General features: G+C 34.1%; 3 protein-coding genes, 2 long non-coding RNA genes and 1 pseudogene across 5 annotated transcripts in view; 3 read left to right on the forward strand and 3 right to left on the reverse strand.

Moving 5' to 3' along the window:
• The window catches only part of LOC134694117 (prolow-density lipoprotein receptor-related protein 1-like), a 5,374-nt gene extending 3,275 nt beyond the window's left edge, over positions 1-2,099 (reverse strand). Inside the window, exons 1-2 of the mRNA XM_063555112.1 lie at positions 1,932-2,099; positions 1-186 (exon numbers count right to left, since the gene is read on the reverse strand). The exon at positions 1-186 is cut by the window's left edge and continues 30 nt beyond it. Coding sequence (XP_063411182.1) covers positions 1-186; positions 1,932-2,041 — 296 coding nt within the window. The 5' untranslated portion in view covers positions 2,042-2,099. The remainder of the gene's footprint in view (positions 187-1,931) is intronic.
• Positions 2,100-14,355: 12,256 nt separating this feature from the next.
• LOC134694118 (uncharacterized) lies at positions 14,356-15,159 on the reverse strand. Its single transcript, XM_063555113.1, has one exon. The coding sequence runs from the start codon at positions 15,157-15,159 to the stop codon at positions 14,356-14,358; it is 804 nt and encodes a 267-aa protein (XP_063411183.1).
• Positions 15,160-57,585: 42,426 nt separating this feature from the next.
• LOC134694119 (uncharacterized) lies at positions 57,586-58,599 on the forward strand. The gene has a single exon (XM_063555114.1). It carries the CDS (start codon positions 57,586-57,588, stop codon positions 58,597-58,599), a length of 1,014 nt encoding a protein of 337 aa, XP_063411184.1.
• Positions 58,600-59,181: 582 nt separating this feature from the next.
• LOC134694710 (uncharacterized) lies at positions 59,182-64,671 on the reverse strand. The gene is made up of 3 exons (XR_010102591.1): positions 64,377-64,671; positions 60,748-60,835; positions 59,182-60,061 (listed from the first exon to the last, which is right to left on the reverse strand). It is a non-coding gene; the product is annotated as an uncharacterized LOC134694710 (long non-coding RNA).
• An 8,101-nt stretch (positions 64,672-72,772) lies between these two features.
• LOC134694668 (uncharacterized) lies at positions 72,773-74,154 on the forward strand. Its single transcript, XR_010102576.1, has 2 exons — positions 72,773-73,343; positions 73,464-74,154. It is a non-coding gene; the product is annotated as an uncharacterized LOC134694668 (long non-coding RNA).
• Positions 74,155-76,465: 2,311 nt separating this feature from the next.
• Positions 76,466-104,436, forward strand: LOC134694120 (uncharacterized; annotated as a pseudogene).
• Positions 104,437-144,179: the final 39,743 nt, after the last annotated feature.

Raw genomic sequence — 144,179 nt, forward strand, 5'->3', positions numbered from 1 at the left:
GGATTGTTTGCACTACGAATTAATGTTTTGTTAGATCCATCTGCATCACATCTAAAAATCGTTTCATAAGGACCATCTTCCGTCCAGTAGAGATGCCTATTTGTGGAATCAAAAGTTATGGCTATTGGTGCATTTGTTTGGACAACTCTTTCAAACATAACAGTTTGATTATTCGGATATTGAAACCTGAAACAATAAAACAATACACTGTTTTGTGTATGCTCGTATTCAATAGTGCATGACATACACTGTATATGCATTATCTCAAATCGTGTACCACATATTATTTTGTTGTACAAAACAATATCTTGAGTTGCATTGCTTACATAGACAGAACAGTAATAATAGTTTGCATAAATATCAAATCGTTCCAAAAGAAGTTTTCTCGATCTGCTACAGTTTAAGATCTGCCCAGTGCATTTTTATGTTTGTTGAAAAAAAATACCGTTCTAACAGTAATATTGCATCCTGTAATTGTAATGGCTGCTGTCATTTATTAAAACAAATCGTACCCCCCAAGCTAATCTAAATTTCAAAGTTAATAAAAATTGACAAAACTAAACGTAGGCATTTTCAAAAAAACAAGACAAATGGTTGGTGTAACCCGATTTTATACCATGTTTAACCTCCTCCAGATGAGTGAACTGTTAATAGTTTCATTATAAAATTGAGGAATCAACCTCAACCAATAAATTTGGTCAATGTGAGAATATTTGGGATACAGCAGCCAAAACTTTAAACACTGGAATCACATAAATATATGTACAACACAACTGACATAAATTTTACAAATTGTACATTCAAAACCAAAAGCTTTTTAGTAGGTGTACGTAGTTCATAAAACAAACAATAATACTTTTCCGATTAGGTACAAATTGAAGAAAACAATTACAAGGAAAAAGAAAATGCATCGTAAAAAACATCATGCGTCGTAAAAGTACCTCTGGACCGACCTGCACCAAATCCAATAACCGATAATTGGATGAACAAACAATACAGAGACAGATAACATGAAAAAAGGGAAAACTTAAAAAAAGTGAATAAATAAAATGACACCCAACTTCAGCACATAGAACTCCAAATATACAAATTAAGAAGATGTGGTATGATTATCAGACAATTTTTCAACAGAGTCTAAATGAACTGGATGAGAACAACTAAAATTAACCATATGATTTAATCAATGAGTCAACCAATATTGTCTTCTTAGCTATGAAAGGCTGCTTAATTAAGGCGACTGTAGTTAACCGATGTTCAATCCATGTACATGTAAACTATTTTGAAAATAGACATATCAAGATTACAAACAAGAGGAATGCAAAAAAAATATACAAATGTCTCAAACAGTTTAGACAGTCAGGAAGTAAGTAAAACATATTTAATGGATCGATGGCTGTTCAACGTCTCAGGCAAATCAATTGCTAATTAAAGATGAACACTTGTGAGTGTGATATGAATAGGAACTTGGTTTGCAATAGAACCGTACGTTATCCAGAATTTCATTGTGCTATTGAGCAGAAAGACATGCCACACTTCCCAGAAACTTTATTTTGACGCCAATCCTACGAATCTGTTCTCGTTCTCCAAAATCTGATGAAAACGTGTTTCAACTCGGGAACCCACACATAAAACGGACGAAACAAGTTTGTCATGTTTGTAAAAGTTTTAATCGATAATCTCATTTTAATTCTGGTTCTTCCGCTGTTAACGATATCAATATTTTTAAAAATCTTTAACGTTATATGTAGTAATGTTAGCCTTGCATGATAATCAAATTTCCAAGTTGATATTTATGTGTTGTGTACAGAATAAATTTTTTTAGCAATCAGTCAACTCATTAAAAATTATCATATACATGATAGATGAATAAAATGTGTGTCAGTATGCATGTGTGTTGTACGATATCTATCTTAAATTTATAATCATAATACCTAACTATGTCCGAGTGAGAATGTCTTGGAACATACAAGTAGCTGTCTCTATAATCGTAAGCTAATGAATATACATAGTCAGTTTGGTTTGCAATTACTCTTGATACCATTGTATCCAATTTCAATTCTTTCAAAGAACCATATGTAGAGAAAACCAGCTTTTCTTCAATACCTGAAAAGCATTTGCCACCTAGAGACCTCAATTTTATTTTTAAATTAATTGCATTCAACATTCAATACTAACATAACGGTATAGAGGACAACGGAGATAAAGTGAGGACCAAATACAACTTGTTGAAACAAAAACAAAAAAATGCATGAAAAAGATTGTATGCAGTATGATTAAATTTTTACAAATACAATTGTTATATTCAGTTATTGGATACAACTTATTATCCTGTAATAAAGAAAACCAACATTACTTTAAACTAAAAAAATTCTGCACACTCAAATGAAAGGTAGCCTTAGTATAGATTGAAATACAAATGTTTACTGTTGCAAAATGCATACTACATTATACTTTGTTCGAAATTGTGTAGTTATTTCTATGGATACAGAAATTATTCCTCCTCCATGCGCATTTCATTTTTAACACCACCAACAGAAAATTTTAATTCATCTAAACATGAACAGTCAGTAACGTTCTTTACCTTACCATGTACCTGTCAGGGAAAGAATAGGTCTCAGTACTCAAAATCGTTCAATCCTTTATAGGTGGATTCAAAATAGATAGATAAAATCATATAATAAACAAGCAACGAATGAAGTTGTTAAATTTTATATATACCTTTTTGTGCATATGTGTAACATATTTGTTTTTGTAGTATTAAGATATAACACAATATTAATGTTGTCTGCTGTGACCTTCTTTTTTGACATTTTTACCTATTGCTGTATGTCTGATTGTTTTGTTCACGAATCATTGTTAGTATATTGAAATTTGATGCGACTGTCATTCAAGAGACAGGTTAATCTAGCTTTAAAACCAGGTTCAATCCACCATTTTTTACATAAGAAAATGCCTGAACCAAGACAAGAAAATGACATTTGTTATTTATACGTTTGGTGTTTTTTACCTCTTCATTTTTTCATTTGATTAAAGACTTTCTGTTATAGTTTTCTTTATAGTTCATTAATTTTGGTTTTTACTTTCAACAAGTTCTTATAAAGGTAATCTTTGTTTTTTATTATTAAAATTGATTAATTTCAATTTCCATAGAAGCATGGATTTACACTAGTATTTATATAAAATTGAATTTAAGATGCAAATATGCATAACAGGTTATTATAGAACTAATGACAAGATTATTACTTGTTAAAGTGATCTTGTACATATTTGATAGAATAAGTAAGTACAGTTATTGATGAAACAAATGTAGCTGTTTTATGATACAGATTATAAATTACTTTAAGGTTTGATTTAAGATATATAGAAAGTTATATTCCACCAGCACCTGCATACGGGGTATATATCTCCCAATCGAATTCCATTATATCCCAATCGATGTATGGACAAAATAAACTGACAAAATAGATTAGAATGTCAAAATAAAGGAAAAGCAGTCACCATTGTATTATAATCTTGATCACTAAAACAAATGTTCCAACAGAAGGATAAATGAAAGATATCTAGCCAAAGTCTATGAAATATAGATATTAAGTTTCTGATTCTCCTGAAAGAATCAAAATCATAAGTAAAATATGCAAATAAAGAGGTCATATACGATAGGAACATAAATAGTCAAAAAAGTCTGGGTTTTACTTGATATAACTCGACTTTAGTCTAAACCATACCGAAGGTGATCAATGTTTTGCTTGTAAATTATTAAGTGAGGAGTTTGTTATCGCAAATAACATAAAACATTAAGTTTAACTTAATTTTTTCATAGATTTACAGATTTGGTATAGAAGTTTGTCTAAAGTTGTGAAACACTTATAGAATATCCTAATTTTGAAGAAGAAGAAGAAAGGCAGGAAATTTAGAACCGATCCCCGTACACATATCTATCATTTAAATAAACTCATTCTTAACCAAAAGTTGTCAATTCAATACTATAATTAAATCTTTGAATATTGTTTATATTGGTACAAATATTTATTGTATTGTCTGTATATTAAAATCAAACAGAAAATTAGTTTTCTATACATATGCATATCCTATTAATTGCTCTACAATCTGTCGATGCATGTATCTTTGCATTGTGGTAATGTTTTTCTATGACTATTAGCTATGTCTTTACAATAACTTCATTGGATGAAGGATGTGTACTGCTTTATATTTTAGTCTAAGTTGCATCATTTGTGTACTGCAGTAATTGGGTTTGAATTTAATGTCAGTAACTGCATGTATAATAGGAAATGTACTAAGTGTCTTTATTTGTGGCGATGTAAAAGTACCATTCCACGTCTTCTTTATTTGGTGTCTTTTTTTTTTAAATCATACTTTACCCAAGTCTTAACCATACTATATTAAGTCAGAACCTTACTTGAGCAAGCATTAACAATATTCTACCTTTCATTTATCTAATTCTCCTTTTATCTAAGAGTCTGTATGTTGTTGGCTACAATTTTTACCAATAGGTACTTGATAAAAAAAACTCTTTCTCAGATGACAAAATAAAATCAATAAATTTGTAATAAATATTTTTTATATTATAATTTATATATTAAAAAGTTTACTTGGCATTTTGAAGCTCGGGCATATTGACCATAAGAGACCTTAATTCTAAAGAATCAAAATTGTTGGTTGGTTGAATAAATAGAGGTTGATTGGTCGAGTATGTTTCCCACTTTTGTCAAGTTCATATTTCGAACAGGTTCATGTTAAGACATTAAATAAATGGTGAAGCACTGGTTTGGCTTATCACAAACTCAGGTTAACCCACCTTTTATTTTCTTTTATAAATGTCCTGTAGCAATATGACAGTTATATGAGAAGATAACAAGTCCAGAACGGGTTAATACTATCTGCGCCTGATTGAGTATAAGTTCAGACGTTTTAGCATGGTCATGATAAAAGGTGAGTACCTGTTATAAATGTTCAGTATATATTTGTTTACATGGTATGGTATTTTTTTCTCTATTGAGTATTTGAAGATGGTGAAGTATAGTAACTATTAGTAAAGTTGAGTACAAACAGCGCTAATTTGATACTTTAAATAGTTTGTAATGACAATGACCATGTTCATTTAAAAAGATGTAATGTATACACTTTTTTACAAGTGTCGTAACGCAAACAGGATAAAAGTATTTATAAAAATAGGAAATTATGTAAATCAAGAAAATAACAGCATCAGCTTACTTTTAATCATAATTTAGTTTATAGTGTTAAAAGTACAGTGGCATATGTCTCAATTATGAATTCAAATTTATTTTTAAACGCTCAAATGATACGATTCTTTTAGCACATGTTTATCGAGTAGCTTTCTAACTGTATTTATACGAGGCTAATAAACTGCTGTTATGTTAGCTTTAGCGAGCTATTGTTCCTGTTCCGAACTATTGTCTTTATATCCTTCAACTAATTATGTATATTGTTTGTACTTTGAAAGACACATGAACTCACATTTTTTGCATTTTTTCGATTTGAAATCCCGTGAGGCCCGCGTAGTAATATTATATTTAAATCACAAATTCAGCTGAAGACGGCTACGCAAAATAGAATCTTGAATAGTCAACAAGAGAACATCGCTAAAGGTGAATAATTATCTATTATAGCATAACAACTAATTTTAACAATTAAAACAATCAAAACAACAAAAAAAAAGAGAAGTTAACAAGTTGTCCTAGGATTCAGAATTTTGAAATGAACTTGACATTCACTAAACATGCATGCTGAAATAGACATGTGTGAATTTGTTACACATGTACACATTCAAGTTTTGGAATCGTGTGATTGTCGTCGTAAAAAATACTGACTGTTCTGGTAAGTCTGTTACACTGCAATACACACACGCAGGTTCATACAATACTCGTCCACAACAATACACAAATGAAGTCCGAGAATGGGCGGAGCTTTAAAGCGATATCTGCATAGTATACAGATATGATATATCATAACAATATCCGTAGGGCTGTATTTGTATAGTAAAATACCCAATTGTAGGATAAAATAACATAATTGTATACTTACCACAAATGCCATTAAAAAAAATCATATTGCTACATGTAAGTTAACTGCATTCAGTCCTTTAAATATAAAATTATACAATTAATAATAATAACTAGTTTAAAAGCACTACTTCTGCATTGCATGACTTAAGAATAAAAAGACATCCGCAAAATGCCTGGTTACAAGAAAATAAACTGTAAAACAAATTATCACTGGTGAATTTCAGGAAAGTTATCAAAAGTATCTTGAACATGAATTTATTTCAATACAACATTTTGTAAATCTTTACCAAATATATGTTACTATTATTTTTATAAAAATATTGATTGTTGTTTAAACTGATATTTCAGACTATAAAGCGAGTACTTTTTATCCTGTCTTATTATTTATTTAAACCAACAAATAAAAAAAAAATATCAATTCTACTTACATAAATATGTTTCCACTCGCAATGGAAAATACACTCAGATAACTACGATGAAATTTGATTAATCTGTTTACACTCATGCGCAAACATATTTGGGCCCCATTTCGGATTGCGGAGGACTTTTTGTGTTTCATATACGACAATTATTTATAAACAGCGATTGAATAAGTGCAATCAAATTTTGGTATAAACGATATTGTTGAAAGATTTTGCGTTTCGTGGAAGTCATAGATAAGTTGTTATGCAAATATCATCAACAATAAACAGTCAACAAAACTTTTTAAATAAATCGTTAGTGCAAAGCCATTGCGTTTTTTATACACAGTTACTGTTCAATTTTTTTAAATGTGTTATACCAACAAAGATAATGAAACCGGAATTTTTCTCATAGCAGTATAATTGTTATCTTTCGCAATTGATCGTTACCATCAATAACTCATCTTTTTAACTAACCTTAGCATGAAAAAGGTCTTACTGAAATTGTTTGTAAATACAATTAATAATAAAATAAACGATGAAATACAGCTACTTACGTTCGTGTGCAAACATATTGAGGTCACATACCTAACGAGGAAAGAATTGTTGGTGTTTCATATATGACACTAACTTATATACACCTATAAGATAAGTGCAAGGCAATAACGTTTTGCTTAAGGATTTTCTGTGCTTATATAAAGAATTAAAAACATAAAATGTAACAATATAACTATTCACTCTTTCAATTTTATCAATGTGGTATACAATAATAAAATAAGAAACCGTAGCAATAGAATCGTTTAAAATATAAAAAAACATATCTACCACTTATCTGTTCTACTGACCTTAACAGATAGTAGGTATGCGATCAAAATGTAAAATACCGTATGTACATAAATTGCAACTACAACAATGAAATAAGGAAATAAATCAGTTTAAGTTCATGCGCAAACATATTGGGGTCACATATCAAATCGATGACGTTTTCGTTGGGTTTCATATATGATTGTAAAAGTAAAATCACAAAAAGAAATCCGAGGAAAATTAAGAACGGAAAATCACTAGTCAAATGGCGATTCCAAAAGCTCAAACACATACAAAAACCTGCCATATTCCTGACTTGGTATAGACATTTTCTTATGTACAAAACGGTGGATTGAACCTGGTTCTATAGCTAGCAATACCCTTCTTGTATGACAGTCGCATCACATTAGTAAAACTTAGCTATATACATTGATGGAACGAATGCAAACATTAGTGTTTATATAATGCTTCGAAATTAATTTATATGCTTCGTAGAATACACTGACATGTCGTTTCGCAAATCATACTTAAAATGAACACAACATAAAACATTTGTAAAATAAATTGGAAGTGCAAGATCGTTGTGGTTTTTAGACAAAACTTAAGTATACGTCGACGAAGATACAATGAAAATAATAGAATGAACTATTTACAGTACATGTTTCCGTCATTTATCTCAATGTCAGTGGTTTATTCTCATTGGTATTTTTTCCTACCAGGGTTTATCTTTTGTATTTGCATTCCGTCATGTCACGTTAGAAAAATGAAAATATGTGGTAAACATACAATAACAGAATTAACCTGTCAATATTTTCATTAACTATTTGGCTTTTTCTTTTTATTATCAAATCTTTCAAAGATATGCAAGGTTATGAAAATAAGTAAAGGAACACTTTTAACATTTTGATGAAATTCTAAAACAAATGTAGCTTCTACTTTTACTAGATAAATGATTAGCGCATGGGCTATTTTAGAGGATATTAAAGTTCGTTCAGATAGCAAAACAACATTGAGCAATTTTTGCTCCACAAATTCAAGATACTAAGGCAAAAGTCGTATACCGCTGTTCAAAAATCATAAATCGATTGAGACAAAAAAAACAAATCTGGATTATAATTTAAAATCGAGGGAAACACATCAACTATTAGAGTAAAACAACGGAACAATAGAACAAAGGAGAACGAAAATAAACGCCAACATAAAAATATCGAAACATACAACTTGATTACGTGGTGAACAAGTCATACACAAAGAAGATGTTTATCGCCGATGATCCCCATGTGTGTATCTGATCACATAAAATGCAGAAATCAAGCTAACTTGTGTTTTTGAATGTTGCTGTGAATATATTATCAAATAGGTTTTATGAGAGCATAATAAAATCCAGTTGCTGAGGTTGAAAAATATCTCGGTAGGCTTGTGACTCCCAAATTTTGAATAAAAAATGCTGTTTGTTCTTGTTCTTGGGTTCATATTTTGTAAGTTGTTTTATGGCATACTTGGCCGTAAAATTTCTCTTTTGACTATATTTTTTAGAATGTTTTTTTTTTCCTTTTCTACAGTTAACAATATGGTGCCCCAATATGCTCCGATTCAAAACATTGTTGATGTGGCCGTGGATTGATAGCCTAAATGATCCCATTGAGTGGAACAGATTAGGTGAACGTTTGTCTGTAACGACCACTGCTCACTTTTGTACTAGTTAAAATCACTGAAACTACGGGATGATCGAAGGTTTTTAACACCTTAATAACGTAATTCGAAAAACGAATCAGGAATAATACGATATTTTGATTTATAACAGTACTATAAATCAAAACATTAAGGTTATTCCTGATGAATTACTCGAATTAGTTTATTATTAAAGGCGTTAGGAACCTTTAGTTACCCCACACTTGAAATTGTATAATAAGTAAGTAATGAGCAGTGGTCATTTCTTAAACAGCTGGTTAATCAGTTAGTCGAGGTACTGAATTTAGAGGAAGAATCGAAACGGAAAGTCCCTAATTATATGTCAAAATAAAAAATACTTTAAATAAATGTAATTTATACTCACACACGATACTATATAATCCTTTATCTGCAGTGATAACGCCATATTTGTCTCGTACACACACGTATGTAGGAGGCATGCCCAGGACTGGTTGTATATAATTTGTAGAAACCAGTTATTTTCTTAAATGAGGGATGAACGATACCAGAGGGACAGTCAAACTCATAAATCAAAAATATACTGACAACGCCTGGCTAAAAATGAAAAAGACAAACAGACAAACAATAAAACGCATGACACAATATAGAAAACTAAAGAATAAGCAACATGATCCTCACCACAAACTAGGAGTGATTTCAGGCGCTCCGGGAGGGTAAGCATATCCTTCTCCACATGTGGCACCCGTTATGTTGCTTATGTTATAAGAAATACGATAAATAGTCTAAAACCTGAGTTTTCAATATTGTACATTTGATGCTATCGCAACCCTATGGTGATATCTGTACCACATTTATAGCGTATTTTTATGAGTGTGCCGAGATCTAAGCGAGAAAAGAATTATCATCACTTATATTAAAATGATACAGTTCTTAAATCAATTTCAAACTTGAAAAATTAAATATTGCTGTTCAGTGTTTTATATTTGATCATTTGTAACCTGGATTTGTTCTTTCTCAATCGATTTATCACTTTCAAACAGCGGTATACTACTGTTGCCTTTATTTAATATGATTTCGATGAAATAAAATTAAAATTAAAAAACAATGCATGCCTTTTTTTGCTTTGATATTTTTAGTTTTGGACACACACTTCTAAGTGTGAAGGAAAGGGAGTGTCTTGTTGTTCAGTCTTTAGAATCTAAATGATCTGTGAAAAGTTTAATGAATTGTAGTTTTTTCCCTCGTCGTAATTCATTGTTATTTGACTTCTTTGCCATGGTGTGCATTTCATACAGTGATCCCTACTTTGCTACATCTCTCTTTTTGTAGAAACAACTTGAATTTTATGTTCTGCATTTTATAACACTAACAGAAAGACATAAAACACTTAAAATACACACGAACGGGAAGGACAAACCCATAATAACTTGCAACATTTTCTTAAAACTAGTGTATTAAATGATTTCAATACAGCTTTTAAGCGTATTTTTGTCTTTTCATTATATAGATATCACATGTATCAAGTACTTTAAACCTTAGGAGATGGGATTTATACAGTCATTTGCCGATAGAATTTCTCTTGTTGAAGATTTTCAATGCGTTGTTACATTGATTTCAAATCATATTTGTGTTGTCAAATCAGTTTATACAATGAATTATTTGTTCAAATGTACATTATATAATTAATCGAACATTGGTTTTAAACAAAATAGTTTATTTTTTTCAGACTGTGGTAATACCTTTTTGTTTGTCATTTGTTTACAAAAGATAACAGCATGTATTCAAACGCTTTATTTGATGTGTTAATAAACAACAGAGGAAATATAAGTCTAGAGAAAATTGATCTTGTAGTGTCTATAATATACGACGAGTTGTACGTGCATTGGTTGGTAGTTTTGTAAGGCTAATGTCATACTACTCTAGATGTCCGTTGGTTATTTGAGTCGTTCGGTTTCAGTTCTATTAAATTTCGAGCGATATGGTAAAGAACAAAATTTGGCAAGTAACTAACACCAAAACATGAAGGAGGATTGAAAACAAAGAACATAAAATGCGCATCAAAAGGACTGCCACAATTAAGGTCACATTCCTTATAACATGTATAAGGTCGCCTAACATTTACTATTCCTCTATTTTTTCAGCAAAATGAACAATTGAGATATACAAATTCTAGATATGTGGATTAGCATAAAGGCAACATTAATATATAATCGAATAGTACAAGTTGAGATATATAAACACCATAAGCTGATGGCAAGATAAGTCATCATCTAAAAATCTAAAAATGGATAATTAACAATAGAAATGAGAAAAAAACTCCCATTGTCATACATTTTGGTATTAAAGTTCCCTATAATGATAAAGATATCAAGTTCGACGAAAGGGCAGTCGCCATTGTCAGTATAAGATGTATTTAAAGTTCGTTCAACAGGACAAATCTTATAAGTATACATACAGAAGTCGTCATTGTAGAGCCAATACATCATCCAAATATATAGAGTATTGTTAAATTTATGTATCATATGTTGTTTCGACGGGTCTTTGATGAATTCAGTCATACTAAGTAACTCATAATAATACAGAAACAAGTCCGCAATAAGTTGCTTCCAGTTATTACTAACTGAAATTCCAATAATTTGACGATATACGGAATCTCAAATGCGAAGAAAAATGTTATCTAGTAAAAACTAAAGGGAAGTTATAGTAAGTATCAAAGCATGTCCATTTGACAGAGTTCTTTTGTTTGTTGTTATCAAAACATGACATAAAAGACTTAGAACATATGTATGTGCTTGCCAAACAAATTTCTTGGTAGGAGGTCTAAACACAGTACACACAATATTTACCAAAGGACAAAACAAACAAAAAGTATATTTGAGCAAAACTTTATTGACTAGATTGATGAACAGCAGATGTTATAAAACACTGCTGACTGTCATTGCGATTTTCCAAAAACAAGAAATCACCAGATTTAACAAAAGGAAACTTAGGAATAAAGTCAATACCAAACAGAATACAAGTCGGATATTTTATCATCATCAACATTGTTTATATCACAAGAGTTTGAAACGGAATATTTCCTTCTATTATCTACTGTCTTACAGAACATAAATGTAGAATTCAAATCATGATTTTTATTTGCATTATTATCTGTATTACTCATCATGTTTAAGTTGTTTGTATATTTATTTACTATGATTATATTGTCTACTTCTTTATTATCTACACATTCCAATGATTGTGAGGATATACATAAATCCGAGGTGCACAAATCAATGTTTATATTCTAGGCTGATTGCATTTCACTTGTTGTAAAGAGGTTTCTTCTGGGTTTTTTTCTTAAATATCAAATACACATTGATTTTAAATACACTTTTCTGGACAATTTGTAGACTGAACATCATAATCCAGTTGTTTTCATTTTTAGCCATGGAGTTGTCAGTTTGTTTTAGATTTACGAGTTTGACTGTCCCTTTGGTATCGTTCGTCCCACTTTTGTATCGTTACTCTATCACAATTATTTGTACAGTTTTTCCCGCAGTCGTTTGTTATCACGTATAACTGTTGAATTTGATTTTCGTTTACTATTGGAATAATCATCATCGTTAAAACAATAGAAGTTCTGGTTTTATTATTTTCAACAAGTATCGCATACGCAATGTTCCGAAAATGTTCACACGCATTTTGAATTGTACTTGTCAAAAATGAAAGTCTTTCTATAAAGAAAATGTCAATGTATTATCAACAACCCATATTGGGCCTCTTCCTTCAATTAAATGTTTTCTTCTTTCAAACGTAAATATGACATTTGTCGTAATGGAATGATAAAGACTCACTACTGTAATAAATCAGATTCACATGAATCTTATAATTCAGTTTGTATACCCGAGTATCAACTTAGAATAGAGTGTAACTTAACATATGACAAAAAGGTCATCCATTCATACAAGTTGCACTCGACCAGCTTGTGCGACGCATTAGACCACTCGATCATATTTGCTCTTATATATCTTAAAAAATATATGAGATACAATCATGAACGTGAAATAAATAAATATACAGCGTATAATTTCATCGGCCATTTTGAATCAAAAAAGGTCAGAATAGTAACAAAGGTTAATATGTCATCTCTCGTATTTACATTCACCTATTGTGCAGTACATGTTCCATTGCATATGCACTAATTATACTTGAATATTTCAAATCGCATCTGTAGACAGTACTTTAAAATTTAAAAATCTGCAATCAATTATGCACGGTAACATTGCACGGATTTGTTGAGCAAATATTACAATTGTCACAACACAAAAGAAATCATTTTGCCACAAACACCACGAACAATATAATGATATAGCTTATAGTCTGGTAACTTGAAAATTCTTAGATTTTGAAAAAAAATCAAAAAACTCTTTCATTTCTTCCTCGCCCTTAAACATTTTCATGAAAACGTCAAATTTATCCGAACTTGAAACAGCTTTTATTTCTGCTAATTGGCATGCATCATCATATTCCAGATATTCAAAAAGTTCAAAACGCTTTTTGTAAAAGACAATAAGATCAAATTGAACATGACACATGTATCGGCGTATCACTTTTTTCATTAACGGTTTGTTTAAGTAATTGTAAAGCAGATTTGGCTTCAAGCAAGCTTCCTTGCTTAAAATTGTATAAAAACATAAGATAGAAATACAATACTAGCGAATGATTACCTGAAAGACTTGATATATCCGGAAAATCAGCATTTAAAATTGCATAATTTTTAGACATTAAACCTCTGTTATCTACATGAGATATTTCAGGAATTTTGTGTTTTTTTATAGACAGCACACTCGATATGAATGGTAATATTTGTGTAATGTTATGACATTCCTGTGTTGAATAAAAGTATGCTGTAAGAAGTAACCACCCGAAAACTTCGTTGTAAAATGTATTTATTAAAAGATGAGACAGGCATTCTTTGAAACATCGATGGAAGATAATATCGTTTTGTTACCTTTTAAAAGCAATTTGGTCAGCATTTTGTTAGCAGAAATCGGTAGGTGTTTTCGTATCATCCTATACAGTATGCATGTACACAGAGTGTCACCTGTATAATAGTTTGTGTAGCCGAAAGCTAAAGTACTAAATGTTTGAAGACTTAAAACTGCTTCTTTATAGGCATCTAAACGTTTAAATTTTCTTGATGAACTCATTTGAGTATTTTGGAAATTGCTAAGTGAAGAAGCGGAAAATATTGTTTTCTTGTCGAGATATAATGTAAGATATGAAAGAATGTCTTGCAGGAGTTTTCCTTCTACCATGTTATGTTCCTGTATGAAATGATTAGGAATATAACCACTTAAGATCCAATAATACAGACGTTGGACGCATATACGAAAACAATAAATAAAATTTTCGGGAATCCATTTCAAATTTACATCTTCTAATATCCAAAAGAGAACAGTTTTCATATATTATGAACATAGTCTTTTATTAAGTATATTGTCTTCGTCGACTACTTCTTTTAAAAATAATTTCAACAACGAATAGCAAGGCAACTGAGTATGATTAAATGAGTAAACTAATAGTTTTTCCGAAGTAGAAAATGAAAATCGCCATTCGAACGGATGACCTTCGCTGTTGAGTGACTTGCTTCCAACCGGTACCAACAAAACGCCATGGGAAACTATGTTAGGAATGATACCATGAGATGGCCAACCAGATGTTCTATATCTACATAACCATTTGTGCGATACCGTTGGCCATGTTTGACACTTAACACAGATCACCATGTCAATATCGTGTAATAGTGAACTTGACCAATTTGGTCCATGAACCTCGAAAAATTCATCATCGTCATCTTCCGTGTCGCATTGACTCTCTAAAATACCGCTATTGGCTATGCAGGCTATGAGAGTACCATCGAAATTATGTTTTATTGGGAACTCTAATTCCTCAGCTTTTTTCAGTAATGCAAAACCTGGTAATGCATTTTCAGTTTCAAGAATAATAACATCTTCTTTATGTAAAGGTCTATTTTCGTAAACTTCACAAAACTTATCAAGAAGCATGATATCAATATCGCTGCCTGGAAGAGTCAAACCTTCAGCCATACTTCCACTAATTATAAATGCATTTTCACTGTTATTTAATAAATCATCATGAAGTTTGCAGTACAATCGTTTATACCTGACAACTTTTTCAGAACCAACTATCTCGTCACACAGGTATTTGTAAAGCTGTACTGAGACTGCCTTCATTTCAGGCTGATTATGCATCTTAGAAGATCCCTTAAATCATTTGAACAACAATAGTTATAAATGAGCAATTTATTAGAAACATTGAGTTGAAACCAAAATCCCATATGATTTTTGTTTACTGCAAGTATTCCGATGAAATTGCCAAGACGCTTAAACTTATGAATGGAAACAATTCAGACACAATGGTCAAGATTAAAAATATATTCTTTGTTTATTATAGAAAAATTCAAAATAAAGACGTTTAGTCAGTCTTTTTGTTTGTAAGTGTGAAACTTTTATTCGTAGTCTATATGGCAGGAATAGGATCCCAGTTAGGGCAACCAGTCCGGTACCCACGAATGTAGTTCTTAAAAAAAATATAATAACTTTTGTTATAAATTGTGTAGTGTTATTATTTCACTAGTTCTGTAACTGAATGTAGATTTATTTGAAAGGGTATGCTTTCTAGTTTGAATTTCTGTAAAAAATTTGATTGATTTAAATGTTATCTGGCGTCAGTACAAAGAGTAAATTGCCTTAATTCTAGCCTTTATTCCTTCCAGGAAGTAGACAGCCTGACCCTGTTGTCAATAAAAACAAAATTTTGCAACGGAATGCCGGTCATGAGGCACTGAGATTGCACGTAGACATTTCAAAATGAATGCCTAACATGAACCAGAAGTCCCAAGGTGGCTATCAAAATTATTTATTGAACAGGACCCTATGTATTTACTATGATTTTCAATGCGTTCCAATGGGGCAAATAATTGGGTCTCCGTTCCTGTCAGAGAGCATGTTTTGAACACTTCAATCTGCAATTGTTAGCTCATTTTTGAAGTTTCATAGATGAAATTTGGCTACAGGCTCCAAAATTCAATAAGGAAAACAATGGTGTAATTATTTTTAAAATTCGAATTAAACTTTTTAAATTAAATTGAAATTTAAATTTATGAAATTTAAAAAAGTTTGTTTTTCAATTTAAAGTTTAAAAAAGGGTCACAGAAAGGTCATTTTGTCTGTATTATGTATTCCTACACTTGTAAGTTAAAATGGAGGGATTTTTGAAAAATATCAGCAAACAGTATTAGAAAGAGCCACAGGGAAAGAAATAATAAATGTGTTATATGGGACCAGGGGACAGTGAAAGATGGAAAATATGGGCTTTTTTCTTTCTAGTATATTATTTCTGGGACATGAAAGAAGAAAAGAATCCCATAGTTTCAGTTTTAGGTCTTTTAATAAGTTTTTGATAAATTGTGGCTATTAAATAAATCATTTAAATGCCACGGTTCAGCTATGAAAGTTGTGTGCGAATCCAGCTCACATTTATTTAGAGCCTCATCACACACATAACCACATATTATTGTGTAAACTCAGAAACACTAAGGGCTCTCGAATTTTACATATTTTGGAAGATATTTAAGGGGTAGGGCTATAATATAGCTTATCAAAGCAATTTCAACTGAAGTGTACAACAATTTTAGACTCCCTTTTAAAGATTTTGATGGTCCTTAAAATGACCGTTAATTTTATCTGTATCTATTTCAGCAGTAGATGAATGGAGCTATATCTTCCTTGGTTTTAAAACTTTTGAACATCAGCTTCTAGTTAAGGAAACACTTAGTGCTCTTTTAATAGTTTCACTGTTTGAATTTCATTTTCATTAATGCTTTTTTCCTAAGTTTCATTTTTAAAAGTTCCTGCATTATTAACTTGTCTTTGTTATCTATATTCAGGTTGGTGAACTTGGACTAAAGTACATGGATCTCAGCCACCAACAGTTCCAGTGTCCACGAGAACACACATATGAAATAGTGTGACATTTAGACCAGTTAAAAGTACAACAACGCACAGTAGCATTAAGCGGTCAGGAAGATCAAGGATTGCCCTCCACATCTATTAAACTATAGGAGGTGCTGTTTGACTGGTTTTAGCTACAAGTGAGAACTTCTCTGCATCTAGCCTCTTATATTGTATTTTAAATGAATTTAGCAGACTATTTGAAAACTTTTTTTCATATTTTATACCCTAGTTATGGGGTATGCTTGTTTTGCTTGTTTTGCAAATGTAATTCTTTAAAACGGAATTTTTTTAATTTTAATTGAAAAAAAAAATATTTAAAATTTATTTTTAAACAAATTTTGGTTTCAACTAGATTTCCATACAAAGATTGAATTTATCTGCCTTATGCAATTTACAGAAAGTAAATATCTCTTGAAATAAAAAACATTTGATGATTTTTAGCATATTTTCTTCATGAATTTAAGATTTTCTCCGATCAATTTTCTGGTATTTGAGATGTTATAGATAAGGATCTATAATTATGTAACTGTTTGATCAATTTTTTTGAAACTTTGCATAATAACTACTGAGATGTATATCTTTATTTTAAAAGTGCAGTTTTAAGTCTGGGAAAAAAAATAAAGTCTGACAGGAATAGGATCCCAGTCCGGTACCCACGAATGTAGTTCTTTAAAAAAAATATATAACATTTGTTATAAATTATGTAGTGTTATTATTTCACTAGTTCTGTAACTGAATGTAGATTGATTTGAAAGGGTAGGCTTTCTAGTTTGAATTTCTGTAAAAATTTTGATTGATTTAAATGTTATCTGGCGTCAGTACATAGAGTAAATTGCCTAAATTCTAGCCTTTATTCTTTCCCGGAAGTAGACAGACTGACCCTGTTGTCAATAAAAACAAAATTTTGCAACGGAATGCCGGTAATGAGGCACTGAGATTGTACTTAAACATTTCAAAATGAATGCATAACATGAACCAGATGTCCCATGGTGGCTATCAAAATCATTTATTGAACAGGACCCTATGTATTTACTATGATTTTCAATGCGTTCCAATGGGGCAAATAATTGGGTCCCTGTTCCATTATTAAAGTTTTTGCGTTTAAAAAAAAATGAAGCAAAGTTAATGACAGCCTTAAATGCCGGTTTTGTAAATTTCGATTTTATACTAGTAGCTAGATACATAAAATAGTTCGGCACAAAAGAAATGTTCTGTCAATATCATGGTACATATAAAAACAAAATATAGCCTTAGTTATACCAACCTGAAAAGTAATGTCAGGTTATCCAAGAACTGATGTAGTCGCCATGTTTATATATGAATCGCCTCTGTTAATATATTTGTTTTTAACAAGATGGCGGACAAATACTTTTTTCTAAACTAGGTTATCTTAAAATATTTCTGTCCTGTTAGGTTACAAATTTTAAATACTGATCACTCTTATCAGCGTTTGAAACTAGTCGATCTAAATATGTGAAGGTTACCTTTATTGTTAGTACTGGATTGTGTACATTTAAAACTTAAAAGATAAGTAGCAATACACATCTGATATCTCCAGGTTATATAAACTATAAATCGTAGGTAAATAATCACGTTTTTTTTCTATTTCCCTCATGCCAAGTATATCGAATTTTATTTTCTATTTCATTGATTTTAACTGTCTTAAGTGTAGACAGAAAACTCTGAGCACCAATTACTACAAACAAAATTTTGCAAAAATTAAGGAGTTTTTATTTTGCCAATGCAACAACTTCTAGTATAAACCCAAATAATATGAAGTGGATGTGAGCAATAAAAGGGATATCATAAGGCCGAAGACAATGAGAAAACCCCATACCAAATAGTCAGCTTTAAAAGTAGGTTTTAGTGCTATTTATAACCTAAATAAGATACATCAGGATTTTAAATGGAATGATACCAAATGAATTAGATGTGTAGCAACTATTAGTCATCGGTTAGAAACACCACACCAGTGTTGGTTTTACTCTTATTAGACGTAGCAATTGTATTTACCCTCTAAACTATTTTATATACAGTTCGATGGAATCTGATGACACTTTTAAGTTCATAAATTTAAAATTTTGGGTAGCTGATTAGCTGCTAGCAAGTGGCTGTTAGCTTGAGTTTACCCATGTCGATTGATAACGAATTTCGTCGTTTTGTTTATCATCTCATAAACATATAGTTATTATTGACTTTAGATATTACAAACGTTTCTCAAACAAAGAATAATAAAGAAAAAAAAAACATATTCTAGTGAGCAAAGTTGTTTTTTTGAAAATGTCATGATTTATGTGTGAATAGTTTTCCCGTAATTTTTTCATTTCAAATCTTATCTTTGTTATAGATTCATTCTGTCAATTCCAAAAATTTCCTGTCTTTGATGTACATCTAATTATTTAGAGAAAAAAAACATTTTCAATTGTATATGCTCTGAACGAAATATTTCAATTCGCATCGGTAGACAATACTCAAAGATTCGAATATCTGCGATCAAATATGTGAAGTACCACGAAACGGATACGTAGTTCAAAATTCATTATTTTTAAACCATGAAAGACATCTTTTTGTCACAAAATATAATATGCATTACTATAGTGTGGCTGGCTGTTCCTATATTAGTCCTGTTATGGAGGCGGGACAGGAATAGGATCCCAGTCCGGTACCCACGAATGTAGTTCTTTAAAAAAAATATATAACATTTGTTATAAATTATGTAGTGTTATTATTTCACTAGTTCTGTAACTGAATGTAGATTGATTTGAAAGGGTAGGCTTTCTAGTTTGAATTTCTGTAAAAATTTTGATTGATTTAAATGTTATCTGGCGTCAGTACATAGAGTAAATTGCCTAAATTCTAGCCTTTATTCTTTCCCGGAAGTAGACAGACTGACCCTGTTGTCAATAAAAACAAAATTTTGCAACGGAATGCCGGTAATGAGGCACTGAGATTGTACTTAAACATTTCAAAATGAATGCATAACATGAACCAGATGTCCCATGGTGGCTATCAAAATCATTTATTGAACAGGACCCTATGTATTTACTATGATTTTCAACGTTCCAATGGGGCAAATAATTGGGTCCCTGTTCCATTATTAAAGTTTTTGCGTTTAAAAAAAAATGAAGCAAAGTTAATGACAGCCTTAAATGCCGGTTTTGTAAATTTCGATTTTATACTAGTAGCTAGATACATAAAATAGTTCGGCACAAAAGAAATGTTCTGTCAATATCATGGTACATATAAAAACAAAATATAGCCTTAGTTATACCAACCTGAAAAGTAATGTCAGGTTATCCAAGAACTGATGTAGTCGCCATGTTTATATATGAATCGCCTCTGTTAATATATTTGTTTTTAACAAGATGGCGGACAAATACTTTTTTCTAAACTAGGTTATCTTAAAATATTTCTGTCCTGTTAGGTTACAAATTTTAAATACTGATCACTCTTATCAGCGTTTGAAACTAGTCGATCTAAATATGTGAAGGTTACCTTTATTGTTAGTACTGGATTGTGTACATTTAAAACTTAAAAGATAAGTAGCAATACACATCTGATATCTCCAGGTTATATAAACTATAAATCGTAGGTAAATAATCACGTTTTTTTTCTATTTCCCTCATGCCAAGTATATCGAATTTTATTTTCTATTTCATTGATTTTAACTGTCTTAAGTGTAGACAGAAAACTCTGAGCACCAATTACTACAAACAAAATTTTGCAAAAATTAAGGAGTTTTTATTTTGCCAATGCAACAACTTCTAGTATAAACCCAAATAATATGAAGTGGATGTGAGCAATAAAAGGGATATCATAAGGCCGAAGACAATGAGAAAACCCCATACCAAATAGTCAGCTTTAAAAGTAGGTTTTAGTGCTATTTATAACCTAAATAAGATACATCAGGATTTTAAATGGAATGATACCAAATGAATTAGATGTGTAGCAACTATTAGTCATCGGTTAGAAACACCACACCAGTGTTGGTTTTACTCTTATTAGACGTAGCAATTGTATTTACCCTCTAAACTATTTTATATACAGTTCGATGGAATCTGATGACACTTTTAAGTTCATAAATTTAAAATTTTGGGTAGCTGATTAGCTGCTAGCAAGTGGCTGTTAGCTTGAGTTTACCCATGTCGATTGATAACGAATTTCGTCGTTTTGTTTATCATCTCATAAACATATAGTTATTATTGACTTTAGATATTACAAACGTTTCTCAAACAAAGAATAATAAAGAAAAAAAAAACATATTCTAGTGAGCAAAGTTGTTTTTTTGAAAATGTCATGATTTATGTGTGAATAGTTTTCCCGTAATTTTTTCATTTCAAATCTTATCTTTGTTATAGATTCATTCTGTCAATTCCAAAAATTTCCTGTCTTTGATGTACATCTAATTATTTAGAGAAAAAAAACATTTTCAATTGTATATGCTCTGAACGAAATATTTCAATTCGCATCGGTAGACAATACTCAAAGATTCGAATATCTGCGATCAAATATGTGAAGTACCACGAAACGGATACGTAGTTCAAAATTCATTATTTTTAAACCATGAAAGACATCTTTTTGTCACAAAATATAATATGCATTACTATAGTGTGGCTGGCTGTTCCTATATTAGTCCTGTTATGGAGGCGGGATTTGCTGTATTGGACCCCGAGTCCGAAAGAGTGGGGAATCAATAGAGCTGATAAGAATCATTAACAGGGCCAATACAGAAATTGTCAGTTTTATAACACTTTTATCAATCGATATAAATTAGTTGATCAGAATAAGAAAAACACTTACCTGTGAGAAAATACACCAATTCATATCATAGTTAAGGTGGATTTTTTGTCAACATTAATGTCAGTTATAATTTATCGTCCAAGTACTTTATCTTATGGTATTACATTTCATTTTATCTAGCAAATATAAAATAGTTGGATATAATAAATCAGACAGTTTAACTATTGAATCGTCTGCTTTCTAATAAAGATCGATAACGGACATGAAAAAGGGATAATAATCGAAAATTTTACTCGATAAGGCTGCAAAATATTTCCGTTTAAAGACGTTACACAACACAGAATATCATTTAAACTCCTTTTTTTATGTTATTTTTTTTTCCAAAAATATATACAAATGTTATTCAGGTGGGACGAAATGTTCCAATTTAAGTCAACTTATGTTTAAGAGAATTGTAAAATGGAATCCAGAAGTAAAATTCCTTTATAAGCCCATGGGCCAATACCGTCTTTTCTGTATTGGAACGGAGTTGCAGTTACATGTATTTCTATTTGTTTTTATCTGATGAGCTTAGCTTTTTCAACTGATTTTATATTTCGTTCTTATTTTGTACTGTTACACCCATGTCCTAGGTTAGGGAGGGGATTAGAAACGCTAACATGTTGAACCCCGCAACATGTTGTATGTATGTGCCTGTCCTATATTATGGGCCCGTAGTTCAGTGGTTGTGTTGGTTGATATCTTACATATAACATTAATAAGGCCTTTATTTTTTCTCGTTTACTTTGTTTTACGTTTTTCATTTTGAGGCATTTTAAAGCTATCTATCATGTCTATGAGAGTTGTCTTAGTGGCAATCATACTAAATCTTCTTCTTTTTTTTTATATATTAAAAGCAATTATATTAACTTTTAATTTATATAGGCAAGACACCTTGGTCAGCATTGAACATTCTGATTTATCCATATTAGGGCTCATATCATTTAATAAATAAGGATATTTGTCTGATATACTGAAAATTATGATAATTTTACACAACTTTAAGTAACAGTTTAATTTCTTCGTCCTTGTCCCATTTAATGAAAACGTCAAATTTATCCAAACTTGTAATTGCTTTCATTTCTTCCAATTCACGTTTCATACCCCTTTCTTTGTCGTTTGAAAGTTCAAACGCTTTGTGTAAAAGATAATAAGATGACTTCATACACATCCAATGTACCGGTGTATCACTTTTTTCCTTAACGGCCTGTTCTAGTAATTTCAATGCAGATTGGGTTTCAAGAAAGCTTCCACGCTACAGTAGCGACTGATTACTTCCAAGTGATCCTATATCCGGAAAATCAGCATTTAAAAATTGGTAGTTTTCAAACAATAAACCTCTATTGTCAGAATGGGATGCTCACGAAAATCTGTGTTTATCAAGAGATATTTCACTCAATGCAAATAGTAAAATTTCATACATTTTATGATATTCCTGTGTGGAATTAAAATATGCTCCAAGTAATAACCATCCAAACGCGTCGTAATAAAATGTATTCATCAGAATACGAGAAAGACGTTCTTTGTAATGAAGGTAGGAACACTTGTGTTTGCCATTCAGAACATTAATGGAAGTGAATCTCCTTTTATTTCCTTTTAAAAATAGTATGGCTAGCATTTTTTGTGCTGAGTTTGGTAGATGTGTTCGTAACATCCTATACAGTGTATATTCACAAAGAGCATCACCTGTTTGAATATCTAAAATACCGAAGAATAAAGAACTAAATGTTCGAAGGCTTAAAATTGCTTCTTTAAATGCATGTAAGCGTTGATTTTTTCTGCATACACTCAATTGAGTATTATAAAAAATGCGAAATGACGGAGCGGAAAAAATAACTTTCCAGTTTCCATTCACAATGATTCATAATGATATTTTCTAAATAAAACGCAAGATATGAAAGAATATCTTAAGAGAGTTTTCCGTCCACCATATTATGTTCTGGTATGAAATAATTAGGAATATAACCACATACAATCCAATAATACAGACGTTTAATGCATAATTGAAAACAATATACTAGATTTTCAGGAATCCATTACAAATTTCATCTTCTTCTCATATCCAGAATAGCACAGTTTTCATATAATATGAACATAATCTGTTATTAAGTATATTATCCATGTTTACAATTTCCTTTAAAAATAGTTTCAGCAAAGAATAGCAAAGAATCTGAGTATGAATAAATGAGTAAACTAAACGTTTTTCAGAAAGAGAAAATGAAATCGCCATTCTAACGGGTTACAAGTGCTGCTAGACGATCTGCTACCAACTGGTACTACTAAAACACCATCCGAAAGAACATCTGAAATGATATCCTGTGATGGCCAACCAGAAGGTCTAGCCCTAAAAAAAAACATTTAAGTGCTACCTTTGGCCATGAATGACACTTTAAACAGGTCACCATGTCAATATTGTGCAGTAATAAATTTGACAAACTTGGTCCATGAATTTCGAAAAATTCCTCTTCGCTTCTTCGTCAAAGAGAAACTTAATCACATCACTGTTAGCTAGTAGAGTTCCATCAGTAGTATTTGTTGTTGGGAAATCTGATTCACCAGCTACTTTTAGTAATGCAAAACCCTGGTAAGGCATTTTCCATGTCAAGGATAATCACATCTTCTTTGTCTCCAGGTTTATTTTCGTAAAGTTCCAATTTCTTCATAAGAAGCATAATATCAATATTGCTGCCTGGAAGATCCAAGCCTTCAGCCTTATTTCCACTGCTGATGCATTCTGATTCACTGTCATTTAATATATAATCATGGAGTTTGCAGTATAATCTTCTATATCTTACATTTTTTGCAGAACCAACTATTTCGTTACACAGATAATTGTAAAGCCTTACTGAGACTGAATTTAGTTCAGGTTGGTTATACATCGTAAAAGAGACATGAAATTTTATGAATAACAATTGGGATTGAAAATCAAGATATGAGTAAATTAGGGACATTTAGTTGAAATCGAAATCCCAATGACAATATTGATACGACAAATGTACAGATCAAGGTGCTAAATTTCTAAAACTACCGAAATGGCAACGACTTTGGTACAGAACGATTCAGACTCATGGCAAAAAAATAAAGCAAAAATTGACTTTTGTATTGATTGAGAGTATCAAAATACTATAAAGACTAAACAGCCATTCTTATCACCTATTTCTAGATATGTGTAAGGTTACAAGCCGTTTAAACGCAATATCTTAATGGACGCATTTATATGTGTATGCAAATTTGTCTACCCTAACCTTTAATCACATAAGTTCTCGTCAAATTTGACAACACAATTTAAAACATCTGACGTCGAAATTAAAATGATATTGTTTTTTTACGTCAAAATTAAATTCGGTGACGGATCTAAAGTCATTTTGAGAGGAAATTCAACAGAATACCGAAATGTAAATAAGCTCATTTGTTAAGTTGAAAGCATCCCTTCGAAAGCTTTATCGATGGCATGCATATATGATCAATTGCAAGCTTAAGCCCTTTTAAAAAAGATTATGAACAGGAGAGTTCTCTCCAGGGCCGTCATATGTGTACAAAGTATATATCTTCCAATTGATACAATATTTCCGGGTTTTATTTCATATCATGATACTAGTATCCTTGATAGTGGGTTGATCACATGAAATCTTTCAAACCAAGAGTTCTAAATGTAGAAGTTGAAAAGTCATCCATTTTACGGACGTCATCACGAGTTTATTGACCGTGATGGAATATCCGTTTCATAAATGATATCGAATAGGTTCCTTAAGCGTAGCTGCAATCCTGTTCCCTTTTATAATACCATGAGCAACACAACGGATGCCACATGTTGAGCAGGATCTCTTTACCCTTCCTGATAACCTGGGATCACCCAATGTTTTATCTCCAAACAGGAAATAGAAGAAATTTGTCGTATGCTTTATCTACGTACCCAGACAATGATACATCAAATACTTCTTAAAGTAGAGGACCTAACATGGAAAACTTATATTACGTAATCCACAAGCCGTGGGGTAAACTCTCTCACATTGACAATTTAAAATAACATACAGAAATAATATAGAAACTGGTAATTTCACATATAAATTAATTCGATAATTTTGCTCCTCAGATGTCGAAAAACAAATGTGTTGACAAGACGTTGTCTTTGATGATTTTTCTATGACCTAATCTACAGAAAATTTAGTAAAAAGCATTTTATTTGGATTTCAAATATTTTGGCCACGAGTATCACTGAAGAGACATGTATTGTCGAAATGCGCATCTGGTGCAACAAAATTGGTACCGTTGATTTTATTATCTCGACCGCTAGTACGTGTTCTACAACTAATGTGTTTGAGTTTTTAAACTGTCCCTAGGTACCATCAAAGAACTTTTCATTAAGTTTTGCAATAAAAGATATAAAACTTTTTTTGGAGTGAACAAAAATTCTGGATGTTTTATATAATTAACGTGCTGTTGAAAGTTTGACTTTTCTACTCATTACACTAATCTTCAACACAATCTTATCAAAACTATTTAATATTTTCTTTTTGTTGAATCAGAATGCAATTAGAGGTGCTGCAACTTGTTTTTAGCCTTTTTTTCGGATGAGAAAGGTTTATATGAAAGATATCAAAATTAAGAATGGAAATGGGGAGTATGTCAAATAGACGACAATCCGACCAAAGAGCAGATATCAGCGAAAGGCCACCAATGCGTCTTCAACGCTGTGAGAAAATCTCGAAGATGACGATGGACCTTGGCTGGTCCATAAAAAGGTGTATTACCGTATTGGGGGTTATTTTCGCAGAGATGTACATTTTCGATTATTTTCGCGAATGAATCAAAACCCCAAAAATAAATTGCGCCAATTAAGAAGTGTATTGATAAAAGCTTTGAATCCGCCAAAAACAAAAACGGCAAAATATTTTGTATATCTTATTAATTGAAAATCACGAAATATTATACCGACGAAAATAACCTGTTATACGCAGGTTCAGTGAAAATGGACTCAATACTTAACTCCAACACATAAAAGTTGAACTAAATTCAAAAATATACAAGACTAACAAAGGACAGAGGTAGAAAAAAGAAACACACAGCAATACGCACAGTCAAACTCAGTTTAAAGAAGTCTGAGTCCGATATTAGAATAGAACAGAAAAGTTATAAAAATGACCATATAATTGATATTCATGCCAACACCGAAGTGCTGACTACTGGGCTGGTGATACCCTCGGGTACGAAACGTTCACCAGCAGTGGCATCGACCCAGTGGTGTAAATAGTTATCAAAAGTACCATGATTACAATTTTATACGCCAGACGCGCGTTTCGTCTACATAAGACTCATCAGTGACGCTCATATCAAAATAGTTAAAAAGCCAAATAAATACAAAGTTGAAGAGCATTGAGGACCCAACATTCCAAAAGTTGTGCCAAATACGGCTAAGGTAATCTACTCCTGGGGTAAGACAATCCTTAGTTTTTCGAAAAATTCTAAGTTTTGTGAACAGAAAATAAAAGATTGGATGTGAAATACCTGAACGTATAAGATGCCTGCACGTTGATTTATATTTCGAAGGATGTCCTTGTGAATGTTTTGACAAGTTTGTGAAATGAAAACTCTAGTGTAATAATTTTTCAATAACGGAGATGTCATACATTAAAATCAAATACGTTGGTACATACACGCTCGAATCGAACGCATTTTAGACTTACAAACTCCATAAGATGGTAACAAGGGAACTTCACCATCTAAAACTGGATAATTAACAATCGGAGATGAAAAATCATCTCTTTTTAAAAATCTTTTGTATTAAAATCTATGTTTTAGATATGGATATCAAGATCGAGGAAAGGGCGATGTTCATTGCTAGTATTACCTTTTTTCAATGTCAGTTCGGCAGGATACCGTATAGCGGATGTACATTTTCGCGATTGAGGGGCAACAATGTTTACGAAAAATTTTCGCGGTTTTTATTTTGACGGATTTATAATTCCCAATAAAATATTTTGGCGGTACCTAAAATCATTGCAGTTAAAAAAAAATGTACAAATTGACAGGAAGAAAAAAATTGAAACATCTGTGTTGTAGTTATGTATAAATACAAGAAATTAAAAAAAATGATGATTTTAATAGTAAAAATAAAAACATTTGGTAATTGGAAACAATATTTTAGTGAAAACACATGTCTTGAATAGTCCAATATTTACAGATATATTTTTGATTTACTTGTCTCTTGACATTTTTGATAGCGGAAGTTCGTATTCAAGATAATCATCAAAGGCGCCACTAATACCTGTTTCACGGAATCCACTACGGACAATATCCGGATTGATTTTTATGTGTTGGAACATCTGTACTAACCATTTTGCTGATAATGGCTTAAGTCTTGTTAGAGACAAATCAACCGGCATAATAGTTTCATTTTCGGAATTTCTTTTTCATCCAACTGTTTAACGATTTCATTAGAATATCATTGTTTAAATAAGTTACGCATTTTATTTTTTACTGCTTTGAATTATAAGTGAGTTTCTTTATTGTTATTAAATCAAATAAGTGTCTAGTGTTATAGTTATTTATTTTTTGTTACCTGAATGACCTCTGATGTATTAAATGCTGATGCAGTTATTCCTTAGAATACCGGTAACAAAGATCGATATTTGTTACAGGTGTTAAAACTTCTTGTAAATGTTACGGTTGATAAATTATGAAATTGTTCGGACCTTTGATGTACTAATTAGGTTATAAAATTATCAATTGGAATTGACTTCTCTTATGTAATTTGACACTAATTAATAAGTGTGAAATACCTGACAAAGTACTTTACACACTTAAATTATTTGACACTATTTTATATAATAAGGGTATAGTTTAAAATATTCAGCCGGTATTATTTCCTTAGGTTTAAAGAAATGTAAGATACTCATCTTCGGACTTTAATGAACAACTGATATTTTTGAATGTGTGAAAAAGAAACTCAGTTTAATTAGAACTCACGACGTCATTTTATAAAATACATGTATGTACAATGCCCTTTGGCATTTATAATGTTAAACTAAAATATTCCATTATTGACCTGCCGACCGGAAAAAAATTATCGTTCTCATTTTAGCTTTGAAAAAGTACCGAACGTATACATAAAATTTCGCAGAATTTATTTTCGAGATTTTCATTCATCCGCCAAAATAAGCGAAAATAAACACCCGCGAAAATAACCCGCTGTACAGTATATCTCTTTAATGAACATACTGAAGTCGTCATAATTGAGAGCCAATATCTCATCCTAATATCTGAAAGTGTTATTAGTTTTTTAAATCAGATGTTGTTTCGATGGGTCTTAACTGATTTTAATCATAAGTTTTGCCTCATGTCAATACAAAACAGGTCTGCAATAACTGGTTACTTGAGGTGTGATGATATTATTGAAACTGTTAATTTTCATCTTGATAATGTTAATGTACGTTTTAGCAAAACAGTTTATCGAAATGGTGTAGGTATTCATATGTGCATTAAGAAGGGATATAGTTACGATACTCACTGATACTGTTGTCAGGTTATTAAAGATTGCATATTTTGGCGTTAATATTGATTCACTTGTAGGGTCTTTGCATCGGGACTAAACACATTTATTCAAAAACCAGTTGTTGGCATGACACGGATTATGTTCTTCTTATATATGTTATGATGGTATAATATGGAACGCCGGAACTGTCTTATAGTGTAAATATTTGATGTGTTTTGTCGCTTTGCCTTTACGTCCTGTCATTTATTCTTTATGTTATGTGCATATGCCTTTATATCCTGACACGGCATCTCTGTGTTATGTCAAATTAGTAATTTGTTTGGTCAAACAATTGTATGATATGTCATTGCTAAACTTTGTTTTGTGCAATAGGCATTACATTATGCTATAACTATTATATACTCTGTGAATGCCTCAAAACTTTATGACCCACCACCTATACATGCTTTCATATTTTCTCTATGTTGTGTCTATTCTTGCGTTAAGTAAGTCATTTGATATTTGCTTTCTGTCTCAAATGTGATTGTTATGCTCTATATTTAAAACGATCTGTTTTTATACATCTTTGTTCTATGAAAACCTAATGATGTCATAGTCTTATGGCTTTATGTTATGTTTATAAGTATGTATCTTCAGTGAAAAACATAATACATCATGATATAGTTCATAAACGTATTGCCAAACAACGGATACTCTCTGTTAGCATTAATTACGTCATGTGCACATGCATTTTACCTTATGTCTCAAAACCTAATACGTTATGTCAAAACATCGTTTACGTTATGTGCAAACACCTATTACGTCATGTGCAAAACTTATAACATTTTGTGCAAACGCCTATAACGTTATGTGCAAACAAATTTTACGTTATGTATTACACCTATTTCATTATGTGCAAGCACCTATTACGTTATGTGCAAATGCCTTATACATTATGTCCGAACATCTTTTACGTTATTTGCAAACACCTTTTACGTTATGTGAAAACACCTATTACGTTCTGGTAAACGCTTATTTGACACAGATTAGAACAAAACGCATCAATGATATTCGTTTTGAAAGTTTGAGCTTTCTAAAAAGCTGCGGCCTGCCTCGCTGTAAATATTTTTTCATCGGGTTGTTGATTTAGTATTGAAAATGCCGTATTCTTTTATTCAGATATTGAATAATGATATGAAAATGCAATATAAATATTTAGGTTTAATAAATATACAGACACGACTCTAGTTTCGAAGAAATGCAACTAAAAGGAGCAATACAATATAAAAAAGAAGAACGGGTGTCAGGATAATTTGCTATTACCCTCCCAACAGGCTATTATAGCGAGAAACCTATAACAATTTAATGCTTCCAGTACAATGACGTCTCCCACGATTTTTGTAGCAATTTAGCAATTTTGTTAATTTCCAATAAGTCGTGTATGTTATTCCGAATAACCTTGTAAGACTTACACAAGACGTGTTGAGACGGATGGGTGTCCTTAAAGGGGTGGTCTGTTGGCCCGCCCCTTTTATCACAAAATTTTCAAATACTAACATGGATTATATATGTAGGTACGATAAGTTATTGAAACTGGCCCCTATTTTCGATGAAATTAGAAAGAATAAAAATATAGTGTCTCATCTAACAAAAAAAAATCAACCTTTCTTTGTCAGTGTGTGAGCATTATTAAATACCTCTCTCTTTCTCTTAAAAAACATAGATTTAGATGAAGGTCAGAAGTGTTTGCATCAGTTTTGGCAATGTTTCACTTTGAGCGGACGCTGTACCACGAAGATATTTCAATGTGTTGTTTGTTGGAAGCAAGCCATTTACTGTTTTGAATATATTCGTGGAACTCGCGCCCCCTCATGTTAAAAATTCAATAATTCTTTTTATCCTTGTTTTGCGGATAATTCGACAATATGTAAGCCAAAGACCGGATCAAAATTTCATTTCTGAATCAGCATGAGTATTTCATTTAAACTTATGTGTTCTTTATTGAGTTACAATACTCAAATGCTGGAGAAAAAATCTCTTTCAAATCAATAGACTTTATGATATTTTAGAAATAAAGGAAGGCACATGTGATTTTGCAAACGTAAAAGTGTCACTGACACTGCCAGTTTTGATAACCATCAACTAGCAAACTCTACATTTAACAGAATTAAATTAATGTAAACCCTGTCAAATTATAACCCATTTTATCCGTGTAAATACGGTAAATGACTTTATGTAACTGAAAATTGAGATCAATTTCAAGTGAAAAAAGATGTGAAAGGGATATTACTTCCCTTGACAATGATTTTTAAAAGAAATTGTTTGAAATGCTTCTTTTCAGATAATTTAAGAGATAAAAAAAAACTGGATTAATTCAATAAAACAATAAATGTTTCAAATATTTAACATGTCTCAAGTTGAAATGCAGTACGGACAAAAAACAATATTGCATAAAACGGGTATGCAAATATTTTAACCCTATCAAAAAATTAAAAAAAATATGACTATTATATTAATCTCCATAATACTGCAATGACCGACTTTCAAATTCCGAAGAAATAATGAATATTCCTGCTTTTTTTATAGATACAAAAAATGAATATGCATACTTCATTCAATTCACCAAAAATGTATTTTAAAATACGCGGTTATTAGCTGGGGTGCGTTCAACATCATAGCGGCTACGGATAATCATAAACGTTTTGTTTTAAGCCCCAGTCCCACTAGACCCTTTTTTTTTTGCCGATCAATGCATTTGATTGGGGACATTTAGTTGGAACCCCCTCTTTTTGTCCTGGGTTGGGAGCCCCCCCCCCCCCCCCCCTTTAAAAATGGTTGGATCCGCCCCTGCCTGTGGCGTTTTGCCAAACAATTGATACTTTCTGTTAACCTTCAACATGTCACTTGAATCTACTACAACGTTATGTGCAAACTCCTGTAACGTTATGTGCAAACTCCTGTAATGTTATGTGCAAACTCTAGTAACGTTATGTGCAAACTAGTATTATGTTACGTGCAAACACTATTACGTTTATGACGATCGCCTATAACGTTATGTGCAAACACCTATTACGTTATGGTAAACGCCTTTTTGACACAGATTAGAAAAAAAACGCTGTCGTGACATAGACATTAGACATTAGACATTAGACATTAGACATTAGACATAATTTTATTTTTCCAATCATGGGCCCTTGTCAGGCAAGATACAAAAACATCATAATACAATGATTATATAAACATTAGTGAAATACACAATAAGTAATACACAAATAATGAATTAGCAACGTTAATAACATGGCGAATAACAGAGTAACACGTGTCCTCCAAAATATGGGTTTTGGAGCCTTAGCTCAAAATTTTGAAGATAAAAAATTAGACAATGTTGAATTGCTGGATTCCCTCACTGACAATGAGTTAAATTCACTCGGCCTCAAAACGATTGGAGAAAGGGCGACTTTTAGAAGCAACGTCCGAAAAGAATCAACGACATTTTCATCAGCAAATACTCGTGATAGAGGTAATAATACAATGATTGTACATATTCATATACTTATACCCATGGAAACCCATGGTTCATGTTGTCTGTCAGGTTCGCGTGACGATATTTCACAGAAATATTGAAAAGGAGTAGATGACCAATCCCCCCTTTTTTAAACCCCACACCCACGTGGTCTCTGTTTTTGACAATGCATCATTAATAAACACATTTATAGTAATCGAAAAATAATTGAAAGGTAATTATATTTTTTGCTTTGACTCATCGACGTTGCAATGTGTCCAATCAGAAAATATATAATAGTATTTCAAGACGTATTAGGTATTTATTTCAATATTTGGACTAAGAGACTAATGGAGAAAGGCAATTTTTATTTTAGAAAAAAATCTGTGACGCATTCCTAGGGCCTCATAGAAAAAAGTTGAATGGCCTTTTAAGACATCACAACTATTTGGACGTCTTGTTTTTTTAAATAAAATTCAAGATTATTTCTTTACGGAGAGTGTGAACGAACGGGTAATACATGTATGCTCTGCTCCACGTTCGCCAATCGGGTCGTTGTACTATTCACTATAATTGTTTGCATGTACATGCTTAGCCGTAACGCGTATTTCGATATTTAGCTCCTTTGTTACTCCTCTAATTTGCGTTGCGGAACATATTGACTATATACCTTTTGTTCCTCATTTAATAAGCTTTCGAGTGAGATAGAAGGTATATCGGTAATTAAGGGCTGAAGGGTCACAGCAGTCCATTCCATAATGGGATTATTCAAAATATCCATTTTATTTTTCAAAATTGGCTACTAAAATATTTCTTAATTTTCACGCGCACGTATTTTGGCATTTAGGTCCTCCGTAACCCCTTATGGCCAGTGTGGCACGATCGACTTGTTATATTTAAAATCAGAGGATTAAATTAAAAAAAACGTACATGTAGAGTATTTTGATTGAAATTTATTTACGTATGTTTTGGTATTTATATAGGTTGTCCATAAACCAAGGAATTTCTGTTAAAAATAGCTAGAAAAACTCACTAGTTTATCATTCGAAAGTAAATTTATAAATAAATAAAAATAAACAATTAAAGAGTGTTTTTTTTTTCTGATGTTAATTTGAATATTAATTACTTAGATAACATCAAAATGACGATTTTAGAAATACGAGATATACTAGTAGGCTATAATGTCACTGACATTTTTTTTTCACTATTCACTGCTTCAACCTGAATAAAGAAACATTAACTTTTCCATTTGTCGCTGTTTTGTCGAGGCTATTTTATAAGCTCCAGCAGAATAACGATTCATATAGAGTTTTGCTATTTTTCCAAGTTAAAAATAACTTAAAATTGACAATATCAAACATGTGAACACTATATAACTCAAGTTTAAACCTAAGTGACTCAGTTTAATAAGTTACCCAATACTTTTTAAAAAATACTTATGAAATCACGATGTACATAAAAGTAGCAATAGTCACTTAATACCTGTAAAATGGCGCAAATGAAGTTTTTACAATAGCAAATGTCTTTGACAGCTACATTTATAAAATAAAGAATAAAAACGGGGAATGAGTCAAAGAGACCGCAACCAAATCTAAATATACAATTCAACTAAAGGTCATTGGGTCTACAACCGAGCGAAAAATAACACACCTAGAGGGAGCCCTGAGCAGGCCTCGAAACACAATATTAGATAGATCAAGAATATAAACGCCATTATATGCTGCTAAATATAAAGATGGGCCAAAATTAAAACATATACAAGAGCAACATAGACTAAAGGTTCCTGACATAGTGACATAGGTAAGACACAAAAATGCGGCGGGTTTAAACTGGTTTTATTTACGCCCATCATTTCCCCTTCATCTCTCTAGCCAATGTATAAGACGTATATAATTTTAACCTCCTCAATTTTGAGTGTCACTGACAAACAATAAATTTTGTGGTCCCTAACGAATATTGCCCGGCTCTGCAGCTGCCCCAAAAAGCCCGCTTTAAACGAAATCTGCAGAAGGGATGTTTTACATATATGTACTATAGTTAAGTTGCTATCTCCCTTTACGTTTAATACGACGGTGCTATGTATGAAATTTAAAAATAATTAAACTGCAAGCCATCTGCTGTATTTCAAAAGGCTATCTGCTTCTTCAGAAAATACTATACGTGCATTAGTTATTTTCTAGTCCATTTTATTTTTACAAGGACTCAGATAAAGTCCCAACCACAAAAATAATCAACAACACTATGTACAATTCTGTAAGCAATCATCATTCCAAAGTCTTATATACAGTTACACCAAAAAAATTATAATATTTTAGTCTCCCCATTTTTACGCGATTTGACTTTTGTAACTCGCAGCTCGACTTTCTTAACTCGCAACTCGACTTTTGTAACTCGCAACTCGCCTTTTGTAACTCGTAACTCGAGTTTTGTAACTCTCAACTCGACTTTTGTAACTCGCAACTCGACTTTCGTAACTCGCAACTCGACTTTATTAACTCGCAACTCGACTTTTATAACTCGCAACTCGCCTTTTGTAACTCGCAACTCGACTTTTGTTACTCGCAACTCGACTTTATTAACTCGCAACTCGACTTTTGTAACTCGCAACTCGACTTTCGTAACTTGCAACTCGACTTTTGTAACTCGCAACTCGACTTTTGTAACTCGCAAATCGACCGGAACGGTAATCTGTAATTCAAAAACAGCATCACTATTATAATACATAATTTTGATTTTTCTATTTCTTTTTTTTCTGTTGTTGAAATTATTAAACATAAATTTTATACATGTAAACGGCTTTCTTTTTTCTCCAGCTGGAAAATTTGTGTGATAGATTATTATAATATATGCCATTTTCAATATTGGCACTGGTATCAGCCTTCTCCATTTTCACACAATGCAAAATGATGTAGAAATGAGTTTGCTCATTGGGATTTCGTATGGATTAGATAATTATAATTTTGGTTCATACACCAGAAGTCATTAAACAAAGTCGTGTGTGTAGACTATCGCTAAAACACAACTGGTGAAATGCGTTTGAAGATGAGGATTTGCAGCAAAGATATAACTATTATGTTTACTTTTCTTATTCCATTCCATTCCTTGTTTTCAAACACGTCACGTGTGTTTTCCCGCTGAACATACACAGAATTATTTATATATCTAAATATGACATTCATCTGGGAAAAAAAACCGATCGCGATCTATCTAAGCGTTTACACCTGAAGAAAGATCGATTCAAAAAAGATTGATCTGTTTTAAACCACCCTTGAAGGTAGACCTTTTAAGTCCGATTGCAGATCCGTTTAGATTACACCAATGATCGATCTTAAAAGGATTGATCTCAACTTTAAAAGATCGATCATTTTTGCTAGTGTAAACAGGGTCTATTCTCCTTTCAACAATTAATCTCTTTCCCTTTTGTAAAAGGATCACTTAAATAAAAACTTCAAGCTTATATACTAATATATTAAAAAGGAGATCTGGCATGATTATCAATGAGACAAGTATCCACAAGAGAAAGTAAAATCACAAAAATACTGAACTCCGAGAAAAATCAAAACGGAAGGTCTCTTATTTAATTGTGAACTCATCTGGATAAAACCCACCAAACGAATGGTAAACAAATGTCATATCCATAAGAGACCAGGGTTGCGTTCAATATCGTAGCGGCTACATAGGGCTACGTAGATGTATGACTATTGAACGTGTAGCTACAGACTAGTTGTTACATAGCTGCTACGACATTGAACTTAACCCTGGTACATATAAAAAAGAAGATGTGGTATGTTTGCCAAAGAGACTATCCACAAAAGACCAAAATGACACAAACATTAACAACTATCGTTCACCGTACAGCCTTCAACAATGAGCAAAGCCCATACCGCATAGCCAGCTATAAAAGGCCCCGATAAGACAATGTAAAACAATTCAAACGAGAAAACTAGTTAACGGCCTTATTTCTGTAAAAAAATGAACGAAAAACAAATATGTAACACAGAAACAAACGACAACCACTGAATTACAGGCTCCTGAATTACATAGCCTAGCAGCTACGTAACGGCTACGATTTTGAACACGACCCAAATGACATAGAAAGTAACAGCTATATGTCAGCGTACGAACTTCAACAATGAGCCGCATAGTCAGCTAGAAAAGGTCTCGAAACGACAAATGTTGAACAATTCAAAACGAGATAACTAACGGCCTACTTTTATATACAAAGAAATGAAAGAAAAACAAAATAACACTAACATAACGGTTGGTCCCCTTAGACCAGTAACACAAACTTTTCCCTCAAAGTAACCGTAAAGTTTTCAGCTAGCTAAAATTAGTCTTACTTGAGAGTGATCATTTAAAAAATGGCCTAAAGTTAGGGTACATTTGTAGGGTTAACGTTAGCGGAAACACATAAACAGTTGATGGGTGTCTTCCTCCATCTTGGATTGTAAAACACCGGGAAACAAAGGTCCAGATTTTCTATCAAGTTAGACATAAAGCTTTATTTAGAGTCGGTATAAGCAAGTAATTACAAACATAAGCTCTGAAGAGCTTTTAAAACCGACATAACAACAAATAAAACAAAACATACATATCGAGTCATGCACACAACATTAAACATATAAAGCAAGAGTTCAATCAGTATATAAACATGCAGCACAAAAGTTCTTTAAGCATCTTACAAGTTTAACACATACTGGTACATGCAATTATGAGATAAAAACACAAAAGCACAAATGAAATGGTTTGCACATAAAAAGCATAAAAGCACATTAAGTTTCTAAAATTAGCACAAAAGCAGCAGAAGCACTATTATAGTAAAGATATTAGAATAAATTTGCCATGCTGAAAATAAAGCAACAAAACAAAAAATAACAAGTAATCCTGTGTTAGGATGCTAACACAAAAGTCACCAAAACGGACCCCACATCATTGTTCTGCGGTATCATTGATGCCAAATAAGGTGTGTGTAAAGTTTCAATCAATAAGCAGATTTTTTTTTGGACATTTTTGCTGTTTCCATGGTAACGTCGGCCATTTTGAAAATTCCAAACTCAAAAGTAAAGTCTACACAAGTTAGTCAACATTAGTTTTAAGTTTCATTAAATTTGAAGCATTTTGATGTTTTTCTTATTTTTGCTGTTTCCATGGTTACGGCGGCCATTTTGAAAATTCCAAACTCAAAAATCAATTCTACACAAGTCAGTCAACATTAGTTTTAAGTTTCATTAAATTTGGAGCATTTTGATGTTTTTCTTATTTTTGCTGTTTCCATGGTAACGGCGGCCATTTTGAAAATTCCAAACTCAAAAATCAATTCTACACAAGTTAGTCAACATTAGTTTTAAGTTTCATTAAATTTGAAGCATTTTGATGTTTTTCTTATTTTTGCTGTTTCCATGGTTACGGCGGCCATTTTGAAAATTCCAAAGTGTCACTTCTGCTGCAAATTGTTAACTCCATAATTATTAACCATCATATACCATGAAATGTCTCTAGAACAAATTTAACATTGATGTTCTAGAATATTCCATGAAAATTCACCCCCCTAAAATTATGCCATGGAGACCCCCTACTGAAATAACAATATGTCACCCCAACTCCGTTGAGGGTGCCATAATAAGAAACCGAACAAAAACATAAAGTCCCCAAAACTCCGTTTTGGTGACTTAATAAGCAGAGATTAACTGGTTTTGCAGGCAAAGCATTGGCATGAGCTGCCAGACCAAGAATTTATCAAGTTCTTGAATTGATTTAAAGATGATTGCTTACGAAGCTCATCTGGCAGCTCATTCCAAAGCCTAGCACCTGCATACCTGAAAGATTGAAGGACATATTCAGTTGTTCTTACATGTGGTAGATCTGCTGTATTCTGGTATCTGAAAGAGTAAGTTTTTTCCTTTAAGTGAATCAAATCATGAAGATAAACAGGACAATCTTTATTTATAATTTTGAAAACTTCAATCTCCAAAGATCGCATTCTTCTTACTTTTAAAGATGGTAATTTTGATTTGCAGAGTAGATCTTCATAACTTTGTGAGCTTGTTACTTGGCGTGTTTTGTTTGTTGTGTGGAATTGCTGTGTGAACTACTTGTGACTGTGCAGTTGTAATGTATGCGACCAATTTGTGTCTGACCAATATACTGAATGATAACCTCTGACTGGTTGATGATTCTGACGTATGATAACCTCTGACTGGTTGACTGGAAAAATACAGACAATTTGAAATATAGAACTTTATTCGTTGATGGTCGCTTTGCAAGTGATATATTATACAATACACAATAGACATGATAGAATGATATATAATATAATACACAATATAATGACATATGAATAGCAATCACACAGTTCTTTACACGGATACAAATAAATGACTGAAACATTGTATCGGGCCAAGCAAAAGTCACATTTAATCTGAATAATGATATGACATCATTAATGACTGATTTATGAAATAGAATGGGGAAACTAGCAAAATATTGAATGACGGGGGAAACTAACTTGAAACATAATAAAAGAATGACTAAAGTCATTTGCCTTACTTACTTAAACAGATCTCAATATATGATAGCTCATTAATACCAGATGTAGATTTTGACTATGAGTTTCAATGCTCAATTTAGACTGACTGTAATTTGCATACACACTTAATAAAACTTGCTTCGATAGCTAAAACATGACAATAGGAATTGTGACTTATGATAACGAAGAATAAAGACACTATAAAACATTACAATAATTAACTAAACGTGCTATTTACATCAAAACAGTGGCTTGCTGCAGTTTCTTATGTTCGACTCGGATCGCCCTCGATGAGGAGACATCGCAACCTTTCGACATGACAAGATTATTGATTGCATGATTATGCTTGGATTATGAATTGAATTTACCTTCAGAGTCTATGACATACATGACATAAGAACTTAATAAAGAGAAACCCATAATGACTGAATATCTGATTTGACTGAAAACGTTGTTTTTACATGGGAGATAACTCTATAATTGAACTGCCTAAAAACCTGACTATACCTTGCAGCAGCGCACTGATACTTTCATTAGCAAAATACATTGAATAAAGTAAGAAAACTAACTATGCTAAAACAAGACAAATAACTTGTCCTTTTTAAACACAGAAAAACAATAATTACATATGTACATTTTAATAACCGAAACACTTCCTTAGCTGAAGATTGAAATCATTCTTTTAAATGCAAAACTAGACTTAACATAACAATACGTTACGACTGCAACTCTATTTAAACATTTTATTTAATTTAACATTTAAAAGACTTAACTTGAATTACTTAGATAGAGATGTGAAATAATTATTACTTTAATTATTTACATTATTTAGATTTTATGATGACGCCACGCTATTTATCTTTTTAGCAAATGTTAAGAGATTCATATAATGACTTGATTCTTTTAAGTTTAGATATATGTTCTTTAAAACCAGTTTCTGAATAATTTAGAATATTAGTTTTCATTTAACATAATATAAATTAACTTCTTACATTTGAAATATTAAATAACTATTAATATTTGCACTCACCTGGAAAAATACAGACAATTTGAAATATAGAACTTTATTCGTTGATGGTCGCTTTGCAAGTGACCACAAACGCCACCAAAAATACTAAAGTCATGTGACTTTGTTTCCAGGTGAGGCACAAGAAAGTTTATTTCTTAATTTAACAAAGAATTAACTGATTGAGACCCTTTGACGGTCCTCATGCCTCATTACATCATAAATATCTATCGCTTGGGTTTTAGGCCGAATAAGCGCTAATTGAAAAGACTCTAGGATTAATTGTTCTTTACATAAGAAATCTAAAGACTATGTTAAGCTGTGACTTTATCTATTATTTATCAAAAGTCTTATTTCCTTCTTTGTGAAAGTCTATTTGACACTTACATGGCTTATTTTTCACTTATAACACAAAAAGCTTTGTAAACGAAAATCTTTACATGTTAATAAATTTTAGACATTTATTTCTTTATCCATTTTTTACTTAAATAATTGAATTTATTTATTTCATATAAAATTTAATTGTAAATTTTATAAATAAGTTAATAAGACGTGATGTCCACTTTTGCCCTGTCACATATTTCCCTCCCGCTGAGAAATTCGTTGTCCCCAACGAATGAATTTTGAAAATAAATGAAATTATCCAAAATGAAATGTTTTTACCGATACAGGTTATGACAGCTGCAATATGAAAGAATAGAATACATGAGTACAGACACTGAGATGAATAAGCTCTGCATGACAGAAAACATTTGTCCAGCTTGTAAATACATGACAATATATGTATATTATATAAATAAATTAAACAATTTTAAAATATTTGTGGTGTGCGATCAAAATATATGAGGTAAATGTGGTTGACATAATATTTTTCAAGATTCTGGCTTTGATTGGATTGATTGGAATTGTGTCAGGGATTGAGATTTCTTGTTTTGTATTGATATTGACTATATAAAATCCAGACTAATCGACATGAAATCTGGTTATAAAAGTTCCTGAAATTCTTAGATTACCAATGTTACTTGGTGTGGAAATTTCCCAATCTGAAGGGCAAAGGGTTAAATTGAGAATTGGGATAACAACACAATGTAGACCATTGCTGACTTCTAATAAGACTTGAGTGTGAGGTTGAGAACGACACTGGGTATATATGTAATGTAATGCAACACAAAATGAAATTATGGTGAGAGATGTCAAAACAAGTGATGGCCATTGACCTAACTGTGAAATAAAATCTATGTTGTAAGTTTCTGGAGTTGTAGTTTGTACATTTCTAACAAAATTGAAAGTGGGTGGAGTGATTGGAGTAACAAATGCTGATATTGATGGTGATTTTTGTAAGAGGATTAACGCAGTTGTTAATGCTCTCACTTTATTGAAAAGAAGTACACATGCTACTGTCATAATGATTGATAATCCTAAAGCAACAAGGGAGATAATGCCATTGAAATCTGGCCATGATTCGATTGCTGAAATCTGTCCATCTAACATGGATTCGGACAATGATTTGAATATGACTTTATCTCTTTTAGTAGCCTGTGCGATTCTTTTCAAACTAAAATGTAACTGTTGGTCTTGGGCAATAAATTGTGAAAATGAATGTTTGTAAAAATTTTAATTGGGAAGATTCAGAACAGCTGGGTTTGTAAATGTAGTGTCACCCATTATTGAATTATAGGTCTCTGATGAGAAGAAACTTTGAATCAGTGCTAAATTAACAGGATGAAGTATAGTAACACTATCTGAATTATTTTGACATTGATCTACTTTCTTGGGTAAAAATAGCATATCTGTTGAAACTGAACACATACAAGGTATATTTAAAAGGCAAAAATTGCAGCCTTTTACAATCTTATAAAAATTTTGGCAATCGAACGCTAAAGTATTTGTTTTGTAGACTAAAACAGCATTGTTTGAGATTGGTTGTAATGAGGGTTTGACTACATCTATCAAAAATCTAAAATCACAAAATTCGTGAATATTGTCTTTTGAATTAAAAAATAAGGCTGATACACAATCAGGTGATGCAGATGATATTAGAGACAGACTTTCTATGCAATAAAGGATATGAGATCCTGTACATGATTGTAGTTTTTCGTGTGAAAAGAAACCATAATATTGATTATCATTTGATACAACTAAGTATTTAGGTAAATCTAGAATTTGTGTAGCATGAGTGCTTGTGCTATTTATTGGAACTGGATATGAAAATATTTCATACATTGACATTGATACCGAAAAAGTAGATATAGAAAATTTGAGACTTATATACAAATGTGAATGTTGTCGTGTATATAACATGTTTGCATTAGAATAATAATGAGTTGGGTCAGAATGAGTGAGATAAAAACCTTTGAATTTCTCATTAAGTATGATTTGAATTTGAGAAATAGTATGTTTCAGAACATGTGGAGGAACGAGGAAAGGTGATAATTTGCCTTTCACAAGTTCGTGGACTCCAATTGTGATTTCCTCTAAATATTTATTGATTTCTGAACTGTCATTCATTTGTTTGAGTGACAGAGATGATAATTTTGCACTGACTTTTTCGAATTCAGTAATGAATTTGGCAGTTTCTTGTGTTACATTTTGAATGAAATCATGATTATTTTTGATTTCTGATACGATATTTCCAAAACGTTTATCTGTTTTTGACATATATGATGATAATAACTCATCATGATGAGCCATGGATTTGGCTAATTTATGGCTGTTTCTAGAGAGAATGTTCATATGCCGTGCAAGGCGGTTGACATCTTTGACTGTAGCCGTTCCAAACAAACTCTTTGAAATTGAACCAATAAAATCAAACAGACCTCTTTTGCTTTTGCTTTTTATGTTTGATTGCACTATTGAATTTTCTTTCGGAACAAGTTGATGAATGGTATCATCAGTGTGATTGATGTTGGATGAGATATGTGCTCGTACTGCAGATAGTTGAGATATTGCTTGATTCAATATATAACAATGCTGGTGTACAATATCACAGGACGGATATGGTTGACTTTCTTCTTTCTTGGGAATTGGGACTTGAAATGTATGATGCCAGAATTCTTGTCCAAAGATGATGTTAGACTTTTTGGAAAACACAACTCCATAATTTATGCGTTGCACAATTTCTCTTGTTGGCTCAACTTGTTGAATGCAAAGCAGCATAATCCAGATGAATGTGACATAACTTAAAGCACCTACAGAAAACAAAGTAAGAATGTTGTAGATAATGTGCAACAGTGTCGGGATAGGAATAGCGAGTTCCTAATAGCACTATAGACATGAATTAATTCATAATTTTGACACCATGGCACATTGAAGAGGAAAAGAAAGCGATAGAATTATACATGATCTAAATTATGCCATAACAAATGGAAAACACTTAACCTTACATTACATTTGAGAAATATGGTGTGTGTCTGATTTAGTCGATGAAGACTTTTAAATCTGATATCAATATGATTATTGATTTGTCATAAAAATAAACCAATTTTTAGACTTTGAAGACCTTTGACTGGTCTGATTATGACCTATGACTGATCAAAAGAAAATTACCCTTGACTGGTACAAAAATGATGACCCTTGACTGGTCGAATAGACATGACCTTTGACTGGTCGAAAAAGAGAATGACCCCTGAGTGGGCAATATAACAGTGACCTATGACTGATCCAAGTGACTATGACCCATGACTGGTCTATACATACCGGCTCAGTATATATATAGTATTTTCACATTGACGAGACCCTAGACTGGTTGAAATGACATACAATAATATAAAAACATGAAAAACAATGACAATTGATTTAACAATGTGGACTACCGTATAAGAAAATATATACATGACTGACTGTAAGAATGACAATAAAACATATTTCCATTGAAAGAATTATATGATATCTTGACTTAAGGAAACTCTGTACAATATCTACATAATGGAGCAACCTTAAATGACTACTGAAAGAATGGATTTTTGACTGGACGTCTGCGGCGAGTGCCTTTCTGTGTCCTGGTGGCATAAAATTGTCTGATGATTTCAGTAGGGATATGTTCTTTAGGTTCCCATGTTTTCTCTGTATAGCCAGCCCATTTGATAAAAAACTCTGATTTTCCTTTGTTTTTTCTAGACTTGAGGATGCGACTGATTTCATATGTTTTATTTTGATCAATGTCTTGAATTGGATCATCAGGAACATCAGCATCCGCGATAGTGTTGTCTTGATCATTTATTTGGGGATTTTGATCAATTTGTTGGTCGTTTTTTTGAGGTTGCACAAAGTTTGGGGGTACAATGCGCATTGGATCTTGACGAGGAACATCATCATCTGGTGCACCAAGGTCTCGTCTATGGTCAGGAGGATGATAAAGTTTAAGTCTGTTTGCATTGATCATACTTTTTAGCTCTTTGTTATTGCTACATCTTCTTAGTTTGTATGTATGATTTAGGCCTTTTCTAGCAATGTAAAATGGTCCATCAAATTTTCTGTGTAGCTTTGATGACAATCCTACAGGGACTTTTGGTGTGTACATTAAGACCTGGTCTTGTATTTCAAATGTAGGTTTTTCTGTATTTTTGTCATAATGCAATTTCTGGTATTCCTGTGCATGTTTGAGATTTTCTGTAGCTAAAGTTCTTGCTATCTTCAGGTTGTCTAGTACGTTTTTGATATGGTGTACAAGATTCTTGTTAATATCAGGTTTTGGAATAAGACTTGTATCAAGTGGAAGATTCATCTCCTTGCCCAAAACAAGATAGAACGGACTGAACTCTAATGATGCTGAAGGAGTCATCCGAAAGGCCATAAGAATACCTGGAAGAAGTTCAGGCCAGTTAAGCTGATTTTCATCGACAAGAGTTCGCATGCACTGAATAATAGTTTTATTAGTGCGTTCTGCCACAGAATTAGTTTGAGGATGGTAGCTACTAGTAAAAGAATGTTTTACATTGTAGATTTGGTTTATTGCAGCAACAAGTTTACTGGCAAAACCTTGACCCCTGTCTGTAACAAGACTATGGCATGTTCCGTATCTGGAAAATATCTCTCTGTGAAGTATTTTAGATATTTATTCAGCACTCTCAGATCTAACTGGAAAGGCTTCTGTCCATTTACTAAAAGAATCAACTATTATGAGGATATAACGGTATGATTCTTTTGTAAGTGCTTGGAATGGTCCTATGATGTCAAGGTGCCATCTACTGAAAGTATCTTGAATTGGCATGTTTGTGAGTGGTACTCCTTTTGCATGTGCTGGTTGTTTAGCTCTTTGGTACATGTCACACCCTCTGATATAGTCTGCAACTGCTTGGTACATACCAGGAAAGAAATACTTTTGCTGCATGGCAAAATATGTCCTATCAAAACCAAAATGACCAAGATTGTGGTAAGAAGCTAGAACATCATTCCTAAATTTCCTAGGTAAAGCCAGTTGTTTAATGAAACGATCTTTGTGTTTAACCCCTCTAGAACGTGGTTGGAAGAAGTGATAAAGTACTCCATCTAGTAGGCAATATTGTTGGAACTCGTGTTTCACCTTGTCTGCATGTTTTTTATCTTCAGGAAGGGTGTCGTTTGAAAGATATGTGTACATGTCTTTAAAATCAGGACAATCTTTTTGACAATCTCCTATATTTTCAGTTGTGATGTTGAACTCTGTGGGCGTGTCTATCGCAGCTAAGAGAGGTCTTTGAAAAGGTGGATTTTCAGTGAAGAAAAATGTAACCTCTACATGATTAGAATTAATCTGAATTAACAGGAGAAACAGAAGCAACTACAGAATTTTCAGGCAAGAACACTCCTTTCTTAGTAGGATTTAAAAACTATCATGTCTATCTTGCCAATAGTCACTTTAAAATCTACACTGACCATCAAGCTCTCAAATGGCTTTCTAGTATTAAGCAGTCTACAGGTAGATTGGCTCGTTGGTCTGTCTTATTACAAGGGTACGACTATGAAATATGTTTCCGAAGAGGCAGTAAGAACACAAATGCAGACTGTCTGTCCCGCAGAGAGTATCCTCATACTGATAACAATCTTCCTGAGCCAGAAGACAGCATTCCTTCTATTGATGTTAATCACATTTCAACATCTGAACCAAATAATTCTAATCATGTAGAGGTTACATTTTTCTTCACTGAAAATCCACCTTTTCAAAGACCTCTCTTAGCTGCGATAGACACGCCCACAGAGTTCAACATCACAACTGAAAATATAGGAGATTGTCAAAAAGATTGTCCTGATTTTAAAGACATGTACACATATCTTTCAAACGACACCCTTCCTGAAGATAAAAAACATGCAGACAAGGTGAAACACGAGTTCCAACAATATTGCCTACTAGATGGAGTACTTTATCACTTCTTCCAACCACGTTCTAGAGGGGTTAAACACAAAGATCGTTTCATTAAACAACTGGCTTTACCTAGGAAATTTAGGAATGATGTTCTAGCTTCTTACCACAATCTTGGTCATTTTGGTTTTGATAGGACATATTTTGCCATGCAGCAAAAGTATTTCTTTCCTGGTATGTACCAAGCAGTTGCAGACTATATCAGAGGGTGTGACATGTGCCAAAGAGCTAAACAACCAGCACATGCAAAAAGAGTACCACTCACAAACATGCCAATTCAAGATACTTTCAGTAGATGGCACCTTGACATCATAGGACCATTCCAAGCACTTACAAAAGAATCATACCGTTATATCCTCATAATAGTTGATTCTTTTAGTAAATGGACAGAAGCCTTTCCAGTTAGATCTGAGAGTGCTGAAGAAATATCTAAAATACTTCACAGAGAGATATTTTCCAGATACGGAACATGCCATAGTCTTGTTACAGACAGGGGTCAAGGTTTTGCCAGTAACTTGTTGCTGCAATAAACCAAATCTACAATGTAAAACATTCTTTTACTAGTAGCTACCATCCTCAAACTAATTATGTGGCAGAACGCACTAATAAAACTATTATTCAGTGCATGCGAACTCTTGTCGATGAAAATCAGCTTAACTGGCCTGAACTTCTTCCAGGTATTCTTATGGCCTTTCGGATGACTCCTTCAGCATCATTAGAGTTCAGTCCGTTCTATCTTGTTTTTGGCAAGGAGATGAATCTTCCACTTGATACAAGTCTTATTCCAAAACCTGATATTAACAAGAATCTTGTACACCATATCAAAAACGTACTAGACAACCTGAAGATAGCAAGAACTTTAGCTACAGAAAATCTCAAACATGCACAGGAATACCAGAAATTGCATTATGACAAAAATACAGAAAAACCTACCTTTGAAATACAAGACCAGGTCTTAATGTACACACCAAAAGTCCCTGTAGGATTGTCATCAAAGCTACACAGAAAATTTGATGGACCATTTTACATTGCTAGAAAAGGCCTAAATCATACATACAAACTAAGAAGATGTAGCAATAACAAAGAGCTAAAAAGTATGATCAATGCAAACAGACTTAAACTTTATCATCCTCCTGACCATAGACGAGACCTTGGTGCACCAGATGATGATGTTCCTCGTCAAGATCCAATGCGCATTGTACCCCCAAACTTTGTGCAACCTCAAAAAAACGACCAACAAATTGATCAAAATCCCCAAATAAATGATCAAGACAACACTATCGCGGATGCTGATGTTCCTGATGATCCAATTCAAGACATTGATCAAAATAAAACATATGAAATCAGTCGCATCCTCAAGTCTAGAAAAAACAAAGGAAAATCAGAGTTTTTTATCAAATGGGCTGGCTATACAGAGAAAACATGGGAACCTAAAGAACATATCCCTACTGAAATCATCAGACAATTTTATGCCACCAGGACACAGAAAGGCACTCGCCGCAGACGTCCAGTCAAAAATCCATTCTTTCAGTAGTCATTTAAGGTTGCTCCATTATGTAGATATTGTACAGAGTTTCCTTAAGTCAAGATATCATATAATTCTTTCAATGGAAATATGTTTTATTGTCATTCTTACAGTCAGTCATGTATATATTTTCTTATACGGTAGTCCACATTGTTAAATCAATTGTCATTGTTTTTCATGTTTTTATATTATTGTATGTCATTTCAACCAGTCTAGGGTCTCGTCAATGTGAAAATACTATATATATACTGAGCCGGTATGTATAGACCAGTCATGGGTCATAGTCACTTGGATCAGTCATAGGTCACTGTTATATTGCCCACTCAGGGGTCATTCTCTTTTTCGACCAGTCAAAGGTCATGTCTATTCGACCAGTCAAGGGTCATCATTTTTGTACCAGTCAAGGGTAATTTTCTTTTGATCAGTCATAGGTCATAATCAGACCAGTCAAAGGTCTTCAAAGTCTAAAAATTGGTTTATTTTTATGACAAATCAATAATCATATTGATATCAGATTTAAAAGTCTTCATCGACTAAATCAGACACACACCATATTTCTCAAATGTAATGTAAGGTTAAGTGTTTTCCATTTGTTATGGCATAATTTAGATCATGTATAATTCTATCGCTTTCTTTTCCTCTTCAATGTGCCATGGTGTCAAAATTATGAATTAATTCATGTCTATAGTGCTATTAGGAACTCGCTATTCCTATCCCGACACTGTTGCACATTATCTACAACATTCTTACTTTGTTTTCTGTAGGTGCTTTAAGTTATGTCACATTCATCTGGATTATGCTGCTTTGCATTCAACAAGTTGAGCCAACAAGAGAAATTGTGCAACGCATAAATTATGGAGTTGTGTTTTCCAAAAAGTCTAACATCATCTTTGGACAAGAATTCTGGCATCATACATTTCAAGTCCCAATTCCCAAGAAAGAAGAAAGTCAACCATATCCGTCCTGTGATATTGTACATCAGCATTGTTATATATTGAATCAAGCAATATCTCAACTATCTGCAGTACGAGCACATATCTCATCCAACATCAATCACACTGATGATACCATTCATCAACTTGTTCCGAAAGAAAATTCAATAGTGCAATCAAACATAAAAAGCAAAAGCAAAAGAGGTCTGTTTGATTTTATTGGTTCAATTTCAAAGAGTTTGTTTGGAACGGCTACAGTCAAAGATGTCAACCGCCTTGCACGGCATATGAACATTCTCTCTAGAAACAGCCATAAATTAGCCAAATCCATGGCTCATCATGATGAGTTATTATCATCATATATGTCAAAAACAGATAAACGTTTTGGAAATATCGTATCAGAAATCAAAAATAATCATGATTTCATTCAAAATGTAACACAAGAAACTGCCAAATTCATTACTGAATTCGAAAAAGTCAGTGCAAAATTATCATCTCTGTCACTCAAACAAATGAATGACAGTTCAGAAATCAATAAATATTTAGAGGAAATCACAATTGGAGTCCACGAACTTGTGAAAGGCAAATTATCACCTTTCCTCGTTCCTCCACATGTTCTGAAACATACTATTTCTCAAATTCAAATCACACTTAATGAGAAATTCAAAGGTTTTTATCTCACTCATTCTGACCCAACTCATTATTATTCTAATGCAAACATGTTATATACACGACAACATTCACATTTGTATATAAGTCTCAAATTTTCTATATCTACTTTTTCGGTATCAATGTCAATGTATGAAATATTTTCATATCCAGTTCCAATAAATAGCACAAGCACTCATGCTACACAAATTCTAGATTTACCTAAATACTTAGTTGTATCAAATGATAATCAATATTATGGTTTCTTTTCACACGAAAAACTACAATCATGTACAGGATCTCATATCCTTTATTGCATAGAAAGTCTGTCTCTAATATCATCTGCATTACCTGATTGTGTATCAGCCTTATTTTTTAATTCAAAAGACAATATTCACGAATTTTGTGATTTTAGATTTTTGATAGATGTAGTCAAACCCTCATTACAACCAATCTCAAACAATGCTGTTTTACTCTATAAAACAAATACTTTAGCGTTCGATTGCCAAAATTTTAATAAGATTGTAAAAGGTTGCAATTTTTGCCTTTTAAATATACCTTGTATGTGTTCAGTTTCAACAGATATGCTATTTTTACCCAAGAAAATAGATCAATGTCAAAATAATTCAGATAGTGTTACTATACTTCATCCTGTTAATTTAGCACTGATTCAAAGTTTCTTCTCATCAGAGACCTATAATTCAATAATGGGTGACACTACATTTACAAACCCAGCTGTTCTGAATCTTCCCAATTTAAATTTTTACAATCATTCATTTTCACAATTTATTGCCCAAGACCAACAGTTACATTTTAGTTTGAAAAGAATCGCACAGGCTACTAAAAGAGATAAAGTCATATTCAAATCATTGTCCGAATCCATGTTAGATGGACAGATTTCAGCAATCGAATCATGGCCAGATTTCAATGGCATTATCTCCCTTGTTGCTTTAGGATTATCAATCATTATGACAGTAGCATGTGTACTTCTTTTCAATAAAGTGAGAGCATTAACAACTGCGTTAATCCTCTTACAAAAATCACCATCAATATCAGCATTTGTTACTCCAATCACTCCACCCACTTTCAATTTTGTTAGAAATGTACAAACTACAACTCCAGAAACTTACAACATAGATTTTATTTCACAGTTAGGTCAATGGCCATCACTTGTTTTGACATCTCTCACCATAATTTCATTTTGTGTTGCATTACATTACATATATACCCAGTGTCGTTCTCAACCTCACACTCAAGTCTTATTAGAAGTCAGCAATGGTCTACATTGTGTTGTTATCCCAATTCTCAATTTAAACCTTTGCCCTTCAGATTGGGAAATTTCCACACCAAGTAACATTGGTAATCTAAGAATTTCAGGAACTTTTATAACCAGATTTCATGTCGATTAGTCTGGATTTTATATAGTCAATATCAATACAAAACAAGAAATCTCAATCCCTGACACAATTCCAATCAATCCAATCAAAGCCAGAATCTTGAAAAATATTATGTCAACCACATTTACCTCATATATTTTGATCGCACACCACAAATATTTTAAAATTGTTTAATTTATCTATATAATATACATATATTGTCATGTATTTACAAGCTGGACAAATGTTTTCTGTCATGCAGAGCTTATTCATCTCAGTGTCTGTACTCATGTATTCTATTCTTTCATATTGCAGCTGTCATAACCTGTATCGGTAAAAACATTTCATTTTGGATAATTTCATTTATTTTCAAAATTCATTCGTTGGGGACAACGAATTTCTCAGCGGGAGGGATATATGTGACAGGGCAAAAGTGGACATCACGTCTTATTAACTTATTTATAAAATTTACAATTAAATTTTATATGAAATAAATAAATTCAATTATTTAAGTAAAAAATGGATAAAGAAATAAATGTCTAAAATTTATTAACATGTAAAGATTTTCGTTTACAAAGCTTTTTGTGTTATAAGTGAAAAATAAGCCATGTAAGTGTCAAATAGACTTTCACAAAGAAGGAAATAAGACTTTTGATAAATAATAGATAAAGTCACAGCTTAACATAGTCTTTAGATTTCTTATGTAAAGAACAATTAATCCTAGAGTCTTTTCAATTAGCGCTTATTCGGCCTAAAACCCAAGCGATAGATATTTATGATGTAATGAGGCATGAGGACCGTCAAAGGGTCTCAATCAGTTAATTCTTTGTTAAATTAAGAAATAAACTTTCTTGTGCCTCACCTGGAAACAAAGTCACATGACTTTAGTATTTTTGGTGGCGTTTGTGGTCACTTGCAAAGCGACCATCAACGAATAAAGTTCTATATTTCAAATTGTCTGTATTTTTCCAGGTGAGTGCAAATATTAATAGTTATTCAATATTTCAAATGTAAGAAGTTAATTTATATTATGTTTAATGAAAACTAATATTCTAAATTATTCAGAAACTGGTTTTAAAGAACATATATCTAAACTTAAAAGAATCAAGTCATTATATGAATCTCTTAACATTTGCTAAAAAGATAAATAGCGTGGCGTCATCATAAAATCTAAATAATGTAAATAATTAAAGTAATAATTATTTCACATCTCTATCTAAGTAATTCAAGCTAAGTCTTTTAAATGTTAAATTAAATAAAATGTTTAAATAGAGTTGCAGTCGTAACGTATTGTTATGTTAAGTCTAGTTTTGCATTTAAAAGAATGATTTCAATCTTCAGCTAAGGAAGTGTTTCGGTTATTAAAATGTACATATGTAATTATTGTTTTTATGTGTTAAAAAGGACAAGTTATTTGTCTTGTTTTAGCATAGTTAGTTTTCTTACTTTATTCAATGTATTTTGCTAATGAAAGTATCAGTGCGCTGCTGCAAGGTATAGTCAGGTTTTTAGGCAGTTCAATTATAGAGTTATCTCCCATGTGAAAACAACGTTTTCAGTCAAATCAGATATTCAGTCCACAGGGACTCGGTTAGCAGATTAAAATTTTGTAAATCAATGTTTTTAATTTATTTTTTATTATTTCCTGTCTATTTGCATTACTATATTAACGTATTTAAAGTTGCCATCACTATTTCTTTGTTTTCTGGCAATTTGCAGTTTACTATCCATATCCATATACTTAAAAAACCTAAAGGGATCTAAGTCGCCATCTTGAATTGCCTTCCCTACATATCTTGGTGTGGCGTAGGTATGAAGTTAGGGGACAGCACTCGTCTGTTTATAAGGATTTATCGTTGTGGTAAACGCATCAACCCGGAAGTTTCCGAATGATACGTTGCTTTTGCCGGGAAATTTGAATATTCTGACACGAATGCTACTGAAACTTCATAAGGGTTCTGTTAATCCACAAATCAAAATATGCATGTTATAGAAGAATTATTTCGGAAGAAAATGAGGGCTGTTGTAAGGTATATAGTAATTTATTCATATTTTTAATTATTTTTTATCTAAAGTAGGGAAAACAATTCAAGATGGCGACTTAGATCCCTTTAGGTTTTTTAAGTATATGGATATGGATAGTAAACTGCACATTGCCAGAAAACAAAGAAATAGTGATGGCAACTTTAAATACGTTAATATAGTAATGCAAATAGACAGGAAATAATAAAAAATAAATTAAAAACATTGATTTACAAAATTTTAATCTGCTAACCGAGTCCCTGTGATTCAGTCATTATGGGTTTCTCTTTATTAAGTTCTTATGTCATGTATGTCATAGACTCTGAAGGTAAATTCAATTCATAATCCAAGCATAATCATGCAATCAATAATCTTGTCATGTCGAAAGGTTGCGATGTCTCCTCATCGAGGGCGATCCGAGTCGAACATAAGAAACTGCAGCAAGCCACTGTTTTGATGTAAATAGCACGTTTAGTTAATTATTGTAATGTTTTATAGTGTCTTTATTCTTCGTTATCATAAGTCACAATTCCTATTGTCATGTTATAGCTATCAAAGCAAGTTTTATTAAGTGTGTATGCAAATTACAGTCAGTCTAAATTGAGCATTGAAACTCATAGTCAAAATCTATATCTGGTATTAATGAGCTATCATATATTGAGATCTGTTTAAGTAAGTAAGGCAAATGACTTTAGTCATTCTTTTATTATGTTTCAAGTTAGTTTCCCCCGTCATTCAATATTTTGCTAGTTTCCCCATTCTATTTCATAAATCAGTCATTAATGATGTCATATCATTATTCAGATTAAATGTGACTTTTGCTTGGCCCGATACAATGTTTCAGTCATTTATTTGTATCCGTGTAAAGAACTGTGTGATTGCTATTCATATGTCATTATATTGTGTATTATATTATATATCATTCTATCATGTCTATTGTGTATTGTATAATATATCACTTGCAAAGCGACCATCAACGAATAAAGTTCTATATTTCAAATTGTCTGTATTTTTCCAGTCAACCAGTCAGAGGTTGTCATTCAGTATATTGGTCAGACACAAATTGGTCGCACACATTACAACTGCACAGTCACAAGTAGTTCACACAGCAATTCCACACAACAAACAAAACACGCCAAGTAACAAGCTCACAAAGTTATGAAGATCTACTCTGCAAATCAAAATTACCATCTTTAAAAGTAAGAAGAATGCGATCTTTGGAGATTGAAGTTTTCAAAATTATAAATAAAGATTGTCCTGTTTATCTTCATGATTTGATTCACTTAAAGGAAAAAAAAACTTACTTTAAAGATGGTATATATATAAAAAAGAAAAGAAGATGTGGTACGATTGCCAAGGAGACAACTGTCCGAAAGAAACCACACTTGTTTCTCCTGTCAATTCAGATTCTGTTACGTCACTTAGTCAGAAAGTGGACAACTCTGAACGTAGTCAAGATACTTCTTTGGGTGATCGTAGATAAACCTTAGTGCTCTCTCTTGAATTTTCTCTATCTTTTTTTGTATTTACCTCCCCACAAAAGTGCCACACTAGTGGGCAGTAATTAAAGTTGGACATTATGAAAGAACAATAAATTGTTAATTTTCCGAGTTTAGTCAGGTGTTTACCTATTCTTTTTAATACATTTAATTGTTTGGATGCTTTTTTACATATTATAGAGACATGTTCATTGAAGTTTAGTTTAAAATCTATTGTTACACCTAGCAGTTTAACGTTATCTTCACACTCTATTTCATTACCTTCTAATTTAAATTTTAGGTTTTTGTCTTTAGTTTTTTACCTACAGCTATTGCCTGAAATTTTTCTGGATTTGCTTTCATTTTATTTATTGAGAACCAGTTTATCAAAATTTTACTTTCTTCTTCTAAAGTTTTAATTAATTTATCTAAATCGTTATCTGCGTATGAAAGGGTGTTGTCATCTGCATAATTATAGAGTTCACTTTTATGAATAAAATAGAAAATGTCATTTAAAAAAATATTAAATAATGTTGGCCCTAATATTGACCCTTGTGGCACCCCTTTAAACATTGTTTGCCAATAGCTTGAATTAGTACCTACTTTAACACACTGTTTTCTATTAGTTAAATAGCTTTCCAAAAGTTTAAGAGATGAGGCGGACACACCATAAGATTTTAATTTTAGTAGGAGGAGGTCATGGGGTAGGCAGTCAAAAGCCTTGGACAAGTCCATTAATATAGCTGCTACATATTTATTCTGATCTAAAGCCTTTTTCCAATCTTCAATTATTTTTAATAAAGCGGTTTGGCATCCATATCCTTTTCGAAAAGCTGACAGAAAAATGTGGAAAAATGAATTAAAATATTCAACAAGTTGATTTTCTATAGACCTCTCAAAAGTTTTAGAATTTTTTTTAGCAAAATTTGATGCAGGAATGCAGATATCAAATGTTGATTTGCATTGAAACGAACCAATTTATAAGAATACAAGTTATAAATATTAATACTTTTGCAAATATTGATTATTTTCTGTTGTTTATAAAAAAATAAAATTGGCATTTTAAGGGGAGGTAACTATAAAACAGTGCATTTTCTGAAGGATTCTACATGGAATTTTCCTATTTTGAATTTTAGCCGGGAAAAACATACGGTAACCCTATCTTTTCTTTTGATATTCTCAAAGCATTGTTTGAAAGCTATCTTTTGCCTAAGTATTTAACAATTCTATCATTTTTTTATTTTTTTTTCCAAAATAAACCATACAAAAGGTGTCATTTTGTCACGTCCTAAAGCTTGAAAAAATGCGCGGTGACCTATCAGTTTTATTATATTTTTCAACATATATCAATAGATACTACGTTTTGGCGAAGTATGAACAAATTCTATCATTTTTATTTTAGACTCCCATACCACCTTAAGCTTATATTGACAACACTGTGTTACTGTGCAACAAAACACCGACGATAAACATAAATTGAAACCAACTTGAACAGAGCATATCACTTATACTGGGAATTTCACAAATATTAAATGATATATAAAAAGAAGATGGTGTATAATTCCAATGAGAGAACTATCCGTCCAAGATATGTCGTTGATGTAAGCAACTATATATTACGGTACATCCTTAAAATACGTCATAGAGCAAACCAAAATGGCACTCCAACACAGTCACTAGAATAAACATAACAAAAATAAAAGTCATACATGTTCTCATAAAAATATAGAGTATGTTCTGCGGAAAGTGATACTATTATAAAGTATTAACGTTAAACTGTCACTTGACTGACTCGAAGTGCATCTTCAACCCAACCCCTCATTATACAACCTATAGGAGCACGCTCACATAATCGACTCCCCCACTTTGTAGGCTAACACAATATCAGCAGATACCTACTTTCACAAAGCCCCGTAACTCTCCAGGGTAATCACATAATCACATTTGTGTAGCAATTTAATCACATAATCATAAATGATAAAAAAAAATAATATACCTGTCATTAGATCATAAAATATTAAGTAATTTTATTGTAATGGGCACATCAGATTCTACATGTTATGTCCTTAGTATCTACAAAAAAATCAGTAAATGATTTATGGTTTCAGAGAAGATGTGACGACCAACTGTAGCAGCTGGTTTTAGGTAATAAGTTCAGAGTAATATATTTCCGAGAAAAAAAAATCAACCATATTTTCTGTCGATATGCACATCTGGGTAGTATAAATCTATAAAGTTTCATGAAATTCTGTTGTGCGGTTTCGGAGCCGCTATGATGACAACAACAAAACTAACCGGCAAACAGATGGAAGGACAAATCAAAAACATATTCGACGAAAAAAATTGCGCGAGGTATAATATTTAACTCCCACTGCATGGTGACACTATGTAACACGGTAGTTAAAGTGATCTATTTTGTTGATTTTTTTGGTGATTATCTTGTATTTCTTCACATAAACCCAATACACAGGGAAATTTCACTCCCATTAATTTTATCTGAATCAAATCTAGAAAGTGAATTTTACGTTGAATGGGCATGTACGCGAAACTCTTGAGAAATCAGTTTATATTTCGTTGAGTTTCACGTGAATGTAATGTGAGTATCAGTAAATTTTAAGATAAAGTAATTCCAATAACATCTTAATTTTTTTTTAGCTTACCTGACCCGAAGGGCCAAGTTAGCTTTTCTCATCACTTTGCGTCCGTCGTCGTTAACTTTTCTCCTCTGAAACAACTGGGCCAAATTTTACCAAACTTGGCCACAATCGTCATTGGGTATCTAGTTTTAAAAATATGTCCGGTGACTTGGCCAACCAACCAAGATGGCCGTCATGGCTAAATTTAGAACAAAAGCGGGTAAAATGCAGTTTTTGGCTTATAACTAAAAAACCAGATGAGATGCATTCAGGTGAATTGGACAACCCGTTGTTGTGTTGCTTCCCCTGAATTGGTATTAAATTTTAAGAAAATTTTGAAATTTTTGGTTATTATCTTGAATATTATTATAGATAGAGATAAACTGTAAAAAGCTATAATGTTCAGCAAAGTAACGGTCCCGCAATGCAGCGGGTGAATTCTAGTCTAGTTGAAATGTCCAAGGTAACCAGACGATTGATCTTACATATTGTTACAGTTATTGTAACTAAAAATTCAAAGATGGTCATAGTTATGTTTTCGACTTTTACAGTAACACAACTGTTTCGGCCAGCGAGGAGCGGAACCACTGGAAGGACCAGAAGTAAACAGCAGGTGAGAACCTGGATAGGTCAATTTGTTTGCCTCTCAGACGTGAACGCAACAAGAACACCATCATCGTCTGAAAAGATTTCACTACAATCTGCAGGATTAGGTCACAAAAAGATACAGTTCCGGCTAGACGACAGCGAAGAAGAAGTTTTTAATATTTTGTCCACAGAAGAAAAAGGGTTCCCTCAGTTGTACAACATCGGTGGTTTTGAACTACTTCATTGCACCAGCAATTGCAGGGAACTCCAACGCCTAAACTGCAAATGGGACGTTGAGTCATTACGGGAGATAATAGGCAGCCAGGCAAAAATATACTTACGCCCGATTCAGAGAAATTTAAAAGTTATTGCCCATTCCGTGCCGGAAGCAACATCACTAGAAGCAGAGTGTGAAAATTGTCACAATAAATTTATATTAAGTGAGTTAAGAGAACATGTAAAGGATTGCAATAATGAAGAGAATGATGTTGTATTACTCAATGATGGAAAAGAAAATGAGACGCTTGAAAATGTAGAAGATGGCGAGAATGCCGAGGAAATAAATAAAGAAGTCAATAAATCTGAAAGTACAATACAGGAAACGGTAGACGATATTGTAACAACATGCAAATTAAACAACATTAACGATCCTATAGACATATTACGAATATGCCAAAACAAGATAGTTCAAGGCAGAACACTGGATATAATTGATGATGCAGATGTTCTGTCAGGGGGAACAAATTACATAATGGTAGACAGAGAGGACATTTTAAAGTCTGCAATGACAGAGATAGACGAAATAGACAACCTTCGAACAGTCTCCGGGACAAGTTTGCAATTCCGCTGAGTGCAAAAGTTGTCACCTTAATTTTTAGAGTTAAGTCAAAACAAAGTTGATAACTTGGTTGGTATTGGTTCCCTGATATTTGTCCTAAAAAAATTTGGCTCTAGCACCACTGTTGAAAAAGTTATGCCCCTTTTTTCAACAATTTCCTCAGAGGAAAAGTACTTTTCCTCAAGGGAAATCAAATTTCCCTGAAGGAAAAAGATTTTTCCTCAAGGGAAAAAGATTTCCCTTAGGGAATTTGCTGCATAATTATTTCCTTTGAGGAAATTCTATTTCCTTAAAGGAAATTCTTTTTCCTTAGAGGAAATTCTTTTTCCTTAGAGGAAATTCTTTTTCCTTACAGGAAATTCTTTTTCCTTTGAGGAAATTTGCAGCTTCAAATTTTCCTTTGAGGAAATACTTTTTCCTGTGAGGAAATTTGTAGCTTCACATTTTCCTTTGAGGAAATACTTTTTCCTGTGAGGAAATTTTTGACAAACACTTTTCCTTGGAGGAAAATTCAAGACAACAAATTTCCTCTGAGGAAATCATTGCTCTTCAAATTTCCTCTAAGGAAATTTCTGAACATCATATTTCCCTTAAGGAAATGTTTTTCCTTATTTTTACTTGTTAAACATTTCTTCACTACACCATGTATACAAACAGTATGAATATAATTATTAAAAGACTGTAGAATTGATGCAAATGATATTTAAAAATTTAATAATAAATGTTTGACTCAAAATTTTAATGACATTGAAAATAATACAGTCTGACTGTTTAGATCTAGGTATTGTTTATACTTTTTATATAAATTTAACTTTGATTTATAATTTTTTTGGAGCAAATGCTTCTGTTTTCTTTGTAATTGTTTCAATGCGATACAATAATAAGCAACCAATTTGAATGTCATTATATCATTTGTGGTGTTCAAAAAAAATATTTATATATTTGCAGATTAAATAATAAAATAAACACTTTTCGTGTTATTTTAAATTAGAATTTCTTCTGTTTCAGCTTGTGTACAGTTATTCAATCCACTATGTAAGAATTCAGTGAATACATTATTCCATTCACTAAACACTTCCCTTCAATTCTAAGAGAAATCATTTTTGCAAATTGTTCTTCAATGATCTTCTTCTGTATATTTGATATGAGGGAGCGATGTAAATGAGTGGATAAAACTGGTGTTCCTTTTTTCAACAACAAAATAGTATTTGTTCTGCATTCTCCTTTCTTTTGATTAAGATATGTTGTTGCTTTTATGCAATACTGTTTTCGGGTATCTATGACATGTATGATAGAACTCCATTTTGTTTTATATGGTCATTATCAAATGTTGAAATTTACTATTTCTTTTTTGCAGGAAAGCACACATTCCATTTCAAATTAATCCAATTATGCACTATGTAAATAAATTTCAACTTTAAGTTTCCTCTTCAGTAATGACCTATTGATCATGAAAACCGAGATGTCTGATCTCCTATAAATACACAAAAAAAGCAAATAAAATGTTATAAATGGAGAGAGAAACAGCAATAAATGTTTTTCATGTGTATCTTTCCTTATTAAAATACATTAAGTAAACTTGAACTCGAGAAAAATAAATAACTGCGATGTAGACTAAAAAGTATAAAATGCAAGATAAAGTATTCACGAAAAATTAGTTGATTTACAGTAGTCAAGTCCATGTTTGCAGGAAATTTACATCATTGGTTGTCTGGTGGAGAGTTGTCTTATTGGTAATCATACCACATCTTATTTTTATATAACCTTGCCATATTCCTATTGTGCCTGTCCAAAGTTCAGAGCCTGTAGCTTTTATCAGTTTAGTCTGACACTAAAATTTAGTGGTTGTTGTTGTTGTTGTTTCATACCGGTCATATTTATTTTTTGTAATTTATTTTGTTATAAACTAGGCAATTAGCATGATTAGTTTTACAGTTTGAATTGTTTCAATGTTTCATCTTTAGGTCTTTTATACTTTGACTATAGTATAGGGTATTGATTTTCTCATTATTGAAGGTCGTAACAGGCCTACAATTTCTTTCTCAAAGCCGTGATAGTTTTCATATTTAATATACCACATCTTTGAATTTTTATAGTAATCATGATACTAGTAATCATCTTTCAAGTTCAATAACTTTTTAAAATTAAAAGGTGCCTTACCATTTAGGTTTAGTTGGCTTCTGCAAATTTTACATTGCCTATCATTTCTGCTGTATATTATTTCTCTGTACCTTCTATAGTTCTTGTCCTATACAAAAGAGTAAAAGTTGAATGACATCTTGCATCAATATTTTTTCTGTTTAATGTACATTTATATGTCAGTCAGGGGTACTACTTGTACAAGTGTATTTTATTGACTTGAAGAAGTGAAAAAAAATATACACATATAAGTAAATAAATAATGTTTGAATAATCTCCCCTTAATTTTCTGAAAAATTTACTTGTATAAGTAAATTTTTCTTACAATCCAACAAAAATCCTCAAGTTTTGAGATGTAAAATCATGCCTTTAATGATTTTTCCCAGGTTTGCTCAAATTTTTTCATTAAAGTTCAATGTTTCATCTCATTAATTCATCAAAGAAACTGATTGAGCAAAGATCTTGTATATTTGCGCAAGGCCTTCAAAAATTGCTCCTTTGGGGCTTGTAAATGAGCAGTGTTAAGAAGATAACAGACAAATGGGACTTTCATTGTCCATGAAATTACACTTAAATGATTAGTAAAGACATCTGCAAAGGGTACACGATTTAAATATCTATTAGAGCAAAGAAATATTCAGAATTCAAGAAAAGAAGAAAGGTTGATTTTTTTACCTATACAAGTAAAAAAATCTGAATGCCGAAGGGACATAACTCAGCCAATTTTTTTTTACCTATACAAGTAAATAAAATTCACTTGTATAAGTATCCTACAAATTTACTTATATGTGTATATTTTTTTTTACTTCTTCAAGTAAATAAAATACACTTGTATAAGTAGTACCCCTGACTGTATGTATATTAATGTGTGTTTATTAAAAATCTAAACCATGAGTGCTTGATAAGCTTCTTGCCCTTATAGCTGGTCTGTAAGCTTTAAATGAATTTTATTGATCGACTAAAAAACTATGAGCACTGCGCAAATAAGACCCCCGCCCTCCAAAAAAACAAAAACATGCACAAACAGTGGTATTCATTGACATAAAACATGTATATAATTTGGCTCAATTTATAGATCTCTCAAGTGACTATAAGTTTAAGGCTGCGATTTTTTTAATAAATACATTTCTAAAACCTTTCAAAGATTTTGAAAATGGACAAATTTTAAATAACTTTGCAACAACTAAAGTTCCTTAACTCTGCATCTTATAAAAAAAATATACATGATAAATAGGGAATGATACTCCAGCTTGCATATTATTCAAAGTTTTAAAGGAACATAACTGAAGAACGGTAAAAGTTTTACTACAAAAATTTGAAATTGATCTGATTAAAATTGTGATAAAAAGTATTGTTTTAAAGTTTAATAAAATTTGGTTGAGGGAAACTTAAGTTAGAAGGCTGAAACAATTTTTTCCATTTTTAAAGAACATAACTATAGAATTTAGTAAAAGAGACACTACCAAAATTCAAACTTAATCTGTATTTTGTGGTTATAAGCATTGTGTATTGATTTCATAACATTTGGTTGAGACAAACTAAAGTTTAGAAAACAGGAAACCAAAAATTCAGCATATTTTCCCCATTTCTAAAGGGGCATAACTCTGATACTCTAGTACAGTAACACTGACATCACCAAAATTCAAACTTGATCTGAGTATTGTGATAACAAGCTTTTGTAAAAGTTTAATTGAATTTGTTTGAGGCAAACTAAAGAAATGTAAGAGAACAAAAAACAACTTTGGGACAGACGGACAAACGATCAAGTGTTAAACATTATGCCCCCTCCACTTTGGGTCATAATAATAAAAAGGGTGTTTATGTCAAGATATAAAAACAATTCACCAAAGTTTCATAAAAATTTGTGAAAGCATTCTTGAGACTATCCTAATCCCAAGTCATGATAGTACAATGACATATATCAGATTTTTTTTTTAAATTAAAAGGAAAATTATCATGTTTATGTTATACAAAAATAATTCACCAAGTTTCATTAAAATTGCTCAAAGCATTATTAATAGTATACGTACTGGAAAAATCCCCCTTTTATGAATAAAATCCCTAACTTTAAATAAAAAATTTAAAATCCCTAAAAATTAAAAAGGACCTTAATTATCATGATTATATGTGACTTGTTATTTAACATAACAAAAAAAACAGTGGCAATGAAAGAGAAACTGAAAATGCCAAGGCAAAACATAAGATGCAGAAAAGAAAAACAAAACAAAACAAAACACTAAGCAACACCAAAAAAATAGTATTGAATTTATGTGCTCAGTCAGTCAGTGAGAGTTGGCAGATCCTGACCTACTATATCTATGCTTAAAAACATAAAAATCATATAGTTCTAAACATATTTTGTAAATTTATACTTTATTAACAAGTGAAACTGCGAGCTACTGCTCACTGATGATACCCCCGCCGCAAGTGGATAATATAAATAGTGTAAAAATATGCAAGTGTTCGGTAAACAGGAAGTTGTCGAGTGATGAATCTGAAAACGCATCACACGGTACAGCTGACTTATATAAATCCTAAAACCAAATTAAAGAAATCCTTGTATTGTAGTTCCTGAGAAAAATGTGACGAAAATTTTCAACTTGGCTCAGTATCATGTGTAAAATCATACAAGTGTTCGGTTAACAGGAAGTTGACAAGTGATCAATCTTAAAACGCATCACACGGTATAAATGACTTAGATAAACCCTGAAACCAAATTTCAGAAATCCTTGTATTGTAGTTCCTGCGAAAAATGCGAAGAAAAATATTCATGGGACGGACTGACTGACTGACGGACGGACTGACAGACAGACAGAGGTAAAACAGTATACCCCCCTTTTTTGAAAGCGGGGGTATAAAAGTTGTCATAAATACCATAGACACCTTTGAGTTTTGAGAACCACATGTGTTAATTGTGCGAGTATAATCATTGATAATCATGCACAAGATTGACTTTTTTTAAAAAAGCCTATATATTGAAATTTTCTGAAAATATTGCATGCATTTATTAATATGACCAATTTCAAGAAATGCACAAACATGCGAGATGATTTATATAATTGTAATTTCAGGAATTTGCAGTAAAGGCTTTTATCCCCACTGCATTTTGCACTTTTTCTTATTCAGGAGTCAGAAGTTATGGCCTTTGTGACCTTTGTATGATTTTTATTTTAGTTTCTTTTTCTTTGTATTGAAAAGTTTAGTATGACGTCCATTATCACTCAACTAGTATACATTTTTGTTTAATGGCAAGCTAAAGCATGCCTCACAGGCACGGATCCAGGGGGCTGAGGGTTGGACATGTTGGAACCCCCCTTTCTTTACTGGACGATCAATGCATTTGAATGGGGACATGTAGTTTAACACCCCCCCCCCCCCCCCCCCTCCCCCAAATTTGTCCTGGGTTAGGAACCCCTTTATATGACTCAGGATCCACCCAAGTCTCATGTTTTGGGATTTTCTCGTTGCAATGAAGACCCATTGGTGACCTATGGCTGTTATCTGCTCTTTGGTGATGTTGTTATCTCTTTGATACATTCCCCATTTCCATTTCAATTTTCTTTTCAGTTCTATTATAAATATTAGAAACGAGTCTGGCGCGTTTACAAAAATATAATTGTCTGTGCTGACAGGCGAGTATGTGTGCATACCAATATTTAAATTTTCTAGGCCTTCTTTTTGAATATTTTGTGCATTTCTTGGTAAAATACTGTCAGACCTCGAGTGCTGTTGTTTTACAAAAACGGTCAAGTAATGTAGGGGAAAGAAACGAACTAAAAAGAACCAAAATAAGCCACAACTAATGGGGGTCTCATTGGGGGTTCTGTTCACGGATCCCGCTTAGTTACTTTTTATTTTTTTAGATTCCCGCATGATGCCATTACGCTTACACTATATAAGTGAACAATTCTGATATTTTTGTAATTTCCCATGTCCCGCTAAACTTCATTTCGCTTTTTCACGGCACAACAAAAAAATACGCCTCGACAATCCCGAGTCCCGCTCAGACCCCCTGATACATACATAATGAATAGTTTACTATGTAGTCAGTAGTCGGGTCAAATACACATGTATTATACTTTTAGACGACCTTAGATTCATTTCACAGCGAAAATACTCATTAATATTGAACATTTTAGATCACTTCACATTTAGATTTTATAACTTTTAAAATGAACACCTGGCATATAGATTGAAGATCATTTAATCGAAAGATGATAATTTCTCAATGAGCAACTGTAACCAGGTACTGCATTTTTTTTGCATGCGTCAAGAAACAGTTAAAAGTTAAACTTCTCATCTGGACTTTTTAATTAGTCTGTATACCGGACCTCTTCTCTATTTTGGGATTGAAAAAAAAACTAAAGTTAAAAATGCGGTTTTGAGCCTATTTCTTCTTCTTAATTTGGTAACACGTTAAGCCATTAGTGACACTAATATGGTATATTGCCAATAATAAGGCCATATATTTCGGTGTGTAGAAATACTGCAAAAGACTTCTTAGTGCACTAAGAAGAAAGTTTTTGCATTAAGGACACTAAAACGATGTTTTAAGATCACAGCGAGCATGAATATAAGAGGGTATGATTAAAAACCTCATATCTATAAAGTTAGGTATCAATAGATTTTGTAATTTTGAAGTTAAATGACTTTTTAATAAACGCGTGCCACTCGACACGTGACCAACGGTTTATTGCAGATTCCCGAATCATCATGTTCAATCAACCTAATCCAATAAACAATTGTCTTTTTGATCGTTACTTATTGATTAATCAATCATGGTTTTTAACCTAACGGTTTAGCGTGGTATAATTTCAAGTTTATGAAAGAAAAATAAAAAATAAATTTTGTGTTTTAAAACTTTGCCTTTGTTATATATATTTAGTTTTTAAGGAAATTGCTAAGCAAGCTTTGTTTTAATTAACAAACTCTATTATTAATATACAAATTGAGAAACAAAGGCTTTTGATATTTTATTTCCTTACTAACAACACAAGAGTTTACATACTATCATTATTCCTTGAAAGACATTTGAGAGTATGTGGTGTCCATGGGGTTCTTCAAAATCCGATTACAGAAGTAATATAGAAAAACTCCAAGAGGTAAAATTATTTGACGTTTTAAAAAGAGAATTATAGAATAAATCATAACTGTCTTCTATGAACGATAACTTTAAACTGGTGTCAACGCTTTTTTTTTTAACAATTCATCTTTATTTCAACAATTGAAGACGAATACCATTTTATTTTATAATGTAATAAGCACTATGGGCAAGCGCGGATCCAGAGCTTGAAGTGGGGGGTTGGAGGGAGAGGTTATGTGAGAAATGTTTAGAACACTAGAGAAGTTTTCTTGTTATACCAAACCATATGTTTTTCAATAAATGGCACACTTTTTGCTCATCCGGCATATGGTTACTCTAAATAAACTTTTAAGTGTATATATATATATAATTCTATAAGTTTAACTATTTAATCGAAACATTGATAAATGGCATAGTTCCTGACATTAGAAAAATGAATGAAGTATTGGCAACCAAATATCAATCCTCACTTTTCCGTGAAGTGTTCACAATTATTTGTCTTTATAAAATTAAAAGGATGAAAAAATCCCAAACTGAAAAGAGTTGAAAATACGGTATTACTTTAGAAGTAAAAAATATAGCAGACAGAATAAATACGACAGAAACAAACAAATGAACAAAATATAGAACAATTTGAAATACCATATACTAGTACATGTTTAATCAGTATACTAGCAGATTATTCATGGTTCAAGGTTGAGCGAACATGAATTTCTACCGATTATACTAAAGGTGACAATCAACTTTTTGAGGTACGTGTCGAGAAAACATTATAGAAAAGATATAATTTAAAATTATGAAAGGAGTAGGTCCGGTTAGGACCGATTTTGGCCTCAAATTTCAGGTTCATCTGACGAAAGATTTTGACCACTTTTGAAACACTTAAGTGTCTATTTTATTTGATTTATTAGTGTATGTGGAAGATTTTCACTGATTTTGTCATTAAAAACGATCCGATTCAAGCTCAAATATGAAAAATCCAGCAAATATGCCGGAAAATGTCACTTTTCAGATGGTTTTTGCCATTTAGCATGACTTTATGGTGCCAGTACCCGATATATGTGCCATGCATGTATTGTAAAAAAAAAGCCCATATTTATGAAGCTGAAGCATTCTACTGTCCAAATAGTAACTAAAAGTTTACTTTTAACAATTTTGTAAAGCTGCTATATTTTGGGGCCTAAAAGGTGTCTTACCGGACCTTCTCCTTTTACAAAGTCTATTTCTATATGCCATATCCTTTGTGACAGTTGTATCATTCCATCAGGTCCTTAGTGCACATTTTTGTTCTTAGTGCACTAAGGAGGTCCTTTGCGGTGTTTCTACGGACCCCATATATTTGAAGCTGTTCAAAATTCTGTACATTATAGGTACGTGTATCAGATCGGACAATTATTGTCATATATATAAAAAGAATTACTGTATAAGTTATCTAGTATGAAATATGTCCACTGGACCGACCGTGCAAGGGCTATATATATTATATCATGTATATAACCAGTCAATATTAAAAAAAAGATGTGGTATGATTGCCAATGAGACAACTATCCACAACAGACCAAAATGACACAAACATCAACAACTATAGGTCACACAAGGTCGTTAAAAACTTCCATTTATTGTTGTCCACTGAAAATAAGCTCATAAAAACACGAATCCCCGTTTACTCAATTTCACCTTTATTTGTTAATATTTCTTTATCTTTTTCTTTTGATTTTATCATATCTTTTTTGGTGAAATATTTTGTGTGGTCGGCGAACATGAAATTGCCTCCGATGCTACAAAGAAAATTTGTTTAATGTCATCTGTTGCAATATATGCTAAGTACTACACGTGGACAGGATGTTCCCCAGAAAATAAGTTATACACACCCCGATATAACCCCGAGGGCACACGCTACTGTCATATGGAAAATTACTGGGTCACCTGTACGATGGTAATCAGCCATGCAACTAATTAGGTTACTGACCATGTCACTTCAATTTAAAAAGTTTATCGTTAGATATCAAAATGATAAATTCATTTTTAATCAAAAATTTAAGAACTAAAAGATTTATCATTATAATGAAGTGAAATAATTCAACCAAACTCGTATAAAGATTATATACATATTTTTTTAATTTATGCCGGAAAGATTTGAAAAACTGTATTTATAATTTTTAATTTGTTTTATAGACATCTGTGTAGGTCTCATGAAATGGAACTAACGCATGCCTAATTAAGATTTTTAAATTTATTGAAAAATATAAAAAAAAATTAGGTTTGATATTAAATTAAAGTTTATACCTTTCCGCGCTGTAATTTATTTGATATGACATGAATCAAGCAAATTGTTTGAGGGATTTATGGGTTTGTCCATACAACGTATAAAAAAAAAGTGTATGTTATTATAGTATTTCACATGCCTTGTTTTCGCCTTAAAGCTCATTATTCAGAGTGTTTCAGACAAGATGATGAAAATAACGTGCAAGATACTTTTTTCGATTATCGTGAAGAGACAATTTTAATTCCCATTCCTCCATGCACTCTACCCCTGTTGAATTGTATATTTATAATTCCTCGTGCTTTTAATTAGCCCTCCCCCTTTCGTGGTTACCGTTATGCCAACAAATACCCGAGGCTTGATTTACATGTAAAAATCATGGGCGGATCTAGTCATGATAAAGGGGGTTCCAACTACATGTCTCCATTAAATAAGGGGTGTCATTGCCGCTGGGTTTCTGTTACCTCACCCTTTTCATATAATTTAGATTTCAAAAGTGTATACCTTATTCATATATTGTGTAGGTTTAAACGTTATCTTTTCACATATTGTTAGCGTTTTGATTAGTGTTCAATGCAACAGTGCACTACCTATGTGTCAAAAGAGAGTTTTTACCGACCTGTTCACATATATTTAAGGTTCTTATATTAAAACTTTTCCTGATGCACAGGTTACCTATTCCAACGGAACGTCCTATCACCTTGTATATAGATATCATAGGAAGATGTGGTGTGAGTGCCAATGAGACAACTCTCCATCCAAATAACAATTTAAAAATTAAACCATTATAGGTTAAAGTACGGCCTTCAACACGGAGCCTTGGCTCACACCGAACAACAAGCTATAAAGAGCCCCAAAATTACTAGTGTAAAACCATTCAAACGGGAAAACCAACGGTCTAATCTATATAAACAAAACGAGAAACGAGAAACACGTATATATAACATAAACAAACGACAACTACTGTACATCAGATTCCTGACTTAGGACAGGTGCAAACATTTGCAGCGGGATTAAACGTTTTAATGGATCCAAACCTTCTCCCTTTTTCTGTAGGAACTTGAGAGGATTCCCGAGATAATCATTTATGCAATGATTGCTCACAAAAAGCTAGGGGAGTCAAATCCCGGATTCCATCCCCTTCGACCCGCCACAGAATACAGATATAATTGATAATTGTTATTTAAAAGTCATATACTATAGCCACTATATAGTACTAGAACCGAACACCTGTTTTGTGTTATATATACATACACCACATCTTCCTATGTCTATATAGCTGATTTACCGTAAATAACTGCGAGAAAATTAATAAAACACAAGTTGATAATTGTCTCTTCTCTGCTAATTTTAATGTGCATGCAATATTCACTCTGATTTACTTGTGAGACCACCGACACTAATAATAATTACCTACAAAATAATAGGTGCTCCTTCACTGGGAAGAGCATTTCGGATCTGATCAATTTATTGGTTCCATTCCCCCATTCTACACTTCTCCTCAGAAAAAATGCCTTGCAATGCGTCATATTTATCTGGACTACTAACTTACTTCCATATAACTTCGAAAACAGACAATAATCTATTTCATTGGATGAGATTGGGTTCACGGATTTTTTAATGGATTGGTAATTTTTATTTATAGCACAAGTTTAATCACATTTTTCACCCTACAAATCAAATGGTTGCCTCCTCTCCTGACTGACTTACACTAGCTAAAAACATATAAACATATTCATATGAATATTTGGTATCATTTATTTTGTGTGACAACTCTTCACCAATGACCTGAGTGATTTAGGGGGGGGGGGGGGGGGTAGTCCAAATAATTATGAGGTCTTGAAAGGCTATTATATTTTTTTTCTTTGACGCCTAACATCGATGTAGAAAAAAAATATAATAGCCTTTCAAGACGTCATAATTATTTGGAGGGGGGGGGGGGGGGGGGGGTTCAGATGGGAGATGGTTGCCTCAGTCATGTTTCTGTATAAATCAACAAAAATTTTCACACAAAAAGGGGGGCAGGGATTTCTCTTTTTCTCCTATTTTCGGCATAAGCTCATATAAATTTGCCTTTTGAAGAACTGAAATTAATATGAGACGGCTAATGATTTTTCAGATGCTTTACATTAAAATACACCCATGTGACATACACAATTATATATAACGTTAGATCCAAATTTAAAAAGCTATTTTTTTTCAATATTCAAATAATGTAGGATCAAATCTTGATACTTGTATGTAGTTGAAATTGTAAGCTTTAAACATTAAAAAATGAACACCCAAAATTTAAACATAAGAGTGACCATGTAGTCTTTATTAATGTATGCTATTGTTATGAAACTAGGTCATTGTAGGTAAACTGGCATCTATTCCCTTAAATCTTTGTTCCCAGTCACCCCAAGTTTGATTTAAATTAGTCAAGTATATCTACTCTATTAGCATGATTAGGTCTCTAGTTTGGATAGTTAATAACTTGCAAATTAAAATCATACTACTCCCAAATTTATATTTCTTTAAATATTATGGATGAAATAGCAAGTAAGAGATGAAATTAAATTGGATGAAATGTGGCATTTATTTTTGTTAAAGTAGTATATGTCTGATGTTGTCAAACTTAATTATAGATCCTTAAGGGGTGGATCCAGTCATTTTAAAAAGGGGTGGGGTGGGATTCTAACCCAGGACAAAAGGGGAAAAGGGGGGGGGGTCCAATTACATGTCCCCATTCAAATGCATTGATAATCCAAAAAAAGGGGGGTTCCAATCCCTTGAACCCCCCTCTGGATCTGTGCCTGCCCTTTAAAAATAAAATGATCCTTATTTTGAGTTAAAGCTTATAGATTTTTCTATAATGCTTCTCAGGGGCGGATCCAGCCATTTTCAAAGGGGGGTCCCAACCATGAGTAAAAAAGGGGTTCCAACTATATCTCCCATTCAAATGCATTGGTCGGTAAAAGAAAAGGATTTCAACCCTTGAATCTATGGTCAGGTTGTTGTCTCTTTGACACATTCCCTTTTTCCATTCTCAATTTTATCATGTAGTCGTCGTTGTCCCAGGACATTTAGTTTCCGCTTAATTACTTTAGTACAAGTTAATAGAAATCTGTGAAATTCAAACACAAGGTTTGTGACCAGAGTTTTTGTTCAGAGTTTAGGAATAACATGAATTAGGGGCCAATATTAAACTTTGTTTGATTTTATATAAAATTGAATTATTGGAGTTCTTTGATATATGCCAAATCTAACTGTGTATTAAGATTCCTAGTTTTTTTGGTCCTGTTTAAATTGGTCTACCTTAAGGTCCAAAGGGTCCAAAATTAAACTTATTTTGATTTTAACAATATTTAAATTCTTGGTGTTCTGATTAATATGCTGAATCTGAATATTTACTTAGATTTTTTTATTATGGGCCCAAATTTCAAGTGGGTCCAAATCGGGGTCCAAAATTTTACTTTGTTTGATTTTAACAAAAATTGATTATATGGGGCTCTTTGATATGCTGAATCTAACCATTCGTTAAGATTTTTTATATTTTGTCCCATTATCAAATTGGTCCACATTGAGTTCTAAAGGGTCCAAAATTTAACTTTATTTGATTTCATCAAAAAATGAATTATTGGGTTTCTTTGATCATGTTGATATGCTGCTTCTAACCATGTATTGAGATTTTGAATATTGGACCATTTAGGAGGTTAATTGTCAATTTAATTTTTTTTAAGTACTTGGACCACATTCATTCTGTGTCAGAAACCTATGCTGCATCAACTATTGAATCACAATAAAAATTTAAAATTCAGAGTTGTATCGAGCTTGAATGTTGTGTCCATACTTGCCCAAACTGTTCTGGGTTCAACCTGTACGTTTGTATCAAGCTGAGCCATGCATAGCATTTTTATTGGTTATTTATATATTAATTTGAAATTTTGACGAGTGAGACACATACTGATTATACTGTTAACAATATTTCAGAGTTTAACGTAGTCAAGCGAAACAAATTATAGAAGAATAGTTGAATCATGTCTTTTTTGTCAAATGAAAAATTAGTACGAACACAAAGAAAAAGTATGGGAATGTTTGTTTTTAAACTATTGACCAGGGTGAAAGTCTGCGAAAGTCATGACTGGCAAAAAGTTTGTGAAATGAAAAAACACAAATATTCCATTCTTTTTAAATATAACTGCATATAAAGAAAAACACAAACTGATGTTTAATAATAGTTTTTACCCTTTTTATGTTTTATAGGACAAGAAATATAGAAAAATAATGAAAAATATAAACAGTTACAATAGACATGATAGAAATGAGCGCAAAACAAGATAAACAGAATACAACAAGGCCTAAATGGTAAGACCACTTCTATATACTGTAAATTCAGATTTTTCAGGGAATGGACAACTTATTGTGATTACAAAAAAAAACTGCATAAAGATATAAGATAAGATAAGTTTTATATCATAACATGATATATATATATATATGTTTCTGTTATCAAAATATGATTTCTTATTTTTGCGATACTCACCCAGTCACATTATTCGCATTACTAAAAAGTTTGGATAATTTCTGAATTACAGTAATAAAAGAAATTGCCTTTGAATGATGAATCATATAAAAATAAGAAAATGTGGTATGGTAAATGAGTGACTTATCCACCAGAGTTCAATGAAGCGGAAGCAAGCAATTAAAGGTCAATCATGGGCCTGCCTTCAATAATGAGAAAACACTTCCTTTATAGGTCATTCATTAAAGATCCCAACATATAAAGATTTAAACAATCCAATTTATTTCAACATGTTCTGTTCAAAGGCAATAACAATTAATAAAAAAAAATCATGCCTAATATAAAATATTGTTTGTTTCTCCAATCTCGACCGACCCTGCAAAAATGGTCCTACTCATAAAATTTTATTGTCAAAACTAAGCCAAATATTATTATATTCATTTCTGATTTTTCGGGCTTACCTGATCATCAGATAATATTCAGGCTTTTGGGAAAAATAAAATTATTTACCTACCTACCTACCCACACCTGGCTTGTCAGAATAGGGATTAGGGAAACAAACAATATATTAATTTAGGCCTCATGTCTGTGAGCACTCAACCTGACCATAATATAGGACAGTGGTTCAAATATTAACACAACATATGAACATTCTATAACAACTATTGCAAGTGGCTCAACTTTAAATATCCCTGCAAGGCACTAAACAAAGAATATTAAATCTTTTACACAAAGCACTGAAATAAGAGAACTCATAAGCATGACAAGTAAGAATATCAAATGAAAGTTTCTCAAAATGTTCATTAAAACGTGATAAAATAAGCTTATTTATATTGCTGTTTTTTTCTCAATTTATAACATTTTTTTTTTATTTTGTGTATTTATAGGTCAGATATCTTGGTTTTTATGATCATCAACAGGTCCTGCAGGTCTATACTGAAGAGGAATTTTAATTGTTAATACTTTTCTACATAATGTGCTAATTGGATTACTAATGTGAAATGAACTCAACTGTGTGTTTTTCTGGAAAAAGAAATAGAAAAAAATCCTACAAAATTGCTATAAACAAAATGGAGTACTATCAAAGAACACAATTGTGTAAAATGTAACAACCTACATTCATATTCACTGATGGATTATGGAGAAATTAAGAAAAATAATAGTGTCTTTGTCATGTTTGTTGTCGAAATAAACACCTGCTTTATCCATTCATGTACATGGCTCCATCATATCAAATATACAAAGAAGATGTTTGAAGAACATGTTGCAAAAAATTTATTCAACAAATTGAAGGAAGATGTCTTGTGGATTGAATTATTTATGCACTGAACTGTTATGTAGGGGGTTGAATACACATCAGCTGTAACAGAAGACAAGTTAATTTGACATGAAAAGTGTTTATTTTATTTAATATTCAAATATGAGCACAATATTAATAACATCACAAATGGTATGCTATTCATAGCGTTTTGCTTATTATTGTATGGTCTTAAACATGCTAAACATTCAGCCTTTTGTTTTTGTATGTTAAATACTCACCATGAAAATTTGTATTACAGTATTAAAGTTTTAATTATCTTTTGTATCAATAATTCAGTCTAGCAGAACATATATTAATACTGTTTGTACTGTTATGAGATTTCCATAGAGGAAAAACATTTCCTTAAGGGAAATTTGATGTTCAGAAATTTCCCTAGAGGAAATTTGAAATACAATGATTTCCTCAGAGGAAATTTGTTGTCTTGAATTTTCCTCCAAGGAAAAGTGTTTGTCAAAAATTTCCTCACAGGAAAAAGTATTTCCTCCAAGGAAAATTTGAAGCTACAAATTTCCTCACAGGAAAAAGTATTTCCTCAAAGGAAAATTTAAAGCTGCAAATTTCCTCGAAGGAAAAAGAATTTCCTCTAAGGAAAAAGAATTTCCTCTAAGGAAATAGAATTTCCTCAAAGGAAATAATTATGCAGCAAATTCCCTAAGGGAAATCTTTTTCCCTTGAGGAAAAAACAATTTCCCTTGAGGAAAAATCTTTTTCCTTCAGGGAAATTTGATTTCCCTTGAGGAAAAGTACTTTTCCTCTGAGGAAATTGTTGAAAAAAGGGGCATAACTTTTTCAACAGTGGTGCTAGAGCCAAATTTTTTTAGGACAAATATCAGGGAACCAATACCAACCAAGTTATCAACTTTGTTTTGACTTAACTCCAAAAATTAAGGTGACAACTTTTGCACTCAGCGGAATTGCAAACTTGTCCCGGAGACTGTTTTCGTCTATGTCTAGAAGTGCAGTTTTATGGTGAGGTGAGCGCAACTCAACGTCAGTGGGATAATTCCGTGTAGTTTTTTATATATAGTCCGCCAAAAGTTAAAAGCCCGCCGTTTGTAATCCAATAGTTCCAATAATTTTCATGGCAGATATTCGTTATTCGTTCAACATTTTCTATAAGTGAACAAGCTTACAGGGGTCGAAATTGGCGCTAATCCGGTGGTCCGAGACCATGCAGTAGAATTTGCGTCGGACCAGTAGATTTAATCAGCTGGTGGTCCAGCAGACCAGTACTAGAAATTTGGCGATAAAAGTCACTGATTGCACCGCAATCTCGTTTTTTACCAAAAAAAATCCCTGCGAAATCAATTACACGGTACTGAAAGGGGGGAAAGGGGGGGATAGCATGTGAACAATTTGCAGTGACAGACAAATTTTAAGTTATATTCTGTTCTGGCTCATGAACGATCAGAACAGCCCAAAAAATATACAGGAATAAAAAAGAGGAAAACACTCTCTGTCTAACATATGTAAAATAAAGCATGAGAATAAATGTAAACATCTCTCATTTTTATAATTTAGAGTATGTCATATTCATGTCATTTTTACAGGACCAGTAGATTTTCAGTTCAATGGTCCGGCTGGGCTGGACACAAAAAGGCTTAAATTCGACCCCTGAGCTTATATATTAATATCGCATTTATATTGACCATGCACGATGAACAAAAAAAGGTTTGCACATTCAAAAAGGGTGAAAATTACACACATAAAAGTGAAATTTAAATTCAGTTTAAATTAATTTTCAATATTGTTTCAAAATGTTATCAACTAATACCCTGTTACATCTTCACAAGTGATGCTTAGCCTATTCGAAAAAGTAATATCAATATTTTAAATTAAGTGAAAAGGAAGTGAACGTTTCACCACTTTACGACCTGTACAGTTCCCTTGCATGATGTTCAAAGTAGAACACAATTTAATAAGCCTCCTACTTTTTTACGTGAATTGGTTTCTTTCTTCAAAAGTTGCAACTCTTCGTTCGCAATTAATGCGACTAGGTGAAAATCTACGATTACGATCTAACAATAGTATGATAATAATATTTCTAGCTAATCTCATATAATTTACCGGTTAGAGTTTTTCTCATAATTTTTTTACAAGATGTGTTTCTAATCGATCTTTATAAAATAAACATTATGAATAATATCAGACATCCTATAAAGTTTATAAGATATCTAATAAATTTGTATAAGAATATACTCTATACCATATACTTACGTAACAGCCTGCTACTTTTGGTAGATTTTTTTCAATGGTTTTACATTTAACGAGTTAATCGCATATCCTTTTTTGTTTTAACTACAACTCGTTTATATAAATAACATTTTATATTTTAAGGCAGCGATAATTTTCAAACACATTATTCATCGGGAAAAGATAAAATTGTAATAATGGAAAACTAAAGTACATTGGGAAAAATATGAAAGATAAAGCAAATAGACTAAGTTAAATAAACACATTTTGATAAAATTGTGAATGACATTTTTATTATTCTATCCATATATTTTAAACTTGTCTGGTGTCATAAAGGAAATGCTATAGTAGTCTTTTATTCTTGAACATATTTTAATGCATAACATTCGAGTTGTCCAACTTGTGAAAGGAGGTCCGGTAAGTGCCGATTCTGGCTTCGAATTTCAGGTTCATCTTATAAAAGATTTTGGAAACTTTTCAAACATATAAGTGTCTACTTCAGTCGATTCAATAAGTTTGTTTTTTGTCAAAAATTAAAGTGGCTGCATCCGTGTTCATCCAATCTTTATATGAATCGTGTATAATCATCAAATACAACTTTCATCTTAATATTAAGAATGAACACAGATACGGCCACTTCCATTTAAGACGGGAACCGTCTAAAATTTAACTCAAATGCTAAAATTGTACAGATTTCGGTATTTTAGCATGACTGGATGATGCTAGTACCCGGTATATGTGCATTGGCTCCGTGTTGAAGGCCGTACTTTAACCTATAATGGTTTACTTTTTAAATTGTTAGTTGGATGGAGAGTTGTCTCATTGGCACTAACATCACATCTTCCTATATCTATTGAATTGTAAAACAGCTCATATTTGTGTACCAGAAGTATTCTACTTACCAATCAATAGCCAAAAGTGTAGATTTTAACAATTTTGTAAAAATGCTTCATTTTGGGGCCAAAGGGGTCTTACTGGACCTACTCCTTTTAAGGAGTTTTCATACAGTTTTGACAGAAGATGGGGGCGTTTATAGAGCTAAAACGAATGTTTAAAAAAAATGATAATTATTGCTTTCCTAAATATATATATTTGCTTTTTCTATGTATTTTGTAGACTGCTGCAGACTTTGGAGGACCTCGGAAGGAGTTTTTCGGTATAGTCTTTAGAGAGATGAAGGAGCAATATTTTGACAACATTAAAGAATGGTCTCCCGATTACGTAGTTTTGGGGAAAATAATGGGTTTGTAAAATACACTATTCATAATATTGGTATGCCACCGACGTTATATTATAGGCAACGGCATTAAGTTTTCCGATGTATTTGCACCCAAAGTCCGGCATATAGTTTCCGTAGCATTATATTAACCATGTTTACTGTCTATAAATTACTAAACTAGTGGAAATATCTTCGAAAGGACAACTGGGCTCAGCTTAATTATGGCACTATGAGCTATATTTGGGGGAGTTAAGGAGTGAACTGATTTAGTGCATGCATTAAGCTACTATACTTGGCCAGTGTATGCTTATATCTTGAGTAGAAAAAGAAGATTTAATATGCATAATCTCTCTGTGGCCTACATGTTTGTACACTGACATTTGGTAAAAATACGTAGATATATCTTGTATTACTTATAAAGAGTTTAAATTAAAGTTTGAATAATACTATCAAAATGCTCCGTAATTCTACTGAACGACTTGATAATTTTTGTTTGTGCTTTTTGCCTTTGATATCAAAAATTAATAGCAATGGTATCTCACCGGTTTATTGATCCTTGGAATTACAGAGGTATGCATTTGTCTCTGTGTCCATTATTTAATCTACTTGGTCCATCGATTAAAATGAAAAATGAATTTTCTTGTAGACTTTGGGATCCAAACAAGTATTGAATGTGTTAACTTTCCTTAGTCTGGATGAAGTAAATTAAAACTAAAACCGATTTCTTTCTAGCTCTGAGTTTGCTGCAAAATGGAAAACTTCCCAAAGTACTTTCTGCTGATCTGGTCGAAGAGGTTTTCAAAAGCGACAGCATGAGGCCTTGTGTAAAAGACCTCCGCAAAGGACTAGATTCGTTGGGTATTTACCAGGTAAAGGGCAATATCAGTCTATATCGATAAAAGAGAAAAACTGAATTCACATATTTTATTTCAAATATCCATTTCCCCCTCTTTTAGCAACAAAAGAGAAGTGCATGCATGATCAATCAATCAATCAGTCAGTCAATCAACCAATCAATCAATCAATCAATCATCTGAAAAAAATTATCAATTTAGAATATCAATATTGTACCTCTATCCAAAAACTATATGAAGTGATCAATCAATTAATAAGTTCAGTCCCAGCCAGTCCTGTCCCAGTCCCAGTACCGGTCCCAGTCCCAGTACCGGTCCCAGTCTTAGTCGTAGTCAATTTCTAGTCTAATCAGTGTGTCTGTGTCTGTCAGCCACTTACCCATTTAACTACATTCTCTATTACAATTACACGCCTGGTAAACCATCTAATCTCAACCAAATGTTGAGACGGAAAAAAGTATTCTGGCACTTCCTGTTGAGTCTTTCTGGTTCAAAATATCCAAAATAAACACAGGGTAGGTCGACTTTTCGTCACAATATTGGAAATCGATGAGTTTTTTGTAAAATAGGAGAATGTGATGCCATAGATAATTGAATTAGGATTTGTTTCGTGTACAACACGGACCAATATGATTTAAAATGACATCGGAATTACTTTTCTCCTGCAGGTAAATGTGGCCAGTGCACTCAGCTATTGACAAAATGACAGTGAAATCATTGATAAAATTAACGTATATATCAGTAAATTAGTATTTTTCTAAAACCTTATAAACATAAAATTACAGTTTGCTCTTTTTCTTTACTAATATAATTTCATTAAGCTAAATATGTTATAAAGTAGATCATGTTGAGATGTTCTGGTATCGGTTGAGATATTCTGGAACAATGTTGAGATCTTCTGGTGATTGAAATTTTCAACTAGCTTAGTATCAATTATACATACAAATGTACAACCGCCAAAATTCATAAACTTGCCGTATACTGTTTGACATTTCAACTGTCATTTTAATCTTGTCTTTTTCAACTGTAATTTTTGATCATGTCTGTATAGTTATGGCAGCAGCTTCTAAAGAGACCTTTGGTTGTAATAAAGTGAATACTGGTAGTGAATAGTGAATAGCTGTGTTTTTTGTATTAAAGTTCTAGCGCTGGAAATTAATAGTCTAGCGCTGAAGATTAAAAGTCTAGCGCTGGAGATTAATAGTCTAGCTCTGACGATTAATAGTCTAGCGTTTGAGAAGCAGATTTGCACAGAAGCTAGAAAGTCAATAATGTTGTAATTGATATCTCCAGCACTAGAATTTATTCCTTCATAGCTTAACTTGACATCTCAATAGCTAGCTTTTCAAAATCTACATCGCTATACTTTACCTTTGCAGTGCTGGGCTTTACATCAGTACTAAACTTTATCTACAGAACTGAGTTTTAAATCTGGACAATTTGCATCCCCTTGTGGTATATATTTACATAATCAGTGCTTAACTTTGAATCTTCAACACTAGACCTTTATTCTGCCTCATACCGTGGTAAAGGATTCCTTCTTTGTAAAGAATACATAGACGTATCGCAGGAATGGGTCTCTTTATTCATAGATTAGTTAGATTATATATCAACTGGTAGCAATTTCACAAAGTAAAATGTCAGTGGATCAGTTATTTTTCTATTACGTTTTTTCTATGTTTATAATCAAAATGAACAGGAGTAAAACTGTGCAGATTGTAGTATTGATGTTTTAATGAGTCATTAAAATACTCATGGTCTAACTAAATACATATGCAGGACGAGTACATAAAATGTAAACATGAAAGTTATATGAAAATAAACCCTCCTTTGTACTAGATTGACACGCCGTGTGTGCTTTTGAAATGAAATTGATATATACGTCCACTTGTATTTTTGTCAATCTGATGAATTAAGCACTTTCCAACTGATTTTTATAGTTTGTTTCTATGTTGTACTGTTATTCTACGATCCAATATTAGGGGAGGGTTGGGATCCCGCTAACATGTTTAACCCCGCAATAGTATATATGTATGTGCCTGTACCAAGTTAAGAGCTTGTAATTCAGTAGTTGTCGTTTGTTTATGTGTTACATATTTGTTTTTCGTTCATTTTTTTTATAAATAAATAAGGCCGTAAGTTTTTTCGTTACAATTGTCATTTCGGGGCTTTTTATATGCAATATGGGCTTTGCTCATTGTTGAACGCCGTACTGTGACTTATAGTTGTTAATCTCTGTGTCATTTTGGTCTCTTGTGAAGAGTTGTCTCATTGGCAATCATGCTTCATTTGTATATATATTTATAGTAAACAAGGTATTATCCCGCAGTTAAGATTTATCACTTTTTAAGAACGCATGCACATACGTAAAAAAACAGACGACTACCGGATGAACAACGGACACTTCATCCGTTGAATGTCCGTCAATTCAAAGTTTTGAACATGCTCGAAATTGTCCACCGGACAGAATTAAGGGACATTGATGGATATCACAGATGTTGAAGGAACATTGATGGATATCACGGATGTTGAACCGACATGAAACGAAAATTAACGGACGTCTTACGTACATGAACAGATTGTAAAATGTAATCCGTTCGGCGTTCGTTTGCGCTATCCGTTAAGGTGTAACACGTGCTTAAATATCCAGTCACACCTTACCAGATAGCGCGAACGGACGCCGAACGGATAATTTATTTTCAATCCGTCCGTTCCGTGAAACGAGTGTTGTTATCCGTTAGACGTCCGTCCCAAGGACTTATATACGTCCCTGGTCGGTCCATATCTGTTTCATTTCGTTCAGTATCCAATTTATCAGTCGACGTCCGGTTGGTCCGGTGGAAAAAATTGAGCATGTTAAAAACCTGTGAACGGACTCGTCGGATTTTTTTTACAATACTCGTCCGTTCTGTGTGTTCGTTTTGTATCTGTTACTTGTCCGTTATACATCCGTAGGAGGTCCGGTAGACATGTTCACTAACGGACTTTATCGGACATATAAAGGATAAAACGGATGTGAGACGGACACGAACAGAAGGATAACAGAACGATAATTGATTATAAAACGGATAGATCTACATACCAATTGAAAATCGCGTCAGAAAAAACAATTATTGGTATGTTGGGTTTCTTTAGTATCATGAATATTTATGGCTTTTTATAGCTGACTACATGTATGCGGTATGGGCTTTGATCATTGATGAAGGCCGTATGGTTACCTATAGTTGTTAATTTCTGTGTCATGTTGGTCTCTTGTGGAGAGTTATGTCATGAGCAATCATGCCACATCTTCTTTTTTATATAATCTTCTAAATAATGATCAGGCAAATTTATTGGCTTTTTATTCTGACATTTGTTTTCTTATTTCGTTTTCACCCCTACCCTTTCTCGGCATACTACACGTCCGTTTAATTTGTTCATTACATCGCGGACTCCTAAGTTACGAATGAAAATGGTGTAAATTGAAAATTTTGTCCATCCTTTTGGTGTCCGTTCGAGCTATCTGGTAAAGTGTGACCACAGTTTTAAGCAGAACTTGCATGCTAAGCATAGACACACACACACACATATGTTTAGCCTTTTTCTGTATCATTTGAACAAAAACATACTACTAGAAGTAGTAGTAATTAATATATATATATAGTGGTAGAGACAGAGGTCCTCGATCGGGCGTTATCCGCCTGATCCAGTAAAAATGTATGACCGACCAATCCAACCTGAATCACAACATATTTCTGGTCGATGTAGATTAGATAACGATGTTTTAATGAAAGATAGTGGAAACGAAACAATGAAATGTGTAACGCATGGTTGGGCCCATTGGAAAAAAGAGACATGAGGTTTAAAATACATACAAACAAAACCTGGAGAGCTTTTATATCTTTATGTGAAAATGACAATGAACACGACTATAGAGCTGGAAATGGTCGTAGTAATATGATCGCAGTCAGTTCTTAAGAAGACCGTGATGAGGACACCGGGCTTGATCGTACTAGAATCGACTTTTGTAAAGGATACGGTCTTGAACAGCTAAGCATAACCGTATAATGGTCGTAGTGGTTGTGTCGCATTATTAAGGTATAGTCTAGTGTTTGTATTAAGGTAGTATAGTAACATCGACGTTATATCGTAGCGAAGTACATGTGTCTGCGACTTGAATCGCGCTCAAGATACGATGGCACAGCAATATTTGTGGACTACGACATTAACGCGCTCCTACTTAGACATGATTTCGCAACGACATATCACGATTGTTTTGAACATGTTGGCTACTCTCAATACGAACTGCAAGACCTCAATACCGTACCACGACAATACTGCGATCTACACAATCGCAGGGGCGTGTTTTATTGGTCTCTTCTGTACATCACCAGAATGTCTTCTGGTTAAGAGTTAAAAAAAATGAATCTGGACCTCTTCTGGAGATATTCTACGGAAGATCAATAAAATAAAAAAATTAAATTGCCGTCGAATACAGCAGGTTCTTGTTATGTTGGATGAATTAAATTAAGTTAACGATATTTTTTTTTAGAAAATTAACATACGTCCAGTAGACATTACTGTAAAATTGTGCTCTGTTCGTTACAATTTTCTTTATGATATTCTTCAATTCAATGTTGCTAAACAAATCAGGCGTCATCCCCCTCTATTTGATTTTTAAGAATAATCTTATCCTGCATGCACAATAATTTGTTAATATTTGTCTGGAATATGACTCGGATCAATTTACAAAAAGGACATCTTAGTCTATCCAAGGATTTATATAGTCTAACTATACAAATCCTTGGTCTATTTATTCATTTTTTAAAGTAACCGACCTGGATTATTTGTATACTAGTAAAGCAAAGCTTTCAGAAAGTTCTCAAAATCATTTTTTTTCTGGTGGTCCTTGAAGAAACTTCTCAGGTCCTAACTATTATTTCTAATGCAAAATTTCGATGATCAAAGCCTTCGGACTACCAATTTTCAAATGCTTTCATTATATATCGATCCGTATGTTAGTATGCAACGTAAACCAGACGTTTCCTATACTTTTCTTTTTAATAAATTTTATCAGTTGGTTGTGTACTGATTGATACTTCAGTCTGGGAGAACACAATTTATTTCAGAACTAGCTGCAACTAGCTTTGAACAAACTTCCAGTAATTGCAAATACTCTTAGTTCGATAATGTTTTGAGTCTATGGTCTTACTGTTAGTTGGCCGGTTTTTGAGTATCTCGTACCGATCTTTCCAGTTAATCAAATTGCAACTGATTTGACTAGACTCAAGCTGGCAGCCACTTTTATCGGCCAATCAAGATAGCAGCCACTTTTTTCCAGCAGCCAATTTTGGGGATATGTCTAAAAACCAAAAAACTGAATGAGACTCAAACGTTCCAAAAATCGCTGAATATTAGTTAAATGCTATCTAACACCGGAAATCGACAATTTCACGGCTTGAACTGGTTCTAAAAGCATTTCATTCCGTTTAAAATATGTATGTGAAGCTAGCAGTCCGTTCATTATTTGTTATTCGATAATTGATATTCAATGTCCAATCGGCCGCTAGCAGTCGGTTAAATATTCAAATTTAGTTGAAAATCATTAAAAAGCATGAGGGAAGGCTTCGCCGGAAATCGTTTTATGACCCCTTCAAGCTGTCGTAAATTTTCGTTGTCCTCGAATATAAACCATTATATAAGTTGCATATTTGTCTTTATTTTATATAGATTTTTATCAATAAATCGACACCAAAGATGTAATTTAATATATTATATAACAAACAAAAACAAAAACCATCACTCAAGAAACATTTAAAAATAAAAATAATAAATATGTATGGAAAGCCAAAAATACAAAAACAGAAATGTATAGTGAAAACCTACCGAGGACTGCTTAAATAAGGTTAAACCCGGGCGAATTTGAACCTCTGTGGTGGCTAGACGGGCCCGGATCCCAGAAAAATATTAAAGTGGGGAATAGCCTGGGTCAATACCTTTGAAATGAGCTAGGTCCAGTTCGGAACTTTGCCGTAGGTATATGCCGAAAAGTACCGAATGTGTGTCTGGTATGGAAAATACGTAAATGGGCGACTTTGAACCTCTGTGGTGGCTAGACGGGCCCGGATCCCAGAAAAATATTTAAATGGGGAATAGCCTGGGTCCAGACCTTTGAAATGATCTAGGTCCAGTTCGGAACTTTGCCGTAGGTATATGCCGAAAAGTACCGAGTGTGGGATTAATAATGAAAATTTGCCATAAGGGCAACTTTGAACCTCTGTGGTGGCTAGACGGGCCCGGATCCCAGAAAAATATTAAAGTGGGGAATAGCCTGGGTCAATACCTTTGAAATGAGCTAGGTCCAGTTCGGAACTTTGCCGTAGGTATATGCCGAAAAGTACCGAATGTGTGTCTGGTATGGAAAATACGTAAATGGGCGACTTAGACGGGCCCGGATCCCAGAAAAATATTTAAATGGGGAATAGCCTGGGTCAAGACCTTTGAAATGATCTAGGTCCAGTTCGGAACTTTGCCGTAGGTATATGCCGAAAAGTACCGAGTGTGGGATTAATAATGAAAATTTGCCATAAGGGCAACTTTGAACCTCTGTGGTGGCTAGACGGGCCCGGATCCCAGAAAAATATTAAAGTGGGGAATAGCCTGGGTCAATACCTTTGAAATGAGCTAGGTCCAGTTCGGAACTTTGCCGTAGGTATATGCCGAAAAGTACCGAATGTGTGTCTGGTATGGAAAATACGTAAATGGGCGACTTTGAACCTCTGTGGTGGCTAGACGGGCCCGGATCCCAGAAAAATATTTAAATGGGGAATAGCCTGGGTCCAGACCTTTGAAATGATCTAGGTCCAGTTCGGAACTTTGCCGTAGGTATATGCCGAAAAGTACCGAGTGTGGGATTAATAATGAAAATTTGCCATAAGGGCAACTTTGAACCTCTGTGGTGGCTAGACGGGCCCGGATCCCAGAAAAATATTAAAGTGGGGAATAGCCTGGGTCAATACCTTTGAAATGAGCTAGGTCCAGTTCGGAACTTTGCCGTAGGTATATGCCGAAAAGTACCGAATGTGTGTCTGGTATGGAAAATACGTAAATGGGCGACTTAGACGGGCCCGGATCCCAGAAAAATATTTAAATGGGGAATAGCCTGGGTCAAGACCTTTGAAATGATCTAGGTCCAGTTCGGAACTTTGCCGTAGGTATATGCCGAAAAGTACCGAGTGTGGGATTAATAATGAAAATTTGCCATAAGGGCAACTTTGAACCTCTGTGGTGGCTAGACGGGCCCGGATCCCAGAAAAATATTAAAGTGGGGAATAGCCTGGGTCAATACCTTTGAAATGAGCTAGGTCCAGTTCGAACTTTGCCGTAGGTATATGCCGAAAAGTACCGAATGTGTGTCTGGTATGGAAAATACGTAAATGGGCGACTTTGAACCTCTGTGGTGGCTAGACGGGCCCGGATCCCAGAAAAATATTTAAATGGGGAATAGCCTGGGTCAAGACCTTTGAAATGATCTAGGTCCAGTTCGGAACTTTGCCGTAGGTATATGCCGAAAAGTACCGAGTGTGGGATTAATAATGAAAATTTGCCATAAGGGCAACTTTGAACCTCTGTGGTGGCTAGACGGGCCCGGATCCCAGAAAAATATTAAAGTGGGGAATAGCCTGGGTCAATACCTTTGAAATGAGCTAGGTCCAGTTCGGAACTTTGCCGTAGGTATATGCCGAAAAGTACCGAATGTGTGTCTGGTATGGAAAATACGTAAATGGGCGACTTAGACGGGCCCGGATCCCAGAAAAATATTTAAATGGGGAATAGCCTGGGTCAAGACCTTTGAAATGATCTAGGTCCAGTTCGGAACTTTGCCGTAGGTATATGCCGAAAAGTACCGAGTGTGGGATTAATAATGAAAATTTGCCATAAGGGCAACTTTGAACCTCTGTGGTGGCTAGACGGGCCCGGATCCCAGAAAAATATTAAAGTGGGGAATAGCCTGGGTCAATACCTTTGAAATGAGCTAGGTCCAGTTCGGAACTTTGCCGTAGGTATATGCCGAAAAGTACCGAATGTGTGTCTGGTATGGAAAATACGTAAATGGGCGACTTTGAACCTCTGTGGTGGCTAGACGGGCCCGGATCCCAGAAAAATATTTAAATGGGGAATAGCCTGGGTCCAGACCTTTGAAATGATCTAGGTCCAGTTCGGAACTTTGCCGTAGGTATATGCCGAAAAGTACCGAGTGTGGGATTAATAATGAAAATTTGCCATAAGGGCAACTTTGAACCTCTGTGGTGGCTAGACGGGCCCGGATCCCAGAAAAATATTAAAGTGGGGAATAGCCTGGGTCAATACCTTTGAAATGAGCTAGGTCCAGTTCGGAACTTTGCCGTAGGTATATGCCGAAAAGTACCGAATGTGTGTCTGGTATGGAAAATACGTAAATGGGCGACTTAGACGGGCCCGGATCCCAGAAAAATATTTAAATGGGGAATAGCCTGGGTCAAGACCTTTGAAATGATCTAGGTCCAGTTCGGAACTTTGCCGTAGGTATATGCCGAAAAGTACCGAGTGTGGGATTAATAATGAAAATTTGCCATAAGGGCAACTTTGAACCTCTGTGGTGGCTAGACGGGCCCGGATCCCAGAAAAATATTAAAGTGGGGAATAGCCTGGGTCAATACCTTTGAAATGAGCTAGGTCCAGTTCGAACTTTGCCGTAGGTATATGCCGAAAAGTACCGAATGTGTGTCTGGTATGGAAAATACGTAAATGGGCGACTTTGAACCTCTGTGGTGGCTAGACGGGCCCGGATCCCAGAAAAATATTTAAATGGGGAATAGCCTGGGTCAAGACCTTTGAAATGATCTAGGTCCAGTTCGGAACTTTGCCGTAGGTATATGCCGAAAAGTACCGAGTGTGGGATTAATAATGAAAATTTGCCATAAGGGCAACTTTGAACCTCTGTGGTGGCTAGACGGGCCCGGATCCCAGAAAAATATTAAAGTGGGGAATAGCCTGGGTCAATACCTTTGAAATGAGCTAGGTCCAGTTCGAACTTTGCCGTAGGTATATGCCGAAAAGTACCGAATGTGTGTCTGGTATGGAAAATACGTAAATGGGCGACTTTGAACCTCTGTGGTGGCTAGACGGGCCCGGATCCCAGAAAAATATTTAAATGGGGAATAGCCTGGGTCAAGACCTTTGAAATGATCTAGGTCCAGTTCGGAACTTTGCCGTAGGTATATGCCGAAAAGTACCGAGTGTGGGATTAATAATGAAAATTTGCCATAAGGGCAACTTTGAACCTCTGTGGTGGCTAGACGGGCCCGGATCCCAGAAAAATATTAAAGTGGGGAATAGCCTGGGTCAATACCTTTGAAATGAGCTAGGTCCAGTTCGGAACTTTGCCGTAGGTATATGCCGAAAAGTACCGAATGTGTGTCTGGTATGGAAAATACGTAAATGGGCGACTTTGAACCTCTGTGGTGGCTAGACGGGCCCGGATCCCAGAAAAATATTTAAATGGGGAATAGCCTGGGTCCAGACCTTTGAAATGATCTAGGTCCAGTTCGGAACTTTGCCGTAGGTATATGCCGAAAAGTACCGAGTGTGGGATTAATAATGAAAATTTGCCATAAGGGCAACTTTGAACCTCTGTGGTGGCTAGACGGGCCCGGATCCCAGAAAAATATTAAAGTGGGGAATAGCCTGGGTCAATACCTTTGAAATGAGCTAGGTCCAGTTCGGAACTTTGCCGTAGGTATATGCCGAAAAGTACCGAATGTGTGTCTGGTATGGAAAATACGTAAATGGGCGACTTAGACGGGCCCGGATCCCAGAAAAATATTTAAATGGGGAATAGCCTGGGTCAAGACCTTTGAAATGATCTAGGTCCAGTTCGGAACTTTGCCGTAGGTATATGCCGAAAAGTACCGAGTGTGGGATTAATAATGAAAATTTGCCATAAGGGCAACTTTGAACCTCTGTGGTGGCTAGACGGGCCCGGATCCCAGAAAAATATTAAAGTGGGGAATAGCCTGGGTCAATACCTTTGAAATGAGCTAGGTCCAGTTCGAACTTTGCCGTAGGTATATGCCGAAAAGTACCGAATGTGTGTCTGGTATGGAAAATACGTAAATGGGCGACTTTGAACCTCTGTGGTGGCTAGACGGGCCCGGATCCCAGAAAAATATTTAAATGGGGAATAGCCTGGGTCAAGACCTTTGAAATGATCTAGGTCCAGTTCGGAACTTTGCCGTAGGTATATGCCGAAAAGTACCGAGTGTGGGATTAATAATGAAAATTTGCCATAAGGGCAACTTTGAACCTCTGTGGTGGCTAGACGGGCCCGGATCCCAGAAAAATATTAAAGTGGGGAATAGCCTGGGTCAATACCTTTGAAATGAGCTAGGTCCAGTTCGAACTTTGCCGTAGGTATATGCCGAAAAGTACCGAATGTGTGTCTGGTATGGAAAATACGTAAATGGGCGACTTTGAACCTCTGTGGTGGCTAGACGGGCCCGGATCCCAGAAAAATATTTAAATGGGGAATAGCCTGGGTCAAGACCTTTGAAATGATCTAGGTCCAGTTCGGAACTTTGCCGTAGGTATATGCCGAAAAGTACCGAGTGTGGGATTAATAATGAAAATTTGCCATAAGGGCAACTTTGAACCTCTGTGGTGGCTAGACGGGCCCGGATCCCAGAAAAATATTAAAGTGGGGAATAGCCTGGGTCAATACCTTTGAAATGAGCTAGGTCCAGTTCGGAACTTTGCCGTAGGTATATGCCGAAAAGTACCGAATGTGTGTCTGGTATGGAAAATACGTAAATGGGCGACTTTGAACCTCTGTGGTGGCTAGACGGGCCCGGATCCCAGAAAAATATTTAAATGGGGAATAGCCTGGGTCCAGACCTTTGAAATGATCTAGGTCCAGTTCGGAACTTTGCCGTAGGTATATGCCGAAAAGTACCGAGTGTGGGATTAATAATGAAAATTTGCCATAAGGGCAACTTTGAACCTCTGTGGTGGCTAGACGGGCCCGGATCCCAGAAAAATATTAAAGTGGGGAATAGCCTGGGTCAATACCTTTGAAATGAGCTAGGTCCAGTTCGGAACTTTGCCGTAGGTATATGCCGAAAAGTACCGAATGTGTGTCTGGTATGGAAAATACGTAAATGGGCGACTTAGACGGGCCCGGATCCCAGAAAAATATTTAAATGGGGAATAGCCTGGGTCAAGACCTTTGAAATGATCTAGGTCCAGTTCGGAACTTTGCCGTAGGTATATGCCGAAAAGTACCGAGTGTGGGATTAATAATGAAAATTTGCCATAAGGGCAACTTTGAACCTCTGTGGTGGCTAGACGGGCCCGGATCCCAGAAAAATATTAAAGTGGGGAATAGCCTGGGTCAATACCTTTGAAATGAGCTAGGTCCAGTTCGGAACTTTGCCGTAGGTATATGCCGAAAAGTACCGAATGTGTGTCTGGTATGGAAAATACGTAAATGGGCGACTTTGAACCTCTGTGGTGGCTAGACGGGCCCGGATCCCAGAAAAATATTTAAATGGGGAATAGCCTGGGTCCAGACCTTTGAAATGATCTAGGTCCAGTTCGGAACTTTGCCGTAGGTATATGCCGAAAAGTACCGAGTGTGGGATTAATAATGAAAATTTGCCATAAGGGCAACTTTGAACCTCTGTGGTGGCTAGACGGGCCCGGATCCCAGAAAAATATTAAAGTGGGGAATAGCCTGGGTCAATACCTTTGAAATGAGCTAGGTCCAGTTCGGAACTTTGCCGTAGGTATATGCCGAAAAGTACCGAATGTGTGTCTGGTATGGAAAATACGTAAATGGGCGACTTAGACGGGCCCGGATCCCAGAAAAATATTTAAATGGGGAATAGCCTGGGTCAAGACCTTTGAAATGATCTAGGTCCAGTTCGGAACTTTGCCGTAGGTATATGCCGAAAAGTACCGAGTGTGGGATTAATAATGAAAATTTGCCATAAGGGCAACTTTGAACCTCTGTGGTGGCTAGACGGGCCCGGATCCCAGAAAAATATTAAAGTGGGGAATAGCCTGGGTCAATACCTTTGAAATGAGCTAGGTCCAGTTCGAACTTTGCCGTAGGTATATGCCGAAAAGTACCGAATGTGTGTCTGGTATGGAAAATACGTAAATGGGCGACTTTGAACCTCTGTGGTGGCTAGACGGGCCCGGATCCCAGAAAAATATTTAAATGGGGAATAGCCTGGGTCCAGACCTTTGAAATGATCTAGGTCCAGTTCGGAACTTTGCCGTAGGTATATGCCGAAAAGTACCGAGTGTGGGATTAATAATGAAAATTTGCCATAAGGGCAACTTTGAACCTCTGTGGTGGCTAGACGGGCCCGGATCCCAGAAAAAAATATTTAAGTGGGGAATAGCTTGGGTTAATACCTTTAAAATGAGCTAGGTCCGGTTCTGAACTTTGCCGTAGGGATATACCGAAGAGTACCGAATGTGTAGTTGATATGAAAAATACGTAAATGGGCAACTTTGAACCTCTGTGGTGACTAGACGGGCCCGGATCCCAGAAAAATATTTAAGTTGGGAATAGGCTGGGGCAATACCTTTGAAATGAGCTAGGTCCAGTTCGGAACTTTGCCGTAGGTATATGCCGAAAAGTACCGATTGTGTGGTTTAAATGAAAAGTACGTTAAAACACAACTTTGAATCCTTACGATGGCCGACGTGCCCGGATCCCAAAAAATTACTTTAGCAAGGAGTAGTCCAGGTCAATACCATTGAAATGCGCTAGGTTTGGTTCGGAACATTGCCGTAGAAATGTGCCGAGAAGTACCGAATGTGTTGTTAATATGCGAAGTTTGCTGAGATGCTACTTTAAACTTCAGGGTTAATATTAAACGTTACATTCTGACTGCTGTTAATTTACACTAAGTTCTGTAAGTTGATTGCAAATGACAAAAATCCGAGTAAAACTGATGTCATACCTAGCTAATAAAACAGAGTCATATTTTCATAGAACCCTTTCAAGATAATTTACAATTGATTTTTTTTTTCTGTTAAGAATATTTAAGTGTATGTTGAGTTAAAGAAATAAACAAAGTTTTTAGAAAAATGATGCATTAGATTGGGTATGACAGCGAGTACTTTCCAGAATACCAAGTCAAAAAGGCACAATCATTTAAAAAAATACTATTCGAAACATTTCGATATTTGCAGGAATATGTACAAGAGGAACTTTTCAAAAACCACCTTGAGTTGGGTAGACTAGTCACATTTTGCATGAAAATAATATAAAGGAAACAAATATTTTCCGGAGTAGGTACTCACCAGAAAATTATTCCCAACGTCTCATAAGGGCTAGTGATGCCCTACAGGTATAAGTTTACTTCTTAAAACGGGTACCCTCTTGGCAAAGGATTTTGGGTTAAAAGGATAAAGCAGAAAACCAAAGGAAGTGCTGGTAAAGCTTATTGATGTCAACGCATCATGTGTGAACCCGTACAGAAGTGTTTCCAAAAAAGTATTTATACTACAAGCAAAAAAAAAAAGTGGAATACCTTATACATCTAGATTAAGGAAATATGACTTCAACAAGACATAGCAAAGGAATCTCTTATTAAGGCGAAAGATGGTAGAAAATTACCACAGTGACCATTGAACCATTTTTAGGCAAGTCGAAGTGCTTTGCATACACTTGATTAGTAAAATGTCAGAAGCACACAAGTTAAGAAGGCATCGAAGGTACAGTAGATGCTTCGAGTAGAGTTGGTAAAAACCAACCCCGTAACAGTTGAAAGTTGTTCCATTTTTTGGTCAACTGAAGTTATTTTTACTGAATCAACCAACTAAGACACTTAACTAAAGTTCAAAGTTATGAAAGTATAGCATATTGCATGCGTGATTGAAGGGGTGACCGTTAAGACATATTGTAGAATTACACCTTCATATGGATAAATTGTACCCCTAAAGGGTAAATATTACATTCGCCTTTCAGTAAAACTAGCACAAAAGAACGCCATTATTAACGTGAGCTGTGTTATCAAGAGTACACATAAAGAGGTGAATCAGAAAAGTACACACAAAGTGCGCCAATATAAAAAAAACACGTGAAAATGAGTTGAACCATAAGGGTTTAGTCTCCCCCATGTGTTTGAAACACATTGACCAATTTTAAAGGCTAAATACTAGAACTAGCTTTTCTATCAACGTGTTTGGGTATGATGGTGTTGAAATAAACAACAACGATTGAAAAAATGAAGAACCCGAGAAAAATTTCAAAGAACATCGGAAAGGACAGAACCCACGCAGACATGTAACTAAACAACATTACTGATAGATAAAAAAAAGTTTATCCCATTTGTTTAGAGCCAAAGTGTCATCTACAATGTTAAAGTATTTTTTATCGAAAGTGTAAGAAGCACTGTTTGAGAGAAGACATTTTTGACGAAAATTCATAGTACTAGTATTTTGATTAGAGGGCTGGAGTGAAAATCAAGATACCTGAAGAAGATACCTTTATAAGATATACTGTAAAAGTAAAATGCGATTTCCTTATGTTAATTATGGTGACGTTTAATGTTACTTATAACATATAGACACATGACAACCTGGCGAGTCAAAAGCTCACACGAATGCTTACCAACAAAATACACCTTCAGGTTTTTTACTACCGCGTCAGGTATGATGGTGGAAATTCAAAATACAAAGAAACAAAAGTGTACCAAGGGGGAGACATGGTTATATATGTGTGGCTTGTTAGGAAGGGGAGATGAAGGACATTGCAGACTTGTACATGGATAAAAAGACCTGGTGATGACTGAAGAAGATCCCCAATGTTTTAAAGCGAGTTCACGTTGTCACATGTACGATGATGAATTAGGGAAGGCAAAGTGCGTGATCGCGACCACTTGATCGTAAGTATCGTGATGCAGCACAGATAATTAATGTAACTTACACTTACTTACCTATGTTTCCATTATATTTCACAACGTAACAATGTATGACGCCCACTTGTTCGTAAAGGCATTGGGGTATACTGAACTGTATAGTGAACTGCATTCCAAATACCGATGAAGAGAACATTAGTCTTTCTAAGAAAGTTGATGGGTAAGACATTCTATTCATTGATTAGTGTATGTTTATGTTATTTTATTTATTTAGCCATTTAAAGCTGAACCAATGCAAGGTATTGAAGTCTTGTTTTAGGAGCATTATGATTGAATGATAAACAAAGTGTGTACCCTTACGATTTCATGAAGGGTCCTCATAAGAAGAAGAAAATACAACTACCATTTGCTGACCAGTTTTACAATCAACTTAACAATGGACACATTAGTGTGGATGACTATGCTCAAGCAAAACATGTGTTAACTAGATTTAATTGTCAAACATTACAAGACTACCGTGATGTGTACTGGAAAAGAGACGTTGTGTAATTGGATGATATATTTGAAAACTAGTATCATTTGTTTAAAAGCTTACGGGCCTTGATGTATTTCATTATTACACACACCAGGGATAGCTTACGATTCGGCGTTAAATATAAGCAAAGTTAGATCGCAATTGTTACACGACCCAGACTTGTTACTTCTGTTTGAATAAGCAACACGAGAGGGGACTGTGCTCAAATAAGCCATGGACATTTGGTGGCCAACAACAAATACATGAGTGAATGCGACCCTCCACAACCTTCCCAATGACTTTTTTGGAATACTTAACTAGTAGTACTAAGTATGAGTATGTGTTGGCCATGTCAGAACCGTAGCCAACAAGGGTTTTGAATTAGTGGACGACTTTGAAGTCATTGACATGTGGAAAGAGGAGGATGAGGTTGGGTACATAATTGAATGGGATTTGGTTACTCAGTCGACCTTTACGATAAGCTTAACGATGTATAGTTTTCACATGAAAACAGAAATTAATAAGTTTCATAAGTTGGTACCGTATTCAAATCCGACAAAGGTGTACAGTATGTTCTTTATGATAGAAATTTGAAACAGAGTTATTCAAATGGGTTGGTATTAACAAAAGTGTATCATGTGTTAAAATTTAAACAATCATGTAGGCTTGAAATTTGCATTTACCTGAATATTCACCTTATAACCATAACTACCACCCTGTCAGTAAAAAAACCATTTTTTTCAAACTGATGAACAAAGTTTGGAAATTCCATGGTACACATACTCAAACGGATGAATATAAAATAAGTGACTACCGAAAAACAATCGTGCACATGAAGAAAACCGAACTCAAATTTGACAAGCATGTGTATTTGGGAGCATGCATCTTAGACATTTCAAAGATTTTAATGTACGACATTCATTATGAAACCTTCGGAAACAAAGTTCGACTATTGTTTACCGACACTGATAATCTAGTCTATTAAATTCCATCTGACGACTTTCTAAAGACATAGTATCTCAAATTCAAACAAGTTTGACACACTTAACTATTGTACGAACAACCTATCGTTGAATTCCAAATAACGTCAGCAAATAGTGATTGATGTGTTTGAAGATACGTTTGGTGGTCAAATGATTGCTGAGTTTGTAGGGCTTCGTGCAAGATGTTTTAATATCGAATGAAAGATGGTTAAAACACAAGGAAAGCTTAAGGAAAAACCAAACAGGTCAATCGACAGAATATTCCGTGTAACCATAACCAGCCGTGTTTTATGACCTACCAAAGTTGTCATAGAAAAAGGAACGTCATTCGCAGTTACCTTGAAATCGTGATGACTTAAGAAACTAACACACAAGATGACACACGTTACATTTTAGAGGATGGAATCAGAACATTGGCACATGGATATTTTCAAATTGAAAACGAATACCTAAGAGACGTACGGTGATAGAAGTAACAATGCCTGGATTTATCAAACCTCTAAAACATATTGTTTTATAAGGAACAACAACATTTATCATATGTTAAAATAATATGAATGATATTGAAAGATGATTGCAATTTCGCGCCCGTTTGGAGGCTCGAAAACTTCAAATAAGTGTTACGTGTACACAACATTCTACTTCCAAAAAAGCCACTCTCAATGGGAAATTGTAGAGAACAGTTAAAACTTTTCATATTTGAGAAGTTTGTTAATGCGGGTTACCGTACTTTCCAAACCTTTTTATCCTACCGTTATGGAACATGTAACCCATTGGACGACAACTAGCAAATAAAGTTGAGAATGAAAATGGGGAATGTGTCAAAGAAACAACAACCCGACCATAAAACTTCCTTCCCTCCCTATTTAATGGTAAATTTCTTGAAATCAAGATCTGCTACAACACATGACAGACAATTTTGGATTCTATGGAAATTGAGAAATACATTACAATCCCAGTGTAACCTATTGGAGACGGATATAAAACGACTAGAGAAAGATTTAATAACAACCATTAAAGAACTTGAGAAAAAGGTAGATGAGTTTAAGACCACTCTGCAACAAAAACTTTAGGTACATAAGATTAAAAACTTGACCCATAGAAACATTGATGCACTCTTGGAACGTCCATTGTCAATGGAAGCTTAAGAGCAAAACAAGGAAGATCGAGAGAGTCTGATGATCTGTGAATTATTGAAACATGCTGGTGTGAGATCAAAAACCCTAGGTGGTTCTTTACCTGGTAAAGATATAACCCAGATGTTTAAGCCTTCACCATATTGCTCGCATAGGGAAAGTAGCCTTTATGATCTTGTGCAAACTGCCAAAGACTATACTTGCTAAAAGGTTTTTACTGCAAATCTGATTGTTAAATACAGGAATTAAAGGACTTAAAGTACATTTTCCATTGAATAAAGATCTATTTTAAACCACCCTTGGTTCGTTTTTCTGAAGTTAAGGTTCTTAAAAGGACCCTTTTACGTAGACTTCATTAAAATCCATGGTACGATACGTTTGGGTTTGAGTGTTCTATACGTGGGACAAAGTTAAGACTTCCTCGGTCCATCTAAGGATGTATTCCTTTTTTAACACGCTTTTCTTAAAAAGTACTTCAAACTGTATCGACTACTTTAAATTTACCCTGTTTTAATGGAAGAAGATTACCATAAAAGTTCCGTACACTTTGTGTTCGTGTTTAGTTTAACTGTCATTAAAAGGAGTCATCCTAATGGATCTATGTTTGGAGGTGTTATACTGATGAACGAGATTATTCAACACATCGATGTTAGTACGCGTAGAATAAGCCAAAAGTATTTAGAAAAGATAATTTTCATTGTTCTCATCCAACATTCAAAGAAACTTGTTTTTTCTTCATTCTCGGTAGAGTACAGTTCAATGTGTTTCTGACGAAACTCTTCAGCCTCTTTGCTGCAAAGTTCAGCACCTTTATCTGTTCATAGCTTAGGAACAACCCATGATGGTGAGATGAACGTTTGTAATGCAAATTTGACCGTGACACATTTCTTGTTATGAGGGACCAATGCTTCCCCTAGAAATTCTGTCCTTACCAACATCACATTAAGTACTTCACGGGATATCGCTACGGAAAATTTTCTATCAAGACCCATCCCAATATCAAGGTATTGACCCGGTCTATTACCTGCTTAAATATTTTTTTCTGGGATCCGTGCCTGTCTGGCCACCACAGAGGTTTACAGTTGTCCATATTAAGCGTATTTTGAATTATAGTTTAAATGAAAGGGTGTTTTTATAATGGCCTTGTTATATGTCCAAGGTCTGTATTAATGGTCGAGGATGTCTATAATGGCCCGAGGCATAATTACTACACATTCGGTACTTCTCGGTATATCTCTACGGCAAAGTCCCGAACAGGACCTAATTCATTTCAAAGGTACTGACCCAGGCTATTCCACACTTAAATATTTTTCTGGGATCCGGGCCCGTCTAGCCACCACAGAGGTTCAAGTCGCCCATTTACGTTGTTTTCATACCAAACACACATTCGGTACTTTTCGGCATATACCTACGGCAAAGTTCCGAACTGGACCTAGCTCATTTCAAAGGTATTGACCCAGGCTATACCCCATTTAAATATTTTTCTGGGATCCGGGCCCGTCAAGCCACCACAGAGGTTCAAAGTCGCCCATTTACGTATTTTCCATACCAGACACACATTCGGTACTTTTCGGCATATACCTACGGCAAAGTTCCGAACTGGACCTAGCTCATTTCAAAGGTCTTGACCCAGGCTATTCCCCATTTAAATATTTTTCTGGGATCCGGGCCCGTCTAGCCACCACAGAGGTTCAAAGTCGTCCATTTACGTATTTTCCATACCAGACACACATTCGGTACTTTTCGGCATATACCTACGGCAAAGTTCCGAACTGGACCTAGCTCATTTTAAAGGTATTAACCCAAGCTATTCCCCACTTAAATATTTTTCTGGGATCCGGGCCCGTCTGGCCACCACAGAGGTTCAAAGTTGCCCATTTTCGTATTTTTCATATCAACTACACATTCGGTACTCTTCGGTATATCCCTACGGCAAAGTTCCGAACCGGACCTAGCTCATTTTAAAGGTATTAACCCAAGCTATTCCCCACTTAAATATTTTTCTGGGATCCGGGCCCGTCTGGCCACCACAGAGGTTCAAAGTTGCCCAGTTACGTATTTTTCATATCAACTACACATTCGGTACTCTTCGGTATATCCCTACGGCAAAGTTCCGAACCGGACCTAGCTCATTTTAAAGGTATTAACCCAAGCTATTCCCCACTTAAATATTTTTCTGGGATCCGGGCCCGTCTGGCCACCACAGAGGTTCAAAGTTGCCCAGTTACGTATTTTTCATATCAACTACACATTCGGTACTCTTCGGTATATCCCTACGGCAAAGTTCCGAACCGGACCTAGCTCATTTTAAAGGTATTAACCCAAGCTATTCCCCACTTAAATATTTTTCTGGGATCCGGGCCCGTCTGGCCACCACAGAGGTTCAAAGTTGCCCATTTACGTATTTTTCATATCAACTACACATTCGGTACTCTTCGGTACATCCCTACGGCAAAGTTCCGAACCGGACTTAGCTCATTTTAAAGGTATTAACCCAAGCTATTCCCCACTTAAATATTTTTCTGGGATCCGGGCCCGTCTGGCCACCACAGAGGTTCAAAGTTGCCCAGTTACGTATTTTTCATATCAACTACACATTCGGTACTCTTCGGTATATCCCTACGGCAAAGTTCCGAACCGGACCTAGCTCATTTTAAAGGTATTAACCCAAGCTATTCCCCACTTAAATATTTTTCTGGGATCCGGGCCCGTCTGGCCACCACAGAGGTTCAAAGTTGCCCATTTACGTATTTTTCATATCAACTACACATTCGGTACTCTTCGGTATATCCCTACGGCAAAGTTCCGAACCGGACCTAGCTCATTTTAAAGGTATTAACCCAAGCTATTCCCCACTTAAATATTTTTCTGGGATCCGGGCCCGTCTGGCCACCACAGAGGTTCAAAGTTGCCCAGTTACGTATTTGTCATATCAACTACACATTCGGTACTCTTCGGTATATCCCTACGGCAAAGTTCCGAACCGGACCTAGCTCATTTTAAAGGTATTAACCCAAGCTATTCCCCACTTAAATATTTTTCTGGGATCCGGGCCCGTCTGGCCACCACAGAGGTTCAAAGTTGCACATTTATGTATTTTCAATACCCATAATCCAAGATCCTTATAGTCACGTTAATCTCTACACCCAATTTTATATACTACAGAGTCTATAATATCGTTGAATTTGGTGTATTAAAACACCAGGGGTATAACTGTCATCTGAGCAGTCTCCCGTAGGTTTTCACAGTATATTTATTCCTTTTTTGGCTTTCCATAGATATTTCTTTTTATATTTTGGAATGTTTTAGAGTGGCCGGCTTTAGTTTTAGTTTTATATATTATATGTTGAATTAAATCTTTGTTGAATCTCTCGTTTTATTGATTAAAATCTTTATTACATAAAGACAAATATGCAACTTATATAAGGGTTTATATTCGAGGACAACGAGAATTTACGACAGCTTGAAGGGGTCGTAAAACTATTTGCGACGTAATTTTTCACTCCTGTTAACTATGAAATCATACTTTTGATTTTCAACTAAATTTGATGTTGAACCGACTGCTAGCAACCGGTTGTATATTGAATATCGAATATCAAATAACAAACCGGCAGCTAACTTCACATACACATATTTTCAAAACGTAATTAAATGCTTTTAGAAGCAGTACAAGCCGCGAAATTGTCGAATTCCGCTGTTAAACTTTATTTAACTAAGATTTAGCAATTTTTGGAACGTTTGAGTCTCATGCGGTTTTTGGGTTTTTAGACATATCGTCAGAATTGGCTGCTGGAAAAAAGTGGCTGCTAACTTGATTGGCCGATAAAAGTGGCTGCCAGCTTGAGTCTGGTACTGATTTGCACAGGTTGTTCTTATATTGTACTACTACACTACTGTTTCAGCTTCGAGGAGGATCGAGCGCTCACAAACTATTTGTTGTACTATTAAATCACTGTCCCTGGTTAGGAAATGGTTGGGATCCCGCTACTATGTTTAATCCCGCCACATTCTGTATGTATGTGCCTGTCCCAAGTCAGTAGCCTGTAAGTAAGTCAGTGACTTACAGGCTACTGACTTGGGACAGGAACAAGGTGGTTGCCGTTTGTTGCTGTGTTACTTCTTTGTTTTTCGTTCACTTTATTTTATACATTAATTAGGCCGTTAGTTTTATCCTTTGCATTGTTTTACATTTGTGATTTCGGGGCCTTATATAGCTCACTATTTGGTATTGGCTTTGCTTATTGTTAAAAGCCGTATGGTCAAGTGACCTATAGCTGTTAATTTTTGTATCATTTGGTCTCTTGTGAAGAGTTGGCTCATTAGCAATCATACCACATCTTCGTTTTTATATGAACAACTTCTGCCATATTCTTTATGAACCTGTCCCAAGTCAGCAGCATGTAGTTTAGTGTTTGTCGTTGGTTCATGTCTCATCTTATATTTGGTATTTTTCAAATTGTTTTGTTTTGTATAATTTATATAGGCCGTATTAGTTTTATCGTTTGAATTGTTTCACACTTTCATGGCGTTTTATAAACGGCTTTACAGTATCTTTTTGGTTTTTTTTTATTGTTGAAGGCCTTATGGTTTCCTATTATCGCTTCCATCCACTTCTTCATATTATGATAGTTGCGTCATCAGCAATCATATCACATCTCTTCGTTTTAATATTATATACCCGACTTTTTCTCTCGTGTTTTCCTGAACATGCATGAACTATTTGTCACTGGGCGTTAAAAATTAGCATCAATTTTAACTTGTATTAGATAAGAAAAAAACATCTGATCTATATTTATTTGTTGGGATGAGAGACAGGAGATTTTTGTTTATGAATATGGTTGCCTGGTAAGAGCAAAACAAAAATAGGCATGATTGGCTACAAATTAAAATGAATAATGATGTCCTCTTTCCTTCTTCATTCCTCATCTATTGATTTAAACTGACTACTAGCCCAATCATGAGTATTGAAATTAGCGTTAAATTTAATAACGGAATCAAAATCATCTAAATAAAAACATAATAATAAATAAATATTATAAAATAATCTTATTTATACTTATAAAGCATACATTTTTCTATCGGCAATTTTAGAAATTGTATCAGTATTTAGATTTTAACTTACCACATACAGAAAACATATATCAGGTTAACCGCAAAAAGGTAAACTCGAATAGTACCGCTCACTGATATAGTTTCGTTGTTCATTTTGGGAAATAACTTTATTTTTACAATAGAAATTACATATAATTATTTAAATTAAACTTTAGCATAGCTGTTTTAGCAGTTTTTGTCTTTATATAGTAATATTGCACGCTTGTTGGATTGCTAGTCGTAGTTAATTTGAACTTTTAAACCTCAGCGCCCATATTTTAACAATAATATACTTTATGACACAGAATAACCAGAAAGACTCAACATTGTGACAGAAAGACTCAACAAGTACCTTTATATCTCAACCATTTAGAATTTTTCATTTTCCTGCTTAGAATAGGCTTGACAAAAAATATATTTGCACTTAACAGATGTGGTTATCGTAGAGCATAAAAAAACACTAATAATTGACATATTTTCTTGCTAAGTCATTAAAACCATAGCAGTTTTATCGGATTCAAAGAAAGTAAACATGATAATCCGTAGGAGAAAAGTGATTGTGACTTTAATTTCAGATATTTTGAACCAAACAGAGACATATTAGCTACAATTATCATTTATCTATGGCATGACATTCTCCTATTTTACAAAAAAGTCATTGATTTTCAGTTAATTGACGAAAAGTCGACCTACTCTATGTTTATTTTGAATATTTTGAACCAGAAAGACTCAACAGGAAGTGCCAGAATACTTTTTTCCGTCTCAACATTTTGGTTGAGATTAGATGGTTTACCAGGCGTGAATTATCATCTATCATTTTTTATATGATTTTCCTGTACATTCAATTGATGCTGAAGTATCATAGAAATATTTTGTAGAAAATAAATTTAAGTTAGTCCAATACAATAACTGTCAAACCAAAGAAAAAAAAAAGACTTATACAATAACAGAAAAATGAACATTAAACAACACGAACTCTATTAATACTGGGAGGATAATCAGTTGCTCCGGAAGGGTACGCATGTCCTCCACAGTATACGACACCCTTTGTGTTTATATCCAAATCCAATGTTGCAAATCTCGCACTCCCAAAATCTCATCTTACAGTAATTAATGTTGTTAAGTGTTCAGTGGCGAATCCAGGAATTTTCGTAAGTTGGGACCCACTAACTGCCTAAGAGGGGGGCCGCTCCAGTCACGCTTATGTGATTCCCTATATAAGCAACCAAATGTTTGTCCCAAAAAGGCCCCACCCCCTAAATCCACCTCTGGTATCCACGGTATCATGAATATTGCCGTTACATTTTATGTGTATTTTTTGCAAAAGCAGCAAACTTATTCATATTATATAAGAAGAAGAGCAGATGTTCAACACTTGGAGATTACAAACTCTACATCTGAGAGCCTCATAATTCCGGTTCTTCTCTGTGATTAATAGAGCGAGCTCGAGTCTATAGAAAATTCAAATAGGATTTCCTATTAAGTTATATCAAATACGGCGCCTAAAATGGAAAGTTGGTGAATATCTGTTAAAAAGTAAACCAGAACTAATGTTTTGTATATATTCCAGTTTCAAATTTAGATTACGTACCAAAAGTTTTGACATCAGACAATAAGTTTAATTCCTTGAAATTTCAGCTATCAATTACACTGCCTATGGTGGTCCATTTGTTCACTCCTGGACCTCAACAGCACATGAAATTCAGACAACTTACTTCAATTCTGACACCTCAGTTCAGCCCAGAAGGTTCAAATAGAAGAAAGAGAGAATCTGCAATATATTCTCTCTTTGTGAAATACATAAGAGAAGCGGCAAGTGAGTACTTTTTATACGCCCGTCAAATTTTGACGGGACGTATCATGGTTTACAAATGTCCGGTGTCCGTCCGTCTGTCTGTCTGTCCGTCTGTCTGTCCGGCGTAAACATGTCGCACCGTAACTTGAGAACGACTTATCCAAATTTCATGAAACTTAATATAGTTGTTTCTTATGATGGTCAAATGATCTGTATACTTTTTGGTGAAAATAAGATTAAAACTTTTTGAGATACAGCACATTGTAACTTAAACAGGAATGTGTTTTTTTCACTTGTCGCACCGCATCTCAAAAACAAATCTTGATTATAGCTTAAAACCTTAAGCACTTCTTAGTTATATTAATCTTAATATCTGTATACTTTTTGGTGATGATTCAAAATTTCATATTTGAGTTATTGAGTATTTTGTAAAAAAGGGGGAGGGTTTTTTTACATGTCGCACCATATCTCAAAAACGATTTATGATTATTGCTTAAAACTGTACACATGTCTTTGTTATATTAATCTTAAGATCTGTATACTTTTTGGTGATGATCCAAATTTATTTTTGAGTTAAGTATTTTGTTAAACAGGGGAGGTTTTTTTTTACATGTCGCACCGTATCTCAAAAATAATTTATGATTATTGCTTAAAACTTTACACACTTCTTTGTTATATCAATCTTAAGATCTGTATACTTTTTGGTGATGATTCAAAATTTCATATTTGAGTTATTGAGTATTTTGTAAAAAAGGGGGAGGTTTTTTTTACATGTCGCACCATATCTCAAAAACGATTTATGATTATTGCTTAAAACTGTACACATGTCTATGTTATATTAATCTTAAGATCTGTATACTTTTTGGTGATGATCCAAATTTATTTTTTAGTTAAGTATTTTGTTAAACAGGGGAGGTTTTTTTTTACATGTCGCACCGTATCTCAAAAATAATTTATGATTATTGCTTAAAACTTTACACACTTCTTTGTTATATCAATCTTAAGATCTGTATACTTTTTGGTTTTGATTCAAAATTTTTATAGGCACTGTACGGCCTTCAACAATGAGCAAACCCCATACCGCATATAAACGGCACGAAATAACAATTTAAAACAATTCAAATGAAAACCAACAGGCTCTCGGTTTGGGGCAGGAACATACATACAGAGTGTGGCTGGGTTTAACATCTAACTGGACCAAAACCCTTCCCTAACCTGGGATAGTGGTATAACTGTTCAACATAAGAAAAAAACTATGAAAATCAGTTGAAAAAAGTTTAACTCATTAGATGGACAACAAAACAAGTGGACGTGTCTAGGTAGTTGTACATCCCAACAACAAAAAGACACTAGAGCATACATGTATGTCATTTGAAACAAAACTAAAAGACATCGCGGTGATGTTTTAAAACTGTAGTGTATAGGAAAAAGGCCAATGTCACTTTAAGAGGACATGATTCTTTTCCAGATGGGTTATATTTTTTAGAATTTGTGCTTTCCTTCAGTCCTGTGTCTGTGATATCGTTAGGTATGTAAGATGTTGTGAATTATCTAAACATAGTTTATTATTCGAGAAATTGTAAAGTTTTTTTTTATTTCAATAGGTGGACGAAGGGGAATGGTAGATCTGCGATGTATTTTGAGGTTTGCAACTGGAACGGAAGAAGAACCAGGCTAGGTTACAGTATTGACCCGTCGATTCAATTTGTTGAAGGAACGTCTTTCATGCCGACTGCAAATACCTTCATTAACAAAATGATCTTAACAATTCCTGATTCCAATGAAGTGTCAGTTGGGAAAGACTTACTTTTCAACTTATTTGACTATGCCTTCAGTAATACCTTTTTTGGTATGAAGTAAGCTGGGATGTGTTAAAAATTTATAACCTTTTTAAGTTTCTGTGTTGAACTATGACGGGAACTTTAACGCGTGTATTCTGTATATTTTCTGTTTCTACAAAATGTGTTTAATTTACTATGAGATACCAACAGTGTATCTTTTTTGACAACAATATCATTTTTGACAACAATATCGTTTTTGACAACAAGTATCTTTGTTTGACAACAAGTATCTCTTTTGACAACAAGTATCTTTGTTTGACAACAAGTATCTCTTTTGACAACAAGTATCTTTTTTTTTGACAACAAGTATCTCTTTTGACAACAATTATCTTTTTTTACAACAAGTATCTCTTTTGACAACAATTATCTTTTTTGACAACAAAGAAGTAACGAGTATCTCTTTTTGACTACAAGTATCCTTTTTTGACAACAAGTATCTCTTTTTGACAACATGTATCCTTTTCGACAACAAGTATCTTTGTTTGACAACAAGTATCTCATTTGACAACAAGTATCTCTTTTGACAACAAGTATCTTTGTTTGACAACAAGTATCTCTTTTGACAACAATTATCTTTTTTGACAACAAAGAAGTAACGAGTATCTCTTTTTGACTACAAGTATCCTTTTTTGACAACAAGTATCTCTTTTTGACAACATGTATCCTTTTCGACAACAAGTATCTTTGTTTGACAACAAGTATCTTTGTTTGAAAACAAGTATCTCTTTTGACAACAAGTATCTTTGTTTGACAACAAGTTTCTCTTTTGACAACAATTATCTTTTTTGACAACAAAGAAGTAACGAATATCTCTTTTTGACAACAAGTATCATTTTTTGACAACAAGTATCTCTTTTTGACAACATGTATCCTTTTCGACAACATGTATCCTTTTCGACAACAAGTATCTTTTTTTGTCAACAAACAAGTATATCTTTTAGAAAACCAGTCTTGTTTTTTTGACAACAAGTATCATTTTTGACAGCAAGTATCATTTTTTGACAACAAGTATCCTTTTTGATAACAACTGAGATTTAAGTTAAATCTTTGCATGGTAGCCCACAGAATAATTTTTGTAGTCAATATATATAGTTCTATAGAAAAAAAGCAGAAATTTAAGTAGTCCACACCATTGGCGAGTGGACACCTGCTAATTTCAAACCCTGCAACATCTTTTTTTACAAGTTAGTATCTTCTTTTTTGACAAGTATCTCTTTGACAACAAGTATCTCTTTTTGACAACAATCATCTTTTTGACAACAAATTTTCCTTTTTGACAACAACTACCTTTTTTTCACAACACACAAGTATATCTTTTTTTGTCATCAAGTATTATTTTTGACAACAACTGTCTCTTTATGACAACAAGTATCTTTTTTGACAACAAGTATGAATATGGTTAAATCACTATCGTATGATTTCCTACCAAATTGTTGAAAAATGAAATAAAAAAAAAGAGTAAGAATATTATTGAACTTTGCTGTTTTGTTTCAATGTTATCTATTGGTAACATTCTCAGTGGCATTTGGTATAAGTATATGTGATAAATGTCCATTGTTAACACATTTAAAGAACAGTGTTTTTTATTCCTTATACATTAAAAAAAACGTAAATGCATTACTTTAACAGAAGACATCATGGTAAATGCGTTTACCTTACAGGTTAATGTTAAATCACAAATGACTTTGTATTATCAATTTTGCCTTTTCGTATACATCAATTGCATAGTTAGACGATTCCATATCTTTAGGACATTGTGATTCAAGATCTCGTTGGCAGGTATCAGACAAAGCAAAGTTAGGTGGAAACAAAGATGGTCTATGGTCTGATTCTTGCCTAATATCTTCATCTGGATTTGGAACGTCGAAATTATCAACTTGATGTACTGGATTATTTATAAAACCATTAGTAAACAAACATACCGGTGATGTTTTGACGGTTCTTATTCTATGTTGGTTCCAAGCTGAACGCCATATTTCTAAATTGTGGTTAATTCGGTCAATGTAAACATAATGGAGTGCATAAAGATGGGAGTCGTTGATGGGGTCAAGGGAACCGATGTCCTCCAGAAAATAAAACAGATCATAGAAGAATGACAGAACTCCATTAAAAACGTCTCGCCATAATCTTTCTATCCTTTGATTGTGGGTGCTTTTCCCGGTTATCATTCCTGCATTTGAAAGACCTCTGGTTTCTGCCATGTTTTCTGCAATTTTATAAATTTCCATCCCTTTGTCTGAGCGAACTTTCATTGGTGTGCCATATTCATCAATACCGAGTCGGAAACATTGATAAACAGTCTCTGCTTTGTTGTTGTTAGTGCATTTGAGAAAGACAACAAAACGACTAAAACCGTCAATTCCCCCAGCTATAATAAAATTCCACCTAATAAGCTTGTGGTTCGTATCTACATGCCATAAATGAATGGTGCCTGTACACTGTACACTCTTCTTTGGAGCCTTGTTTTTTGTTCGTTCATGTATTCCATCACTATCGATTCTGTGAAGAGATTCCCTCAATCGTGAACGAGTAATCTGTGAAAGGAAATATGAATGAATAACAAAATTAAAACTATAGTTGCAAATTATATTCATGATTCATAACCAATTTGAAGCTATGACCTATTGTCTAATAATAGCTTAAGTTACAAAAAGAGAATGCAGAAAAACTTCCTGAATGTGTATGACAAAAAATAAAGATCAGATTTAAGTGCCAGTCTTTGTAAGAATCAGGCAATTAAGGTAAAAACCAAAACATGATCAGAAAAAACCCACCGAGTTAATCATACTATTTAATACTAACCATCATCCTGAAAACGGAAATGAATGTTATTTTTGTGCGTAACTACATTTTATGAACTGAAACCAATGTCAAATTGGGTGGGGTTTTTTTTTGTCATTTTTTCACCACTGCCTGATTCTTAGACAGACTGGCACTTAATAAGTAATCTTAGAGTGAAAACTTGTTTAAAGTTGTATGGGTGTCTAAATTAAAAATGGTAGAATGTGTTCATACTTTGCCATAACGTAGTATCGAATGTTTCATGTTTAAAAAAATGATAGGTCACCGTGCATTTTTTAAGCTATAGGATGTGACAAAATTGATTTATAAAGGAAAATTCATAACGATGTGATAAGAAGCTGAACTAAATTATAGAATTATATATAAAATATAGTTTTTGGAAAATGCTTCAAGAATATAAAAAGAAAAGATAGTGTTACCGTGCTTTTTTTACGGCTAACATACAAAATAGCAAAATCCCCGTGTAGATTCCTTCAGAAAATGTATGGTTTCAGAGTTATCTCCCCTTATCATACCAATTTAAAACATTACAAATCAATCAAATATTATGTGCTCTAGAAATATTAATCTATATTAAGTTGAAATCTTATAAATTTGATCTTTAAAATGAACAATCACATTAGTTATTTGCATTACTACATCACATTTTGCTATCTTAATTCAAAATCTGGAACTTTGGTTCTCTGTTTTTTCAATCCAAGATGGCAAAAGACACCAATATTACCTTAAATTCAGTATTGCTGTAGGAATAATTTCTAAAAGGACAATCTAATGTTTCCAACATGTTTTCGGGAGCCTACGTTTTGCAATATTCGTTGATTTCACTTGATATTAAAATATAATTTTCAAGAATATAAAAAAGGAAAATATTCTTTATTAATACATTTAATGTTGCTAACTTTAGGTTTCAAGTATAGTTCATTTGATGACATGTATGCAGCTGGGACGTCATGACAAACAAACAGGGCCGCGTTCAATATCGTAGCTATACTACGTAGCGCTACGTAGATTTTGACTATTAAACGTGTAAATATTATAGACTAGCTGCTACATAGAATAAGATATTCATATCAGGTACGATATTGAACTCAACCCTGGTACTGTAAAAAATGAGCGAGTTTCGACTTTATCTCGTAACGCAAGTTTTATTCCAAAATAACGCACTGATGTTGTTTTGTAAATCCGTATTTGTAGTTATCACAATAAAAAGCTAGTCATCACTCCTTATAAAAAAGTTCAAAATAATATGGGGACGGAGTCCCCAATTACGGTAGAAAAATAAAAAAAAAAAAAAAATCGGGAAAATTACCCGAATTTTTCATTGTACTAATGAACTCAAAATCGTTAACTTTTTTTATGTCATGTTTTGAAATCCCGGACCGGCGCAGAAGTAGTTACCGGTAGTGAAGCATCGGCGCAGATCGACTTTTTAAAATCTATTCCGGTTCTGCTGACGAACAATCTTAAAAAATAAATATGAATACGAAAAAGAATAGTACGGACTACAACACAATAACATTACCATGCATATGCTTTTCGTGTCCCTTTTTACGATTAACGATCGACTAGTTTAGTGTCAATTTGTTTACATTGCATATGACGTCATAGTTAAATAACGTCACAACTAAAATCCCTAACAACAGAACCAAAATCGGAAACGTTACGGTATTTCCGTTTCTTTTTGTTTTAACAAATATTTAAATTACAAAAAAAAATTCATACAGACTTCGTCCCCATTTACAGGTTATGCCTGCCTCATATTAGCATGATCATAGCAGTACAATGTAGGAATGATTTGTGACTTGTTTTGAATAGGAGTTGTATATATCTACCCTTTAAGTCAATAGACAACTTTCGAGTTCGATGCATTTCCGTCAAAAACTCTGGTTTTAGTGAACGTCATTTGTGCGTTTAGGGGCGCCGTCACTTCCGTTCTAATGTTGAGCGAGTGGTTGGAAATCTATAATTCTATATTGTACGAATTATTCGGCATATCAAATTCTCAAAATTGACAATCAGTACTGCTGTCATTAGGGAATTGTCATTAAGTACCTACATAACAACAACTGTTTATAGTTTATCCTGCACAATGACGATCACTAAGACGCTTGATGAACGTTAATAGTGCAGGGATACAGGCGACCCCTCTATCTGGTAAATGACGTCATAAAGGCGCATATAATTGACGAGTTTTTTCCGGTGACGGATGAACTCGAAAGTGGTCTATTGACTATTTGTCAATGAACCGAACAATGTAGAAGAGACAATTGTTGAAGGCCGTACGGTGACCTATAGTTGTATAATGTCTGTGTCATTTTTGTCTTTTGTGGATAATTGTTTCATTTGCCATCATACCACATCTTTTTTTTAAATATTCACGGACAAGAAATTTGGTACAAAGTTTAAATTTAAAAAAAAGCGGCACTATTTTTTTCCATAAGGGTTTACCTCAATTTGATTCGAATTACAGGGATTACAGTGAATTTGTGTGAGAAATCTATTTTTGGCATTTAAATTTGAATTATCAAACCATCGGGTACATGTGTACTAAGTTTCAAGTTAATTGGACTTAAACTTCATCAAAAACTGCCTTGACCGAAAACTTCAATATAAAGCGGGTCAGTCGGACGATCTGACCCATGGACCAGAAAACATTAAAGCCCATCTACTATCATAGGTGGCGCATAAAAAAATTGTAGGAAACAATTAATAAATTTCGGCTATTTTCCTGTTATATATATTTTTCCGGCACCACCATTGTTCTAGATCTTGCAAAAATTGTTCACTCTCTGTGTTTATTTTACAGATATTTTGAAAGATTAAGTTTCTGTGACCATCATGGAACTTTTTCTACTTAAATTTTGTCACGATCGGACAAACATTTCCAAAAATACCACTTACATCAAATATCTTTTTGTTTATTACATATGTAAATATTATCATGTTGAAATTATATAAAAAGTTTAGACTCGGTAATCAAGCAAATGTACGGGAAATCAGTGCTTTGCTTTTGCGCCAATCGGCTTTTCTTTGGCGCCAAATAAAATTGCATCTTTAACCACATTTCATTTGCCAAAAAAACTGAAACCTTTCATTTAAGGCATACATGTAATACAGGTAAATTAAGCATAAACAGATTTTTTTCAAAAAATGCTTTTATAAAGGCACTTGTTTTTTGTTTTTAACCTCCCAGCTTCTTTGTTCTACCAGGGGGATCTGAATCGGATCATCCCTACCAGATCACCCAGCTTGACTTTCTTTGTTTTGTAACATTTTGGCGGGCATGCCTAATTCACAATAAAACTTAGAAATATTCATTGAGAAAAGACGTTTTCAAAATTTATGTAAAAAATCCAGTCTTTCCTGGGATTCGAAATCAATACCTTTAGCATTGATAATTGTTTATGTAAAAAATGATATACATGATCAACGTCGAATTGACCTCGAAAGCGAAAGCTTGGAAGCAATATGGTTAGAAATTAAATTTAAAAATAAAAAGACTCTGCTCGGAACCTTTTATATACCTCCCAATAGTGGACCAGATATCTGGGAAAAGATTGAATATTCTCTTGATATGGCGTCTAATGATAATACTATTAATTACATAATGACCACAGGCGATTTTAACGATAACCAACTAGTCCCTGTTAATTCAAAAATTACACCTTTGTTAAGCCAATTTAGTCTTACTCAATTGATAGATGAACCTACTCATTTTACTGAATCGTCGTCATCATTGTTAGACCTTTTCATAACAAACGATGCTCACATAATAACTTACTGTGGAGTCGGGCCACCTTTATTAGACCAAATACGCTTTCACTGCCCTATAATTAGTCTTTTGAACTTTCCAAAATGTCGTCAAAAAACTTTTAAGCGGAAAATTTGGCTATATGATCGAGGAGCTTATGACAGATATCGTAACATTTTATCAGAAAAAAATTGGGATTCCGTAATAAACTTAAATAACGTTGAACAAATTACAACCGAAATAACAAAAACTATCATAGAAGCTGCTGAAAAATGTATTCCAAATAAAATAATAACTGTTCGTAAAAATAAACCTCCATGGCTAACAAATGATGTAAAAAAAAAGATAAGGGAAAAAAAAGAATCCACAGAAAGGCTAAAAAATATAATAACCCATCGGATTGGTCAAAATTTAAGAAAATACGGAATGAAGTTACCAGTTTAATAAGAAAATCAAAGGATGATTATAACAACAATTTAATTAAAAAAATCATGAACAGTAGCCCGTCCACTACTAACTGGTGGAAAACGGTTAAACAAATATCCGGATTAAAAGCAAACGACGCAAGTGTACCTCCATTAATGGTTAATAACAACTTAATATTTGATGAAATCGAAAAGGCAAATGAATTTAATCGATTTTTTTCTTCCCAGTCAAATATTGATGATTCAAGTGCTATGTTACCTGAAGAACTTAAAACTATTAGTGATGACATTGGTTATATAGAACTTACTGTTACTGAAGTTGAAGATATATTGAAAATTGTTAATCCCACAAAAGCTTCTGGCCCAGACCTAATAAGTCCCAAATTGTTAAAAGAAGCATCTCCTGTTTTGAAGTATCCACTATGTAAGCTATTTAACCTATCGTTAAGTACGTCTACTTTTCCAGATCAATGGAAAAGAGCAAATGTTACCCCAGTTTATAAAAATAGTAAACCGAATGACGTTAAAAACTATAGACCTATTTCCTTGTTGAGTGTAATTTCAAAGTGTATGGAACGATGTGTATATAAACATGTTTACAATCACCTTATGCGTAATAATATTTTAACGAAAAATCAATCAGGCTTTACACGGGGGGATTCAGCGGTTAATCAATTAATTAACATTTCAAATGATTTTGGGAAGGCTTTAGATAGCGGTAAAGAAATAAGGGTAGTGGTGTTGTATCTTTACCCTAAGCCCCGGGTTCTCCCTATTAGGAGTAGACAACTGATACCATTCTCCCTGCCAGGAGTAGACGATGGACACCAATGGGCCTCTGGTTGGATACAGCGGATGTCAGAGTCTGCGCACGCCTGCAGCGCCCTCTTCACCTTATGGTCAACTATCACGTTAGACGTAATACCGAAGACAAAGTAAACAACGCCCGAGTTATAGGTAATTACATAATACTTAAGCCTAAGTACTTCTTATATGTATAAAGTCCAGGTCAGGTCCTTTCAAGGGAAATAGTCTTTCCCCAAGACGAACACCACATTATTGGTAGTGCGGGTGGTTCGAACACACATGGTGTGACCTAGTTAGCCATTTTGGTCAGGGAATTTTGACCAGGTGCAATCAAGCGTGATTGGCAAATAATTTGGCTATTATGAGACTTTGCAAGTTGGATTAGGCTTAAAAGAAAAGCTTTAGAAGCGATACCTTATTGAGAAAAGCGTTGTAAGATAAGTTTTTCACTGTCTGTGAAAGTTTTCAAACTTTGTTCAAGTCATTGATTTTTTCAGATTGAGTCTCGCGTGATTTCGTGTTACCAGGTAACAGCGATACTTGAGATCAATACCGGAAGTGATTTCCGTGATTTGTTTACATATGCAATACACATCTTTGCTATTTGTAAACGGGATTTAAATCAATAAAGACTTGTTTATTATTTTGTTATTGTGTTGTCATTTATTTATTGTGAAAGTATCACTGAATATAGGGTAATATTCAGCACAATGAGTGGGTTTAAGATTAAAATAAACTCCAGTCCGGAGTCTGTTCTCCTACATGTACCTGGCATTGGTACGGCTACTGCTCGTAGAATTATAGTAATGAGAAATAATGGCATAACAATAACACCAGAAATATTGGCCCAAATACCATATATGAAAAATAAAATGTCCCTTGTGTCCGATATGATTGATTTTTCTCCTTGTGAATTCAATGACATGGACAATGTTGATGTCAGGTATCAAGGTCAGCCACATGAGTCACAAGACTATGAGACAGATACACATGTAAAATCACACGAGGGAGGGGCAGCAAATTTTGTGTCCACACCCTTCACCCCGGGTACTATTAGACGGGAAATTGCTCATTTGCAAGAATTTAACACCGATACACAGAGGTGGATAGACCAACACGGTTCCACACAGGCACCTGTCCAGGGGGTGAAATTGATCAAAAACCTTATTTAAATCAACCGGTTTTTTCTGACTCGGAGATTGCCATGGATACAGTGTGGAATTCGCAGGTTGATCGCACGTCAATGAGATCCATGCCCCCATGCATTGAGGAAAATGAATATCCAACCCAAGAGATGGACCGTTGCAGAATTTTTGACGATAATCTGTCCTGTAGTGAGGAATCGTTACTTCCCAGCCGAACTTTACGACCAGAGGTAATTGACCTAGCATACGGACCACATTATGTAGAATATGAACCGTCAGATAAGCCAGATTTGCCAAGTCTAGATCGGTCTATGAGTATTCAGCAGGATAGCACCACTATGATAGAGGTTCAGCTGAATCAACAACCAAGGTTAGTGGGTGAACATTGTACAGAGTACGAGTCGTCAACTGCTATGAAAGAGCAACAATTCGAGAATACCCACCTCAACGACAGGTTCCAGAGCCAGACTAGGGAACCAATCAATCAGCGCAGTAGGTTGTTAGAAAATTCTGTCAACTATATTCAACCACCACAACCAACAGTTCAACTGCCTGTTGAACATACAGTCAACTTCAACCAACGTCAACAAGCTGTTCAACTACCTGTTGAACTTATCAACCAGCGTCAAACACAACCAACAAAGACAGCAAGCTGTTCAACTCCCTGTTGAACATAATGACAACTACCCGCGATCCAATACTAGAGCCATTCATCTACTTGGTGGTCACACAGTCACCAACACACAACCAATTCAACAAGGTTTCAACAGGTCACCTCCGACTGTTGCCAACCAACCAATCAACCACAGGGCTACAGGTCAACAACCACCTCAACCCAACATCAACAGGTCAAACCCTTTACCTGCACTTAGGTCTACTCCACCCGTCAGGGAAAGGGAACCTTATCAACCACTTCCACCGACCGCCAACAGGGCCAATCAACCACCCTGTCCCAGGTCAACAGGTCAACTACAGTCAACTAGACAACAAAACTATACCTTTCCAGTCGGTACAGCCGGACAACAAAACAGAGTGATTGATAATCAACAACATCAACCACCCATCAACCATCCTGTTAATATATCACATATCAACAGCCATGTTCCACCAACACAACAATTTAACAGAACAGGTCTATACCAACCTAACACCAACCTGTCAGGTTTTCAACAACCACTCAACAACACAATGGGTCAGCAGGGGCAACCGCCTCAGGCCATACACAACCAACAGGAATTTTACAGGCAACAACCGGTGCAACATCTCCAAAATGTTACTGCACCTATACATCAGACTCAACAGCCAGTTAGTCTAGTCAAAATAGATGAAAAATGTGGCCAACCTCAAAAAAATTGCAACATAATTATTTTTGGTATTTTTCAACTCTAAAAGGCTTCCTCTGTAACATACTAAAAGTCTACCAAAATATCTGAGTGGGAAAATGGATTTTTTGGGTGAAAAATAGCAAAATTTGACAAAAATAGCGAAAAACTGGGAAAAGCTTGTTAAGCATTCATTATTGATGATAATCAATTCAAATAAAAAGTTTTACAACAGGTTATACAGTGTTTATAAAATGAAATTATAAAAAAATAGTTTTTTTTTTGTATAAGCATGAAATTTTAGGTGTAAACATCGATTTTTGTTGGAATTTGAGATTTACAAAGTGTGAATTGATTACACACAGGACAGCAAAAATATAAAAATTGGTAAAAGAGGTTCATTTGATAGTTTAAAAAAAACAATAAACCTTTAGTCTAACCATTCCAAAACTTTACAGCAATACTTAATTTGGTAAATGGTGATTTTGGGTAAAATATAGCAAAATCATCAAAAAATCGTTAAAAAATGGAAAAACACCAATTTGGAATGTTAACTGTATTTAAAACACTCTAAAAATAGAAAATTCAAATCTTTATAGAATAATAATCAGATCAAACAAAATTCAATGTAAAACAAATTTGAAAATAGCTGATTTTGGGTGAAAAAAGCTAAATTTGGCCCAAAATTGTCAAAAACTGAAAAAAAACTGATAAAATTCGCAGTTTTTCAGAAATCAATTAAGATGTTAGTGAGAATTAATTTATATGAAAAAGTGCAATGCTTAAATTCATACTGTGTTAACCAAAAAGTGATTTTTAGGATGTTTGCTTGACATGTTTTGGAATTTTGGTCAGATGGTCAATGATAAAGCTATGAAAAATCAAGAGAGAACATTTTCCTGCCAAAATTCTAATGGCTAATATCTCAAAAACAACCACATTGACCCCTTTTTTTAATTTTTGCTATTTTGATTCCTCAATTAATCCCCTATCAATATATACTAGTGTAATTGAAAGCTATTTATTTTGAAACTGAGCAGCGTGTTGACCATGCATAATGTCTCATTGACCAAAACTGATCATGATTTAAAAGTAAATGACAAGATACATGGAAACATTAAGATTATTCCATAGTTTTCTGTATACAACAAATATCTGTTCATCAGTAAAGTCAGATTCAGCAATGGGAACAGAATTAGAACGATTCAAACCACAATATTCACCGCATCCTAGTGAACACTTTTGAAGATCATTTAGTGTTGCAGTTTTGCTTACAGTTGCATCTTATAATGGTAAAACTTTTATCAGGTGCAGGAGGAAGTTCCATCAAAATAAGATGAAGTTTTCCACGAGACATTTCCCAACCATAGTCTGCATGGTCTATAGGATCTATGTCAACTTCTTATAACATGTACATCCATTTTTGGCACAGATTTTCCACTCAAACTCAAAGACTATGAAATTTCCCTGAATTGGATACTTCTTCTCCTGCTTTGATGGTATCTACTTTAATGATCCTTATTCATGAAAACTTGATCTTGTTGGTAAAGTTTTTTTTATGAAAGTCCTTTGCCTATTCCAAAAAGCCTAGATGATGAGTTACAACCTGTTATAGAATGCAAAAAGAGCAAAAAACATGACAAATTACAAACATCCTCCCAAAGAAATCCTTTAGACTGTTCTATTATCCATATTTTCATTTTTCAGATTTAAAAGCAACCTGTTTGCACTGTTCATTAAGATGAATAAGTACAGTAACACTAATAGATCTGTATCTTTACCATTTACTATGACTAATAAAGACAAAGCACAATCCAAAGATCTGCATCATGAGTCATATTCTTACATTTAATGTTATTATCCTGTAGCTTGTCACAAAGCACCTTAACAAGATAGATATGGGAGATGTGGTTTGTTCAAACTGTTTGACATGAAAAGTTCTGTTTAAGTTTTGCAAGTCATAGATGAGGTACAATTGGTGTTCTTCAAATTAATGCCTTTTGTTCTACGCAAATGTGTAATATCTTTAATTGAAGGAAGTTCTTGATAACTTTCAAAAACAATTACAGGGTTCATGTTTGTGTAACATCTCCAAATGATATAACTTGTGTCCAATGAAGTCGTTGCAATATGCATCCACCATCAAGGACATACTGAAGACCCTCACCATCTATTTATATATGTTTTTAGAAAGTCTGAATCTGACTTTGACTTAGCTTTGGCTGCCAATGTTGTTGATTGGAAGCTTTAACTCTAATTTTTTCGCATTTCATCGATTCTAACGTTTTATTTCAAAAGCTTACTGGTTTTTTTTCAACATTAATAGCAGGCTCTGCCTTACCTGTTTCAATGTTTCTAGGTGAAACATAATTAGTAAAATGATTTCTTTCACTAAGGTACTCAAGAATTGCAAGAGTGTATACCCTGTCTTGTTCTTTCCTTGTACGGTTAGCTTCTTCGTGTGGATCAATAGTCCACGGTATGCAACTCCAGTGAGATCTTGCAAGGCACTGTTTTGGTCTACACAAGCTGGCATTGATAGTATCCATTGTGATCGTTGGGATTCACCCATTACTCTGCCTCAGGTTTGACCTCCATAAAATTGGACAATTCTCATCAAGATCTGTTCTATAGTCAGATCTGTAGAAAACAGTCTGTACATGTATGTACTATGTAGTTTTGATGAAGAAAATAATCTATTATCCAAAGAACTTTTCATGTCAAACAGTTAAAACAAACAAGTTCTTATTACCCTGCTTTGTGACAAACCAAAGCATAATAACATTAAATATAGGAATGCAATTGATGATGCAGATCTTCTTATTGTGCAAACAGCATTGTCTTTAGAAGTCATAGTAAATGGTGACGATAAGGATCAATTAGTGCTACTGTACTTATTCATCATATGGTCCGAGACCACAATTATTTCGTAGTGCATTTCTTTTAGAACATGTGTTGTACTACTTTTGAGACAAATTATATCAAAATTATAGAAAACTTCATCTGCTCTAACTCAAAATATAGGCAATTTTATTTTTAGGGCGTCAAGAAATTTTTTGACAGCTTCCGAAGTGCTAAATTTTAACCTTTTTCAGCTAGACCAATTCTCTACTTTCCTTGAAAATTCTAGACCCAATTTTTTTTACAGTGACTGTAATTTTACCCCCCCCCCCTACTTGCAATATGAGGCATTAAACATGGAGAAATAAATTTGGAAGGGGTATAAAAAAAATTGGCAAGTAACCACTATCAACACTGTCTTGGACCATGTTAATCAACAGTGCAAACAGGTTAGGTATTTTAAAATATGAAATAAGGAAAATAAGGAACAAAGAACAGTCTAAAGAATTCTTTGGGAGGATGTTTGTAATTTGTTTCTCTTTTTGCATTCTATAACAGGTTGTTACTCATCATCTAGGCTTTTTGAAATAGGCTAAGGACTTCTATTAAAAAAACTTAATCACAAATATCAAGATCAAGGCTTCATTAAAGCAGATACCATACATTAAAAAGTTAAAACCAGGAAAAAAAGTGCTAACATGTTTATATGGAGGAATTGACATTTTTGTCTGGAGAAAATTAAAATCCATAGTAATTACTGGAAACACATTGTTTCAGGTGAAAAGTTTACCACCAACATCAGATACAGGGCAATTTCATAGTCTTCGAGTGTATTATCAGAAGAAGTTGACATAAATCCTACAGATTATGGTTGGGAAATCAAAAATGGAAAACTTTATCCAATTTTGATGGCACTTCCACAGACCTGATAAGCTTCTTAACATTAGTAGATGCAACTATAAATAAAACTATGACACCAAACCATGATTCTGTCTAAAAAATGGTTTCTGAAAAATATAAAATTCAATAGTAGTTTTTTCCTGTTTTGATGATTTTAAGACAAATTTAGCTGTTTTCACCTAAAATCAGTTATTTTACTATTTGTTTTACAATGCATTTTGTTTAATCTAATTATAATTATATCAAGATTTCCATTTTTCTATTTTGGAGTGATTCAAAAGCAGTTTAAACTCCAAAGTGGTGTATTTCCAGTTTTTTACGATTTTTGATTGATTTTGCTATATTTTACCCTAAATCATCATTTTCACAATAGGGGATTGCTGTAATTGCTGTAAAGTTTTGGAATGATTAAAATAATGGCGTTTGTCTTTATTGAAAAATTAAATGAACTACTTTATTTTTTTCCTGTTTGTTTTGGTAATCAATTCACGCTATGTGAATCTCAAATTCCAACAAAAATTGATGTTTTCACCTAAAATTCCATGTTTATTAAAAAAAAAACTATTTTTTATTATTTTATTTCATAAACACTTTATAAACTATTGTAAAACTTTTGATTTGAAATGATTATCACAAAAAAAATGAATGTTTAACAAGCTTTTCCCAATTTTTAGCTATTTTTGACAAATTTTGCTATTTTTCACCCAAAAAAATCCATGTTCCCATTCAGATATCTTGGTAGACTTTTAGTATGTTACAAAAGATGCCATTTGGAATCGGAAAATACAAAAACAAATTCTGTTGCAATTTTTTTGAGGTCAAATGCTATTTTGACTAGACTAAGTTGGAAATATACCATACCAACAAGGGAGGCCCTATCAGCCTTCAACAACACCAAATCTTGTACAAGGAACGGCTCAATCAGGGTATTATGACACAGCTCCACACTTGCCAGTGTACCCACAACAACAGTTGTACAATAACAGTCCACACACTCAGTTTCAGGATCAGCGCAGTATGTCTAGTATTACAAGCTGCTCAAATAGTGATTCAGATTCATCTAGTTCTACATCAGGGGTAGTGTATCGTCGGAGTCGTCATAAGAGTAGAAGCCACAAAACACACTCTAGACTCAGCATATTAAGCAGACATGTTTCACCAGTGGAGGAGGAGGCTAGTGAACACTCATCGCCACACCGAAAAAATTCAGGCAAGAAGCATGACAAAAAGAGGTCAGACAGACATGGTCAGTCGGAAACGGATGGTCACCATTCCTCAAGCAACCGTCATAGAGCGAAGCCAGCTCCAATGAAACAGGACAAGAAATTTTTCTTTTCGGCGCCCAAGAACCTTAAGTACACAGGGAAAGGCAACTGGAAGGCATTTTACACAAAGTTCACCGGGTACGCTGAGGCTGCCGGTTGGACGGACAAACAAAAACGAGAACAGCTTTGTTGGTGCTTGGAGGACAAAGCTAGTGATTTTTATACAGTGCTACTGGAATCCAACAAGGACATTGCTTTTAGTGCAGTAGTGACTAAAATGGTGAAACGCTTCGGTTTTCAAGAACCCCAAGAAACTTCACAAATACAGTTTCAGACTATAACTCAAAAGAAAGAGGAATCCCTGGAGGATTGGGCGGATCGTGTATTATCTCTGGCGACACAATCCTTCAAAGACCTCTCTGAAGAATACATGACAAAACAAGCAGTAATGAAATTTTGTCAAGGTTGCAACGACCCAGAGGCTGGACAACACGCATGTGGGTTTAAACCAGTATCGGTTGAAAATGCAATTGATATAATTAAGTGGTATCAGCATTCAAGAAAGGCTGTGCAAGCCCATATTGCTCAAGGAAAAACCCATGAAGTCAAACAGGCGTCAGCTCCAACACCAACAGCACAAGTTAGTGACACACCATCAGTGCACGGGGTAGGCTCGTCTAAACCAAACATAGACACACGAGTATCTCAAATGGAGCAACAGCTTCGTCAACAACGAGAAGAGCAACAACAGAGCATGCAACAGATGCAAAGCCTACTGTCCTCAATGGCTACACTTACAGAGGAAATGCGACATTCAAACAGATCTAGTGGTACGTCGCCCAGTCGGGACTATAGATCAGATAATACCTCACGTGGACGTGGTCAAGGTAGAAGAGGTGGTTATAATAATCGTGCTGGTAACCGCAGGTCACAAACCCCAGACGGGGCATGTTTTTATTGTCATGAAATAGGACATTTCAAAAGAGATTGCCCAAAGTTAAATAACTCACCTGGCAGCAAACCGCCAACTCAGAATAAGCAAACTGAACGCAAATCAGTTACAATGAATGTGCCAGAGGTCAAAGCTACAGAGGGACCATCTAATGGGTTTACTGTGGTAGGAACAATTGGGACTGCTCAACTGTTGAGAGTAAAGGTACAAATCCAGGACAAGCTAGTAACTGCATTGATTGATACAGGCTCAGAGGTTACCATAATGCAGGACAAAGTTTTTGATTCTCTGAAAGAAAAACCTTATGTCATTAAAGAGACACTTATGCATGGAGCAGGCCGAGAAATGCAGATGACATGCAGAATTACTAATCCTACTCTGTTTAGTATACAGGACCTACTTTTCAATCACAACTTGTATATCGCTCCAATTGACTGTGAGATGCTACTGGGCCATGATTTCTTAGCCAGTAATAATGTTATACTCAACATTGGTCAAGGATACATGTCCATCAACGACAAGACAGTTAAGCTAGTATTAGGAGGAGAGACACCATCTGCTCAACCCTCAGTCAACAGAATTACAATACCAAGCTCGGTAGTAGTTCCACCTAACTCAGTAATGCGAATGAATTGTACAGTACCAGTACAGGATAATGATTTTGTGATAGAACCAAACTCGAAGACTACACTCTTGATTCCAAGGTCAGTTTGTGCTAAAGGACAAAGTCCGGTTGTTTGTTTTATGAATGTGACGGACAACCCTGTCCGACTCCAGGGTGGAACAGAAGTAGCTGAGGCACATGCTGTGACCATAATTGAATCTATGGATGACCCTCAAGATCTTAGTGTTGGTACTTGTTCAACCAGTAAACAGGGTACCAGTCAAAAGGGTACACCACCTAAACAGGAGGATCTCCCAGATCATCTCCAAGAACTCTTCACTACATCCAGTCAGGATTTGACATCAGATCAGAAATCAAAACTGAGAACTTTGCTTTACACGTACAGTGATGTTTTTGCAAGGACAGAGTTTGACCTTGGTAATTTTAGTCATGTAGAACATGAAATTGATACTGGCAATGCCAGACCTATTCAGCTCCGTATGCGGAGAACACCAGCTTGTTTCGTTCAAGAGGAGGAGGCGCACCTCAAGAAAATGTTAGATGCTGGAGTTATACAACCTTCAACATCAGAATGGGCTTCAGCACCAGTGCTTATAAGGAAGAAAGATGGCGGGGTACGCTGGTGCATTGATTTCCGGAGGCTAAACTCAGTCACATCACGTGATTTATTTCCTCTACCCCTGATAGACGAATGTCTGGATACTTTGGCTGGAAACATATGGTATTCCAAACTGGACGCTAATAGCGCATATTGGCAAATAAAGATCAAGCCAGAAGACCGTAAGAAAACTGCATTTGTTACCAAATATGGATTGTTTGAGTGCGTCAAGATGGCATTTGGACTTTGCAACGCACCAGGTACCTATGCCAGAGTAATGAACCTGGTACTCAGAGGTTTAACGTGGAAAACTGTTTTGGCTTTCCTTGATGATATATTGGTTCTAGGACCATCTTTTGATGAACATCTCACTAACCTACAGAATGTATTTGCCAGATTTAGAGAGTATGGACTTAGACTAAAGCCTAAGAAGTGTGCTTTATTTAGAACCAATGTGGAATTTTTAGGCAGGAGTGTCAGTAACCAGGGCCTCCAAATAGGTCAACAACATTTGCAACCAGTTAGTGGTTGGGTTGTGCCTACTAGCACGAAGGAAGTTGAACAATTCCTGGGATTTGTGAACTACCACCGTTCATTTATCAAGGACTATGCCAAAATATCTGCTCCACTATATGAAGTGACAGGAAAAAATTTGTTTTCATGGAACCATGAACGTCAACTTGCATTTCAGACGTTAAAAGACAACTTGTTATCTGCACCAGTCCTTACTTTGCCTAACAACAAGGATTATTTCATCCTGGATACAGACGCGTCCCAGAATGCAATATGCGCAGAACTCATTCAGGTGCAAGATGGAGAGGAACGGACCATAGCATATGGTAGTTTTGTACTAACAGCCGAACAAAAACGTTATTGCACAACTAGGAAGGAGTTGTTGGCAGTAATTAGATTTACTAGACAGTTCAGACACTACCTTCTGGGAAGACAATTCACTGTGAGAACAGACCATAGTAGTTTGACATGGCTTGTCAATTTTAAAGAGCCCCAGGGGCAATTAGCTAGATGGTTGGAAGAGCTCAGCCAATATGACCTGGTCATAAAGCATAGGCCAGGTAAACAACACATTGATGCATATGTCTTGTCTCGTCTCCCAGATAGGTTAAAAGAATGTCCACATTATACTGCAGACACCATACTGGCAAGTTTACCTTGCAAGGGCTGTAATTACTGCCAGCGAGCACATCAAAGTTGGGCACAGTTCTTATGTGATGTAGATGAAGCAGTACCACTGGCTAGAAAAAGAAAGCAAAAGCCAAGATTACTTAAAAGAGTAGCAACAGCAATGATGATGTTATTTGAAACTCCAGAAAAGGTTTCAACCTTGGAACAACCTGCAGTACCAGTTGAATCTGCAGTTACGGAAGACTGCTTTCACACTAGCAGCTTAAACTCAATTGAGCCAAAAGCAAGCCAGTCGTCTGAGGAATGTGATTTACCACCATTCAGTACAGGTATGGAATTGATATTTACTCCATCAACGGCAAGAATTGTAATGGACGACTCTTCTGATTGTGTCGTGGCAGCAATCGCACAAGAAGAGGGCATAACCATCTCAGGTTTCAGTGAAGAGGATATAAAAACAGGCCAAGAGAGTGATCTAGACTTGATGTTTATCCTCCCGTATTTAAAAGATGGCTGTGAACCACTATCCAATGATTTGTTCCTGGCACCACCAGCAGCCAAGAGTCACTGGATAAATAAAGAAAGATTTTTCTTAGACAATGGTATTTTAAAGAGTCAACCCAAAACAGAGGGAGCCAATACAAGACTTGTTGTACCCGCTTCTTTAAGACAAACAGTAATGGAGCTCTGTCATGAACTGCCTAGTGCAGGACATCAAGGTGTATCAAGGACCATGTCCAAGATAAAGGACAAATATCACTGGTATAACATGACCAAAGACATTAACTTGTTTGTACTTAGTTGTGATACTTGCAACCAGAACAAGAAAGCGAGCAGACATAGTAAATGTCCACTGACCAAGTACCATGCTGGGTACCCTATGGAAAGAGTCCACATAGATTTTATGGGCCCTTTGCCAAAGACAAAACAAAACAATGAACATATTTTAATGATGACAGACCAATTCACCAAGTGGACGGAATGTATACCACTACCGTCACAAACAGCGGAAGTAACTGCTCAGGCTGCCATTAATGAGTTTTTCACAAGATTTGGCTATCCATTCCAGCTATTCTCAGATCAGGGACGTAACTTTGAGAGCGCACTCTTTAAAGCAGTATGTGATTTGCTGCAAATTCATAAGGCGAGAACGACCCCATATCGTCCTCAGTCAAAGGGACAGGTTGAGAGACAGAACCGCAGTCTCATGGATGCAGTGAGATGTTTTGTTGATTCACAACAAGAAAACTGGGATCAACACATTGCTCAACTAGGGGGAGCCATGAGATCTAGTGTCAACAGGAGTACAGGGTACACACCAAACAAGCTCATGCTAGGCAGGGAGACAAATCAGCCAGCAGACCTTATGTTCGGCAGTCAAAGTGAAAAGAAGTATGAGGGTGCTGATAGCTATATCATAGACCTAGAAAAAGCTATCAAAAGTGCACATACCATTGCTCGTGATAAGCTTAAGACCTCCCAAGAGAAAATGAAAAGAGACTATGACCTTAGGGTTTTAGAAAAATCATACCAGCCGGGGGATCTTGTCTATGTGTTGGACACTGCCCAGATTAAGGGTAAATGTAAGAAATTGGGGTCACCATGGAAAGGGCCGGGTATCATAATTAGTAAGGTGACCGGGTATGTGTATAAGGTAAAACTCCAACGGGTGGTTTTTAACACTAATCATGACCGACTCAAGCCATGTGGGGATAGGAAGATTCCTGCTTGGTTGGAGACGTGTAGGGACAAATTTAAACAAGGTATTGATGTCTTGGCAGGCAATAAGACCAAGCCTACTACCCCTCAGTACTGTGTGTGTCGGGGCCCAGACACGGGTGAGACAATGGTCCAATGTGATAATTGTAGGGAATGGTTCCATTTAACCTGCATAGGTATGTCAATCCAAGAGGCCAATGAGATAGATCCCTACATTTGCCCAAACTGCCAACTTGTCTGTCCTACTCCACCCTCAAAAGATAAAAAAGGGGGAGAAAATTAGTAGGTAACCATATTGTGTAAATAGTCAGTTTAATTATTGTGTATCAGATACGTAAATTGTCAGTTTAACTAATGTTTGTTTATTTTTTTTCATATTTTTCAGAATGTCTGATTCTGAGTCCTTCAGGTCGTGCTCCAGCGAGGGCAGTGATGAGGGAAAGAGTTATGGTGACTCCCAGCCGGGAGTGGGCATTCAGCCCTTTGATGTGTCCGTATTGGATCAAGCCACCCACAGGAGAAGGGTCAGGATGGGAGAACCTGGCCAGGAAGGACCTGTGGTGGATTCTACAGTATTGCTGGAGGTACCAGCAATACTAGAAGTAAATGTGTCAGGAGGACAGGAGGTACCTGTTCGAGTACAGGGTACTCCAGAGGAGACACAGGATGAGGTACCACAGGAACTGGTGGTCGAGGCTGTGGAGCAGTCAGCTCCAGGCGCAGCCAAGGTAAGTGTCTCAGGAGAACAGGAGGTACCTGTTCTGGTTGATGGCCTGCAGACACTTGCCATCTCAGAAGAGACTCCAGAGGAGACAGAAGAGCCAGAGGTGCAGATGGAAGTGCCTACAGCACACGGTGAGGAGCAGTCTGCTTCAGTGCCTGCCAGCACGGACCCCATGGCTTTCAAGAGAGAGATACCCGATGCATGGAGGGGCAGGGAGTCACAAGTATGGACAGGCCCCATAAGTGGGTATAAGGAGAGGACCTGGAGGGTGAGTGCCAGGGACGTTGCGTGTCCAGTTCCTGGATGTCCCGTGATATCAAGGCAGATGCGGGAGCACGCATTGGGGGATCATGTGTCCCCAATGTTTGAGTCCAACTTCAACAGGGAAGTGATGTCCAATCAAGGCTTCCACCAGTTCAGGGGCCACATGGTGATCATGTTGGCCAGGTGGCTCACTGGCCGAGAAGACGTAACCTCTGCAGAGTTTGTCTCCTGGTTGCAGGAGAGAGCAGCCATCCCACGTGGTATTAAGATCCAAGGAGTGGACATGCCACCGCTGAGAGCCGTTTGTCAGCAGATGAATTGGCAGAAATGCAGTGTGTATTCCCTGCATCCCATCACCAGCCCGGTAGTGATATTGTATTGGAGGGTGATATTAGGTGTGCTTAGGTACCTAAGCCCAGCACACAGAGCCTGCGTCGCTCTAGATGAGTACCAGGGAGATAACGGTCCGGCATATGACATCCTAAGTCAGGCAAACTCCAGATTCTGCCAGGTGGCAGAGCCCGTCGTGGCTCAGTCCACAACCAGAGTGCCAGCGACAGAGACTAGCTCTGTGGATGTCCCACAAGTGACACAGCCAGTGCAGTCAGTGCCCCAGAGGGAGGAGGAAGAGAGGGTCACTCCACCAGTGGAGGAGCCAGTAGCCGTGGCCACCCAGCCAGATGAATCATTGGTGATTCTAGTGTACCACAACACTAGGAAGTTGGTTGGGGTAACATCTGTTGCTAGTGCTGTTGCCCAGGCTAGGGAGGTGTTTGACCTGGAAGACCAGGAGGTCGTGCTGACCTACCTGGGAGCTGAGTTAACCAGATCCGTCAGGATGGAGTTGCTGCCAGCCATGGCAGAACTCATGGTCACAGTCAAATGAGCTACCCAGAAGTGACAACAACAGATTTTGGTTTTTGGCATTAGCCTCCGCTTCCTGTCTGGAAGATGTACTCCCCAGGATTTGAAAACCAGGCCAGTGTATAAATTGTAAAATAGTAGATTAGTGTTGGACATTTTTACATATCGCCATATTGAAGAACGGTATTGGTGTATACATTGTTTTTTATGGTCATGGTTTTCACTTTTTGTTCCATGCTGGAACGGGTGCTTAATTTTTAAGGGGGATTTAGTAGAATAGCAGGTAGTTTAGATTAATTGGAAATTCAAGGGGAGCTTAATGAACTGACAGAAATAGAGATCTTTGTAAATTTTTGATTATTTGTAGTAGATTTAGTTTTTGTGTATTTTAGAGATAAGTGATTTAGAATTAGGACAATTCTAAAAATTGTAGCTCCGAGTAACGGACATGAAATTTTTTTTTTATTGTCTTAGGCAAATAGTTCAGTGATTTATTTTTTAAATGTCATGTTTTAAGGGAAAAGATAAAATTTCAATAGAGACCCAATAGCCAGGGAACAGGGGGGTGGATTTTAGAAATAACCCATTCGTTGGTTAGGTAATTAACTTAGTATTTTGAATTAAAGGCATAAGGGGCGTCTTCAGTTGTCAGGCCTTTGTCGGAACTTATAGTTCCTCCTTTTTAGGAAGGAGGGGGGTGTTGTATCTTTACCCTAAGCCCCGGGTTTTCCCTATTAGGAGTAGACAACTGATACCATTCTCCCTGCCAGGAGTAGACGATGGACACCAATGGGCCTCTGGTTGGATACAGCGGATGTCAGAGTCTGCGCACGCCTGCAGCGCCCTCTTCACCTTATGGTCAACTATCACGTTAGACGTAATACCGAAGACAAAGTAAACAACGCCCGAGTTATAGGTAATTACATAATACTTAAGCCTAAGTACTTCTTATATGTATAAAGTCCAGGTCAGGTCCTTTCAAGGGAAATAGTCTTTCCCCAAGACGAACACCACATTAGTATTCTGTGATATAAGTAAAGCGTTTGATCGAGTCTGGCATAAGGGACTGCTATTTAAACTTCAACAAGCGAGCATATCAGGTTCTTTACTAAGGTGGTTTGAAAATTATCTTACAAACAGAGTCCAGCGGGTGGTTATAAACGGTTCATGTTCCGAATGGTTACCTGTTAATGCAGGCGTCCCACAAGGGTCCATTCTAGGCCCTCTCCTTTTTTGATATTTATAAATGATATTGTAGAAAACATTCAAGCTCAAATTAAGCTATTCGCAGATGACACTTCATTATATATTATGGTTGACAATCCAACAGAAACAGCTACAATTTTAAATTGGTCAAAAAAATGGCTTGTGAATTTTAATGCCCAAAAAACTAAAAGTATGATAATTTCAAAAAAAGTAAATAGACCCTTTCATCCTCCATTTAATATGAATACCCAAGAGCTACAAACAGTTAGCAAACACGAACATCTAGGTGTCTTTTTTTCTAACAATGGATCCTGGAACGACCATATTGAATATATAGTTTCTAAAGCTTACAAAAGAATAAATATAATGAGAAAAATGAAAAATGTTCTTGATAGATTTTCACTTGAAAAAGTTTACATATCATTTGTTCGCCCGATTCTCGAATATGCCGATGTCGTTTGGGACTCCCAAAATCAGAATTTGATTGCTAAACTTGAAAATATTCAGCTTGACGCAGCGCGTATCGTCACGGGGGGTACTAAACTTACCAGTATAAACAATTTATATATTGAAACTCGATGGGAAAAATTATCTGAAAGACGATGCAATCATAGACTAATTCATTATCACAAAATTTTGAATAATAAAACTCCACAGTATTTAAGAGACTTATTGCCTGATTCAGTAGGAAGTAGGCATGATCATAATACAAGACAAAGAAATAATATTACCCAAGTCAACACACGGACCCGTTTATATTCTGAATATTTCATCCCTGCAACAACAAAACTATGGAACACTCTTAACTTGAACATAAGAAAATGTGAATCTCTATCATTATTCAAAAAACAAATTAGTACCCAAAATAGTAAGGTCCCAACGTATTATTATATAGGACATCGTTTTGGTCAAATTCTTCATGCTCGCTTAAGAATGGATTCAAGTTCTTTGAATTCTCACCTTTTCCTTCGTAATTTAGTAGACTCTCCAAATTGTCGTTGTGGTGATGTAGAAACAAATACTCACTTTCTGTTATCTTGTCCTATATATACTAATTTAAGACATGAACTATTAGAATCTATTTCAGTTCTTCCTGTCCAAGTAAACACAAAAACTTTGCTTTTTGGATCAACGGTACTCTCAGATGAGCAAAATAGTATTTTATTCAGTTTGGTGCAAACATATATTATTAAAAGTAAACGTTTTAACCCTTGATGTTAATGCCTCATCGCTCATTAGGAACCCAAGCATTTCACACTGTATAAATTACAATTATTCACGTTTATTTATTATTATTTTTATTTTATTTTTCTCATGAATTTTTTTTTTTTTTTTCCTTTTTCACCTTTTCCATATTCATATATTTATTACAGAGCATGCCAGTATTTATGTTTATGTATTGTTCAATAAGTGTATTATGTCTGTAAAGGGAGACAGATTTGTAAAAGCAAATTGCTTGTTTCTGAATCCCTAATATTAGTTCATTGTATTTATATAATAGTTCTTGAAAAACTGGTCATTATCGTGATATATGGACTGCCCACAGGACAGTGGTATTGACTAAGATAGTGATAATGACTGAGCCGAAGGCGAGGTCATTATTGCTGTCGCAGTCAATACCACTGTCCTACGGGCAGTCCATGTATCACGATAATGACCAGTTTTCAAGAACTATTATGTTTATTTCATTGAGAAACCATGTTTTTGAAAATTCTCATAAATTCAAAACGCCCAAAGCGAACTTGAGTAGTTGTACGATTTCTATAGCAAAGAGTGAATACCAGACGTAGTAATACTGCCATTCATTTTAGTGCAATTTTTCAGTATTTAGATTCTTAATTAAGTTCTCTTTAATTTTACCATTAACGAAAAAATGTACTAAACAATTCAACAACTTAAATGATGTAATATTAAAAACAGGAACATGTTTTATAAAAGGTACATCTTTCTAAACAGAGAAACCGCGCCCCACCGGTCATTAACAGAGAAACCACGCCCCAACAGTCATTATCAAACGGAAACCACGCCCCAACGGTCAATATTAGACGTAAACCACGCCCCACCGGTCCATATCATGTAAAAGTTAATTAACGACCGGTTTTCTGGTCCATATTGTTCTGTTAATGACCGATAGAATTTATTACTGAAGATTAATGAATGTCATGTGACCCCTTTTTATCCAATAAGGGAATTTTATTCTCAACCGATATGAAATAAAATATGTTTAATGTTGATTTATCTGAATAAATATTGTTTAAACTAATACCTTTAGCATATCAACCCACGACACATACCAGTACACAAGAACACTGGATACCAACTTACAGTAATTTAACATATCTAAAGGAAGACATACATTTTCATAATTGGGGGGAACATGCAGACCTTTAATCAGTGAAATTCTAACCCTTTTCATAAATAAAGCGAGTTATCAGACTGGTTGTTCAATCACATTTTACAATGTTAATAAAAAGGGCGAGTTGGTAAACAAGGGGCCGTTTTTTTGAAAGTGACGACAGAGTGTGGGCCGATTGGCCAGTGGGGCGAGTTCACATGGTTTCATATTTAAACATCCATCTTGTTCGGGGGTCATTAAGGGTATATATGAAATAGTAATATACAAAATATATTATGTGGAAATAAGAGAAAACAAACGACACAACAGAAACACAAAGTTAAAATGTAACAAACACATAAACGAACTATAATATAACAATGGCCATATTCCTGACTTGATACAGGACATTTTTAAAGGAAACAATCGTTCTGATACCCCATTTCAATTATTTATATGTCAGAAAGTAAAAGGATCAAGTGTCAAGTCGGATATTTTTCTTGGTTTTTATAATAACAATTTTATTTTTTTCCGGACCATCGTTGAAAAAACGGAAGAGGAAATGTAAAATAAAGTACAAACACGTGTCGCTGCAAAGTTGTAAATAAATTCTTAACGTAACATGTGACACAATTTCACCACATCTCTATTCAGTCCATTGTTGTATACAGCTATATAATGCAATCATATGATTATCATTAATGATTTTATATCAGAATGTTAACGTTTGCACCTCACGCCTTCGCGTTCTGCTGGGACTATTTAATATAGTCCCAGCACTCTCTGTACATGTATGTATATATACAGAAAAGGTAATGCATGTTTTTAAATGCATGTGGTTAAAGACCTAGTCATTTTTCTAAGACATGTAGATATTTATAAAAGAAAAGGCAGAAGATACATGAACTGAACGGTACACACGTACGGAGGGGCGATCGTGTAGTATGTGAATGTTTTCTACTGAGAGCGAACGAACCCGATACATATACACCTTAGCGCTATTTAGTCCAATTCGGGGTAAACAGTCATTTATATAAATTCCTGTTTGGGTCGCATTTGGGTCAGGCCGCCGATAATAGACTTCATCATTAGTGAGCTGAGGAAGGAAAAACTTTCGAAAGCGATCATCAAGAAACATTGATAGAGTATGATCCACTTTTTCTGAATTAAATTGAAGTAAAAAAATATTTTGTTTGAAGTATTTACGGTAGGTTAAACAGGTCTAATTAAAAATTATCATACATGGTGAATTGTTTAAACAAGGCCCAAGATAGATTGAACTGGATGGAAAATTTGTGTAACTTTAGAACTTATCCGGAATGGAATAAATAGCGATTAGGTGTAAACCATGGGTCAACGCCATATACAGAGTTTGATGGCAATAAACCACGGTTATTTATAGTTGTTAATTTCTGTGTCGTTAATTGGTCTCTTGTGGAGAGTTGTCTCATTGGCAGTCATCTTTTTTTTTTATAATAATTAATTAATTTTGCTTAAGTGATATAAACTTTGAACGCAATTGATTTTAATTCGAATTTTAAATTATCAGTTCAGAATTGTTTTATCGAAATCATTTTACGATGATCTATGAGGAGATGGATCCTCTGAATCCACTAGTGCTACCAAATTACATATTGAATCACAAAATATATACCTTTACTCCTCTGACAAACAATAGATTACGAAGCATCAGTTCTCCACATTTTGGAAATTCCCGTACAAGTTGTGACATGCTTTTGTCAAGATCATCATCATCAATATCTGCATATGTCCTAATACCAATACCATATACTCTCATTCTTCTGTACAAAGTGCTTTCAGAAATAGAAAGTAATTTGGCCATATCCTTCACGGAAAAATTCGCCTCTATCAGGTGTTCAAGTATGGATTCGCTTATGTTATACTCCTTTTTAAAAGATGTCCCAGATCCAACTATTTCTTCATTGCCATATTTTATACATTCTACCCTCAATTTCATCGATATCAGCTGCATTTGTAAGACCTAACGAAGTCAACTCATATTTAGATAATTGTCCAACTATTCCTGGGTATATTTTCTCTTTTAAAAACTTTGAAATGAATGTTTCCATTCCCAATTTCCTCAAAACTGTCTCCATTATCAAACATTCAATCTCATGTGTTTAATAATCTTATGAATCCTGGCATGTTTAATATTTAAAAAAACGCTTCAAAAACCAAGTGGAACAGCTTTATTAGGTTTTCACAGCGTTTAGGTTGAATCTGCGTGAAATTACCGTTTTGAATAACGTAATATGTGTTTGCACATAAAGAACATAGTAATTGCACATAACGTGATAGATATTTGCACATAATGAAGTAAGTGTTTGCAAATAACGTGACAGGTGTTTGGACATAACGTAATAGGTGTTTGCACATAACTTAATGGATTGTTGCACATAACGTAATAGGTGTTTTCACATAACATAATAGATGTTTGCAAATAACGTAACAGGTGTCTAGACATAACGTTATAGGCGTTTGTACATAACGTAATAGATGTTTGCACATAACGTAATAGGTGTTTGCACATAACGCTATACGTGTTTGCAAATAACGTAATAGGTGTTTGCACAAAACTTAATATGTGTTTGTACATAACAGAATAGGCGTTTGCACAAAACGTAAATGGTTGCAAAGAAAATATAGGGTAATTGCACATAAAAGTTATAGATATTTGAACATAATGTAATAAGTGTTTTCTAATTACGTAATTGGTGTTTGCACATAATGAAATAGGTGTATGCATATAACGTAACAGGTGTTTGCACATAACGTAAAAGGTGTTTGCACATAGCATTAAACGTGTTTGTACAAAACGTAATAGGTGTTTGCACATAACGTAAAAGGTGTTTGCAGATAGCATTAAACATGTTTGTACATTACGTAATAGGTGTTTGCACATAAGGTAATAGATGTTTGCAAATAACGTAACAGGGGTTTGGACATAACGTTATAGGCGTTTGCACATACCGTAATAGATGTTTGCACATAACGTTATAGGTGTTTGCACATAAAGTAATAGGTGTTTGCACATAACGTAATAGATGTTAATACATAACAGAATAGGCGTTTGCACAAAACGTAAATGTTCGCAAAGAAAGTAACGGGTATTTGCACATAAATGTTATAGATAATGGAACAAAATGTAATAAGTGTTTGCAAATTACGTAATAGGTGTTTGCACATAATGTAATAGGTATTTGCACATAACGTAATAGGTATTTGCACATAACATAATAAATGTTTGCAAACAACATAACAGGTGTTTTGACATAACTTTATTGTCGTTTGCACATAACGTAATAGGTGTTCGCATATAACGTAATATGCGTTTGCCCATAACATAATAGGTGTTTGCACATAACGTAATAGGTGTTGACACATAACGTAATAGGTGTTGGTACATAACGTACCGAATGAACGACATCAAATAATAACTGTTTACTGAAAGAATATATTGTTTGGCATAACGCATTTAAAAATAAACTATACGTATAACATTATTTACATAATATACAAATAAATAAACACAACATAAAGCCATTCTATTATAATATTATGAGGTTTTTATAGAACAAAGATGTATTAAAACAAAACGTTTATGATTTTCAACACAACAATTGTAATTTGTGATAGGACGCACTTATCATCTGATATACAGTACAAACGAATAGACATATTATATAGAAAATGTGGAAGAACGTAAAGGTGGTTGCTCATAAAGTGTAGAGGTATTTACAGAATATATAACAGTAACAACATAATGTAATGCATATTGCAGATAACAAAGAACAGCAATGCCATATCATATAGTTGTTTGACCAATCAGACAATTAATTTGACATAACACAGAGATGCCGTGTCAGGATAAAAAAGTATATGCACATAACATAAAGAAGAAATGACAAGGCAAAGCGACAAAACACATGAAATATTTACACTATAAGACAGTTCCGGCGTTCCATAGTATAATACTAAACCCCTAACGGGAAGGATTGTGCCTGATATTCATATGATGAAATCATAATCTTTCAATCAGTTTAATTAAAGTCCGGAGCTGGCATGTCAGTTAATTGATAGTAGTCTGTTGTTATTTATGTATTGTAATTTTGATTTTTTATTTCCATTTAAATTTTCATTCGTTACATTTGTACGTCTTCTGACATGAAACTCGGACTTCTCGTGAACTGAATTTTAAAAGTGCGTATTGTTATGCATTTACTTTTCTACATTAGCTAGATGTATCGCGGGAGGGTTGAGATTTCATAACCTTGTTTAACCCCGCCGCACTATTGCAACTGTTTCAAGTCAGGAGCCTCTGGCCTTTATTAGTCTTGTATTATTCTAATTTTTGTTTCTCATATACAATTTGGAAATTATTATGGCGTTTATTATAACTGAACTAGTATATATTTGTTTATGGGCCAGCTCAAGGACGCCTACGGGTGAGGACATTTCTCGCTACATTGAAGACCTGTTGGTGACCTTCTGCTGTTGTTTTTTCTATGGTCGGGTTGTTGACTCTTTGACACATTCCCCATTTCCATTCTCAAATTTATTATCAATTGCGCCACTTTAATAGACGACCTTCTATATTATTAAACTAAGTATATGAACAGACTTAGTAAAGACCCGCTTAATTGCATTTAGTTGACAAATCCAATAATGATTTTTTTGAAATACTAGGATTTTTTACATCAGGCATAAATTACCTTAGCCGGATTTGGCAACACTCTTTTGAATTTTGGTCCTCAATGCTCTTCAACTTCATACTTTATTTGGCCTTTTTATTTTTTTTAGATTCGAGCGTCACTGATGAGTCCTGTGTAGACGAAACGCGCCTCTGGCGTATATACAGATTTTAGTCCTGATATCTATGATGAGTTTATTGTTATCTTGATCATATTAATTCACTACATAATTTTCTAAAAACACTGCCGAGATTTACATAAAGGAATTTACGTCTTTAAATTAATTATAAACGATAATAACTGTCCTTTACTGGGTATTAAAGTATTTGAGAAACCAGAAAGGCTTTTCGTTTGTTTCTGTAAATCATATAAGTGCTAGCTTATCATTTTGTGCATAAATCAAGCTGTTTTAAGTGTTTTACACTTGTTTTTTCCAAGCCTTTTAAAGCTGAATATGCAGTATGGGTTTTACTCCTTGTTGGAGGCCGTACAATAGTTTTAAGTAAAATTATGTTATTCGATCTCTTAAGGAGAGTTGTCTCATTGACAATCATACCACATCTTCTTATTTTATATATAACAAAGAAAAACTCATCTTTGGTAAATTAAAAAAAAGCGTTTTATTAAAAAAAACACGTCGATTTTCTTCTACTGCCACTTCTAAGGTTTTTTGTCTTTTTATATTTATATCTATGTCATACAAATTATGAAAAAAAATAAGGAGATGTTAAATGATTGCCTATGTAACAACATTTAACCATATGAAGTGGAGGAAAGCAATTATAGGCGACCGTATGACATAAGACAATGAAAAATACCCATACTATATAGTCAGCTATAAAAGTATGTCTGAGCATTATTAATACTATAAATATGATACAATAGTTATTGAATGAGAGCATTCTCCACCATGTTACCTGTATTGGACCCGAGACTCAAAGAGCCGAGGGGTTATAGAGCTATACAAAAATCTTTAACAGGTCCATTTCAGAAGCAGCCAGTGCTTAACACATTAAATGCGAGTAACTCTTTGATTAAAATACTGAAAACAGTTTAAACATCGATTCGTCTAAGTTCTTGTTATCATTGGTCAACGGATATGAGAAAGGGATAATTATTGATGAATTGGCTTTGAAAACGTTCACAACACAGAATTGACCTTTTTTATGTTATGAGGTTTGTTTAAACTGATATAAATGAAATTTATGCAGAACGTATCGTTTCAAGTTGAGTGGGCTAAGGCGTAAGAAAATTAAATCGGGAAGTGAACGTCGCGTATTAACTAATAGTGCTTCTTCCTGATCTGACCAGTCATCAATCATATTAACTCTTGAGTTATATCGACAAGGCAAGGTCACCCGTATTGCATATGCTGATTTATCCCTATTTGGGGTCATATAACTTTATAAATACATAATGTATTTAACTTATTTGTCTGATAAACTGAAAATAATAATAGTTATACAGAAGTTCTAGTAACAGTTCCAAATCTGCTTCGTTCTTTGCCCATTTAAAGAAAGCATCAAATTTATCCGAATTTGTAATTGCTTTTAGTTCTTCTAATTCACACTGTTCATCCCCTTCAAGATCGTTTAAAAGTTCAAACGCTTTGTGTAATAGGTCATAAGTTGAACTTGTCAATATCATATGTATAGGTGTATTCCTTTTTTCATTAACGGTCTGTTTAAGTAATTTCAATGCAGATTGTGTTTCAAGAGGGCTTCCCTGCTTACGACTGTATAAAAAATTCAGAAAAAAGAACAATGCTTGCGACTGATTACATCCAAGAGTTCCTATATTAGGAAAATCTCCATTCAAGAATTGATAGTTTTCTGACGAAAAACCTCTATTATCTACATGAGATGCTCTTAAAAATATCTCTCTGTTTTGAGACAGCGCACTAGATGCAAATAGTAAAATTTGAGACATTTTATGATATTCCTGTGTGGAATAAAAATATGCTGCAAGAAGTAACCATCCGAACACGTCATCGTAAAATGTATTTATCAAAACACGAGAAAGACATTCTTTGTAACGAAGGTACGAACATTTGTTTCTGTCGTTTAATACATCAATGGAAGATAATATCGTTTTATTGCCTTTTAAAAACATTACGGTAAGCATTTTTCTGACAGAAATCGGTAGGTGTTTGCGTAACATCCTATACAGTATGCATGTACCAAGGGCTTCACCGGTGTAATAGTTTGAGAAACCGAAAGCTACAGTACTAAATGTTCGAAGGCTTAAAACTGCTTTATTAAAGGGATCTATTCGTTTAAATTTTCTTGATATACTTATTTGAGTATTTTGGAAATTGCAAAGTGAAGAAGCGGAAAATATTGTTTTCCAATTTTCTTGCATATTCATCTTGTCGAGATATACTGTAAGATATGAAAGAATTTCGTGTGGGAGTTTTCCTTCCAACATGTTATGTTCTGGTATGAAATAATTAGGAATATAACCACATAAGATCCAATAATGCAGACGTTGGATGCAAATACGAAAACAATAAATAAGATTTTCGGGAATCCAGTTCAGATTGTCATCTTCTTCTAATATCCAAAAGAGAACAGTTTTCATATAATATGAACATAGTCTTTTATTAAGTATATTATCTGCGTCGACTACTTCTTTTAAAAACAATTTTAACAACGAATGGCAAAGCAACTGAGTATGATTAAATGAGTAAACTAATAGTTTTTCCGAGAGAGAAAATGAAAATCGCCATTCAAATGGATGACCTTCGCTATTGAGTGACTTGCTTCCAACCGGTACTAACAAAACACCATGGGAAACTATGTTAGAAATGATATCATGAGATGGCCAACCAGATGGTCTATATCTACATAACCATTTGTGCGCTACCTTTGGCCATGTTTGACACTTAAGACAGATCACCATGTCAATATCGTGTAATAGTGAACTTGACAAACTTGGTCCATGAATTTCGAAAACTTCATCATCGTCATCTTCCTGATCACGTTGAACCTCTAAAATATCGCTATTTGCTACGCATGCTATGAGAGTACCATCGAAATTATGTGTTATTGGGAACTTCTCCTCAGCCACTTTCAGTAATGCAAAACCTGGTAAAGCATTTTCAGTTTCAAGAATAATAACATCTTCTTTCTGTGTAGATTCATTTTCGTAATCTTCGTAAACTTCACAAAACTTATCAAGATAAACTACCGGAGTCGTCAAAAGATACATGAAATCAATATCGCTGCCTGGAAGAGTCAAACCTTCAGCCATACTTCCACTACTTATAAATGCAGATTCACTGTCATTTAATAAATCATCATGAAGTTTGCAGTACAATCGTTTACATCTGACAACTTTTTCAGAACCAACTATCTCGTCACCAAGGTATTTGTAAAGCTGTACTGAGACTGCCTTCATTTCAGGCTGATTATGCATCTTAGAAGATCTCTAAAATCAGTTGAACAACATTAGTCATAAATGAACAATTTATTAGAAACATTGACTTGAAATCAAAATCCAATCTGATTTTGTTTACTGCAAGTATGCCGATAAATTTGCCAAGACGCTTAAACTTATGAATGGAAACGATTCAGACACAAAGGTCAAGATGAAAATCATATTCTTTGTTTATTATAGAACAATTTAAAATAAAGACGTTACGTTAGTCTATTTGTTTGTAAGTGTGAAACTTTTATTCGCAGTCTATCATATATAATTAAAGTTCTTGGGTTTAAAAAAAATGAAGCAAAGTTAATGACAGCCTTAAATGCTGGTTTTGTAAATTTCGATTTTATAGCTAGCTATAGATACATGAAATAATTTGGCACAAAAGAAATGTTCCGTCAATATCATGGTACATATAAAAAAAAATAGCCTTAGTTATACCTACCTGAAATGTTATGTCAGGTTATCCAAGAATTGATGTAGTCGCCATGTTTTATATATAAATCGCCTCTTTTACGTTGCGTTTCGGTGTTGTGTCGTTGTTCTCCTCTTATATTTAATGCGTTCCCCTCGGTTTTAGTTTGTTACCCCGATTTTGTTTTTTGTCCATGGATTTATGAGTTTTGAACAGCGGTATACTACTGTTGCCTTTATTTAATATTATACGTTCGATTTGTTTTTAACAAGATGGCGGACAAATACTTTTTTCTAAATTAGGTTATCTTAAAATATTTCTGTCCTGTTAGGTTTCAAATTTTAAATACTTATCACTCTTATCAGCGTTTGAAACTAGTCGATCTAAATATGTGAAGATTATTTTTATTGTGAGTACTGGATTGTGTACATTTAAAACTTAAAAGATAAGTAGCAATACACATCTGATATCTCCAGATTATATAAACTATAAATCGTAGGTAAACAATCACGTTTTCTTTTCTATATCCCTCATGCCAAGTATATCGAATTTTATTTTCTATTTCATTAATATTAACTGTCTTTAGCGTAGACGAAAAACTAGCTCTGAGCACCTATTACTCCAAACAAAAGTTTTCAAAAAATAAGGAGTTTTTATGTTGCCAATGCAACAACTTCTAGTATAAACCCAATTAACATGAAGTGGATTTGAGTAAAAAAAAGGGCAATCGTACGGCCGTAGACAATGAGAAAACCTCATACCAAATAGTCAGCTATAAAAGTAGGTTTTAGTGCTATTTATAATCTAAATAAGATACATCGGGATATTAAATGTAATGATACCAAATGAATTAGATGTGTAGCAACTATTAGTCATCGGTTTCAAACGATTGGAAAACCCCACACCAGTGTTGGTTTTACTATTATTAGACATAGCAATTGTATTTACCCTCTAAACGAATCGTGAAATGTTTTATCAGTCAGCACTATGATTTTTGCATAGAACATTTCTAGAAATGAAATTTCTTTTTTCTTTCTGCTCACTTTAACTTTTTCTTTTACCCGTATTTATGTTGTATCTTTGACTACTATATTATATATAGTTCGATGTAAGAGATGTTATAACAACATTTTCATTCAGTTTGAATCTGATGAAACTTTTAAGTTCATAAATATGAAATTTTAGGTAGCTGATTAGCTGGTAGCTGCTAGCAAGTGGCCGCTGACTTAAGTTTACTAATGTCGATTGATAAAGAATTTCGTCGTTTTGTTTATCAGCTCATAGACATGTAAGTATTACTGACTCTGAAGATATTACAAACGTTTCTTAAACAAAGAATAATAAAGAAAAAAACATATATTCTAGTGAGCAAAGTTGCTTTTTTGAAAATGTCTTGATCCATGTTTGAATAATTTTCCCGTAAACTTGGTAATGACTATTTTTTTGCATTTAAAATCTTATTTGTGTTATAGATTCATTCAGTCAATCCCAAAGATTTCCTCTCTTTGATGTACATCTAATTATTAAGAAAAAATATATTAAATTGTATATGCTCTGAACGAAATATTTCAATTCGCATCGGTAGATAATACCCAAAGTTTCGAAAATCTGCGATCAATTATGTGAAGTACCACGAAAAGGAGACGTACTCCAAAATTCATTATTTTTAAACCATGAAAGATATCGATTTGTCACAAAATACTATGCGCATTACTATAGTATAGCTGGCTGTTTCTTTATTGGTTTGGTTATGGAGTCGGGACTAGCTGTATTAGACCCGAGTCCCAAAAAGTCGAGGATCAATAGATCGGGAATCATTAACACGGCCAATACAGAAAAAGTCAGTTCATAATAGTTTTATCAAACGATATAAATTCTAAGATCAAAATAAGAAAACACTTACCTTGGAGACAATACATCAATTCATATCATAGTTAAGGCGGATTTTTTGTAACATTGATGTAATTAATAATGTGACGTTTTTGCAGTGCCTAGATTTTTATTGATATTGTCTACATAGTTTTGTCTATATTTCTGCCAACCGTACTTTGTATTATTTTATTAAAGCAGTAAATGTGCGTATTTTATTTCATTATTACTTATATATTGTTTTTAAATCGTTTTAATATTGTATGTTCCAGAATGATAGAAAACGTGTGTTTTCTTACCGGCAGCTTTTGATTACGTTATTTTCACTTTCTCTGTTACCGGAAGTCACGAGTACTATTATAAATATAGTGACCCTAGAAATCGTTTAATTTGTAGACTGTCCTGAACATGCTGTATTTATATTTTTGTATATTTTTCAAATAGGGATAAATGTTAGAGTATTTTAAGTAAAGTTTATGTAGAAGGAAGTTTTATTTAGATTATTGTAATAAGTTTTTGCACCTTTTCACAGTTTTCGGGCTGTATCGACGTCATTTGACCAGACGTTAAGTGCAAAGATATGTACCTAATAAGGAAGTCTCCTTAATGGGTAATTGATTTCACCCATATTTGGAATATTTCTCACCCGAAATAACAACACAGACGTAAGATTTATAGTATTTTACGTTAGTTCCAGCTTGTTCCTACCGCCGGCTAGCAGTTTTATTTACTTGTCTCATAAACTTCAAGGTACAGTTGTCTTTCTAAAGCAGAAGTTTTGATATCTTTTAAGTTCCAGAATATTGCAATATATATGCAATATAATTATTTATGCAGTTCATTTTATTATTCCAGTTTCCAGTGTTGAACGCAGTCAGAAATTTAATAGTTTTCTTGTTTTCCTACATATAAGTTTTGAGAATAAAGTTTAATAATGAATTTTAACTATGAATAAAAGAAAGGTGCGTAAAGTCGGCAAAAATGTCCGTTTGTTTTTGATAGTCAGGGTTGTAGTTGAGAGGACTTGGACAATTGTGAATTTTTTATTGGTGTAGTAATTTACCTGGTTTTTTTTTTATATATGGAGAGTTGCCGATAGAATCTGTGTTTTCTTAAATGTTGATTTTTGGTGTAATTGAAATATCTGTTCGTCTAATCTATACGAAATATTGTTAATTGTTGATTGCTGCTTTAAGAGATTTATTTCTGTTCATGTTCCAGTTCTTATCAATAGTATGGCTGTTGAATAAACTTGTTATACATTTGAAGCGACATTTTGTTTACATTCAGAACATCAAACTAAAGACTTATCTGATACTTTATTACAATACATAAAAAATACCATCCGTTTTACACACACACATAAAAAGGAGACTTTGCCGACCTAGAAACTATATTTGTGTGATATGCATTATGCAGTAGCGGCAATTAGTAAGTCTAAGCTTTCATATTTTCTGTTTAATGCTCTTGGTTCGTTGTTGGTGTCAGTCTGGTCTGTTTTTTGGTTTGATTTGTTAGAAAGGTTCCCACCGATTTGCCAACACGTTACAATAATTTGTCCTCCAAGTACTTCACCTTATGTTATTACATTTCATTTTATCTAGCAAATATAAAGTAGTTGGAGAGAATAAATCATACAGTTTAACTATTGAATCGTCTGCTTTTAAATGAAGATTGATAATGGACATGAAAAAGAGATAATAATCGAAAGTTTAACTCGATAAGGCTGCAAAATATTTCCGTTTCAAGACGTAACACAACACAGAATATAATTTAAACTCCTTTTTTAAGTTATTCGAATTTTTGAAAAACATATACAAATAATATTGAAGTGGAACGATATGTTCCAATTTCAGTAAACTTATGTTAAAGAAAATTGTAAAATGTCAACCAAAAGTAAAATTCCTTTATAAGCCCATGGGCCAATACCGTCTTTTCGGTATTGGAATGGAATTTTTGTTACTAGTATACGTATTTCGATTTATATTCATCTGATAAGCTTAACCTTTCCAACTTTATATTTTGTTCATATTATGTACTGTTACATCAATGTCCTAGGTTATGAAGGGGATAAGAAACGCTGACATGTTTAACCCCGCCACATGTTGTATGTATGTACCTATCCCATGTTAGATGGTTTTGGTTGAAATAGTTGAAATCTTACATATAACATTAGTTAGGCCTTTAGTTTTCTCGTTTGCATTTTTTTTACATTTGGAGGCATTTTAAAGCTGACTATGAGAGTTGTCTCATTGGCAATCATACTACATCTTTTTTTATATATTATAAGCAATTATATTTACTTTTGATTTATATAGACAAGACACCTTCGTCAGCATTGAACACTCTGGTTTATCCATACTGGGGCTCATATCATTTAATAAATAAAGATATAACTTATCTGTTTGATATACTAAAAACTATGATAAATTTACACAACTTTTAGTGACAGTTTAATTTCTTCTTCGTCCTTGACCCATTTACTGAAAACGTCAAATTTATCCGAACTTGTAATTGCTTTCATTTCGTCCAATTCACGTTTCATACCCCTTTCTTTATCGTTTGAAAGTTCAAACGCTTTGTGTAAGAGATCATAAGATGACTTCATACACATCCAATGTATCGGTGTATCACTTTTTTCCTTAACAGCCTGTTCTAGTAATTTCAATGCAGATTGGGTTTCGAGAAAGCTTCCACGCTTACGAGTGTATAAAAAATTCAGAAAAAAAAACAACGGTAGCGACTGATTACTTCCAAGTGATGCTATATCTGGAAAATCAGCATTTAAGAATTGGTAGTTTTCAAACAATAAACCTCTTTTATCAGGATGCATATGGGATGCTCCCGAAAATCTTTGTTTATCAAGAGACAGTTCACTCGATGCAAATAGTAAAATTTGATACATTTTATGATATTCCTGAGTAGAATTAAAATATGCTCCAAGTAATAACCATCCAAACCCTTCATCGTAAAATGTATTTATCAAAATACGAGAAAGACATTCTTTGTAATAAAGGTAGGAACACTTGTTTTTGCCATTCAGAACATTAATGGAAGTTAATATCATTTTGTTCCCTTTTAAAAAGAATACGGCTAGCATTTTTCGAGCTGAATTTGGTAGATGTGTTCGTAACATCCTATACAAAGTACATTCACAAAGAGCATCACCTGTTTGAATATCTACAATACCGAAGAATAAAGTACTAAATGTTCGAAGGCTTAAAACTGCTTCATTAAAGGCATCTATGCGTTGGATTTTTCTTGATATACTCAATTGAGTATTATGGAAATTGCGAAATGACGGAGCGGAAAAAATAACTTTCCAGTTTCCATTCATAATGACATTTTCTAAATATAACGCAAGATATGAGAGAATATCTTGAGAGAGTTTTCCTTCCACCATGTTATGTTCTGGTATGAAATAATTAGGAATATAACCACATACAATCCAATAATGCAGACGTCTTATGCATAAAAGAAAACAATATACTAGATTTTTTGGAATCCATTTCAAATTTTCATCTTCTTCTAATATCCAAAATAGCACAGTTTTCATATAATATGAACATAATCTGTTATTAAGTATATTATCCATGTTTACAATTTCCTTTAAAAATAGTTTCAGCAACGAATAGCATAGCAATTGAGTATG

This window comes from Mytilus trossulus, chromosome 13, assembly GCF_036588685.1.
Source record: "Mytilus trossulus isolate FHL-02 chromosome 13, PNRI_Mtr1.1.1.hap1, whole genome shotgun sequence".
In the NCBI taxonomy this organism is placed as follows: domain Eukaryota; kingdom Metazoa; phylum Mollusca; class Bivalvia; order Mytilida; family Mytilidae; genus Mytilus; species Mytilus trossulus.

Coding starts and splice junctions, on each gene's coding strand:
- LOC134694118 (XM_063555113.1), bottom strand. CDS start 15,159: ATGCATAATCAGCCTGAAATGAAGGCAGTCTCAGTACAGCTTTACAAA.
- LOC134694119 (XM_063555114.1), top strand. CDS start 57,586: ATGCAGCGGGTGAATTCTAGTCTAGTTGAAATGTCCAAGGTAACCAGA.